The 120954-nt window shown below is 27.6% G+C and overlaps 8 protein-coding genes and 1 long non-coding RNA gene across 29 annotated transcripts; 3 read left to right on the forward strand and 6 right to left on the reverse strand.

Annotated features, from left to right (window-relative positions):
- Positions 1 to 5568: 5568 nt before the first annotated feature.
- Positions 5569 to 9867, forward strand: LOC127250132 (long-chain-alcohol oxidase FAO4A-like). 2 transcript variants are annotated; one of them, XM_051273289.1, is made up of 3 exons: positions 5569 to 5807; positions 6895 to 7164; positions 7918 to 9867. In XM_051273289.1, the coding sequence occupies exons 1-3, from the start codon at positions 5628 to 5630 to the stop codon at positions 9724 to 9726; spliced, it is 2259 nt and encodes a 752-aa protein (XP_051129246.1). In that variant the 5' UTR covers positions 5569 to 5627; the 3' UTR covers positions 9727 to 9867. The 2 variants fall into 2 exon arrangements, with proteins under 2 accessions (XP_051129246.1, XP_051129247.1); XM_051273290.1 differs by having other exon boundaries at positions 5665 to 5807; positions 6895 to 6974; positions 7918 to 9866.
- A 3133-nt stretch (positions 9868 to 13000) lies between these two features.
- On the forward strand, positions 13001 to 14637 carry LOC127250223 (protein MODIFYING WALL LIGNIN-2-like). 3 transcript variants are annotated; one of them, XR_007838591.1, is made up of 3 exons: positions 13001 to 13361; positions 13734 to 13954; positions 14348 to 14637. XR_007838591.1 is itself a non-coding variant. In XM_051273385.1 (3 exons), the coding sequence occupies exons 1-3, from the start codon at positions 13251 to 13253 to the stop codon at positions 14571 to 14573; spliced, it is 555 nt and encodes a 184-aa protein (XP_051129342.1). In that variant the 5' UTR covers positions 13001 to 13250; the 3' UTR covers positions 14574 to 14637. The 3 variants fall into 3 exon arrangements, 2 of the variants coding, with proteins under 2 accessions (XP_051129342.1, XP_051129343.1); XM_051273385.1 differs by having other exon boundaries at positions 14351 to 14637; XM_051273386.1 differs by having other exon boundaries at positions 13868 to 13954.
- Positions 14638 to 17054: 2417 nt separating this feature from the next.
- LOC127250215 (abscisic acid 8'-hydroxylase CYP707A2-like) lies at positions 17055 to 20587 on the reverse strand. Its single transcript, XM_051273376.1, has 7 exons — positions 20351 to 20587; positions 19955 to 20276; positions 19425 to 19826; positions 19141 to 19324; positions 18945 to 19051; positions 18416 to 18534; positions 17055 to 17229 (listed from the first exon to the last, which is right to left on the reverse strand). Exons 1-7 carry the CDS (start codon positions 20539 to 20541, stop codon positions 17136 to 17138), a joined length of 1419 nt encoding a protein of 472 aa, XP_051129333.1. The 5' UTR covers positions 20542 to 20587; the 3' UTR covers positions 17055 to 17135.
- A 28906-nt stretch (positions 20588 to 49493) lies between these two features.
- On the reverse strand, positions 49494 to 88482 carry LOC127250209 (ABC transporter G family member 14-like). 3 transcript variants are annotated; one of them, XM_051273370.1, is made up of 8 exons: positions 88235 to 88482; positions 87677 to 87739; positions 87428 to 87544; positions 86542 to 86779; positions 86285 to 86440; positions 85633 to 85784; positions 84733 to 84922; positions 79939 to 80208 (listed from the first exon to the last, which is right to left on the reverse strand). In XM_051273370.1, exons 1-7 carry the CDS (start codon positions 88414 to 88416, stop codon positions 84751 to 84753), a joined length of 1080 nt encoding a protein of 359 aa, XP_051129327.1. In that variant the 5' UTR covers positions 88417 to 88482; the 3' UTR covers positions 79939 to 80208; positions 84733 to 84750. The 3 variants fall into 3 exon arrangements, with proteins under 3 accessions (XP_051129325.1, XP_051129326.1, XP_051129327.1); XM_051273368.1 differs by lacking the exons at positions 79939 to 80208; positions 84733 to 84922; positions 85633 to 85784; ... (3 more) ...; positions 87677 to 87739; positions 88235 to 88482 and adding exons at positions 49494 to 50322; positions 50427 to 50614; positions 50704 to 50871; ... (1 more) ...; positions 51840 to 52035; positions 70802 to 70938; XM_051273369.1 differs by lacking the exons at positions 79939 to 80208; positions 84733 to 84922; positions 85633 to 85784; ... (3 more) ...; positions 87677 to 87739; positions 88235 to 88482 and adding exons at positions 49494 to 50322; positions 50427 to 50614; positions 50704 to 50871; ... (1 more) ...; positions 51840 to 52035; positions 52144 to 52220.
- On the reverse strand, positions 74367 to 79785 carry LOC127250211 (WAT1-related protein At5g45370-like). Its single transcript, XM_051273371.1, has 8 exons — positions 79626 to 79785; positions 77814 to 78296; positions 76861 to 76923; positions 76243 to 76359; positions 75869 to 76154; positions 75642 to 75797; positions 74969 to 75120; positions 74367 to 74876 (listed from the first exon to the last, which is right to left on the reverse strand). The coding sequence occupies exons 2-8, from the start codon at positions 77996 to 77998 to the stop codon at positions 74675 to 74677; spliced, it is 1161 nt and encodes a 386-aa protein (XP_051129328.1). The 5' UTR covers positions 77999 to 78296; positions 79626 to 79785; the 3' UTR covers positions 74367 to 74674.
- Positions 88483 to 96246: 7764 nt separating the features above from the next.
- Positions 96247 to 100238, reverse strand: LOC127250665 (uncharacterized). Of its 12 annotated transcripts, none has more exons than XR_007838747.1 (7): positions 99908 to 100238; positions 99723 to 99833; positions 99492 to 99585; positions 98989 to 99404; positions 97278 to 97308; positions 97034 to 97054; positions 96247 to 96922 (listed from the first exon to the last, which is right to left on the reverse strand). It is a non-coding gene; the product is annotated as an uncharacterized LOC127250665 (long non-coding RNA). The 12 variants fall into 12 exon arrangements; XR_007838746.1 differs by having other exon boundaries at positions 96247 to 96944; XR_007838752.1 differs by having other exon boundaries at positions 96247 to 96944; positions 97034 to 99404; positions 99908 to 100014; positions 100110 to 100238.
- Positions 100239 to 102678: 2440 nt separating this feature from the next.
- On the forward strand, positions 102679 to 108688 carry LOC127250431 (WAT1-related protein At3g45870-like). The gene is made up of 7 exons (XM_051273713.1): positions 102679 to 102872; positions 103445 to 103507; positions 103581 to 103697; positions 105108 to 105342; positions 105448 to 105603; positions 107134 to 107282; positions 108160 to 108688. The coding sequence occupies exons 1-7, from the start codon at positions 102679 to 102681 to the stop codon at positions 108686 to 108688; spliced, it is 1443 nt and encodes a 480-aa protein (XP_051129670.1).
- A 273-nt stretch (positions 108689 to 108961) lies between these two features.
- On the reverse strand, positions 108962 to 112111 carry LOC127250684 (lysine-specific demethylase JMJ32). 3 transcript variants are annotated; one of them, XR_007838756.1, is made up of 6 exons: positions 111393 to 112111; positions 110683 to 110858; positions 110016 to 110086; positions 109657 to 109940; positions 109534 to 109578; positions 108962 to 109143 (listed from the first exon to the last, which is right to left on the reverse strand). XR_007838756.1 is itself a non-coding variant. In XM_051274084.1 (4 exons), exons 1-4 carry the CDS (start codon positions 112050 to 112052, stop codon positions 109768 to 109770), a joined length of 1080 nt encoding a protein of 359 aa, XP_051130041.1. In that variant the 5' UTR covers positions 112053 to 112111; the 3' UTR covers positions 109333 to 109767. The 3 variants fall into 3 exon arrangements, 1 of the variants encoding a protein (XP_051130041.1); XR_007838755.1 differs by lacking the exon at positions 108962 to 109143 and having other exon boundaries at positions 109333 to 109578; XM_051274084.1 differs by lacking the exon at positions 108962 to 109143 and having other exon boundaries at positions 109333 to 109940.
- A 3621-nt stretch (positions 112112 to 115732) lies between these two features.
- LOC127250647 (uncharacterized) lies at positions 115733 to 119886 on the reverse strand. Of its 3 annotated transcripts, XR_007838730.1 has the most exons (10): positions 119352 to 119886; positions 119102 to 119267; positions 118933 to 119010; positions 118067 to 118436; positions 117420 to 117532; positions 117174 to 117338; positions 116977 to 117098; positions 116761 to 116881; positions 116312 to 116404; positions 116031 to 116054 (listed from the first exon to the last, which is right to left on the reverse strand). XR_007838730.1 is itself a non-coding variant. In XM_051274027.1 (9 exons), the coding sequence occupies exons 1-9, from the start codon at positions 119456 to 119458 to the stop codon at positions 115904 to 115906; spliced, it is 1365 nt and encodes a 454-aa protein (XP_051129984.1). In that variant the 5' UTR covers positions 119459 to 119885; the 3' UTR covers positions 115733 to 115903. The 3 variants fall into 3 exon arrangements, 1 of the variants encoding a protein (XP_051129984.1); XM_051274027.1 differs by lacking the exon at positions 116761 to 116881 and having other exon boundaries at positions 115733 to 116054; positions 119352 to 119885; XR_007838729.1 differs by having other exon boundaries at positions 116000 to 116054; positions 116312 to 116881.
- Positions 119887 to 120954: the final 1068 nt, after the last annotated feature.

Raw genomic sequence — 120954 nt, forward strand, 5'->3', positions numbered from 1 at the left:
TAATCAATATGTTAAATATATAAAGGGTTTCATCTGTTTGGATGGATCATATTTATTTGAATTTTTAAGATATTTTGAATTTGAATTGCTATGAAATATTAACTGTAAGATATGTTTCGATTGATCTCGAGACTTATAATATATTATATCAAAAATAAATTTAAAATATCTATATATATATTAAGCATATATATATATATACGGATCTGAAACTTAGGGGTAGGCATGGCTCGGATATTTGCAAATATGTAAGTATTTGATATCCGAATCGAATTGAACAAATAATCGAAATTGCGAACCGCATCAGAACCAAAAATTTCGGTTAATCGAATTTTCGATTTCGGTTCAATTCAGTTCAATTTAGCGGTTCGGCAGTTCAGTTCGATTTTTATGTCCGCCCCTACTGAAACTAAATGTAACACTCTTTTTGGAAAGTATCCTTTTGTTCGTTTTTGTTTTTTCAAAGTGGGTTAAAAAATAATACTATTATCTTATTGGTAGTAAAAGGGTGTAAGATTATTTTGATTCTTTTATCTTTACAAATTCAAAGAAAAAGATATGTTTATAAAAAAAAAATATTTTAATATTTATATATTGATTACTTTTTACTATAATATAAAGGAAATTATTTGAACAAGATGAAGGAAAGTGATACATTAAAGATGTAAAGAGTAAAAAAATATATCAATATATGGATATGTGTGTTTAAATAAGAGATTTAATAAGAACAAATAAGAAATGATATAATATAATAAGAAAATGGTTTATAACGATTTAGAAATAAACTTTTACATTTCAAAAAAAATTAAAATTGTTCAATAAGCTTATTACAAACACTCTCACAAACTCAAACTTTTTATACAAACTCAAACTAAACAAAGCAATTGTGTATTTTGTTGTGATTTCAAACTAAAATCAGCATTATTAATCTCAGACGATTTTCAATAAAAATACAATATTAATATTACTCCATCTATCTTGCGTTAATATATATAATAACTTTTGGCGTGGAATTTAAATAAAATAATATTTTTATGTAGTAAGTAGTTAAGGCAGTGTAAAGATAATTTTACTTTTACTTTTTAAAGGTATTTGTATTGAATAGTGTAATCCACAATTACTAAATATATATATATGAAAATAGTATTTACATAAAAATTGAAATTAATATGATACAGTATGATTTAATTAAGTGTAAACTGTTTTTTTTAGTCCCGGTGGACCTCTTATCATTTTAGTCCCGTAAGTGGAGCCTATCGCGCGCAAACTAGTGTCATAAGTAGAAAATTTTTGTTTTTTTAGTCTTCCGACGCTGGAGACGTCGGCGTGGCTCGCCGGAATCCATGTGTCCACCAAGTGTCCCGCCAGGTCAGCGCCACCTGACGGACACGTGGATTTTAATTTATTTTTTAATTTTTTTTATTTTTTTAAATTTTTTCTCAATGGGACCAAATAAAAAAATTAAAAACAATAAATAAAATTAAAAATAAATTTTAAAAATATTTTTGAAAAATAAAAAATTAAAATAAAATCCACGTGTCCGCCAAGTGTCGCTGACCTGGCGGACACGTAGATTCCGGCGAGCCACGCGGGCGTCTCCGACGCCGGAGAACTAAAACAACAAAAAATTTTTACTTATGGAACTAGTTTGCGATATGCTCCACTTACAGAACTAAAATGATAAGGAGGTCGGTTACGAGACTTAAAAAAAACATATTTGTGTAGACATATGTTTTATACGGAGTATATCTAATCCATTGAACCCACTTCCAATAGCATCCTTTTTTCTATAAATTTTAAATATAATTTATAAAAATAAAAAAAAATAAAAAAAAGATAAGTTAATTCAATAAATCAATAATATTATAAAGCCTAAATAAATTGTATATCAAATAATATATGCAACCAATTAAAAACGGAGATAGTAATATTTTATATATAAAATAACTACGGACGGTTTGGTAGGTCTGAATTTGATTTTTGAATAATAAATTTTTAAAATTAAATAATTATTTAATATTTTCTGCGTCCGTTTTTAATGGTCATATTTACTTTTTGCATTATTGTATTTAATATTAAAAATATCATATATTTGTATAATTTTTTTTTGTAGAAACGTCCTTCTATTAGTATTATAAGACATTAATGTAAATATTTTTGCAATTTTTTTTTAATTTGTACTATGTTTTGATATAATAATTAATATTCAAATATCAAAATCCAAAAAGTAAATGAGACTCTTAGAGCCGGTCGGAGGTAATATAATTTAAATATGTATTGATATAAGTTTTTTTAATGTATAATTTATTTTCATATAATATAAAAAAATAAAAATAAAAATGTGATTTTATTATTATTATTTTTTTGTTAAGAGAAAATTATTGTTAATAGTAAAATTACTAAAAACCCCTAACGTATGCACCTTATAATTTTTAGGTAGGCTTAGCCATTAAACATCAAATTTAATTATAACTAACAAAAAATCAATTCACAATAAATTCAGCACATACGTAACAATTTGTTAGCCACATAAAATAATATTTGATTTAATCAATATATATATATATATATATATAATTGATTAATTGCTTGGATATTATTTGGGCCAAATTTTGGGACCTGTTTGGCTTATCTAGCTGGCATAATTTGCAAATTATTTTGTTCGATTCGAAAATTTATTTAATATGATATTTAAAATATAGCAGTTGAAATTTTGCATTATTGAAAAAGTTTAAAAATATATATACAACAGGTAACTTGTTTATGGAATTTTTTTAAATTTTTTTTTCAAGTAGTACAATAAATTTGAAATAATAATAGCAATAATAATTAGTTCTCTAACTAACACACATTATCGTTTTAATATATATATATATATATATATATTTTCATTTAATATCATTTAGTGACTCTATAATTGCATGTGATATCTACACAAAGTGATACGTGGGAAGATTACAAACTATATATTACTTTCGTCCTAGGAAATAATGCTCGAAAATTTTGGAAACAGAGATTTAAAAAAAAAAAAATATTTCAATAAAATTTTTATATATATAGAGGGGCTGAACTAGGCTGGCGCTAGGGGGATAGTTGATCCCCCGACCCTCAAAAATATATGTATTTTTTTATGTAAAAAATAATAAAATTATTTTTCACATAATTTATAGCAATTTGACTCTCCTAATTTTTTTATTTTGTAATGTAAAAATTTATAAAAATTTTATCCATTTGTTGATTTATATTTTTAGTTTTTAAATTTTATTTTTTATAGTAAAAAAATATTAAATTTTATGTAATTTTGTTGAAATTTTTTTTAAATATTTAAAATTTTCAATTTTTTTTTTCAGGGTGTACTATGAATAAAAAAAAAAATTAATCGATAAAAGATAAAAAAAAAAATCGATTTTGACCCCCAAACTTTTAGTGCTGGTCCCATCCCTCTGTGTATATATATATATATATATTTGTAAAGATAGATAATTGAAAATTTATATTTTTTTATTAAAGTACTTATAATTTTTTGGATTAAAATATGATGGATTTGTTCACACAATTTTTTTGGATTAAAATATTTAATTTTTTTTTATTACTTTTGTTGAAAGTAATTATTTTTTGAGAAATGTAATAAATTTATAAGAATTGTATTTCTTATTAGATGTAAATATAGCAAAAACTGAAAAAGTAATTATAAAAACAATGAAAAAAAGTAACGGTAACTGATGCTCTTAATAAAAATATATATATTTATAGAAATATTTTATAAAATATTTAAAAATAATAATTCTCAGAATATATTTACAATTTCTAAAAATTATCAGTAAAATTATATAAAATATAGTAAAATACTAAAAATAACACAATCAAATAGCTAAAATTATCAATCAATGGTGGTCATCTATAAATTAAATTGATCTAATAACCTTGATTTATGAATTGAATCATTGACTGCCAAATTTTGTATTAATTAACGAATTAATCAATGAAAAAACTAAAGTGGTGTTTGGCTTGAGTTTTATTATTGTTAATAAAATATATATATATATATACAAATTTTTGATAAAAAATAATACTCCCTTTGTCCCATCGAAATTGAATAATTTGATTAGGGAGACGGTATTTAAGGTAAGGATGTTTAATTAGTTATGATATTATTTTTATATAATTAATAATATTTATAGTTTGAAAGTAAATTTAATATATATGATTAAAAAAATCAAAATATATGTTTAAATATTTAAAAATTATATAGCAATTAAAAAATATATGTAATATGAATATCATTTTGAAGAGAATAAAATTTTCTATAGTACAAGTAAATAAAAAACTATTTTTGTTTATTTATAATTAACATAAATCAATTTTATAAAGATGTGTAGTTTTAAATATAAATAAAAATATTTATTTTTTTTAAGAGAGATAGAAATAAAGGGATTTTGAGTGGTCGTAGTTATTTATGATTTTATATGTTATCTAGTTAATTAAGTTGATTTATATTTGTTAAATATGTTTTGATTTAATAATTTTTACCAAAAATAGAAATGTATCAATTATTACGGGACAAACAAAAATAGAAATAGTGTCAATTATAATGGAATAGAGGGAATATTATATTTGATAAAATATTACTTTATTCGTCATAATTTATAATATTCATTTTTTTTATTTAATAGCAATTTTAAAAATAATAATATTTTATTAATTAATAAAAATGTAAGATAATTTTGACATTTTTATCTTACAAACACAATAAATCAATAGTTTTGTAAAAGTGATAAGAGTATTTGATATTTATATATTAATAACTTTTACTATATATTGGAGTAAACTAATATATCAAATTAATATTAAGAAATCTCAAATTAGTTAACTTATTTGATTGAGAATTTAAATTTTGAATAATAAACTTCTGAATTTAAATTATTGTGTAATGTAATAGAAATATATAATAATATAATATTTTAAATATAAATTAATATTTATTAAAATATAAAAGATAATAATTTAATTTAATATTAAAAATAAAAAATAATAATAATAATCTCCAAAATTGTCCGAACAAAATATTTCAAATATAACCGAATCAAAATTAAAATTTACAAATTCAATTTTAAATCGAACCGAAACAATTAGTCGAATAACCTAAACCATATAATCCAAAAAAAAAAAAAAAAAAAAAAATTATTTTTTTCGGTTTGATCCAACCTATGTCACCCTACCCAAAATTCATTGCCTTTATTTTTTTTTTTTTTAAAAAAGTAAATAAATAAATTAAATTAAATTAAAAAATAAAATAAAATTGACTGATATATTAACTGGGGTCCACAAAAATCAACGGCGTGGATGAATCCCAGACGCTATGTATAATAAATATAGAAAGAGTCCCGGGACCACACCGGTCTATAGGGCAGGGCTCGTACACTCTCAACGGTCTAGAAGTCTAGATGCAATTAAAGGTCCCGAAGTCCAGGCCCCACCGAAACCCTCCTACCAGATGAATGAGTTGAGCCTGTATATATGTGTATATATATAGATATACATACGTACATATAGATAATAAACCACAATTTTCATATATAATCTTCTTTCTCTCTCTCTCTAAAACTGTCTATTTTCTCTCTCTAGAGATGGGGAAGATGAGCAGTGAGAAAAATCCATTATCAGAAGGAGAAATGGAGGCTTTGACTGCACTGTGCGACACGTTGCTGCCAGCCGTTGATTTTCCTGACGATCATCGCCAGCCGTTGGATCAATCTGTTCTTCAGTTTTATCAAACCTCTGCTTCCATGGCGAAAACTCCGCGCCACGTAAGCATTGCATGATATATATATATATATATATACTTACACGTTTGATATTTTTATTTGTGTGTGGTTCTCTTTTGATTGTAAGATGTTTTTAGTACTTATTTAAAAATAAAAAATATTAAATTAAATATTTATTTTTTTATAATAAAAATTAATTTTATATTCAAAATATTTAATCGTTACATTATCTTAATTTAAAATTAGATTACTCGGAACTGGGTCCTACAAATAAACATAGGCACATGTGCTTGGTGTGTTCTTGTTTTTTTAGTTGTTTTGGGTATTTCTGTTTAGTTTAATTTTTATGGAAGTAGTGTAATTCTTGTTAAAAATATAAGTATTTTATTTAGAAAACTTTTTATTCAAATCGATGTTGAAATCAAAAATCAAAATCCAAATACATAAAGATTTGAATACTTCTAGTATCATGCTAAATGCTTTAAAATTAATGATATATACTTGTGATCCATGTATTTGACTTGATATATAATTCTTCTTATGAGTTACAATGGAAATTTGTTTATTGTATGTGGGTTTTTTTGGTTTTAATTTCAAATCATTTTCGACACTATTTATCTGCATAAATTTCAATAAAAATATTTTTTTTATTTTATAAAATATCATATCAAAATATTATATATATATATATATATTAACATATTAGGTTCATAACATTAGTATATAGAATATTAAATTTACTTAGCCGAATAAAATGATTACATGTATCCTTTGTAAAATGAGTTTGGATCATGTGTTGATTTATTAATTTATACAACAATAGAACATAGGATAAATAAACTTTCATATATTGCCAATTTATACCATATATTTGTATCAAACTTTCATATACTTTATTCGGAAAGATTTATCATGACATATATATATATATATATCAAAATCAACACTTTTTTATGAATTATTATTATATACTGTCAATTTATACAATATATTTATACCGTGTTAATTAACATACATGTTTTACTGAGATCAATCGTGATATACATTCATGCTATATATTTATTTTACATTAGATGCACTTTGTGCTTAGGGATAATTAACTGTAACATGTATTCTATTTTTACGACAGGTTGGTGTCCTTCTATACGGAAAAATAAAGCACCCAAAAATGTTTATGGCGAAGATAGCAATATGGTTGTTATCGACAAGGTTAGGAACACTCATCCTATGCGGAAGGAAAACCCTATCTACTAAATTCCCATTTCTTCTGAGGTTTTCTCAACTTAGTTTCGAAAAAAGACAACAAATTATGTTGTCTTGGAGCAACAGCCATTTCTTTCTCTCCAACCTTTTCTTCACTTCCATCAAAATCTTCACTCTCTTCACATTTTTCACACAGGTCTCTCTCTCTCTCTAGATAATTTATTTCTAAATTTATTATATTTACGATAGAATATTTACTATTTAATTTTTGCGATTTCTTATAGAGATTAAATTGCATGTGCTCGTGGTAGAAATTTTGTATAAATGTATCACTATGTTGTTAAGTATTTTGATTTTATTCTATCTTAAGAAAAATTACATTTAAACAAGTATCTAAACTATAAAAAAAAATTAAAAAAAAAATTACCAACCAAACCCTTAATTAACTTTTAGCATTGTGTTAATTTATAGTTGGTTTTCATTTTTCAACTAATATATGTTGAATTGCTACAAGAAATGTGTTATTTTGGTAAATTTATAAAGCCGCAAGTTATTAGGGTTATGTTTATTTATGTTTTGAAGAATTTTGAAATTATTCATTATAATACTTTGTTTAAAATATTGGATTAAATACTTAATTTTTAATTTAAATATTAAATTAGAAATATTTTTCTCTGAAAAATATTACATTTTATATTTACATTATATTAAATACTTTATTTTGACTGATGCAAAAATCTGAATAGGAAATATTAATCAAATAAAAAGAGAAACAATATATATATATATATATTTTTTGTCTTTAGAGGAAAAAATATATATTTTACATTTATGTTGAAATTAACATAGGCATTTAACAAATGGATTCAAATTCATTAAATTAAAACTGATAAAAAATTTTAAATCATTATCTAATTACTAACTTCATTTTTTTCAAGTCCTTATAAAGGTGAATGATAGAAACGAGAACCCTTCATGGAAAGCCATGGGCTATTGTGGGCCAGATCCGATCCGAAGCCCAAACAAGAGAAGCACACAAAAACAACAAGAAAACGATGGTTCAAACAAAGAAGATCATCCCTTCGGGCCACTTCACAAAGGCATCATTAATTTCCACAAAACATCAAAACAAATGGCCTTTCAAAAGCTCCAAATGTCGGGCTTTCATGTCTCGATACCGTGTTCCTCAGACATTGGAATCGGGCCCTTCAAACCGTCCTTCATCGTCAATTGTGACGCCGTTGTGGTCGGGTCGGGCTCCGGTGGCGGGCTCATGGCGGGCCTCCTAGCTAAAGCCGGTCACAAAGTCGTAGTTCTGGAAAAGGGAGATTACTTCGCGAGAAGTAACCTCTCGCTCATTGAAGGTGAAGCAATGGATCGAATGTACCTCGAGCATGGCATGCTCGCGACACAAAACATGAATGCCTTCATCCTCGCGGGGTCCACCGTCGGCGGAGGGTCGACCATAAATTGGTCGGCCTCGATCCGTACTCCGCGACACGTGACAAAAGAGTGGCACGAGAAACACGGGTTGGAATTGTTCGGGAGTAAGGAATACGAAGAAGCTCTAGACATCGTGTGCGACAGAATGGGAGTTCAAACGGGGTTCGAACACGAGGGATTCAACAACATGGTTTTAAGAAAAGGATGCGAGAATCTGGGCTACCCCGTCGAGGACATCCCACGGAACGCATCTCCCGACCACTATTGTGGTTGGTGCGGCCTAGGATGTAAGGACGGGGCCAAAAAAGGCACGGCCGAGACATGGTTAGTCGATATGGCGGAGTCGGGGAACGGCGCTGTTCTCCCAAGATGTGAAGCGATTCAGGTAATAACTCACGACACTGTTCACGGTCGAAAACGGGCCGTCGGAGTTGTTTTCGAATTCCAGGGCCCCGAAGGGAAAGAAATCGGAATTGTTCATGCAAAAGTAATTGTCGCCGCATGTGGTGCCATTTGCACGCCGGAATTGTTAAAACGGAGCGGGTTAAGAAACCCTAATATCGGCCGGAACTTACATTTACACCCGGTCGTGGTAGCGTGGGGACATTTCCCGGAAACGGCAAAACCGTGGCCGGAGACGGCGAAAAGAAGCTACGAAGGAGGGATTATGACGGCCATGTCGTCGGTGGCGGCGAATTGGGATAAATCAGGATACGGCGCAATTATCCAAACTCCGTCGGTCCATCCCGGATTATACTCTATTCTAACTCCCTGGCATTCAGCCAAGGACTTTAGAGCAAGAATGCTTAACTTTTCTCGAATTGCGCACGTCTTTGCCTTAGCTCGAGATACAAGCTCGGGAACCGTGACATCCGAGCACGACATAAATTACACGCTAAACGATTTAGATATTGATAATTTAAGCCAAGGGGTCGAAAAAGCACTGAGGATACTCGCGGCCGCGGGGGCCGACGAGATCGGGACGTATAATAAGAACGGGAAGACGATTAAAGTGAACGAGTCGAGTCGGAGTCGGGACGAGTTCGAGAGTTTCGTGAAGGAGGAGAGTTCGAGGCCGATTACGGGATTGTCGACACCGATCGGGTCGGCCCACCAAATGGGGAGTTGCCGGATGGGGGTGGGTCCCGATCGGTCGGCGGTGGGCCCCACGGGGGAGACGTGGGAGGTCGAGGGACTATTTGTGACGGACACGAGCGTTTTTCCGACGGCGTTGGGGGTGAATCCGATGGTCACTGTTCAGGCCATTGCTTATTGCATTGGGCAATCGGTTCTTGAAGTTCTTGCAAAAAAATGATCTTTTGATTTGTGATCGATGTTGCAATAAGGTTGATGTCGAATTGTGTGTTATGTATATGTGGTTTTCGAATGTTTAGATTTTAGAATTATGCTACTAAATGATGGAAGAAATCTATGGTTTTGATTCAAATTCTTTGTTATTATTTTTGATTCGATATGTCTTAAAACTTTTGCTTTTTTTTTTTTAAAGCTTTTTTATTGATTTTTTACTTTTACCTTTTAAAATATAGAAAACTACTTTCAATTAAAAAAAACATAAGAACAAAATATATATATATATATATATCAACTTTATACCACTTGGAACAACATATTGAAAGTAAAATTAAGAAACAAACCCCAATGTAAAAATATACTATTACTTTGTCAAAATGCTCTTTTTAATTTGAAATTGGGGTTGTTATTTAAATTTTAATTTAATGATATTTTGATGAGATATTTTTTGGGAGAAGAAAAATATTTTTTTTATTAAAAATTATACTAAATGAATTATTGAATTTTTTATTTGAGATAAAATAAATAAAAGTATACCCCACCTAGTTTTACTTTTAATACTGTTAAAAAAAAAAAAAAAAAAAAAAAAAACTTTGACATAGCAAAGTATGGAATACGATTGAATCATATAAACATTAATTAATTGAAAATAATATAAATATATATTTGAAAATACATTTACAAAAACTTATGGGTTTGTTTAGTTGATCTTTTATTTTATATATATATATATATATTATTCTCTTTAGTCCCACTTACCATGTTCATCTTGTCCTTTCTGTTTGTCTTGCATTTCATATCATTTTTTTTTTTAAGAATGATTACTCGTCCTAATCTCATTTTAAATTTTTTAATTTAAATTTTTTTAAATTTTAATTAAATTAATTAGTTATCTTAATATTAATCTATAATGATTTATATTATATGTTGATTATTTTTACTAATATATTCTTAATTATCTATTAATTATACTTATTCTAAATTCTCGTGTCGACCAACACACTCAGTGTGATCGAGAGAGTATAAAATAAATGGCATAAAATAGAGTATATAATATCTTTAGAAAAAAATAATTAAAACTAATAATAATACATAATAATAATAATAATAATAATAATAATTTAAAAAGAGGTGATGAGTCCCACAATGATGTGTTTTGGCCGTGACAAAAGCAAAGTTGCTTCCAAGAATTTTCTTTATAGGGTTTGTTTGTTTGGGGATTGGATTTTAAATTCACTTGATCATCTTTTTTTTTAAAAAAAAATATCAAATTAAATACTTATTTTTTATTTTTTTATATTATATTACAAATTAATTTTACATTCAAAACATCACATCAATACCTATTTATATCACATCATACAATTATTCAAATTCAAAATTTTTACTATTCAAATCTCAACTCAAAATCCAAACATCCGAACAAGCACATCCTAGAGTGTAAGAGCCCATAGTTTTTATTTATTTATTTTCTTATAGCTAAAGGCGAAGCAGCATCATATTATTCTAATTCTCAAATTGGAATATTATAATTAATAATAATAATAATAATAATAATAATAATAAATAATAAATAATAATAATGGACAAGCTATTGGTGTCTTAAACAGACTCAATTGTCATAATGTTTATAGTTGACTTCACAAGTGGAAGAAAGCCTCACCACAAATAAATAAAAACATATTTATATTTGCTCACTTTGGATTTTTAATATTAAATATTTTATAAAAAAATATCGTTGATATAAAAAATAATATTAAATTTATTTTATAATAAAAAAAATTATTTATTTTTTAATATTATTATTTTTAATATTAAAATTAAAATATTTTTATATTTATATAATATATTAACATAAAAATATTATTACATTTGTGTTACACAATATTAATAAAAATATTTTTATTTTTTTTTCTTAATTTGTATTATATATTAATATAATAATTAATATCTAAATATCTACAGCCAAAAAGTGAATGAATAAAGTATGAGTTTGTTCTTTTATAATTTTAAATTGAGATTAATACTATTCGATCTATACAATTTTTAATAAAAATATATTATTTTCTCTCATAAAATATTACGTTGAAATACTATCGAAACAAAAATTAAAATTAATATTTTATTCAGATCAATTTCACTCTCGCTCAACTAATCAAAGGTATGCTGCAAAAACTTTGTATAAATTATATTAATATATGTATATTATATATTTTAATTATATTTATAAAAAAAATGGTGCCATTCAAAAAATATTAAATAAATAAATCCGTTTAAATTAATTTTATATTTGGTCGATATTTTAAATTGTTTTATATGAATCTTTACCAATATGAATAATCCCACCCCAGTTAGCACATAGGTTATATAGTACCTCAAATTTTAATAATTTTTGTAAAATAATTAATTAATTAACCTACTCATGTCAAATATATATATATATATATAGCTAGATTGCTATCTCTCATTTTAAGAATTCAAAATTTACAAATTCATATCTAAAAGTCTTTGATTTATGTTACAAATAATAGGTTTAAATTAACATTATATTTCAAATCAATTTCAAATCGAAATAAACATTTTTTTAAAAAAATTATATATTTTATTAGTTGTTTTTCGAACTTAAACTACAAAAAATCAATTGTTTTTACCCTTTTAACAAAATTCATTTTTACACCCCTTTATAAAAAAAAAAGAAAAAAATTATTTTTTCTTTGTCCATTAAAAAAATATATTTATTTCAGTTGTAATTTACAAAATAAATAAGTATATTTTAACAAATAAAATGGGCATATTATTTGCGAACATAATAAGTATAATCTTTTGCAAGATAAAAAAAAAAAAAAAAGTATACATAATAAAAAATATAATCAATTATATGTACAAAATGAAACAAATTTACAATTCTCTCTTCTACCATTAAATCAAATAAGTTCTCATTTGTGTTGTTTAAAGATTTGAAATACTAATACAGTAAGTCATTCAAATCTATATCCACTATTCTTTTTGAATTAATAAAAATTAAATAAATAAATTAAAAAATTGGTGTTTTCCTTTTAAGTAAAATATCATTATCTTTTTGTATTTTTTTTTTACTATAAAAAGAATGTAACAATTATTACTCACTTTTATTAAAACTCGTATCCAGTCAAATAAGCACATATTAAAGTAATATTTATTAAATTTTTTACACCGAAAAAAAAAAAACATATATTTATCAAACATATATATATATATAATAAGATTATTATGAAATGACATATACACTTACAGCCCACTACCAAATTCCACTTATGTATATCTCAATTGCTCAAAATTTGACCAAACTCAAAGTCATATTCTCCAAATCCACTCCAAGAATGAATCAAATACCAATTATTCTTCTCCTTACCATGTAAGAAAACTACACCCATTATTCTTGCAAGAATTCTTTCTTTCTTTTTTCATTTCTTCCCAAAAAAATTAAAATAAATAAATAAATAAATAATCTACCTATACTTCTCCAAAACCATCACCCAAAAATCACTTATGCAAACCCTCAAAACCCACCATGGTTTTCTAATCTTCTCTACCATCGTCGTCGCCGGAGCCGTCGCCTTTTTCTCCCTATGCCTCGCCGCCGAATTCAAGAAGTCAAAGGTATCGTGTCTTATAAGAAAATCAAGGTTGTAAGAGATCTTGAAACACCGTCCTTTATATGTTGATGTTTTGAATATGCGTATTTTATTGCAAGAAAATAAAAATTTTAAAAGAATCTATACAATATCGATCAATAAAGAAGAAAATATATACTTTTTACACGCTCAAATTGATTAATTCAAATAAATTTTACACGTGGTGATTGCTAAAGAGATCGTTGATCATGTGAAAATTTTGAATGCCCAAAAAAATGTTCTTTAGCTCATTTTCATGTGACCCGCTACGATTTTAATCGTATACTCAATATATATATATATAACGTGAAAATTTATAGTCGTTTTTTTTTTTTTTTTTTTTCCTATGTATTTACAGAATAGTGATGTGATTGTGAAAGGAAGACAATGTTATGTGCCCAAAAGTGCATCTTTTGGATTAGGGATTGGAGCTTTGGTGTGTCTTTGTGTTGCTCACTTTGTAGGAAATTTTTTCATCTTCATAAAATTTAGGACAAAAGTTATCGGCGGCGGCGGCGGCAACTGCTACGGTGCAGTTCGAAAGCCTACAGTTTCATGCATTTTGATCCTTCTATCTTGGTTAGTTGTTAAGGTTTTTGGTTATTTTATTTTATTTTCTTCAATTTATTCATTATATAATTATTACAAATTTTTTATAGAAATTTATTCGGGTAGTTTAGGCAGCATTTTTAGATTTTTTTTTTTTTTTTTGTGACATAAAGAACTGTGTTGGTAATATAAAATAATATTTTTTTGTTGAATTGTTGATTTTTATAAAAGGATGATACATAAATTATATTAATGTGTGTGTTTATTTATATCTTTTTAATAATATTTATGGGAAATTATTTTAGTGAAAATTTTTGAGTTAACAGACTAATTATTTCGTTTCATTTAAATTAAATCACATCAAAAAAATGGTTTGAAAAAAAAAAATTATAAATTATTATTATTATTATTATGAAATGCAAGAAGGGTGTTGTTCGTGGGTGGTGGAGTCCTAATCGGCGCAGCCAGCAGCATGAGCCAAGCCCAGCCGTTGGGAGAAGGTTGGGTAGATGGAGACTGTTACGTGGTCAAGAAGGGAGTGTATGCTTCATCAGCCGTTCTCGGCTTGCTGGCTCTCGGCTCAACACTCGGCTCGGCTGCCATTACTTTAAGCCAAAGCCAAAAACCAAAGCCAAGTGGAAGAAAATAGAAAAGTCCATGATCGGTCATTAATCTTGTCCCAAAAACCATAAAAACACATACATACATACATACATACATACAATTTTGGCTTCTAATTTAATAAATATATATATGATTATTATAAATTAAATTTTATATAAAATATTGAAATATATACTGCATTCGTCCGTTTCTAAGGATTATATTTATCTCAATAAAAATATTTTTATATTTGTATAATTTTTTTTTAAATATTCTTATATTACTATTATAAGAAACTATTAGAAGTATTTTTATGTTTTTTTTTAATAATTAATATTTAAATATCAAAATTTTAGAAAATATTAAAAAATTGGAATATTTGACATAATATTTTATACTCCCTTCGTTCGAATACAATAGTCTTATTTACTATTTTTGTTTGTTTCAAATAATAGTCTCATTTCCATAAATAATCATATCACTATAAAACTACCCTTATTTTTTCATTATTATTACACAATTGCCACTATTTTTTACACTAATACACTCACAAGTGTAAAAAAATCTTTTACCCGTACTTTTTACTCACTACCAATATAATATCAATATTTTCTTAAATCTTATGTCAAATACAACCCAAACTATAATTTTGGAAATGAGAGAGCATGTAAAAAAGACATGTGATATTTTTTAAATATTAATAAAATCTGTATAAATATAGCTTTCATATGTCTTTTTTTATATATAAATTTAAAATAATATCTGTATTGTACTCCCTCCGTCCACAAACTAATATCATACTTTCTTATTTGGGACGTTCAACAACTATCCTATTTCCTTTTTTAAACACAAATTTTACATTTTTACCCTTTATTCATTTATTACTTTTAATCTCTATCATACACTTAAGGGCAAATTTTTCCATTTATAACAAAAAAAACAATCACCTAAAAACTGTGTAAATATACTTTAGGACAGTAAAAAATGGACAGATGAAGTAGTAATTAATGTATAAGTTTTATTCAATCTTAATAAGCCCAAATGTCTAACAATGGACAAGGAATCAAGCCCATTTATTATTTTTATTGAATAAGACAGAAAATAGATTTAATTATTTTTTAGTCAATCTTTTTATGGTGTGATATTTTGGCTTTCTTTTTAGTTTTTTATACTTTCAACTATAATTTTTCTGTAAAATATACTTCCTTCGTCCCAGATATCATGTGTATGTTGCTGTTTCTGTCTGTCCCACATACCTTGTCACTTTCTTTTTTTGGAAAATGATTACACACTTTAATCTCATTTTAAATTTTTTTATTTTATTTTTTTTAATTAAACTAATTAGTTATCTTAATCTTAATTTATAATTATTTATATTATAGAATAATTATTTTCACTAATACATTCTTAATTATCTACTAATTACGATCCTCTTAAAATACCGTGTCTACAGTGTAGCAGATACGGTATCTAGGACAGAGGAAGTATTTTTTAATATATTTTTTCTTAAATGTCATATAAACTATTATTTAAATATAAAGTGCAAATCAATTTTTTTAATCCAAACCCAAAGATATACACAACATATGGTAAGCACTAAAATAATATATGTTATTTGCACAATTACTTTCTTTGGTATTCAACTGTATGTTTATTTAACTGGATCTGAGTTTTAAAAAATAAAAATAAGTAAAAATAAAAAATTTTACTTTTTAGAGTTAAAAATATAAAAAAAAATGATATTCTTTCCTAAAAAAAAACGAGAATAAATTTATATTACAATAAAATAAATAAATAAATTTGAATGACATACGAAAATATTATGTACAATAAGTTATTTTAACCATTCTCATAGTCATACATGTGCATATTGGTTGTTATAAGTGTTTGCTTTATGTTATTTCGTCAACTTATTTTTTCGGGACGTACAGAAAAAAAGTTAAATAGAATTGTTGAATTGGAACTGAGTGAGTATTTATTTACAAATTTCTCATAATTATTTACCAGTCAATCTATGTAATTTTTTTTAACCTTATTAACTTATTAATATATGTATTTTTTAAAATATTTTAATTTTATATCATAGTTAATTAATATAATACTCTATTAATTAAAATTTGTATTAGAATTCAAATTCACATAAAATTAGTAGACAAAATTCACATAATTTAATTTAATTCGTTATGCATGACGTGTTACTTTAAGCAATCATAATAATAATAATAATAATAATAATAATACAAGAAAATAAAATTCAAACATTACATATATATATATAAGATATTTTTATTAATTATATATGCCTTGCGGACTTTTCACAACCAAAATAGAAATAAAAAATAAAAATAAAAATAAAAATGAAAGAACTACTACAACACACGAAATTACACTTAAGGCCTCGGTATTTCTTGAAGTTTTCTGATTGGTCCCCTCATTATATGAAATTCTAATATTCAGTACGTAACTTCCTTCGGAGGTCTGTCTGTCTTCTTGCACGCTTTATGTACAAATTGCCAGCTTCACAATCTTTTTTTTTTTTTCCTTTTAAATTTTAATTTGAACTTAATATATATATATATATATTATTTTAAATAATTTTTTTAATTTTTTATTTTTTGAGATGGAGTTTGATGGGAAGACCATTTTGTGGAAGAGCAAAGGGTCCGTACTGGATACCATTTTGTGGGCCCACAATAGACCACCTGTACACATAAAAAAAAAATTAATTAAAATCTTTAAATATTATAATAATTAATATAAACTAAGAAAATATTAATTAATTTAAATAATTTTAAATTTTATATTTGAAAAATATATCATTCTCAGATATTTTGCATGTATTATTTTAGGATTGTTAGGTTTTGATTTTAAAATCAAAATTATCAAATACAATTTTTTATATAAAAAAATATATATATTATTCCGTCGCACAAATTCTCATATCAAAGTATTATTTCAATTAAAATAAATAAATTAAACTCAATATCTAACCTAAACAAAGCACACCCTTATAATTTTATTTTATTTTAAATTTTAATTTTTTATTTAAACAATAATTCATGCTTGATATATTTTATCATAAAAAATAGTTTCTTTTTATTTAAAAAAAATTGCAACAATTATATAATAAAAAAATAAATTAAATTCCAAAAAAATTGCAACAATTATTTACTTCTCATACATATTATTTTATCCAACCTAAACCCTAATTTACATCAATTTTTGTAGCCCTAAAGATTAATTTAATATAATTTAGTCAAAAAATTTGAAGTTTGAATTGAATTTGAAAATTTAGAAATTTTATTTTGATAATATTTTATATGATGTTTTAAGAAAACTAGGGTACTTTTTATCGTAGGAACACAAAAATTTTCATTATATTTTTTAAAAAAAATTAATATATTAAACACATTTATTATTTTTATATTATTTATAAAATTATTTATACATTACATAAAAAAATATTTCTCTAAACCAAAACACAAAACAAACACACGGAATCTAAATAGCTAAAGGCTAAATGGAAATTCAAAAAATAAAAAATAAAAAATTCCTACCTTTTCATCTCATATCAATCTATATATTCATATATAAATAATTAATATATCTCTTTTTAATTGATACAATAAAAGTAAACTGATATATAAAAAATAAATAAATAAATAAATTAGAAAATAGTTTGTTCTTTTTGGAATTTAGTTTTAAATTTTTTTAAAAAAAAATAGTTTAAATAATAAATTGTCTATAATATTTTTATTAGATACATTAATAACATTTTTATTAAAAAGTTATAAATATTTTATGATAAAATATTAAAATCGAATTTTAAAGAATTGAGCTATTTGCTTTGAAATAATCATGCTAATAATAATAATAATAATAAAATACCTGTATTTTGTAGTGAGGTGGTGCAGGAGGACCAGGATCTCGAGTTTTGCCAATTCATTGCCGGGACAGGAGTGTGGTCCACTGCCAAATGGCAAGAATGTATTGGGCCTTGGACTCACCTGTCACATTCACCACACCCATCAATTTTTCGAAAAATTGTTTATACATTTTAATTAATTTTACAATTTATCAATTTTAAATTAAATTAATCAATTATTTTAATAATAATTTACAAGTAAAAAAAAATATTTATTTATTTTAATGTAATTTGATATAATATAAACATGTATTTATCACATTCAATACTTTCGAGTAAATATTTATTTTTAATATAATATAAAAATAAAAATATTTGATATAATATTTTTAAGAAATAACAATATTAAAAATTTACCATAAATAGATTTATAGTGAAGACTTCTATTTAAAAACATAACCGACCAAAATCCTAAATATTAAGACAAGATATGATAGGTATATAGTTATGGTATCTGATCCAACGGTGGAGATTGCTGGATCTGTGTGGTACCTCAAATCTGGACGGATCAAATTTCTCTGGCTCCGGAAAATTATCAGGGCTGTGATGAATATTCCTAAATAATGGCAATACTTTCCATCCCTTTGGAATCAAATATCCTGTAAATAAATAAATAAATATATATATATATTTATTAGGCCCTGTTTGGTTGAATTTCTAAAATCCAAATAATGAAATTCAGACAAACCGTTGAATTCGACGTCTTCCACAGCTTCTCTGAAAGTAAATGACAAAATGGAAGCAATTCTTAGGGTTTCTTGAATAACCCTCGTTGTAATTATCATTTTTTTTGTGTCTGTCCACGTCAGCTTCTTAATTTCATCTTCTTTGCAATTTTCTTGTTTCCATAAAATCAGCCTCTCCTGTTCTTCCTGTATATATATATATATATATATATCAGATTTTATTTTTTTATTTTTAATTTTAAAAAAGGAAGATAAAATTTGGACGGCTGAGATTGGACGACCGTACAGTGACAGCCTGGAGAACCGTTGGATTTTCTGCGAGGAATTTAAGGATCCACGTGAGTACGCTGGCGGTGGTGTCTCTGGCGGCGAAGATAACGCCGATTATGTTGTCGGCGATTTGCTCGTCGGAAAGCGCCGCCGCCGCCGTTTCGGAGACTCCCATGAAGGAAGAGAGTAAGTCGCGGTGGTTTCCGGCGGCGCGCCGCCGCCGGAGTTTGAGGATTTCGGCGAGGATTTTGGAGAGCTCCCGCCGGGATTTCATCGCCTGGTGGAAAAGTGTCCCTGGAAAATTTACAGGCATCGAATTGTACCCCTTTTCCAGGGTGTAATAACATTTTTTAATTTCTTCTCTGTACATTAGCTCGTCATTTCCGAAAATGGAAATCAATGCCACGTCGAACGTGTACTGCAAAAAAGAAAAAAATAATTTTGAAAAATAATGGTTAATAATTCAACCGTTAGAATTGTAAAAGGATGGTGGAGATGGATCGGGAGCGGAGGTCCCGGGCGCGGCCCTGGAATTATGAATCGTACCGTTTTCATTTCCTGGAAAGTGGTGATGAATTGCTTGTTTTCCCAGGCGGCGACGGCGGCGGCGGCGACGGCGTCGACGGCGGCGACGATGTTTCCGATGGCGGCGGGGGTGAAGGACTTAACGACGAGTTTTCTGAGCCTGGAATGATACTCTCCCTGGTGGAAGAAAATTGCCTGTCGGCCAAGAATTCTTTCTTTGCTGACGGGGAATGTGGGTTTGAACAAATGGGATTTCGTCGACAGGACGATTTTGGCGGCGTCGGGGCAAGAAATCATCACGCAGGGACATCCGAGCACGTGGGTTTTGAAAATCGAGCCATACCTGCGACGGAATCGAAACCTTAACATAACGGTCGGAATGTAAATGGATAATTAATTAATTATTTAATTACGTACTTCTTGAGTTTGTTGGCGAAAAAGGTGTTGGGATTTTGGGAATAGAGTTGGAAAGTTTCGCCAATGTACGGCCACCCCATGGATCCCGGCGGGAGGGGAATGGGGCGGCGCCGCCGCCGGAAAATGGAATTGGCGGCGAGGGAGAAGGTTAATGATAGTGTGAATGCGAGGAACACGATGAGTGCCGCCATGAATCTTAAGAAATGATTCTTGGAAGGAAAGGGGGGGGTGGGTCATGGGTATTTATAGGGGTGGGGGTGGGTGGGGGTAATGGACCTATCGAAATTACAGCTTGAATTCCACACACGGAATTTATATCACAGCTCATCAAGACCCAACAAACCCCCCCCCCCCCCACCCCCCCCCCATAGGGGTGTGTGTATGTATAGGTGTATGTATAGGTTTTGTGGGGGACACGTGTCGAGTTGTGAGGGGGTGACTGTTTTGGGTTGACCATGACTCGTCGGAGAGAGGTGCCAGCAAAGATAGTTGAGAGGTATGGTTAGCGGATCCCGGGACTTGAGAGACGGAAGTGATCTGCACCGGTGGATTGGAACTGGATGGTGTGGATTGTCCTGGATCATGGACCGACCTTTTGACTAACAATTTATTTGACATAATGTAACTCTAGTGAGGGTTTTGTTTAGTTTTATATTGGATGTGTTTTTTTTTTTTTTTTAAGATTTACTGTTGTCAATAAATATAGATTCTCTTCTTATTTATTTAAAATTATAAAAATAATAAAATTAAATATTTTAATAATATCTGTATACTTTTTTAATAATTAATAATAAAAATTTAAGTATTTTGTGTTTTGTATTTTTATTCTTTAAATAATACTCTAATATGTTGTTTTTATAATATAAAATAGTATATATTACATATAATAATGAAATATATATTAAGAAAAAAGAACATAATCTTATTTTAGGAATTTTCATTGGTATTGGAATATTTTTGTTTGGTCGTTTGTAATTATTTTTGTATTTTGAATATGTATTTTTTATTTAAATAGTAGTTTAATGTAATGTTTTAAGAGGAGAGATAATATTTTTTAACCTGTTAATTTCATAGTGACAAAAATAAATTACTAAAAATTAGAGCCAAAATTTATTGAAATGTTTCTATTAATTATTTCAAATGAGATTAGTAAAGATTTCAGAGATGAAAAGGTGTAATGTTTATTTGAGTTTTCTTTTTGGATTTATTTACTATACAATTCTTATATATATATATATATATATATATATATAATATAAATAGACATTTTCCCATATAATATTACATCTAACTATTATACTCTTTCCGTCTCAAAAGTAAGTATTTATTTACTTTGTGTACGTAGTTTTAGAAATATTAGTATTATATTAGGATATAGTAGGAATAAAGTAAAAATAACTAAAATAACCTTATTAGTATGTGTGATGTAAAGGTAATGACATTTGTGTAATATATTATAAGTTGTAAAAGTATTTGTAATGTTAGGTAGATAGTACAATTACTAAATAAGGAAATTGATACTTTGTTATGAGACGGACTAAAAGAGAAAAATTGATATTTTGTTATGAGACGGATGACAGTATAAATTATTAATCAAAACACAAACTACTAACCCAAGAACCCTAGGGATATTTGAGGATTTTGAATATAGTGTAATTAAGAATAAGAAATATGATTATAATTTTTTTTCGTTGATTTCATCATGCGTAGCACGAGTATTTCGCTAGTAATAACTTTTAAAAAGAATTCGGGTAGTTTAAATTTGAAATAACTTTGCCGCCAAAAGTAATATTAAATCTATCATAAGTATTAGGATTTGCTCTTTTATCTTTGTACAATTCTAAATAAAAATAAATAAATAAAGGGTGCATTTGGTTTTGATTCAAAATTGAGTAATTTAAATTTTATTTAATATATAATTATTTTTACCGATATACTTTTTAATTATTTACTATTTATACTTTACCTAAATTATCATACATTCATTAATAGAAATAAAATACTTAGGATGGAGGGAGTCTCATATGCTAATTTTTTACCATTTTTAAAATCATAAAACTCAAAAACTTTGAAAAATCTCGTCTACACAGACGCTATATTATTTTGTAAGATTATTTAATACAATATATTATAATTTCAATATTTAGTTAAATTAATACGTTGTTGTTGTATATAGTTTAAAATTAATTTAAAATATAGTGTTGATTTGAATTTTTATTTTAATAGTATTTTGATATGATATGTTTTTTTTTAAAATATATTAAATATTTAAATAAATAATATTGATTTTGGATTGAAATAAAATAAGAACAAACCCTAAAATTTATAAAGATAAATAGAATTAATCCTATGAATTTGTTCGTTTATAGGTTTTGTTTTTTCTTTTTTTTTTTTTCTTCTTGATTCTTACTTCATAAAAAAAATAAAAATTCATGCAATAAATAATTTTAATACATAGCAAAGATCATAAATATGATCAAAATATATATATATTTCAAATTAAATTTCAACGTTCAATCATGTTACTATTTTTAATCTCCAATAAATTATTATCTTAATGATATTCATACGTTGATTATTATTCCACTTTGAAATTTTTTGTAATTTTTATAGAATATTGAATACTGAAAGAAATAACATATATTGTTAAAAAAATCATATGCAATACTTAGGGTGTGTTTGTTTTGTGTTTTGAGTTTGATGTATTCTTTTATATGAGATATGGAGAATCGTATTATTGATATATAAAATAATATTTTATAAAGAATTATTAATTTTTTTTAAATGAATATAATATATATGTATAGATGTATGTTGTATATTTATATATATATTATACTCTCTCCGTAAATTTAGTAAAACATATTATTTGTGTATTACAACGTAATCTTTTCGTCATCGAATTGTATAGTTATTTAACCAGACACAAATTTAAGAAAAATAGATTAAAAAAATAGAAATTTTTATTTTTTAAAATAAAGAAAAAAACTAAATGTATTGTTTTACTAAAGAAAAAATAAAAATAAATTTAGATGATAATTAAAAAAAATGAGGATAAATTTAAATGACAAATAGACTTATGTAATAAAATGCACATACAATACATCATAAACAAACCCAAATATGGTTGAGAATTGTAAAAAATGCATATTGCATTGCTCTAAAAAAAAAAAATAGTACACGTTCTCAAAATCCAAATCCCCAAACAAACACACCTATATATATATATATATATAAAACATCATGTCAAATAATTAGTTTATTATTAATTTATAAACTCTAGCAAAAAATATTTAAGGTTATGCTTATGTACACATATTTTAAAAATTTTAGTATTATTATCGGTAGCTTTTTTATAGAAAAATATCATATCAAATATTTAATGCATCTTTAATAAATATAATATCAATATTTTTATATTTCCAAAAGTACGCAAAACTTAAATATTCTATTCGTAAAGCGGTCTGTAAGCCACAGATGCGTCGGAATTGCAGAGTAATAGTCATCCATCTTAAAATTTTTCTAAAATAAGCAATTTTAACTCTAAAATACATTATAAATATGAATAGATTAAACAATTCATTCAAATCCTACCCATTTCTGCTCAACTTTAGGAGTATCATATTTTTTTCCCATTTAAAATGCAATCAACTGCTAAACCTCTCAACATTTTGGTCAATAGCCCTTGTAGATTAAATAATGAGAAGTAGTTTTTGCAAAACTTTCGGAAAGAAAGGTAGTCTAAATTCTGTGAAAAAATAGCATTTCTTTGTTCGATCTTGGGTGTGTGTTTAAGTTAGAGGAAATCTCCATCGAGCTCGTGAGTATGTGTGCGTGTAGATAAAAAAAAATAAAATAAAATAAAACAAAAAAACAAAAAAATCCTGATTTACACCGATCTACAAGTGAACACAAATATTTTAAATACGTTTTATCCTAACTCATGCACAATTCTTTTTTTTTTTTTTTTTTTTTTTTTTTTTTTGACATAAGATGTTATGTTGGACTTTATTTATCAATGTTGATAAATAATGGTTTCCGTGAAAAAACATATTTTGAATGCGATGTTATTGAAAAATAACATATAAAAATATTGTATGAGTGCATAATAGAAAATGAAAATTAAACAAATCTAAGTATCCAATTCAATTTTTATATGACTTTTTTTTTTATATATATATAACGTGAAAATTCGGAACCGCAACTCTTCGAGTGCGCTCTGTATAAATTCTGGGTCGACTTTAATACGTTGCAAATTAGGTCCGACAAGGCAAGTTACACTAAGCGAATCATATGTATTTCTTTGAATTTGGATTGAAAGGATTCGGTTTGAATTATTTATGATATTTTGTGAAAAAAAATTTTAAAAAAATGTAGAATCCAAATGATTAATTAGACCTTATCTTAACTTTGAACACAATAGTGTGTTTACTTCAATATTTTTAAAACATATATAATTTTATTCAACTATAAATAACAACGAAAATACAATTAATCACGTTAATTATATCAAAAAAATAAAAAAATCAATGATTTTGTGGGCACATATTGAAAAATTCACAAAAGATTAAATGATTAATTAGACCTTATCTTAACTTTGAAATTGAAATAAATATAAAATGTGACATGCCGACACCTGTACTAGGAGGACCATTATTTTTATTTTATTTTATTATGTATTTAATTTAGTAATATTTTTTATGCTACATGTATAATTTTACTTTGTACACCTCAAAAGATGTTTCGTTGCTTTCAATCAAATTTATTCACAAAATCTTCCTATACAAAAAATATTTTATTTAATTTTCCAAGTCTACTAATATTATGTCATTTATTTAGAAATGTGACACACACACATATACCATACTAGTCAAAGGATTAAATAATTATAGTATGTGAAATTTATGCATAATTTTCTATTATTATTATTGTTATTGTTATTACCAAAATCATTTGAATAAGATAAAATAAGGGAAGTTCTATTTTTGTAATAAATTTCTAAGAAAATAATTAATAGGCTAATTATAAATAATTATTAAATATAAATTTTGTAAATGAAATTAATTAAAAATATAATAATAATTTATTATTCTATAAACAAAATACTCATATGTAGCAATATCTAATTAAATAGATAGAGTATATAAATAGTATTGAATGTAAGTCTTATAATATTTATATAAACAAGTTCAATTTTTTATTTTTTTAGAATTCCATGTGTTTTTTATAGTACAACAATTTCTCTAAAGTTATGAGATATTGGCTCATTTGTATAAATAAATAAAAATAAATAAATAAGTAAATAAAATAGTAGATATATATATATATATATTTAAAGAAGGATTGCAATTTTTTACTAAATGTGATATGGATACAATTTTTTTAGACAAATTAAAATAGTAAAATGAATAAACTTTTACATAACAAATGGAGTATAAATTAAAAAGTGTCTAATAATTATTTACTATGAATTTAAAAAATATATATATATATTTTGAACAAACAAAAAGGAAAAACAAACATAAATTTAATATACAAAAAGAGTAATATTTTCGTGTAATCTTATTATGTCATTGAGTACATTATTGATAATCAATCTAAATTAATAAATTTGACACATTTTAATTACGTTTTATAATATTATCAGTAGTGTTATCATAACACATAAAGAATACAAAAAACATATATAATAATAATAATAATAATAATAATAATAATAAACTCATTATGGAGCTATATTAGCAAAAACAATATTCAATTTCAAATCAATTGATTACTATTTAAAATTGATTTCACATAAAGTGGTAATTTGAATTTTATTTAAATATAATATTTCATTAAAAAAAAATATATAACTAATGCACACCAATTTTTACTAACGACTCAGCCCCCCCCCCCCCCCCTCCCCAAAAGTGATATATTTACATTATGCGTGTATATATATATATATAATACTCTTTTCGTCTCAATTCAATGGAGTCTTTTAATTTTTTGTAATAAATTAAAAAATTAATACTCTCTTCATCTCGCAAGAAGAGCATTGTTTGTTTTTTGCACGTAGATTTTTAAATATTAGTATTATATTTCATTCGTTCACTTACAATGTTTACATATTTCTATTTTGGGACGTCCAATTACAAAGTTAATATTTCATTAAATATCCTATTTTTTTCCACAAATACCCTTATTTTACATCACATCATTGCTTTTACACAAAAAAATAAGGGCAAAAATGTCGTTACATTACTTTTAACTACTCATTGTAATTAAAATACTATTATTTCTTAAACACCGCACTAAAAATAAATGTAAACTTTGTAAGTGGACGGAGGGAGTATTAGTTTGTAGTAAGTAAAAGAAAAAAATGCCCCTATTAGTATGTTGTGTTATAAAAGTGATGACATTTGTGTAATATATTGTAAGTTGTAAGGATATTTATTATGTTAGGTAGATACACTACTCTTGTTTTGAGATGTACAAAAATAGAAAATGGTATTCTTCTTATGGGACAGAAGGACTAGTATTTTATTGATTAATGAAAATGTGTAAGAATTTTTGACATTTTTGTCATTTGACTTTATATATAAAGTAATTATATGTTTATAATTTAAATGAAAATTAAGAATATTTTGATATTAGTGTATTATTACTTTTTCTAAAATAGAAAAATAACAATTTGAAGTGAAACAAACAAAAATATTAAAAAGGATACTTTGAATCGAAAAATGACGAAAATATATAAATAAATATATATATATATATATATACACTATATGTATAGTGATCCCATGCTCAATAGCTGTGTTCCAATATTAAAAATTAATTAATTACACCATTTTTGGTAAGATAAAATTGTAAAACTCATGCTTTAGACTTTCTTGTCATGTCATGACATATTTCTACTTTTCATTTCCTTAACTTTTAGCTAAGATTAGAATATTGATCATGATAGAAAATTATTGCACTCATAATAAGTTCACTCCAATTCATTGCAATTTGCAAAAATATATATATATATATATAAATTTTTTGCAAAAAAAATAAATATAAAATAAATACTTGTCGTATAGTATATATGTATACGAATTCTAAAACAAGTTTATCAAAAAAGGAAGCATTCGGCATAAAACTTTCTTTCTCGATATAGTTAAGATTCCTACAAAGATACGTATTGGTAATATTTAGACTCGATATATAATTATTTCAAGAAATAATAATATTGTTGAATTATTACGATGTTATTTTGACTCTATTATTGTATCGTTTGGTTATAAATATAACATATTCAAAAATAATAATAACAAAAAAAAAAAAAAAGAGAGAAAGAATAAAACATAGATATTTAATAAAGTCTTATTTGATATGTAGTAAGTGACATTTTAATTGTTTTTCATCATTTGTGTAATATGAGGAAAATAGATTTTTAAATTTAGATCTTATATATATATATATATATATCTAATAATTACAATGGGTTTGTTTATTTGTATTATTTTTAGAGTATATTAATATAATTTAGTAAAAAATTATAATTATTTATATATGGTTCAAAAATTATTTTAGACTTATCTATATTTTATGAAATTGTATATATATAGAATGTTGAATAAGTTAAGATTAATGGAGAAAATATCTAATATAGTAGGACTACTATTGAAATTGCATAATTGGCTAAAATCTATACTATTCAGTTCGCATCGTTTTCAATAAAAAATATATATATTCAAAAAAATATTATTTAAATAAAAATTTAAATTAATATTTTATTTTAAATTAATTTCAAATTACAACTAAACAAATATCCAGCAAAATTAGTTAAATTTTAATTGAAACATAGTTCTATGTCGAATTCTTTCAAAATACACATTTGAGACTATATGGAAAATGATATATAGTATAGTTAATATAATTTATTATTTCATTTATATTTGATTTGTTATTTTCGATGTGAGATAGTAATCGAACATTATTTTCGAAATTCGAAGTGTGAATAAGTTGGATTGAGTTGAACTAATGTTATTATCTTGTTTACTTAATGAACAAATATGAAACAAATTGAATTACAAATGAATAATAATTCAATTTAGCTCATTAGCTTATATTATTTCTAATATTTCAATTAAATAACCACACTCGACGACGCAAATATATATATATATATATATAAATAGAAGCATTCACAAATGTCTCATTTTATTCAATTATCAAACAAATCGTATACATTTATATTAGAAAAAAAAAAAAAGAAAAAAGATTGATTCAATATTTTTCATGTAATATATATATAATATTTATATTATCCTATATTTAAATACTATTAATCGTAAAGAAAAATTATATATATATATCGATACATATATTATATGTGAGTAGTATTATATATCATTTATCTTTCATTTTAAAAGTTATTGTATTTATTTCCTTAATTAGTTTGATGCTCTTGTGTTTTAGGGTTTGTTCAATTTGTAATGTTTTTAATTTATTTTTATTATTTATAAGCTTTTAATTTTTTCTTGAATTTGAACATATTTTTACTTTGAAATACAAAAATTCAAAATACATCACTTTTTTTCTTTTTTTTTTTTTTTTTTTACTATTTAATTGTTAATTCTCTATAAAAATAATATATATATTTACTCTTATAAAATATTATGTTCAAACCATTAGTTTCTTAACGCTAAAATTTTACTTGTGCCGGTAATAGAAGTTGATACAATTTATTATTGTGATTTATTTTCGACATAATATGATATGTAATATCGACTCTAAATTTAATTAGCAACTCGACTACTTTTCAATAATCTGAAGTGATGTCATGTCTACACTTCTATAATTGTATTGGTTTATGATCTATTTGTATTGTCGATCATATTTTCATGGTAACTTATTTTTCACATTATATAAATTATAGTAAAACTGTGTTTATATCCAACATTATATATCAAAGAAAACACATTATATTTTTTCATATAAAATATTTGAAATAAGAAAATCTAAAAACACTCAAAATATAAAACAAGCACATTGTTTATTTTTGGTTTATTAGTAACAGCACACATACTAAAATATTTTTAATTTTCACATAAGTTACAAATACATTATTATATATATATATATAAGTACAAAGGCAAAATGGCAAAATTTTAATAAATTGTTGCAAAAATTAATAAATTCTGCAGCAATTTCAACCGCAACAATATATACTTCAATTAACTATTAAAATACTATTTGTGAATATCCTTTTTATTTTTGACAAATGGACAAAGTTGCCTTCTATTTCCCTGTAACAACCTTTCCTTTTTTTAGTATTAGTAGGTTGCATGAACGCTGTCATAGCAACTGCATACTGAAATTGTGGGCTTGATTTTATCTTTTTTGTCCAATCCATTAAATGTCCACAAGAGACAAACTTGGTATTTGGAGGATGGTCAAACTCGTGCAGAAACATTGGAGAACACTCCGTCTATTTCTATAATAAGAGAAATTAATGTGAAGTGTGTTCTTACCAAGGATGCATTGCATATTAAATCAAAGAAGACAAAATGTGGTGGTGTTACCAAGGATGCATTGCATATTAAATCAAAGAAGACAAAATGTGGTGGTGTGAGAGTTGGTATGCAAATTTTAGAGAGAAGATTATTGAGAAAAGCTGTCACCACCCATCCAGTTCAACTCTTCATATTTTGAATGTGTGTTCTATACTGATATCAACTTGAGAGGTCGAAGGTGTTCGAAATTAATGGAGTTCCAACCAGAGGGAATGATCAAGCTATGGACTTCTTTGTTGTATAGTCGTTGTTAGTACGAGGTTGTAACAACATGAACCTTAGAAGGTATTTTCCTGAGTTAACCATCACATGCGTTAGAATTAAATGAGTTGTGGTTGTTTGTGTCCTTAATCAGCACTGGTTAATGGAATTCTTCCTGAATTGGTATCTCCGGATATAGATTTGTTGATAATCGAACCGGGTCAACAAACACCTTGTCTCATTGTTGTTTTATATTTTGCATTGTCTTTCGTTGTTAAATCGTTGTTATAACTGTGAACTGCCTACATTTCGAGAGTTGACCCTTTAAAGTGTTCGAATGTGTTTTGTTCGATAAATCACTTCCCCAATACTATTATATCTTAATTTATTATAAAAATGCAAATATATACTTTAAATTAAGACAAAAAAGTAATAATAATAATAATTACTATTATTATTAGAAAAGGGTAGTATGAGATGTCAATTTTTGGGTGTGTAAGAATGGACTATCAATATTATATATACATACATACATACATATATATATAATTGGTTACAGCTACGATCTACTCTATTTATGTGCAAAGTTGCTGATTTGGAATTTAGCGACATCACTTATAATTATTGGCTCGATAAAATTCAAATGCGCTTTTATAATTAATGGAATACACGACTTCTCTTTTACCATTTCTAGACTATGCATTTCCTCATATGTCCACCTTTCTTCCACGTGGCTTTTATAATTTTTTTTATTGGTCTATTAAAATTATTATCATTATTATTATTCCCCCTGTCCACCAACTAATGTCCTATTTTTCTATTTAGGATGTCCAACAACTATTGCTATTTTTTTTTAAACACAAATTTTACATTTTTACCCTTCGTTCATTTATTACTTTTTATCTTTATCATACAATTAAGGACAAATTTGTCCATTTATAACAAAAAGACAATCACCTAAAAAACTGTGCAAATATATTTTAGAACAATAGAAATTGAACGGGGAGTATTAAATAATTCAGTTTTTTTTTTTTTTTTTTTTTTAATGATTGGAGAAATAAATAAATGTTAAGTTATGTTCGTATTGTTTCATTAAATTGCAATTAGAAATACTTTTTTGTATAAGTAAACCATTTTATTTAATTATTTCAAAGTATTGTCGGACGTTAAATAGTGAATTAAAGATAAATTTTAAAGTATTTTTTATATAAAACTATTAAAACATCAAAAGATACAAATAAATACACACAGAAAATGTCTAATATTTTATTTTTGAGCCAAATTTATCTTGTGTAAAAAAAAAAAAAAAAAGAAAAAAAAAAAAAAAAAAGAAAAAAAAAATCTATATTATCTTATCAATAAATAAGATAAATTTCACATAATTCGAACTAAATTTAAAATAAAAGAAATAAAAATCATAGAGAACATAGCCCTAATAATTTCTATGAAGTTATAAAATAGTGATAAAAATTCACATAATTTGTTAAAGAAAAGATGATATGTTTTATTAAACTATGCAATGTATAATAAATTAATATAATTTTATTTTCTCATTTATAAAATATAAAAATTATGTCATTCGAGTCGACTAATAAAAATTCAAGATTAAGCAATCACTATAACAAGAAATTATTTTTGTAACAAAATTTTTTTTGTCTCTAAATCTATTTTTTTCCGTTACTAATGCCATTAGAGACGGAATTATAAATGAAATTACGTTAGCTATGTGAACTTTAGGGACAAAATCCCGTTATAAATATATATATATATTTTTTGTAGTGAATTGTACTCCCTCCGTCCCAAACACCGTGCAACATTTCCTTCTTGGTATGTCCTAAATACCCTGCAATATTTCTAAAATAGGAAATAAGTAATTATACTTAATCTCTACCCCACACTTTATCCCACCACATTACCGAAATAAAAATAATAAAATATACATTTCTCTTTCCATCACATCACCTAATTTCTAAATTATTCTACTTAATACTATCCACCTAAAAACTTATGCTCAAAATAAATGTTGCACCTTGTTTGGAACGGAGGGTGTATTAAATTTTTTGAATATATATATACATATATGTGTATGTATGTATGTATTACTTTACAGATAAGGTGTGAGTGAGAGTGTCCCAAGGGCAATGGCACTTTCACTTTCTTATTATTAATATTAATATTAATATTATTATTATTATTATTATTATAGGGATATATACCATGCGTGTAAAATGTTTTTATATTTTATTTTATACATAAAATATATTAAAATAAAATAAAAGCTTAATCAGTTTTATAAATATATATATATATATACATACTTGGCTAAATTGTATAATACATTTTATATTGTATAAAAAAAATTATGCAGAATGCAAATATATTTGTTTAATATTCATAATTTTAGATGTTTTATTGTAAGGTGTAAGAAATCATGATAGTATTATAAATAATATTATCTCCGTCCCACATAAATTGTCCTTATTTTTTATTTTCGTCCGTCTCATATAATTTGTCATTTTTTAAAAAATATATAATTATATATTTTAATCATATTTTAAATTTCATAATTTATAAATTTTTTAAATCTTAATTATATTATTTAGTTATTTTAATCTTAATTTATAATTATTTTTACTAATGTATTTTTTTAATTACTTACTAATTATATTTTACCTAAATTATCATGCCTACGGTAACGTACAATTTATCCGGGATGAAAAGAGTACTATATATTTAATAATTTCTACTATTACGTGTATATATTGTATATTATATACTCCCTCTATATAATAAAAAGAGTAATATCTATTTTTTGCACGTAAATTTTTTAATATTAATATAATATTAGTTTATAGTAAAAAAGAAAAAAAAATCCTTATTAGTGTGTAATATAAAATTAATAGTATTTTGTAATATATTGTATAATGTAAAGATATTATTATTTAGGTAAGTAGTATAATTATTAAATTAGAAAATAAAAATTTTGTTTTAAGACGAATAAAAATAAAAAATAATATATTTCTTATTGAATGGAGGAAGTATTATATATTTTTTATATATATATTTTAAAATCGTGTAAGAATAAAATACTATGGTTAAATTAACGCGCTCCATGAGTTTTATTTATTACATAAAACCTCTTTATGCTATCATAAGTTTCTATAGAATATCTTTATTTCTTGCACTCTCTCCGTCCACTCTAATATTTTTATTTTGTCATTTTAGTTTGTCGGTTTTCAATATATCTATTTTTTAGTAATTATATTTTTATTTAATATAAAATACTCTTACATTTTATATAATATTACAACATGTCATTAAAAAATAAATAAGTTTAACAGTAAAAATAATTTTTTATCCTTCTATTATACTATTATTTATGAAATACTAATATTATAAAATTTACGTACAAAAACTAAACGATTACATTCGCGATAGACTGAGAGGTTCATAGCTTTCTAGTAATCACAATTAGACCTTATGTTGCACAAAAATAAAGTGCATTTTTCATTTATCTTTTACGTCATTGTACTTAACATTAAAAATATCTTTATATTTATATAAGTTTTTTTTGTACAAATATCATTATAATAGGTATTATAAGACACTAATATAAGTATTTTTGTCATTTTTCTTTGATTTGTACTACGTTTTCATATAATAATTAATATTCAAAGATCAACATGCAAAAAACAAATGAAACTTTTAAAGCCGAACGAAGGTACTATAAGTTATATAACTGTCTATTTATAAAATTAAAGTAATAATGTAATGATAGTTAAGATTTTTTAATTATTATTATTTTTTTTCTCTCAATATTCTCTAAAGATTAGAGTGTATATTCATCTTCGAAAGTCACATGCATTGCTGGTAACTGAGTTTTTATGTGAGACGGTTATTTACATCATCTAATATGGTATCAGATTCTTAGGTTTTGAATTCGAATTCCACCGTCTCTCGTTTGTTGCCGTCTAATAAATTATATGTATTTCTAATAGTTTAAACTTTTAGGTAAGACAATCTGTACTCGTAGTGCTCAAAATACCTTGGTTATGTTCTCTTTGATTTTTATTAATTTTTTTTATTACTCCCCCCGTTCTATATTTATCTATCTGTTTATTTTTTACACAAAATTTTAGAAATATTAGTATTATATTGGGATGTAGTAGAAATAAAGGTAAAAAGACTAAACTTACCTTATTAGTATTGTATGATATAAAGGTAATGACATTTGTGTAATATATTGTAAATTGAAAAGATATTTGTAATGTTAGGTAGATAGTCCGATTACTAAAAAAAGAAAATGAATACATTGTTATGAGACAGACCAAAATAGAAAAATCGATAGATTGTTAAGGAACGAAGATAGTATATGGATTTTCGTATTTAAAAAAATATCATAATGTAGCATGTTTACATAATGTGATGATTTATGTCTTTATTTTTAAGAAAAAATAAAAATCTATATTCTAAAAATCTAAAAATGAAATTGCTTTTGCAAAATTTTAGATTACGATTCAAAAAAATTTAGATTACTTTTAACATTGATTAAAAAATTAGGAAACCAACGAGAGGAGTGGTGATGGTATTATTTTGGGTAATCTAATTATCTTCTTGCTTTATAGTTTATAAAATATTTTATTCGTTTTTATTATAATAATAATAATAATAATAATAATAATAATAATAATAATTATTATTATAATTGAAAATTTACAAAGTTTACTTAAATTGAAGGCTTCACAATACCTCAAAGTTTACAAAAGTTTCTCCTTTATAAATATTTAGTCACAATTATTTCCAGCTGTCAAATGTCTTATCTGAAAATGCCCAAACATAAGAATTAAATAAATATTAAATAATAAATATGTTACTAATAAGTCATGTCATGCGTGAGTTGGCAACACGTGTACCATATCGCACGTGCACCTGCACGTGATGTGTACTTGCCAAGGTAGCTCTGGGCATTCATTGCCACGTGTAATAATTACTATGTTGCTTTTAATTTTAAATTAATTATTTATATGTATATATATAATTATTTTTAATTACGTAGTATTCTTCTCTTCCAGGAAATATGAATCTATACAAAAATTTAGGTAAAATATAATCAGTAAATAATTAAAAAGTGTATTAGTAAAAATAATTATTGTATAATAAAAATAATTATAAATTAAAATTAAGATAAAATAATTTAATTAAGATTAAAAATATTATAAAATTTAAAATTTAAAATATGATTAAACTGTATATCATAATTTTCTCTCCAGTTCTTTGGTTGTTAGTGTATTCCACCAAAACGTCTTTGCTTTCCAACATTATTTATTCCGCCATATTTTAGTTCGTCAGAATTTCGACGTTTAGAGGTACTATTTTCTTTGAAAACAAAAGACATTTCATCTTTAAAATTAAAATATCAATTACCAGTGGCAATATCTGGGCGTAATCTAATTTGCGGTGAGAGATCATTTCTTGACTCAATTTTACGATTAAATTCATTTTATTTTTTGCTCAATATTATTCGCTAGCATATTTTGTATTTAAATAACTGAAAATGATAAAACAGTACTTTTGAAAATAGTATTTTAACAGGATTTGTAATAGATACGTTACATGATTGTTGCAGTGTACAAGCTTGTGGTGGTAATAAACTGATAATGCATTTAGTTAAATTGGAATTTAGAGAATTATGCTTATATATATATATAATATATTAGAAGTTTTAATGTTATTTATTAAAAATATTTGTTTTAAAAAAAAAATACATTAAATACATATTTGTTTTCACAAAATATAATATCAAATAATTTTTTAAATAGAGTCAAAGTTACGGTTTATTTTAATACTTAAATATCTATGAGTGTGCAATTTTAAATTTAGATGTAAAGAGAAGTTTTGATTTATATTTCATATTTAAATAATATTTGATATAATCATTTGTATGAAGAATATATATATATATATTTAGGTAAATGCAACATTATAATTGTAAAACATCTGAGCGAAAAAATTAAAGTTTGTTGGATATTTCGACCGGTCCCAAAAGAGGTCTAACGTTTCTGAATTTTATACACAACGGAAATATAAATTGTCGGTGGTTGACACAACTTTGAACGCGTAGTTGCCTCGTAGTTGAAACTGCAGTGCGTGTATATGCACGATTTTATGGGTAAACAAATGCAAAATAAAAATAAACAACACACTATTTGTTGACCTAGTTTGGTGTATATACTGTTGGAACTTATCAGGAATTTAACCCTAAGCCCAGGATCTACCGTGTTGTCATAATTGAGATAAAAATAAAGTAAATAAATCTAACCTTATTCCATTAGTATAGTCGAATACGGATATGCTAATAATTGAGGGTTTTGTGTTCTTCAAGTCTATGGCGCAACCCCTCCTGAGAAAACCGCTAGGGTTTCTGCCGTTACTCCCACGATGAGATATGGAACGTAATGGTTGTTGCGTCTAGACTTGGGATCACAACCCTATTTATATCCCTTATTATTAATTGGCCTCATCACCCAATTAATAAGTTACCGGGTTTCTGTACATTGGAGGCCCGCACTTACTAAATACATTTAAGTCCAATAAATTAATAGATCACTTAATATAGGCTTAATCTGACTGATAGCCCAAATAGTTACATTTAACCCACAATTGGATTTTTAATCCAACAATCTCCCACTTGGGTAAATGTAAATGTACACTGAATAACCTTATGAGCTCATGAATGTTTTGCTATTAGATCCTTAATGTACATTACCAATCTTATCTATAAGTCATGTCAATGCAGATCAAAGCGGCCGTCACTGCATTTATCGCAATGGGACCGATCAGTGGTCACAACACTAATATAACCTATGATTCGATCAAGTGCGGATGCACAACATGAAAATTTCATGTAACGTGATCTTAATATGCCTATTTCCAACTGATCCACCTTAACTTTAATTCAGAACAACTGAACACTGAATTAAAAAATTAATACTGAACAGTGCATACTGAATACTGCAGTACAAAATAAAGTAACCTTAGTGTATTTGAACATTACTAATTAGCTCCCACTAAACCGAAGTATCTTATATGGCTCCACTTTCATATGAGCAATATGCTCACTATAGAACTTATGTGGAAACCCTTTATTCATTAAGCGGATCCGTAATCGTGGAAGTTGTATGAATATGTTCAATAACTAATTCATGATATGAAGTCAGACTATTAATTAAATGGTGATTATTATTATCAAATGATGCACTAGTTGCAATTGATTTTGAATTCTGGAAGAGACAAAACTTTATATTCGAATGAACAATAATAACTGAATTTGTTCAAAATAGAGATCGAAATTAAATTTTGACTGAAGATGGTACCATAAAAAATATCTCATCCAAATTGAAATAGTAACGAGCACTCAATAATGATATAAAATTATCAATGACTTCAACTTGAACTTTCTTGTCGTCACCCATATAGATGTATCTTTCAACATCAATTGATTTCGACGATAAAATAATCTTACATAGACACACTGATGTGTGTTGTTACACCAAAATCCACCCCCAGGTGTGTCTATGAACTGAAATTAAATTAATTTCAAGAGCAAGACTAATAGGACAAACATGTCCTCCGAAATTTCTAACTTAAGTGCCCTCAATTTAGTAGCAATAGTAGACATGTTCATGATGTAGTCCCTTATGTTCTGTTTGTCGTTATACTTTATGTTCTGCCTTATCGCTTTTGGTAAAGCGTTTCTTAATTTCGACAAGGAATCCATATCATCATATATTGTACTCCTAAAAATTTATGGAGTGCTTTTCTTAATGATAATTAGACTTAGGCGTTGGACCTGTCCCACTTCTCAAATAACTACGCTCATGAGCAGTGTTTTTCGCCGTATGAGTGAGATGGTCTATTATTAATACCAAGTCATGATTCATGCAACCAAATGAATCATAATGAAGCTCAATAATAATGCATTCTCATCCCAAGACACTAAGTGCAACATCAATGATCAATCTTTGGATCAATAACATTGATTGCTAGCAGTCATCTTGTTGCAATAATGATATACGGACAATAAGTAATGTCAAACAGCAACCAATCTTTGGACTGATTTACCATTCACATAAGTTAAATCCATATAATCGTCCCATACATACTATCGCAGATGTATATTTCATTCTGTCAATTACCAACTGCCTTTGGGCCGAAGAATAATCACATGAATTAAAATACACATAAACACTTACGTTATCAAGAAAAAATCTTATATAAGAGAGGTTACTTTGGCAACGTCAAATACTTGATCTTCACCGTCAAAATGCAGCATGCATTATTAATGAATTTATAATTTTCTTAAACTAAATTATAATCAGAATCATGTTCAACATACACGGGTCTGATTCCATAGAAAATAAAGAATGCTTATTAACAACTGAATGCACATGTCTATAAGCTACTGAATGTTTCATATGTGAATTTATAAAATAAAGTAGCAATTATATTTCAAGTTATCAAGCAACATCAGCAAATGTCGTTGGACAAATTGCTGACTCACTAGTGACAAACTTGTTTTGACAATCGAATGTTGACAATAAAGTAGTGTGTCAAACAACACTTTATCTTTGGACAGATCTATTATTTACACACAAATAACAAATTATCATCACCACATTCAATGTCACTAAATATGCATGTAACTACTTAATGGCTGAATTGTCTTTAGGTCAATCAAGAGCCTTGTAAGTCACAAAAACAACTTTCTAATACATAAAATAAACTGATTTACATAGCAGAGGCTGCTTTGGCAACATGACTATTTCAACCAATTCAAAAAAATATATTATATTACTTATTGCTAATTAAATTCACTTTAAATAAATCAAATATGTATGTTCAATACATATTATAACTATAACAATAATAATTAATTTCTGGACTCATTAAATAATCAAGCAGTCCAAGAAAGTGCCAAATGCAGCGGAATTACACAGGCAACCCAAAGAGACTATAAATTAATACACCAAATCATTATAGTCGAATTTGAATAAATGCATAGTGTCTAAAATGCATGCTATATCCCAAATTTAATTGGACTATCAAACGAATCGTAATGAATATTTGATTTTATAAAATTAGCACTAATGAATAATAAATTAATTATGCACATATCCAATTTAACTGCAGATATAGTAACATACACACATTAATTAATAAATTATGCAATTATCAAACCGGATGCATATATATACATTGAACGTCAATTTTGACTCAAACGATCAATTAAATAAATTAATTAATCTAATTATAATGTCAAAATCGGTACAAATATTAAGACATATTCATTGATTTCAGAATAAATGAATAATAAATGAATAAAAATAAGCAAACATCCAAATGCTATTTTATTTAAATTGCACATATACTTATACTGATTGCATCCATTAATTAATTGAACCAATAAAATAGAAAAGTAATCTTGAGTGTTAATCAAATAACTATGTATTAAACTTTAATTGATTGAACAAAATATCACATTCTAACTGCATATGCCAATTTTTTTTTTTAAATATACCAGCATTGCAAAATGGCATACCGATTTAATAAATTATTAAAATAATGATTATATAGGCAAACAAACTCATGTCATTCATACATGCATAAATTTATCTCTTATAAATATGACCAGAGTGCAAATTGTGTTTTCATTGATTATAATACCCAAATTAATAATCATAAATAAACAAATAAACGCACATATTGACATGATCCAAAGATTTGCATATGTTTACTTCATGATTGCACATATATTCACATATACATGAATATGTATGTAGGCACACAGATCGAGGCACATGCAAGTTTAATCCGATTAAACATTAAATAATAGATTTATGTATCTAATATATCAATGACAATACAGACGTACAAATAATTAAATAAATATGTACAGATTCATGTCTGATTCCAAAATTGGTTCAAATATAAAAGACAGAGATTGAGTCATATAGAAAGAAGAATGATAAATAAATAATCACACGTATGCAAAGATGAATTGACATCAATTTATTGGTTTCAATCAAACAACTACTTGATTTAATTGTTAGATCAAAGATACAACAAGCATCGAGATGGAATCCGACACCAATTGGATTTAAATTTCACCTTAAATTCACCCAATCTTGATTTCAATTAATTCTAGAAGAACGAAATAAAGATTTGTGTCGTGTTCTCATCGAGTCAAACATAATTGATCTGACCAAATATCTCAATAATTTAACACGTAAAAGGCTCTGATACCAATTGTTGGAACTTATCAGGAATTTAACCCTAAGCCCAGGATCTACCGTGTTGTCATAATTGAGATAAAAATAAAGTAAATAAATCTAACCTTATTCCATTAGTATAGTCGAATACGGATATGCTAATAATTGAGGGTTTTGTGTTCTTCAAGTCTATGGCGCAACCCCTCCTGAGAAAACCGCTAGGGTTTCTGCCGTTACTCCCACGATGAGATATGGAACGTAATGGTTGTTGCGTCTAGACTTGGGATCACAACCCTATTTATATCCCTTATTATTAATTGGCCTCATCACCCAATTAATAAGTTACCGGGTTTCTGTACATTGGAGGCCCGCACTTACTAAATACATTTAAGTCCAATAAATTAATAGATCACTTAATATAGGCTTAATCTGACTGATAGCCCAAATAGTTACATTTAACCCACAATTGGATTTTTAATCCAACATATACTTATATTTTGAAGATACCAATCTAGAAGTCTTTCACTAAATCAAACACTTGGTTTACACAATTTATGACACCAAAAAAATTGACCCAACATATTCTCTACCTAAGTCCTTTTAGTTTTACAAACACAGATGGTTTGACTGTTACGACGCGGTAATAACTCCAACAAATTCGTAGTCAAGCTAAAAGTAAGGTTGATTTCATATTGGTTGTCTCATCCGTTTTTTTTTTCACATGTTCAAAGTTCTATGAAAGCGCCCCTCAACATTCTGTAAAGTGGAGAGAACAAAACGTCCAAAAAGTTTATGAATCTTTACATATTCAAATACTAACATACAACCAAATATACGGACTTTACACTCTAAGAAAAATATGGTCTGCATGCATGTTTTGTGTAGTGTGTATGAAACAATTACTATTATACAAAACGAGAGAGACACACCATTGACTTCTCATACACATTCTCTTCACGAGACAAGTTTGTTTGTCTCATTCCAGCGTACACATGACACCTTTCAATGCAACCAAAGTGACCAACTCGGTCAATTTACTGTCTGACCACAGATTTTTCAAAATGGCGTCAACCAACACCTGCAGAAACAGACTTGCAATCTTGGTTATATGCCAAAATTAAAAAAAATAAAAAATAAAATTGTCATTTTTCTAACAATGTTGTATTTAGATTGATTCTAATAATCCACACTAAAATCTTCTATAGATATTATTAAATAAAAATATACTTTTTTTCTCTCTTAATATATTGAATGAAATTATTAACATTCAAACTAAAACCACTATTATACAAACACAAGTCAAACAAATTCTAAATAAATCATCACAAATCTCAAACTATTTGTTGTAAAAATAGGATTTAATTCATATATTAAATCGAAATATTCATACGAAAAATTTTAAAAAATACAAGAACATTTAAATATTGCACATGATATATTCATCAATAATTTTTAAAAATAAAGTGATTTCAAAGCTCAAACCACTAAAATCATTCAAACACATATAACTTGGAAGAAAAACAAACGACGTAACTCTCCACAAAATCTCTTATTGATCACCAACTCCAAATCTCTTGAAAAATAATTGATCGTTCAACATTACTGAGACAAACCTCATATTTGCATACTCGTTTACAACGGACATTTCTAACCACTCAAAACATTCAAGGAAAACCTTCGGAAGGACAAATACAACATAGTCAGTTGATCATCGCCGAAAAAAAATTAAAAAAAGCACACATTTATCATTCGGTGAAGAATAGAAAAGAACAATTAAAATTTTTTAGTATATTAGAATACACACCATTATTGAACGAATAAAACAAAACGGGTTGAAAGAAATTGACAATTGTGGACAAACACTTCAGTCCAACGGTGATCAATCAACTAGATTAAGAGAGGAGTTGGTTGAGTGCAATTACAATCGTAGGTCAACATAAATGAATCAAGCTTTGAAGTGTTAGACTTTCACAGTTTGTCATGGACCAAAATTTTAAGCAATTCTTCACCTAAGTATATTCATAATTATCTTAGACAAATTTAGAGTTAATATTTTTTTGTTACTTGCACAATAAAATAAAACAATTAATATAGAGATTAAATAGATTGCATTACATAAAGCTTACAACTACACATAATCTTAGTAGTATGGATTAAAATATATGTATCACAATAATGTAATGTCTCTATGCATGATTCAAATTTAAGTAAATATAATATTTTTGTTCACATATAAGTATGCTTAAATTGAAAGAGAATTTTTACTAATTTTATTAGTCATTTAACTATTATATTTCTAATAACGTGCAATCGTATATCAGTATGTTTAGTTCGATTATGGAACACAAATGTTTTATATAACTATATATCGGATTGACTATATAAAAAACATATTAATAAAACGATTCAAATAACTTATTTTAGGTAATACAATTTTTAGTAACAAAACTTCTTTCTTAATTCAGTGAGCGTAATATAGTCAGATTAGGTAGTAGATAATGATACATATATATATATATATTGCAGTTGAGATTGCTAAATTACACATAATTCATATAAATTGAAAATATAAGATGTAGTAGATTATACAAATCTTTATCATTTTCAAATAGCTTTCCCCATGGTGAAGAAGTGTGAATCTATAATTGTTCATCTCCACTGCCATTCCCGACTAATGAACTTGCATAAAATCTCATCACTGTGTTGTTCGGGTGGCGGATGGCCAGGACACGTTCAGCTTAATCAGCGCAATTTTGTCACCATTCCTGCATACTCTATGAGATTTCTCATATGATCACTCATTCTGAAATTATTTTAGAGTAAATACGTTCAACTCTAAAATTCCTTCAAACGAATTCCACAAAAAGAATATGTATATTATTGACATGAATAATCTAATTGATCAATTTAAATTTGATCAATTTAAATTTTAGTAATCTTTATTCAACTTTGGGGGTATCACACACATATGGAAGATTATGATTCTTAAAAAATCTTTTTCCGAGTGTGTTTGTTTGTGGAGTTTTAGGTTGGATTTTACTATTTAAAAATAAAATAATTTTCAAATATCGAATTAAATGTCAATTTGTTTATTTATTTATTATAATAAAATTTAATTTTATATTTTAAATATCACATCAAGAAATATTGATATCATATCAAATGACTATTTCAACTCAAAATTTATTATTCAGTATTAAAATTCAAAATCAAAACCCTAGAAAACAAGCACAACCGTCATTTCTAAAAAATTGTACGTAATTATATACTTCATCCTTTTTCTTAAATAAGTATCCAATTATTTTTTGCACGTAAATTTTTTAATATTAGTATAATATTGATATATAGTACAAATTAAGAAAAAAATTAAGTTTATAAGTTTTGTATGTTGTGAAAGTAGTGGTATTTGTATAAGATATTGTAAGTTGTAAAAATATTTTTAATGTTTGGTAAATAGTACAGCTACTTAAAAAAATGAAATGAATATTTGTTACGAAACAAACCAAAATAGAGAAATGAATAATTTGTTAAGGTATATGAAGAATATAATTATTGAATATCTAGAAATACATATAAGGTTAAGTATTGTTAGAAGAACCAAGCGATAAAGAAAATTTCAAATAAAAATAGATAAGAATACGGTCCTTGTAGATAGTCATACCAAACAAACTAAAAGAGAATATACTACTTAGTCGAGGTCAAACCAGATAACAAAAAAATCATGCAAGACATTTGTTTGATCATGCCTATACAAGTATCATTTGCTGCCTCCACAAAAACTATTTTTCACTAAATTTGATTTTTTTTTTTCATCAAATTGACGATATATTATAAACAATAAGAAACAACAAAACAGAATATCAAATATTTAACATAAAAATTCATTTAATATGAAGGATAAAAACTACGGGCCTATCACTCCATTCAAACTAAAAATTCACTATATTAAAAATAACTAAAAATTCACTATATTAAAAATGTTTCTTTCAATTAAAGATAACTTCAAGAATTAAAACATAATTGTAAAAAAAATTTCAACTACAAAACTACTAATTCCAAAACACTAATCAACAAAATTCAAGATAGAATCTAAAACAAATAAAAGATAAAAAAAAATCAATAATACCAAAAAAATATCTAAATTGATGAAGATATTTGATAGAAATAAAATTGAAAAAATCGTACCTTAATTGTCAATTTTCTCTTAGGGTGTGTTTGTTTTGGGGATTGAATTTTATTTCCACAATTCATTCCATTTTTTCCTTCCAAAAATATCAAATCAAACATCTATTTTTTATTTTTTATATTATACTAAAAATCAATTTTACATTTAAAGCATCACATCAACACCTATTTATATCACATCATACAATTATTCAAATTTAAAATTTTTACTATTCAAATCTCACCTCAAAATTCAAACCCCCAAACAAACACACCATTAATATCATAGATACAAACATCGTCTCACAAAATCATGTCTTTCTTGTCAATTTTCTCGTATATGTTAGAATCGTAAGGAGGAAATATATATATTTCAATATATTTAGTATAACTCATTAAAAATGTAAAAATAAAATAAAATAAAATTGAATGATATTATCCTTTTAAAATCATAATTATAATTTCCTTATTGTTTTTCAATTTTTTTTTTTTTTTAAATATTTGGATTAGCCTATCAAATAATTTGGGTTTTGTAATCCGGCCCACTCTTATTTACGCCGTACACAAATTTAAAACGGGTCGGGTCGGGTACGATCCCTATTTCTTCAAGCGCAAAGACCTGAAAATCCCTAGCTCCCACTATACACCGACTCCACTCGCCGTCGCCGTCGCCGTCGGCGCCGCAACATTCTGTTCGTTTCCGCGCGGTTTCGTAACCTCCGCCTCAAAATACCTGTAAGCTCTCTTTTCCTTTAATGGCTGAAAAGAGAAGAAGCTGTGAGATTTTTTTTAAGACATTTTCTGGAATTTTGTCGTCTCTGCTGTTTTGGACGTTTAATTCGACGAATCGGAAAGTTCGTTAAGATTTCGCCGATTTTTTTGCCGTTTCGGATAATTTTCTGTGCAAATCGCTTCTTACCGGTCAAATTTAAACTGATTCACGCTCCTAATTGTTGTTTGATTAATTTATTTGTCGGCATCGTGTCGTGATTTGATGTTTTGGTTTCGCCTCGCCTTAGTAGAAACCTCGATGTGTCGTAATCTACAATTTTGTATTCCTCATTTGGAATTTTTGTAATTCTGTTTCATTGAATCTGCAGCAGAATTGAGGTCCTTTCCAGTTCCGCCATGGGAACGGAGAACAAAGATGCGTCCAAAGCGTTCGAATGGAAGAGCATAGGAGATTCAGGAAGCAGTGAATCCACTGAAGGAGCAGCTGTGAAGAAACGGTTGCCAAAGAAGGTGCGGCAAATTCCAGATTACTATTTTCTCCCTCGGATGTCTCGACTATCTGCAACGTTGTTCTACGGATCATTCATTGCTGCCGGAATCGGCGCAGGAATGCTCACAGAAATTTGGATAAACAAAAAAGTTGCAGGTATCTAACACATTGATTTCTTCTTCACTCGAGTAAATTGGATCCAATTATCAATGGCGTTTGATCTTTTGATGGTGTGTGCAGAGGATGGAGGTGTGATCTGGGAGTTCGACAAATGAAAAAGTGTGATCTCCATGGCCGCGGGTGAGTTTGATCTTGCTACTTCTGTTATTGGTTGATAAAGTAGTGTTCTTGATTCGGATATATGCTTGCGGTTTTAGATGAGATTCTTCGAATATAAGGTTGAGTTTAGATGCTATGTTTGATTTAGAAATCTTGTCTAAATAATCGGGTTATTGATCAAGTTGAATCAAGATTTGAATTTTCACCTCCGATCAAGCTTCGGTGGTTATGGCGCTGATTGAGATTAATTGGTGCCGAGCCGATAGCAAATGAAATATAGACCAATAGCACATAATATATATCGATTGGTCTGAGAGTACAATATATTAATATAATACAAATGCATTATATAAATTGATAACGTATACTACTATTGATCTCAAACATATTATTGTATTTATTCAAATCATGTAAGGGCGGTCTATATTTCATGTATTGTCAGCACGGTACTGATTAATCTCCATCAGCACCCTAACAATTCCCGGTTAATGTACATTACAATACTCATGTTTTAGCTTAAATATACGAAATATTTGTCATAAAGTTTTGAACTTGGAAATTAAACTAAATTGCCGGGGAAAATGACAAAATATTATTATCACTTTTGTCATGCATTTATATTGCTGACAAAATATGTCCTACATGTTTACAAAAGACGTTATTTCTGTCATTTGGCCGCGCGAGGTGTAAATAGCGATTTTTGCAAACACGTAGGATAAACACATGATAATAAAATATTCATGTAAGATATTTTTTACAATTTTATTCGAATTGTTGCTTACTAAGTTCTACTTATACAAGTCTTTACATATATTTGCGTTTTTTACGTTATACCTAAAAGGCGTGGTGTCGTATTGGGCTTGCGGTTTGCTTTTTTTTTTCGTATAGTTGGGTAACAAATCTTTATTTTCTAAACATATGCCTACATAAGTGTCATCGACCCGTTATAATGTATTGTTATCGTTGTATATTATTAGTTTATATATATATATATATCATATTTGTATTATATTAATATTTTTTATATTATTTATTACTTTTTGCTTGCCAGTAATTTGTGTGTTGTAGACAAATATAAAGACCGTTACAAAAAAAAAAAAAAAAAAAAAAAGAAAAGAAAGTAAAAAAAATATTAAAGGGGAAAAAGTTAATTTTTTTTACATACAGGTTAGTTGTTTTATTTTTTCCTAACAAATTTTTAATTGCAATTTCCAAAAATAATAATAAACAATACACAATTTTTTTTATAAAAGTTAAAATGTCAAAATAAATGTTAAATACTCATTACAAAAAAGTCATAAAGTTATTGATGGAATTAGCAAATATCTATAAAAAAAAATAGTAAATATTAATATAGTATAACATTTATTTAAATAGCACAATTCTATAATTATATCTAGCAAAATATATAGTGATTTTAGTAAAAATATATTTTAATATCAGCGCAATAAAGTTTGATCTAAAAAACAAATATCTATAAAAAAAAATAGTAAATATTAATATAATAATATATAGGATATTATATAACATGTTAATATTGTAACTTAGCTATGTGGAGTATGATAATTTTAATTAATTGTTAATGTGGTGATTTGGTCAAATCAGCGTGACACCTAACCCGTCGTACTATACATATTTTGTTAATGTGAACAAACCTTTAATCACTGCAAGAAAAAATCATTTTGTAATAAAATATTTTTGTTTCTGAATACTTTTTCTGTTACTAATGACATTAGAAACAGAATTAGGAATGAAATTACGTTAGCTACGTGAACTTTAGGAACGAAATTCCGTTACAAATATATTATTTCTTTGTAGTGAATGTTGTTGGTATTTATTTTATTTTATTATGTATCAAGTAAGCAGTAGTATATAATAGTAATGAATTGTGGTTTGTTGAATCAGGCACCATAAGTTGTTTGTTGTTTTATGTTGTGCACAAATGATGCAAAATAAAGCAGCAGCCATTAACCCACCACAACCCATCAGAATCACACACCCCACATCATCATCATTATTATTACTTCCACCGTCCCATAAAGAAGTATCTATTTACTTTTTGCACGTAGTTTTAAAAATATTAGTATTATATTGGGATATAGTAGGAATAAAGTAGAAATAACTAAAATAATCTTATTAGTATGTGTGATATAAAGGTAACGACATTTGTGTAATATATTGTAAGTTGTAAGGGTATTTGTAATGTTAGGTAGATAATACAATTACTAAATAAGGAAATGGATATTTTGTTATGGTACGGACTAAAATGAAAAAATAGATATTTTGTTATGGGACAGAGGGAGTATTATTATTATTATTTGAAATTTGAAATTTGATATTTGAATTACAAAATCTGAATTAATCCGAAATTTCAAATTTTAGTATATGATTAAATTAAAAGTTCAAAAAACTTGAATCAAATTTTAAATTTTAAATTTAATATTTTGTTGCGGTCATTGATTCAAATTTCATAGACATATTCTTGATCGAACATATCATCCATAGTTTGCCTAAAGTGGTTTTCCGACTAGCTATTATGCTAGGCTCGCAAGAATTGACGTGGTTTTGGTGTAATATTTTGTCTTGTGACTATAAGATTACTAATTTGAATTTCACTACCTTTCTTATCAATCGAGTTTATCATACAAAATTTGTCTAAAATGGTTTTCCTGACTAACTATTACGCTCGGCTCACAAGAAGTAACTTTCCAACTGATGTGGTATTGGTGTAATATATTGTCCATATCTTCTCGATCGAACATATCATCCATAGTTTGCCTATAGTGGTTTTCCCAACTAGCTATTATGCTCGACTCACAAGAACTTACGTAGTTTCAGTGTAATATTTTATCTAGTGACCGTAGAGTCACTAGTTCGAATTTAACATACTATCTTGTCAATCGAGCTTGTCACCTAGATCTTGCCTAAAATAGTTTGTGTAATATTTTGTTTGATGACCATAGTTCATTGATTCAAATTTCACATACATCTATTCAATCGAGTTTGTCACCCAAAACTTGCTTGAAATATTGAATTATTTGTTCGGCCGAAAATTTACTCAGAGTCTATTCAACAAGTAGCAAGTGCGGATTCTTACTTTATTAAAAAATTTAAATAAAATAAAAAGAAATTAAAGAGTGAGTGACCCATATATATAGTTGTGGATCATCCAAATCGAAAAAAAATTCATTATCTGCTCACCTAAGGTCACTATCGTGCCCTTCTTCGATCGTTCAGTTTCGTAAAGAGTGCTCTTTGTTTGTTCATATTTTAATTATATATATATATATATATATTGTTCTTAGTCAATTAATTATTTGCAGATGTTTGATTAATCTAAAAAATTTCGATTTGTGGATTCATTGTCCCACTTAGATCCTCAACTACATGATCATGATTTTATCTTATCGTTTTTCTGCTAAAAAACCTTCACAATCTGCAGTTCTTGTTGTCCTCTTACGACATTCTAACATATGTTTGTTATTCAGAATATGTGGTTTGAAAAGTGTGCACCATATATATCGTTACACGAAGCTTTTAGCGATGTTCGACGTTTATTTCTCGGCCGAAGAAACAAAAAAAAAAATTGGTAAAAACTTTTCTTTCTTGTCGTCGCGAGGAACCGATTATCCGTCGATTATTCATTCATCGTACCCGTTGCAAGGCAATGTACGCGAGAAACCGGTACCCGACCAACATTAGTAGCATAATCGAAGTATCGATCCAAAGATTCGATAAACCGACGGATTTGACGGGAGGATACTCGGCGACGCGGCAAAACGCGTTTTTCGCGCATTCGTAGTAGTCGTCGTCGTCGTATTGAATCCCGAGTAGAAGCTTGTAGCAATAGTAGCTGTAGCTGAGATACTTTAGCCACACGATGAACGGCGGGATTTGTCGAACGTAATAACCCCCAGCGATGAGGAATACGAGAGTCGTCACGGAGGCTAAAGTCGCAGCTTGCTTGACATCCATTAGTATCGCCCCGAACGCGAGGCCGAGACTTTGCGCGACGAGAACGCTAAAAAGAACGGCGAGAAGAGAGAGGATGAATGTCGACGGGTCGGGTTTAAGCCCGCCCATCCAATAAAAGATGAACGTAAACGCCGTCGGGAGCGCAAGCTCTAACGGAAGATCCCCCGCCGTTCTCGCGAGAAAATAAGCCGAGAGGCGGTACATTCCCGACGATCGCTCCTTGATTAGCGTCATCCGTTCTTGTGGGAACGTAAAAACGGCGTTGTAGAGCGGGTAGAACCCCCAAAAAACCGAGTAGAAGAATAGCATCGCGATCTGCAAAAAGACAACGAATAGTAAGTAAGTCGAGCGAATAGTTCGATACGGATGATCGAATCGATACGGAAATTAGGGAAATCGACAATCGCCGATCGACTTACTCGATCGTCAATGTGCGATGACGGTGTGCGCCACCATAGAAGCCCGCTGAGAATCGCAACGCTTAGGACTTGGAAGATTCGTAACTTGTTGAAGGCTTCGAATCGTCGTTCTCGAAGCCCCCGGAGAAGAAGAATCTTGAACTGATACCACCAAGTTGTGCACCATTTTTCCGATGTCGCTTCGATCCCTATCGAAAGAATGTCGAGAATTCAAGTTTTAGGACATAAGAGCGTCATAATTTTGCGCGTCGCGATAAACTGTAAGAAAAACGCTTACTTGACGTCGTCTCTTTGTAATTAAAGCTCCCGAGATCGGAGCTGCAGAGCTCGATCTTCAGCCTCGTCGAAATTTTCTTGTCGTAAGCAGACATCAACGTCGCTCTTACATCAGACGGATCCTTCTGAGGGCTGTCGCCGTTCTCGACGCCTTGTTCGGGTCCGATCCCTGTCAGAGATTCGTTAATCCGAGGTTCGGGACGTAATCGCGACGAATTTTACGAGAAAATTCGATTACCGTTAGCGAGATCGAGCAAGAGATCGGCGGGATTCACGGTGAAGGGAGTCGAAAACCCGATCGACGAGAAGTAATCGAGAGCCGTCGATGCGAGGCCGTAGTAAATAGGTGAGCCTTCGGACAGCAAGACAACCTTATCGAACATGTAGTAAAGCCGGCTCGACGGCTGATGTATAGTCGTGATGATCGTCCGGCCGCCGCCCGCCAGCCCTTTCAGCGTCGTCATAATTCGTTGCGCCGCCGTCGAGTCGAGCCCTGACGTCGGCTCGTCAAGCAGCAGCAAGCTCGGATTTATGAGCATTTCTTGGCCTATGCTAACCCGCTTTTTCTCCCCGCCGGAAATCCCCCGAAACGTCGGGCCTCCGATCATGCTAAACTTGCATCGCGTCAGCCCGAGCTCGACGATCACGTGCTCGACGAGCTTCGATTTCTCGTCTTTCGTCAGACTTTTCGGGAGCCTCAGAAGGGCGGTAAAAAACAGAGTCTCGAACACCGTCAGGTGCGGATACAGAACGTCGTCCTGCGCGACGAACCCTGTTCGACGCTTCACCACGCCGCAGAACGGCTGCCCGTTGTAACTGATCTTGCCCGAGAGCCTGCCCGAGAGACGGCCACCGAGCGCCGTCAGCAGCGTCGTTTTCCCGCTGCCCGACGGGCCGAGCATTGCGAGTATCTCGCCGGGACAGACCATCCCGGTGACGCCGTCGAGGATCGTTTTTTCGTTCCCGCTCGATGCTCTTCCACAGCTCACCTTATAAACGATTTCTTCGAACTGCAAACCCACGACTATAATTAGTTCGATAAAAAAAAGATCGAATTAATCGTCGATCGAATTCGCGACTACGACGACGAAGAGTGAGAGAGAGAGAGAGAGCGATTATAGAGAGAGAGAGGAAGACCTTTAGAACTATGGGGTATAAAGAGTGCTGTAAGAAGCTGTGAGAGTTCATCTGCAGACAGTAATTCTGGTAAGAAGTGTTAGTGTTAGAATCCTCCATCTTCTTCGTCTGATTCATGGCCATTTCAGTGCCGCCATTGTTGTCTGGTTTTGGAGCTACAGAACTGAGGGGCATCGTCAGAAAAAATTCGTCGAAACTGCGAAAAAATTTTTGTATAAGGGAGAAGATAGAGAGCTCTGAAGCTGCTGCTAAAAAAACTTCCAACTCCTACAATGAACTGATTGCTGCAAAAATATATACATACATATATATATAGGCACACACACAAGGTTCTCGCACGTGCTAAAGTTCTTCGACTCGACGATCGCGGCTTTCTTTTAGTCGTTTTTAGAGGAAACATATAATTTTGGCCGTTTAAGTAGCGTTTTTTTTTTTAAGTGAACTTTGTATAAAAATAGTACTGATGTAGGTTAGGATTGTGGCTTTCTTTCAATTTTTTTTAGTATAAAAATATAATTTTGGTAGTGTAAGTACCATTTTTTTTTTTTTTTTTTAACTGAACTCTGTATAGAAATAGTACTAATAATATAGGTTACGATCACGACTTTCTTTTAATTTTTTTAGCGGACAAATATAATTTTGGGCGTATAAGTAGCTTCGTTTTATTTTTATTTTTTAACTGAACTCTGTGTAGAAATAGTACTGTTACTAAAAGTTATGATCGCGACTTTCTTTTAATATTTTTGAGCTGAAAAATATAATTTCGATCGTGTAAGTAGTATTTCTTTTTCTTTTTATTTTTTAACTGAGCTATGCATAAAAATAGTATTGACAGCATAGGTTTGTATTTTGTGGGTTTTGTTGTTAATTTATTGTTTTAAATCGAAAATAAATTTACTTTTATTGAAAACAAAGATATTGCATAGTAAAAAAATTGAGCCGTACAAATCTACACTTATCTCCTCATCGTTTCGATTTTTCTTAATCCCTTTCGACTATTGGGTGTTTTTGTTGGTGGGATTCAAGAGATACGCCGTTGGCAAAAGTGCGCAATATAATTTTTTTTTATCAACGAAAAAATAGAAGAGAAAATTACAAGTGTATAGATTTGGTTGGGAGAAACTTATTGAACTTTTTACCTATATATAAAGTTTGGTGAAAAAGGTAAAGTTAGTACCACATATGGTAGGATCCTAGGATCCTAGAGTTCTTTTGAGAGTATGGTTAGTGGTAATAATATTATACTGGGATAATAATTATTTGATATGATATTTTAGAGTCGGGTTTTGATCGATGAAAACAAAGAGGGGAGTGTAAAAATTTTCTTCTATTTCTTGGTAGGGCAATGATAGTGCTTCCCACCTTTGCACTTTTGGTTCAATTAGTTTCGATTTGTTTATAGTTTTATGCAAATGGATTCTTACATTATATTCATGTCAGTTCATGTCCTAAGCCACCACTTCATTCATTCTTTGTTTCTTTTTGGTCCATTATTACACCGTCGTATCTGTCCATCAAATTTATGCTTGTATAGTTACATATGGATATTAATTAAAAAATATATATTTTTTTTCTATTTCATTTGAATAGTGTTACTTACCATTTAGAATTATCTCGCCTAAATAGTTAAATAGTTTATGTTTATTTACAATATATATATATATATATATGTGTGTGGTTTCCATTTATATATTCATCAATTTATTTATCATTCTTATATCTATTTATCAAAATATCATGTCATATTTACTTTTGACTCAGCTAAACATGTTGACTTTTTATTTTTACATAAATTTACTTATTAATAATATAATATACTTCTTGCGTTTAATAAACTATTTATAAATTTGACTAATAAAAAGAATATTATTTATTATTAATTTACTATAATTTTTCTTTTAAAGACTATGCAAGTGGGATTGAGGTGATAATATTTTAATCTGAAGATAAAATTTATATAAGGCTAACTTGGAGAATTTATTAAAGAACAAGTTTAATCCTTAGTATATATGTAATTTTATGGTAATGGTAAAGTTGTTAGTATACGATTAAAAAACAAAAATAACATTTACATTTATTTTATTATAGTTTGAAATTGATTTGAAATAAATATTATATTTGAGTTTTTATTTAAATTGTAGTGCCAAATTTATATTTATATATGATATTTAAATAAAAAGTAAGTATAAGTTAAGTAGAACAAGTTTTATAATATATTTCACTTTCCTTTTATCTTGTAGAAAATCAAAAGGGCCTTTTACATTTCAAAATTTTTGAACATTCTAAACATTTGTGAGATTTTCATGCTTGTAAGAACATAGGATGGAAGTTTTGGTCAAGAAAAAGATCGAATATAATCGCCGTTCTTGGCGAAGAACAAACTCAATTCGACGGCGAATAGAGTTCGATTAATATCTTGTGTTTCCTCTCTATTTTTCTTCTTTTGAGCATTGGAATGGAACAAAAGAGGAATGATTAAAAAAACAAGAAGATGATTGAATTTGGTGATTGATTCTCATAGATTTATATTCTTACAGAGCACTGAGGTTGTAAGAATGTGGCTATGGTGGAGCCTATCTATTTTTATTTTCAGTCTTTGCTTTTTTGCCAATCCTTTTAACACTCAACTTGCTTCATTTATGCATTTTGGAGCCACTTTTTGCTCTCACTTTGGTACCCGGTTTTCAATTTTCGACACGTTTTTTATTTTATTTTATTTTTCTATTTGACCCAAAAAAATTGCTAGCGAGGTTTGGTCGTAGTTATTTGGGTTTGGCGCGAAGAGAAATAACAAGCTATGAGTTTTGAACTGAGAATATGCCATTGTGGCAATTTTTTATTTTTTATTTTTAAAGAGAGTTATTTTTTTCCGTATATTTTGTGATCTACTTTTTAAAATTTCGCAACATATATTCTTTGCATCGGTACTTTTCGTTATCTATTCTAACCACCCAAAGCGAACCTCAAACAACATTTTAGTGAGGAAAAAGAAAAAACATTATCGGATAAGGAACCAAATCGAGCATGAGGGAGGCGTGGAAACCAGTCAAAAGAATCAAATCATCTTCGGCGAATCTAGTTTTAGCTTCATATCTGATTTTATCATTTTTTTTTTTTTTTCGAACAAACTTATCTTTCGAAAATATCTTGCCATCCACATGTTTTTTATTCTCGTAGTTTAAGTTCATAAGGGTATGTTCTTTTTTGTGTTTGGGATGTTTTAATATATATATATTTTTTTAGGTGAAATAGTAGTAGAAAGTAATATTTCGTGTTTTAATTAGGAACAATGAGATTGTATTGTGGAAATATATATATATATATATATTTAAAATAAAATAAAATAAAAATATTGTCAAACCCTAATGACTAAAGATTCTTGATTCTCCCATGGAAATTTACAATTCTAAGATTGGAATATATTGTGAATGTATGTCTTAATCCATCCCTTTTGTTAACTAATTAAGTTCGAGCATTTATTCCCCTTATTTACTACGAATCGATGTTTATGGCTTTTATTTTTGGTTCTTGTCGAATATCGCATTCACATTTGTTAGTTCATTGAATATTTTGATTGAACTGTGATTAGATAATAATGTAAGTTCCATTGCTATTTGCTACAGATTTCGCGACGGAATGAGAAAAGTCGTGATTATGCTATTAGCTAGTGAAGGAGTTTTTTTCTTTTTCTTTTTAATGGAATAGATCTGTCACTATTTGCGATGGATTTTGGTATGGATTCATTTTTGTCACGGATAGTGACGGAAATTGGCGACAGAATTTATATACACAACGCAAAGCAATCCTTTACATGGCGAAGGAAAATCCATTGCTAGATCAAACACGATAGTCATCAACTACCCGTTGCAAATTTTGTCGCAGAAATTTCCTATGAAATTTTAGAGGAATAACATCGGTCCCAAGATACCAAGATACCATGGCCGGCCCTCTGGTCGTCATTTTTGCAATCGAGGTTGTTGGAAAATAATTTTCTCAAACTATTTTTGGCATATGATTCTTCCTGCTTTCCTGCGACTGTCTTTTACAGTTTTCATTTGGAGTAAGATGTCTCATCGGGTTGCTGCAACAGGCTAACAACAACATTGCTTGTCTTAGACAATTGAATAAATATTTTGGGTGGTCAAATTGCATCAGAATTATGTAGGAATACATCATTTCATTTATGTGCAAGGGGTTTTAATTGGTTTTGTCTTACATGCACAACAATGTGACTTTATAGATAAGTGTGGAGTGAGAGAGTTGGTAGTTGAAAGGTTTTGAGAGTAGAGTATAGTGAGAGAAAGTGAGTTAAATTCTCTCAACCACACCATTCTTTTTTCTATGTATTGAGTGAGTGCTAGGCACTTATATTCACTGGAGACCTTGTTGGAGAAAGAAGTCGGAGTTCCGATCAGGGGAGGCATCCAGATTCTGAGCAGCTCTGCTCCGTGGTTGTTGTCAGCACGAGTTTGTGACAACAAAAGCCTGTGGAGGGAATTTCCAAGGTAAACCATGTTAGGAGGTTGAGTTGAAGGAGTTGTGGTTGTCTTTGTTCTTAATCAGCACTGATTAGTAAACTTCTCCTAGATTGGTATCCCCAAATGTAGGATTGTTTATATCCGAACATGGTAAACAAACCCTTGTCTCATTTACTACTTTGTACTTTTCGCATACATTCAGTTGGCAGCACGGTGTTACAATTGTGATATAACTATGCTTCGGAAGTTGGCCCTTGAATAGATGTTCAAAGGAATTTTGATGGAGCACTTATTCTTCCCAACAGAGATATCTACCGCAAATTAAATCAATAATTTTGTCAAGTGATTTTTTGTAACGGAATATCGTCATGTGGTCGTTGCGACATATACTTTGCAATGAATAGCTTGTCCGTTGACAATTCCGTCACAACTCTGTTTTTCAAGAGAAAATAAGATTTGGGATGAAAAATTTTCGTCGTAAATTTGCATTTCCTTTTGTAGTGAATTAATATATAATTGTGACATACGCTACGTAAACTATTATTATGTATTATCAATTAATTTACCATATGTTATATTTATGATACGTAAACATTCAATTTGTTGTCATTTTATTGTTTCATGTATTGTCAGTTTATATATAATTGTTGAAACGTGTTAGGTACTTGTTGATCGTATAGTATGAATAATCTCAACCGTTGATCATGGGTATGATCGAATGGTTGAGATATTTTGAGCCGTACAATAAATAAAATAGATGGAGGGCGCATCTCGTCTCCACTATGGAGACTAGGAGGAGGAGAGAGAGAGAGGCCTTCACTCTCACTCTAGAAAGAGTAATTGGGAAATAGTTTTGCAACTTTCTCACACCACTATTGTGTGCTTGGCTACATCACTCTTCCATTTCATTTACATTCCTTAATTTGGGATGTGATATCTTTACCTGTTTTTTATATTTTATTTTTATGATTTTATATTTTTGAATTTTAATTTTAATGTTTTTTACCATGAAAATGTTATGATTCGTTGGGGTGCAAACCCAAATACCACGTTGAAAGTTACGAAGAAAATTACACACCTTATAAGTCTCAAGTGAACTCCACTGAAATGAGGCATTTTGAAAAATATCCAAAAATAAATCCATATGAGCTCAGCACAAAGCGGATAATATCACATTTAATCCTACTATAATATAAGCTTGTATCATACACCAATATAAGCCACCTAACATTTAAGAAATATATATATATACACACTTCGACTCATTCTAACATTTTTATAATTTAGAATCAAGATATCTGAATAACTTACTAATGTGTGTATATATATATATATACACATAAAATATTATTTAAAATAAACATAATATCTACTTAAATATATAGACATAAGACATTATTAATATATAGATTAATCAGTCAATTGTAAATACCAACAATATTTCATGTCAAAAATATAATTCCACATATATTAAATCTAACTTCTTAATTTTAACTAAAATAAATTCTCTTAACACAAATTTTGGAACCCCAAGAAAATATGAATTTAGTCTCTCTCTTTTTTTTTTTTTTTTTTTTATTTTTTTATTTTTTGTTTTTTTATACTCTACAATATTATCATTTTCAATAAAAAAATATTAAATATTTCTTTCGTCCTATTTAATTATATTATTATTATTATTTTTTTATTTTTCTGTAAACTGACAAAAAAAATAACATAATTATACAAGTATTTATTTTTCTATTACATTGAATCACTTTTTTACCCGAAAACAGCAAACTATAAAACCTACAAAATACAAAAAGAACAAAAATGGTGTTATTTCTTAAGTTTATGTAATGGAGTTAGGAAGTCGACACGTGGCAAGCACTGGTAGTTTGTAGTGGGCTAGTGGTGGTGGGATAATTAAATTATTTTATTTTCGAACATTATGTAATTCTTTTATTTTTTTATTATTTATTTACTTTTAAAAATTTTTGGTCTTTGGTGGATTGTGGGCTGTCCCTACACACTCAATTATCTGCTGCATTATTAAAATCAAGTTACAAGATTTTCCATTTTCTATTAAAAAAGGGTTCAAAGATTTTCCACTTTTTTTTATTAGTATTATTTTATTTTATTTTATTTTATTATCATTTTATAAGAAAATTAAATATATGAAATTGGGGATTTAGTAGTTCTTATATCTGTCATGTCCTCGCCTAATAATAATCACTCAAACAACCTTAATGCACCTTCTTTATTACATTGAGATCATATGTAAATATATAATTATATATAAGTGGGATGTTTTAGACATTAAAATAAACAATTGAAGAATTGCTCCTTAATTATATTTCTATAAAAAATAAAAAAATAAATAATGAAATGCGATGATACTGTTTTCGGTAGGTGCTGATTGAGGATTTATCAATACAATATGTTGGGACTTCCGTTTGCGGATATATGAATAATGGTTGAGTTTACCTAACAGTTCGAATTTTTAGATGAGACAGTCATTCAGCATATAGCACACATATTATGCATACTAGACAAAACCCCAGTCGAGCATAATAGTTTATAAAGTAGACCAACAAGATAAAATACGTTAGACAAAGAATGTATAGTAAAATAAGACCAAAATGACATATTTTTTAAATATGCACTGAATAAATATCGACCGAGCGTCATAACCAGCATAAAAAAAAAAATACATTAGCAAAAACTGTGTGGCAAGCAAGATCAAGAACACATTGTCAAATTTTTAACATGTGATTAAGCAATCACAAATCTACTCACCACACCAATTTGGCCATTCTTATGGATATATATATATATATATATATATATATTAACAAAGAATGGTTATTACATAAAAAGATGGTTTATGATTGAGAAAAACACTTAGAAAATAGGGGGGGGAGGGGGGGGGGTTGGTTGGTTGATGGGTGATTAGTTTAATAATTAGATGAGTTAGGGGTGTTTAATTGTTTATTACAAGTTGTGTAGATTAGGCTTATCATTAGTTGGATTTTGGTTTCTTTCATTACATTAGATGATTAATAATTAATAATATAATCATGGTGGATACCTCATTCATTTTTGCCTCCTAAAGTCCTTATCAATATGATGACAACTTGCTAGTGATCATACTACTTATAAGTAATTAACCAATATATATATATATATATATATGTATACACTATCTTCATTTCATTTTATTTATTTATCTTTACTAATTTTTGTTTGAAATAATTTATAAATTATACTATTTTAAATGATAAACAAGAACAAAAATGTATGTGATTTTTTTTTTAGTTCAAATAGGCGCTTGCCTACAATATTTTATTAGATAGAATAGTATATTTTTATAAATAAGCATGGTTATTGTTAAAAAAATTAAAAAAAAAAAAAAAAAAATGAAGGCAAATTCAAAAAAAGGGCATTTTATGTTTTCAATTTTAATTTTCTAAAGTTCATAATTATTTTTTTTATTTAAAATATGACATCAAAAAAAACATTAAACTATTCAAAAAAATCACTTCCAATATGTATTTACATTATATCAAATATTTGTTATTATTTATTTTTTTATAAATTTAAAATAATAAAAATACTTTTACAATATATCTATACACACTTTATGCATGCATATTTATATTTTAAAAAGAATAAAAAATTCATGAGAGTGGTTCATTGTGCTGTAATAGAACCTATCTAGGGTGCATTTATATATACTTTGAATAATTTATAGTTATATTAGAAATATCTAAAATAAAAATAATAAATTTATTATAATATTTTTCTAAAAAAATAAATATTAAATTATGCAGGCTAAATAAATAGTGTTGAATTGATTTGAAATATAACCAAACACACCCCTTAGTATTAATTGTTAGTATAAATGTATCATTTTTTTTTATAATTTTTTATTATATAAAACTATTATTATTATGTTAGTAAAAAATGTGCATGATTGTCTATTATGTTTAGAATTTGTACACAACTATAGAAAATTTATACAGTAATTTACTTAATATAATGATGATTATATAATAAATTTTAATTATTTAAATATGGGTTGTTTTCTAAAATCAAATATTTTTAATTGCGATATATTTTATATATAAATAATTAATAATAATTATAGATCTTTAAATGGGTCTTATATGAAAATTGTTTTCTAAGTTATTCATCGTGTATTTGTACACAACATTTTCATATTATTTTTCATAATAAGATATAAGTTTTATTTGCAAATACAAAGCCATTAGTTAAAACAGCAACAAATAAGATACATTGTCACTTTTCATACATAAATATATATTTGAAAGACCAAATAATAAACATATATATATATATATCAGTTACATACATAATCGAAATCATATATTTATTTTTTATTTAATTTCTCATATGTTCATGGTGTCATCAACACTTTTAATCTAACACGGCGAATGCTTCTTATATTAAGTTTACTTATCGATATATATATATATATTATTATCTTTTTCGATCATCTTTAATTTCGTATTTAAATTAGCGCAATTATTTGGTTTCATTAAAAATAATTTATTTTGTCGCTCCCCAAAAAATAGTTCAGATATTTAATCATCAAGAAAGTTTATGCCAACCCTCCAAAAAATTCAAATCAAATACTTTGTGTCTTTAAACGTATCTTTAAAATAAAGTGTATATATTTTGAACCCTTCTTTTATTTTTTCTCTTATTATTATTATTATTTTTTTTTTTTTTTTTTTTTTTTTTTTTTTTTGATTCGAAAGATTATTTTGAAACCCCTCTTTGATATTCTGCAATAAGATCCATCGACTAAGAATATATGTGTAAACCTTTAAAGGCACATGAACAAGAACTTCTTTTAAAAGATGTGGATCAATCTAAATTATGCATATTCTTCTAGAACATATTGGCTTGATACAAAAATTATGTATGTTTATGTGGTGATTTTAATTTTTTTTTTTTTTTTGTTTTAGTTTCAACTTTAATAATAGATTGAATATAACATTTTATAAGATAAAATAGTATATTTTTATTTTATAAAATTGTAGAAATTATATGCCTAATTAGCAAGTTTAAATAAAGCTCAGAATCCCTACGATTTGGCTCTGTCATTACCTCTTTCATAGTTCAATATAACTTTTTATTAAGTATATTTAAATTTTTGTATCTTTTATTAAACTAATTCTTATGAATCATAAGTAGATATTTTTAAATTTTTCTATATAGTATACAAAATTTTATCTTTTTACAAAATAACATTTATATTAAATAATTTTTACTGAAACAATAGTTTTCGAAAAAAATTTACTATCGATGTATCAGTTTTAAAAACTTTCAAAATATAAAATAAAACTTCAAAAATATCCATAGTAATTCTTTCTTGTCGTCATAATATACTCCTTTTGTTCACTATCGATGTATCAGTTTTATTATTTTGATTAACTTGTCAACAATAAATATATATATATTTTTTTTAATTTAATAACACTTAAAATTACAATCACATCACAATGTGTAAATTATACTTTCAAAAGTATTTTAGTCGATACATATTAAACACTAAGGGTGTGTTTGTTTGAAAGATTTTGGTGGATTTCCACTATTCATCCAATTTTTTCCCCCCAAAAACATCAAATCAAACACCTATTTTTCATTTTTTATATTATACTAAAAATCAATTTTACATTCAAAACATCACATCAAACCCTATTTATATCACATCATACAACTATTCAAATTCAAAATTTTTACTATTCAAATCCCAACTCAAAATCCAAACCTCCAAACAAATACACCCTAACATTACAATGGGACTCTTCTTCATCAGATTTGACAACTCCTTTTCACTTTTGATTTATTTATTTTCTTTTGTCCTTAAAGATAACTTTGCTTCTTCTTTTTTTTCTTTTTTTTTTATTTGCTTTTTTAATCAGTTGGGAAGTTAACTCAGTAATATACTTTTATTTTAATTATTATTATCACTTAGTTGAAAATTGAAATAAATTAATTATATATATATATATATGTATGTGATAGTTGATTCATCCTAACAATGGTAGGTGGCAAAATGTGAGCTATGTGGGAAGTAAGTGGTAAATATTAATCCACCTAAGCATGCACACAAACTTAGTCATGGAGGAAAAATAAATGAAAAAAAAAAAAAACTATATTATATATTTTTAATAATTATTTTACTATTAGTTTTAATTTAGAATGTTCTAGTTTTTTTTTTTTTTTTTGTGTGTTTAATTTTTTCCACTTGATCAACTATTTGAAATACACTTTATAAATCATTCTAAATAAAAGTTAATGGTAAAATGATTAAGAAACACTATCAAAATTATACTCGCTCCGTCCCAAAACAATAATTTCATTTGATCATTTTCATCCGTCTCAAAACAATAGTCTCATTTCTAATCGGTAATTATTACTATCTTTTTACAAAACTATTTCCATTTTTTTTTCACAATAATTACATTTTTAGTCTTTTAGAAATTCTTTTATACCCACTCTCAATATAATACTATTATTCTTTAATTCTCGTGTTCATTTCAAATCTTTTTTTGTTTTGAAACGAAAGAAGTACTTCCTAAAAGTCTAACATAAAATAACACAGAAAATAAATGTGAAATAAAAGGAATAATAATAAATCGAGTTTAGAAAATTAAAGAGAGAAAAAGTAGCAGAGAAATAAAATCATAGATACATGTGTGTTAAAAAATAAAATATAATAATAATAATAATAATGTTAGATATGTTTATTTTTTTTAATTTGTTTTTTATTTGAATAGTAATTTAAATGTAATATTTTATATAAAAATAAATAATTAATTCTATTTGCGACGATTTAATGTAAATATATTAAAATTCAAATTTAAAGAAATATATTTTTTTTTATTTTTTTGATGACGTGGGAACCAGTAGTTGCTACCTGAAAGTGAAAGAACACATCTTTTATTTTATATACATATATTCTTTGGAAAGAGAACAAATTTTTTTCAATCCTTTTATTTTCTTCTAAATAGTTTCATTAGATTTAATGTGAATCCAATTAATTTATTTGATAGATGAAAATATGATATAAATCTGCCCTGACTTGAACCTCTAAATTTTTATTTTTTTTTATAAAAATAATTTTTTTAATAATTATACTAAATTGTTCTTTTTTTTTTTTCTTCATTTTTTTTCTTTATTGACATGAAAATCGACATTTCGCCCCCTTAAAGTTTGGGGCTAATTCTTTCACCATATAGTGGTTTTAACATTTGATGTAGACGTGTAATACATAATGGAACAAATCTACCCATATCGAGTTCATATTACTTTGCTCGGAAAAAGGGAATAATAGTACCTAAAAATAAAGTAGAACAAAACAATAAAGAACATATGTTGCTCCCTTCTTTTTTTTTTTTTTTTTTTTATTTTTTTTACCTTTGGATCAAAAGACGAAGAAACAAAGATAGATATCAAATCCCGACACTTCCGAATCTTGCCTATCACACATAATTCAGTAGAACTTGTCTTCTTGTGCTTACTTAATTACCGACTATTAAGTTCAGCCAGAGGTTTATTCACTCGAAAATATCACTGCAGATTTCACGTCATAATAAAAATAAAAAAAAAGTCACCATAGTATATCGATCGCTTTATTACTCATCACAAAACAATAGTGTAAGAAAAAGACTATACAATTTCTTTTTTTTTTTTTTTTAATTTATGTTTTTCAACTTTTAATTTTTTAGGTTTGTCCCAACACTTGGCAACTCCTCCCTTGTTATTCTTTTTTTATTAAATAATGCTTGTTTTCAAACCACTAATATTGTGAAAGAATATACATATCATACCCTTTATTTTATTTATTTATTTAATATCGTAATGGAGGTTTATAATACAACATTTATTTGTGTTGACAACGTTAAACATCGTCTTTTATCAAACCCAATCTTAAATTTATTACTATAATTATTACACATTATTTTCTTTAATCATCATCTAATTTCCATAAATGTCTGAAAATTAATATATATATATATTTTTATAAAAAAAAAAGAAAAATTCACATTTTTAATAATTTATTTTCTTTTTAATTTTCATGCTAGTTCCAATAGAGATAATTTCATTGGACGGAAAGAATAATATATAAACACCAATATTAAGGTCATATCGATATATAGATATTTGCGCATGAGTGTAATAATTAACATTAATAATTTTTAAATAGACAATAGCTAAGACGTTGATTATAGTTAATTAGTATGAGTAATTATTTATCAATATATGACTAAAATTAAATTAATATATATGGTGTAATGAGAGATTAATCGTAAAAATAAAATAAAATAAAATAAAATTATGAAGCTCTTTAGAAGAAAATAAAGACGATGGCCATTAAAACATTTTATGAAGCTATTTATATATTCTTTAGAAATAGAGCAATTTTTTAAATTTTTTTATGAAGCTATTTGGAATAAAATCTTATGAGGCTATTTTTAATCCCAAGTAATTTTATATACATATATTCTTTAGAAATAGAGCAATTTTTTTTTTTCAATATTTTTATTTTCTTCTAGATTTGAGGTGAACTCAATTCATATCACGCATATGTATTATTTGAACATGCATTTTGTAACGAGAGATTAATCGTGACATATGATATGTGTATTCTTTGTACATATCATATACTTAAATACTATTTGTATTTTGAACTATTATATATATATATATATACATATTGATTATGATAATCGACACCCTAACCACACCACTTTTTAAAAACAAGATCCGATTTGTTGATTGGAAAGATTTATATTTACTTTTGTCAGAAACTAAAAAAAAAATTATAATAATATTTAAATGATAATTGATTGTGCTTTTGTGCGTAAAAACTTTTTCACTCTTGTGTTTTAATTTGTTGTAATAGTATATAGTATAGTCAAACTTACTAAAAAGAAAATATAAATCGTATATTTGAACAAACAAAATAAAAATATATATACAAATATAATGATATTTTTAATATTAAGTACAATGACGCAAAAGGTAAATAAGACATTTAAAGTTAAAGGGCGTATTTAATATATATATATATATATAAATAAATAAATAAATAAAAAACCAAACAAACTAGGTACAGAATGTACTCAATCACCATAGCAAATCCATATCAATATATAGATACTTGCATGTGTGAGTGTAATAATTAAACATGAATAATTCATGGAATATTATTGCTGATGATGATGAACAAATTTGCATGCTCATATAAATCATAACATATCAAATCAAATCCAATGAAAATTAAATTAAATTAAATTAAATTAATATTGTACTTGTGTTACTTATATATGTTTTTAAATTTTGCTATCAAGTTGTAACCACTTGATCGACTTATAATATTTTGTTTTACTTACTGAGTCCATCTCGAGATGATTATATAAGAATCTAACATATTTTTCCATATCCATTTTTTTATGAATATTATCAAAATCTACTTTAAAATTATAATCGTATCGATTTTCAAGAAAAAAAAAAAGATCGAATTTTATAATGGAATCCAACGCCGCGTTCTCGTACCCATTTATATATAAAGTTGAAATTGTTGGTAGGCACAAATGTGGAATGCTTCATCATGTAACAATAATTTTGCACCAAACAACAAATTTATTCTTACATGGAAAGTGTAATAAGAAACTCCATATATATATATATATATATAATGATTAGACACCTCCACATACAAACAATGGAGACTCATTTTTATTTTTTTATTTTTTTCTATTTTCATACTTTTTAATAAAATATATTTGATGTATATATATTATTTAAATTTTTTAGTGAAAATAACAACTCGAAATGTAACATAAGACACCCTAAATTTATTCGAATTCTTCACAATATAATCCCACTATTTGATTTAAATTTGAGAGCCAATGATTTTAATAATACATCAAACTTGTTTTAAAAAATGTCAAAATTTATAAATTGCAATAATAATTTAAATCCTATGATTGAAGACAATTTTGGGATTTTTGTTTAATATATATAAATTCGCCATTGTAAGTTTCATTTGTGCCATTGTATTATATATTGAAATTTTTTGAATTTCTTTTTTTCATAATATTATTTTTATTTTATTTTTACATATTATTAATATACTTGGCTCTTGATTTGATTTAAGATTTTTTTTTGTTTTTTTTACATATAATATGACATTAATAATAGTATATTAGTGATGTCATTTAGGGTATAAATATAATCTAAATAGAACACACCAATAATATCCAATATTTATTATCTATTTAAATTTTTATTATTTTTAAAATTATTTTAAAATGTATCTAAAAAAATTTTTATTCAATTCTTCTAGTTAATACCGTATATGTTGAAATTAAATAGGCATGTTTCTTTAAAGTTGGGAGTTTGGTTTAGGATTAAAAAATAGTAAAAAAAATAAAAATAAATTAAAATTGTATTTAAATATGGTATAACTAGATATTAAATACAATATTTTGAATAAAAAAATTAATTTTATTAAAAAATAAATTATTAAAAAAATAAATATTTGATTGATTATTTAATAGACCTGAAGGTTATAGTAATATTATTGAATAATGTGAGATAAGACCAAATTCAAATCTTAAAAAATACTCCTTCAGTCCAACTAAAAAATATACATATTTTTATTTTGGAACATTCAATTACAAAGTAAATATTTTATTAAATACCTTACTTTTTTCCACAATTTACTTTACATCACATCGTTACTTTTATACAAAAAATTAAGGACAAAAATATAGTTACACTACTTTTAACTACTCACTATAATTAAATACTATTATTTTTTAAACACCGCGCCAAAAATAAATGTATATATTGTAAGTGGACGGAATGACTATATAATAAAAAATACCAAAACAAGAAGAAAAAAATTCTTAATTAAAATATAATCAAAGAAAATAAAATTTGTATATAGATATAAATATGATATTATATATATATATATAGAATACAATGAAAGAAGGTACAGCCACGGGTGAGGAAGATAAGGTTTTGTCCTAAATTTATTAGATTTTCCAGACAGCAGAAATCACGCGTGTTGTCTATGCTGCCCACGCCCTTTCTCATATATTTATATATATATTATTTATATTATTTGAGCATATATCCGATAACCCATTTTAAAACCCCTTCGTCCGTTTTTAAGGTCATATTTATTTTTTATTTTATTATACTTAACATTAAAATTATCTTTATATTTGTATAATTTTTTGTACAAATATCAATCTATTAATATTATAAGATACTGAAATATTTTTACAATTTTTTCTTAATTTGCACTACGTTTTGATATAATAATTAATATTCAAATATCAACACACAAAAAGCAAATAGAACCTTTAGAGTCGGATGGAGGTTGTATAATATATAATACATTATATAGTTATACATAGCACAATATATTAATCCATCCGTCTCAATACACTAGTTTTATCACAACAAGAAAATATCATTTTTGTAACGAGGTTTTTCGTCTTTAAATTCACTTTTTTCCGTTACTAATTATATTAGAGACGGAATTAATAATAGAATTACGTTAGCTACGTGATCTTTAGTGACGGAATTCTGTTACAAATATACTATTTTTTTGTAGAGTATTTACCATTTTTATCCGTCCCAAAACAATAGTCTTATTTCCATAAATAACCTTATCGCCGTAAAACTACCCCTACTATTTCATTTTTATTACACAATTGTCACTATTTTTTACAGTAATACACTCACAAGGGCAAAAAAGTTTTTTATTCATACCTTATACCAACTACCAATATAATATCAATATTCCTTAAATCTCGTGTCCAATTCAATTAAAACTATAGTTATGGGACGGAAGGAGTATAATTTAAGCACAATAAATAGATTATACAACACAACACAATATACAATTTACACAATAAATATTAGTATAATATATAGCATAGCATGTTATAGAATTTTATATAGCACAAAATATTATGAAATCAATACAATAAGCAAACTATGCATCATAGCACAATATTTAATCTACATGGCAAATGCTTCTATATACCACAACATTTGCTATTTGTTAATTGTTTCAAATTAATGTGCTAACTTGATAAACTCAGCACCTTAACTGTCGTCATATATATATATATATATTGTTTATTCAGCGTTTTAGTTTGAATTGTTTTTGTATGTAAATTATAAAAAAAATCATACCGATAATATAAAAACAATATTTTATATAAAAATATTAACTTTTTGTAATGAAATAAAATATATACTGTCTTTGTCCAAAAAAAATATGTTCGTTTTTAAAAAAAAAAAAAATTGTTGGGTGAATTGAGTGAGTATATTTTTATATTAAAAATATATTATTTTTTATGACTTTTTCTTTTTATGGCACAACAATTCGTATTCAATTATTAAAAATTCATTTCACATTATATACATTACCAAATATATATAATAAAAACTCCATTCAAATATCACTATGAATGTTTAAATTCTATATAAACTACTCCTTCCGTCATATAAAATATGTTCGTTTGACTGGATAAATATTTTAAAAAATATTGATTAAAAAAATATATATATAGAAAAAATTGTATTATATTTACTAAATAAAAAACAACAATATTTTTGAATGACTATAAAAAAAAAAAAAAAAAAAAAAAAAAAAAAAAGAGACATAAATTTAGATGATAGGTAAAGTAACACATAAATGTGTGTCATTTCTATTTGAAATCATGATTAAAAAGTTAAAATTGAAATAATTATGTATTATATATAAATGAATTGAAGGAGGGAGCAAATCTTAAAAGTGTAGAAGAAAAGTGAGAATAAGGGTGTTAGAGTTGTGAGAGATTATAATCATTACTGCAATGATTCTAACATATGAAAATATATAATTATTGCATACAAATCGCATAATGCCATTAATCATTACATCCCAACTATCACTAATTCCTTCATCTATATATATAATCAATTTTAACAAATTATTATTCCTCTATCAATATATTATTTTCAATAACAATCTATTATTTTTTATATCTACATCCAACAAACATTTATTTCACCTAAACTTCAAACATTGGAGTTTGTTTGGTTATCTTTTGAAATTGATTTGAATTATATTGTGTTTTTAAAAATATATATATATTTTATTGAAAATCGTACGAATTAAATAATTTAAATTTGCATTCAAATTATAATAATAAAAAAAAAAAAGAACATATTAAAAAGGATAACACCTCTGGAACATAAAAAATATGAAGTTCACTTCTTACAAAGATAGCAATAGTCAACAACATAGCAAGAACCAAAAAAGAAATAAAAAAAGGTATAGCCAATTTTATGAGTTTAAACTTATTTTTCATATTATACATTAGTCATAATTCCATAAGAAAATATATTATTTCATACCACAAAATATTATATCTAAATTACCATTTAGTAATAATAATAATAGACACCCAAAAAAACACACAATCAAATTGTAACCCGAAAAAAATGGGCTTAACAGTTAGGACTTTTATTTTGGTAACCAAAAAATTGTAAGATAAACCTTTACCCACTACATAATTGGGCTTTTTTTTTTTTTTTTTTGTCATTATTAAATCAACTATTTATTTTTAAATTTAAATTCTACTCTATAATAATTGAGTTAAACATTTTACTAGCTCCAATTGTATTCAAAGGCACTGGATATGGTGTTGATCAGTATGGGTGGGTACGGTTGGGATATTTGCAAATATGCAAATATTTGATATTCGAACCGAACCAAACAAATACCCGAAATCGCAAATCGTATCTGAACCGAAAAATTCAGTTAACCGAATTTTCGATTAACCAATTAAAAAATAATATATTAAAAAATTAATTAAAATTCTAATTAAATCAAAATATTTGAAAATATTTCAAATATTCGAACCGAAACCGAACCGTAACCGAACCGAATATAATTATTAATATAAATTTTAAAATGTAATAACATGAATATATAAATATATTTTGTTGGGTTAACCGAACCGAAAAAAATATCAAAAATCAAAATCGAACTAACCCGAGCAAACATCAAATATGCAGTATTTGTATTCGAACTGAATTTGCTCAATTAACCGAAAATTCGGTTCGATTCAGTTCAGTTCAACGGTTCGACTTTTTTTACCCACCCCTACTGATCAAAGCTATTCAATATCATGATAATTAGCCCTTCAAGAGTAAATGTTAGTGTATAACATTAGTATGTGCTATTGTATTGTTTATATTATGTTGGGCTAATATCTAATATATATTGTCAATTAATATACTATATTATTGTATTAACATAAATTCTATTGTCTATTTACGGCTTTAGAACTGTTGGATTCAGCATACTGACAACAATCTTATTCGAATATAAACCTAAGGTAGAATCTACTGGTAAAATCAAATAGTAACAAATATGTCAGATATACTTACCGTAGGATTTTCCGTAAACATGGTGAACCACGGTTAAAGAGGAACCGGCGGTAGTGGTGCATCCCAAGGTTGTAAGAGGGGATGTCCGGTGTGGTGCGCAATTTTTTCGGGCGACAAGCCATGGTCGAGGAGTGGCTCTGATTCTGCCGATGTAATGAGCCCTCGTCCGTTTTTCAGCATGCGACGCCCAAGTCACCGAATAAAGTCCTGCAATAGTAAGTACTCCTCCAAGAATGCTGTTGCAAGTTAAGTAGAAGACATGGAGCAAGCTATTGTTTTCAAAACTTTAATTGCTTCAAAATAAAAAAATAAAAATAAAAATAAAAATCAAGATGTATTGATGGAGACATGAATGTAACCTGCCGGTATAAATAGGAGTTCCGAGGAAGATTTTGGCGAGGAAGGCCGAGGCGATGAATTAGAGAGGGAAGTAGAGAGCAACGAGGGCCGGGCCGAGGATCTTGTTCGACCATGCCGTGATGCCGTAGTTAAATGCAGATGTTAAAAGTCCCTAAAATGAGTAGAAAAACTTAGATAACACTAAACAAGAAATTGAATATAAGTACAGGCAAGGAAAAAAAAAGTGTTATCGTAACTTCAATAAATTGTACTACTTATGTACCGACTAATCACCTTCCGCGATATGCACTAAAATTTTTTATTTTATTAATTTTTTTTGTTTTAAATATACAAATGGCGAAAGGTAATTGATCGTTACATGAAGAATACAATTCATTAATGATAGAATAACTTAATTCATATATATATATATATATATATGATGGGACATGAATTTTATAAACGGACTATATAAAGTATCTTTATTAATGTAATAAATATACATCGCATAATAATATATACAATACATATTACAACTATTTCAGCTCGCAATATATATTAATACAGTGCAAATAAACTAAAACAAATAGCACGTAATAACAATCTATATAATATGTCTTGTCTGTTATATTTCATTTATTTTCTGGTCCATTTTTCATATATTGAATAGGAATAATAAGTATGGTGCCGTATTAGTCCCAACGAGCATCCTAGCTATTCTCATATATAACTTTCAACTCTTTTATTATTTATTTTCTCAATTTTTTTCTAAAATAACATAAGGAAATATGCTACTCGAACGTAAAATTCTCTAAAGCATAAACAGATAATCGAGAGAACTTACAGCGTAGCACACGGCTAAGGCTTCAGATTGTGTAGACAGCCAATCCGATGAATCCTTCGACATAAATGAAGCAATCGCAATTGTAAACACCAAAGCGAAACAATGCGAATACGCCCCAATGATATACAAGCAGGATACTCGACTAAAATTGGAGCCCGTGAATTAATTAATTAATTAATTAAACAATTAAAATAGCAGTAAATATCTAACCATCGCAACAACGACTGATACGAGCAAAAAAAGTCGTAATGAATATGGGCTAAGCTAACACACCTGAACGACAAGATAAATCGCCATGCAGAAGCAGTTGCCCATGAAGCATAATCCCGTGCTGCCACTTATCGATATCTAAGTATTTCAACAATTTCGGCGCTAACTCCGCAGCCAGAAAGTGTTGATCGTCGGACTCGTTTTGAACAGAGGGCCGTGCAAGACGGCCATAAGAACAGCACGGCAATACAAAGAAGAGCACCTCCTACTTTTGTTAGACCCTCCCTTTTTCTTAGATTCAACTTCTCGGTTCTGAAGAAGAACAGATAGAGATGGAAGATGCACGTGACTATGAAAAAATTTGTAAAAAATATCCCACACCTATACACCTATACGCCATTATTATTTTCATCTTGTATTTATATCGTTGGTAGAATATATTGTACGTGTTTGCAAAAGTCGGTAAAATAACAAGAATAGAAACTTTTGTAAACATGTATGATATATTTTGTCATCTTAATAAAATAAGGAGGTATACTATGTAAATATTACAATTTCATGAATTAAATCCACCCAAAGTTGATGTTGATTGCATGAATTAAGATAGTGGAACAAGAGAAAACTTGCTGATATATACAAATTGGAAAGTTATTTTATTAATAAAAAGAAAAATGAAATTAAAGAGAAATGACCAGTATTTATATGTTCTTAAATTCTAAAGTCTAAAAGAAATAAATTCAAAGTAAGAAAAATAGCAGGGTATTAAGTTTGGTCGAGGTTTACTCAGTTTGCACTTTTGGGTAGCGGATGCAGTTTCCACGTCAAAAAAAAAAAAAAATTTGCCAAATTTAAAAATTATATACATCCGAAAAGTAGAAAAACGTCTCCAAATAAATGGATTATGCAAATTTTATTCAATTTCAAATAAGAACACAAAAATAAAAAGGAAAAAAAATGGCAAATTGTGCCGATAGACATGGAACGTGTAACAATGCAGACATTACAATCAAAATCTTTATAAAAAAAAAAAAAAAAAAATCAAATTTAAGTACAATCAAACAAACTAATTATAATTGATTACTTGTAAATATCAATAAAAAAAATTAAACGTATCAATAAATATATATTACTATAAAAAATCAATTAAAAAATTAAAATATAAATATATAAAAGTAAATTATTATACTATAAATATTACAAATAAAAAAAAAATCAAAATTTGAAAATTGGTCTAACATGATCAGTTTGTAATCAAAAAGAAAAAGAAAATAATATATACATATATATATATATATACTCATGGGTTCAAATAACTAATACTCCATCTGTCTCAGAAGAAATGTCTTGTTGGGAATTGGCATAAAATAGGATGTAAAAAATTGTAATGTTTTTGCTTAAAAGATAGATTAGAGTAATAATTAGGGATAATTCGAAAAAATTGGAATAATTTTGTTATAAAATGGCAACCACAGTTACTAAATAGGAAAATAAGACAATTGTTTTGGGGCGGACGAAAATGAAAAAACAAGACAATTCTTTAGAACTGAGGGAGTATTTTATCTTGTCAGTCGCATATGATTCACCAATTTATTTATCAAACTTAATTTAGAAGTTATTATGTTTGATTACCCACGAATAATAATTATAGGTTCGCACGACATCAAGAAAATAAATATATATATATTAGTCATACGAATCTAAGGGGAGTTATGGGTTCGCACGACATCAAAAAGTAAATAATCTAAGGGATAGCACGTGACGGGATATTTTTAATAATAATTATTATTACTTCATTTGTCATTTAAAAAAATATTTTATTTTTGTACTATTTTTTAGTATAAAAAAAAATTAAAAAATTATTACTCAATTTTATTAAAATGAGCACACATTTGCATAAGAGAGTGAGTATTATTATTATTATTATTAAAAAAGTCAATTTAACTCGTGCTTTCTAAAATCAATATATAAAATAAATCCCCAGTAATAAATAAGGTCTCCGAGCGACCATTCACTTTATTAAATCATAAAAACAAAAATAAAATTTGTAGCAGAGTGTTTACAGGTTGGATCTCTAAAATAAAAGAAAATAATATTTAGATAATTATAAATCTAAAATTCGAATGACCCACCCAAGATTTTGTTTACAAGGATCGAACAGTAGCTAACTCTTCATGTCACAGATTCAACCAAAAAGATTTAATTAACACAATATTTGAATAATTGAGTCCGATTACAATTAATCCGAATCGAATCGAATCGACAAAAGATAAAAGTACAATGACAGCAAATACACGAATGAGTCCAAAAGTTCGAACAACCTCGGCTCCATTACCAGCTTTAAATTTATACAAAATTACGAACTTACGTTGACATAATACAATACAATTGCGCAAAAAAACAATTACCTCCAATCATCCTCGTGTAAGCGAACAAACACTCCGATACAATACGTGGAACCGGCAGCCCCGCGGTCGAGCGAATTAATTGACCGTCTTTATTGCCGGGTTTGAAGGCCCGGGGAGAATGTACCCGGCCGGGTACGAAATCTTGTCGATCGACGAATCATCGTCGAGGAGTGGTTGTGTTGCGGGAGAGCGCCCGTTGCTTTTTTCTTGCTTCTCGGAGTGCGCCGCCCACGTGACCAAATAAAGCCCGACGACAATCAGTACGCCTCCGAGAATGCTGTCGCGACAAAAAGTAGCAGATAGTAGAGTGAGCGAACATTCGATAGAGTATTAAAGCAAAAGCGAGCGAGCTAATAGTGTAGGACGAACCTTCCCAAATAAATCGGAGTTCCGAGGAAAATTTTGGAGAGGATTGCGGATGCGGCCGGCTGGAGCGGGTTGTACAATGAGACAAGGGCAGGGCCGAGGATTTTGTTCGACCATGTCACGATTGCGTAGTTCAGGGCAGACGCTACGAGTCCCTACAATGTGTAAGAAACTCGATTTAGAATGATTAAACTCGGACTCTTGCATTCGAGCTACAGACATCATATATATAGGGGCATGGATCAGCTGTTGATCTGATCGAGTCAACATAGTACTTATTTGATCAGATCAGTATATGCTATACAGTCAAATCAGCATTATCCTGACTTGGCCGGATCAACACAGGATCCGCACCTGTATAAATAGTCAATATAAGATATATGTTAATATGATACAAATGCAACATACGTGAAATGACTAACATATAATAATTATTCATAGAACACATACTACAGTTAAATTCAGCGTATAAAGTATATTCATATAGCACATTCTATAAAGTGTGAATTCAACACATAAATTTCAGTTAACATTACATATGTTGTATTAACTGAGACCATTTGTCGTCCAGCCAAATCAGTACTCTAACTGATCCGTTATATAAGAGAATTACGACAAGAAAGAACAGTTAGTTTGTCGATAATCGAATCCCGGGAAGAGAAACGAGAGAACTTACCGCGTAACATACGGCTAAAACCTCAGATTGTGTAAGGTTCCAGCTAGTCGATTCATTCGTCATAAGAAACGAGGTCGCGACCATACACACGGCGCCGAAGAAATACGAATACGCCGTCACCGAAATACTCGCCGGATACTTAGCCAAAAGCGGAGCCTGTAACATGGAATCGAAAAACCGCGATTAATCCGACGAAAATAAAACGTTCGGCGCGACGAATAAAATACCTGAACGGCTAGAAAAGCCGCCATGCACAAGCAGTTTCCGATCAAGCATAAAACCCCGAGGTGCCACGTATCGATACTGAATTCCAAAAAGCTAGACGCTAACCACGTGGCGTTCTCTGATTGGCCGGCGACGCTCACACGGTATAACTCAGTTGTCTCCGTATCGTCGTTTCCGATCACAACGGGACCGCGGAAAACAGCGACAAGTACCGCGCCCGAAATGCAAATCAAAGTGCCGCCTAACTTTGATCGACCTTCGACTTTCCGTAAATTCATCGTCTCGGTACTGCGCGGGGCACAAAGGAAGGCTATCGCTAAAGAGAAACAGTTCTATACGTCGATTCTAAGTGGAAAATCATGGAAATTATACCAACCCCATGATGACGGCAAATATGAATGTGAAGACCGGAATCGCAGGCTGTAGAGCCGAGGCGTACGTCGGATTGGTGTATCCGAGACCAAGAACGAACAAAAGCTGATTTCCGAAAATCCTGAATCCAATAACAAGAAAAAAGCGTTCCGAATATGTTTCATTTGATAGGTTTGAGAAATTTTGGATTTGAGTTTGGTATTAAAATAATGTATGATAGGATATTTTGTAAGAAAAACACTACTCCCTCCGTCCACAAACTAATGTCCTACTTTCCTATTTGGGCCAACGCCTATTGTCCTATTTCTTTTTTTTAAACACAAATTTTACATTTTTACCCTAAATTCATTTATTACTTTAAATTTTTACCATACAATTAAGGGCAAATTTGTCTATTCATAACAAAAGACAATCAACTAAAAAATCGTGCACTTTAGGACAAAAGAAATTGGATGGAGGTAGTATATTTTTTTTCAAAAACCGCAGAGTACAAATAGTAGAAACCTAATATTTATCGCAAAAGAAACACAGGCTATATATGTAATTAATAATGCATATATCCATAGTAGCTTAAAACTTTTAGGTTAGCATACGAAAAACAGAGGAAACAATTCCAACTTACCCCGATAATCCGAGAAAGCAAAACGTCAGTAGAACCGCTCGACTTAGAGGCGGTCGGGACCTTCTGCAAAACGTGTTACCGAAAAACATTGTGAATTGCAGCTAAAAAAAAAACACTCGACACAAACACGAATAGATCAATAGAACAATGCTTCTGATCTTCAGAGACTAAAATCATTGTTGCCACCGATGGATACATTTCGATAACGAATTTTCATCGGGAATGCTTCGATAAAATTTCTACGTAAAAAGATCAACAAGAGATACAAAAATGTGTCCAAAACGTTGGGTGTGTTCTTATATCAAACTTTACTCAATCTTTACTACTCATTACAAATTTTCACTCCAAAAACATCAAATCGAATGCATATTTTTTATTTTTCATATTATACTAAAAATTAATTTTACTTTTAAAACATTTTATATCACGTTATATAACTATTCAAATTTAAAAATTTTACTATTTAAATATCAAACCAAAATCCAATCTTATATATACTGTTTGCTAGTTTTACTTTGGCATACTTTCCATAAATTTATAAATTTTATGCTAATTGTATAATGTTTAATTTCAATATATATAGTTTTATTTTCTACAAAATTGTACTTATATATTTATAAATTTTACAACACTTCAATATACCTATTTTTCTTTCAAAAAAAAAAAAAAAACATTGGTATTTATTGCAATCAAATCATATCTAAATGGAGCCCAAATTGTCAAAATTAAGAAATGGTCCACCTAAATTTGAAATTTGATCAAAACTGGAAGAACATAATAATGTGATCCCCAAAAGCCATAAACAGCAAGCAACAGTCAATCCCTAATTCAAGCAACTTGTATAATCTCACAGAGCATCAAAATGCTCCTTTAATGGAGGATTCAACCAAAAAAAAAAAAAAAAGTCAAAGCACTTTAATAGAGAGAGAGAGAGAGGAGCAGGAATTCCATACTTTTCGCGGAAATAAGCAACAGGAGCGAGAATCGCGAGCGCGATGAGGTCGCGGTAGAGGCAGAAAACGACCTGATTGACGCCGCCGTTGAGCGCCACTTTGGTGACGACGTGATATCCGCCGTTGAACAGCTGCACCGCCGCCATCCCCAAATGCGCCTTCAATTCATTCCCCGGCGCCGCCATGACCTCGGCTAATTTCACCGCCGTAATCGGAGACTGAAATCTAGGGTTTGGTGGAAAGAAAAAAAAAGAAAAAAAAAATCGAAGGAAATGGTATTCTAAATTGAATCGAGAAGCGAGTGGATAATATTGAAATAGCTGTGGGGGGTCAGGTCAGCAGCAGCAGCGTAAATGCAATCGTCATCAAGTGCAACACGCAATTTGGGGGGTAAAGAAATTCCGTCCAGAATTGGTAGCAAAGAAGCAGCTGAGGAGGACGATGACGACGGACGGCGATGGCGACGGCGACGGCGATGGAGATCTTCGTGTTGAAATGAAAATAGCCCCAAATTTAGACTTTGAAAGAAATTTCACTAAAATTTGGAGTTTATCTCAATTTGAGAGTTACGCACGCGCGGCGTAATTCTTGCCTTGCTAAATACAGCCACGCCAATTGAAAAGCTTTTTTCTTTCCGTCGAATAGAAAATAATTTATTTTGGTACGGAATTTATTACGTCTCTTTGTTTTGATTAGAAATAAAATAGTTGTATTATGAGATATAAATTAATAATATATGTCGTATAAATTCTGTCTATTTAACTGTGCACAAATTTTAAGGAAAAGTGGATAAAAAATTAAAAAATATTCTTTCTATTATAAAGAAAATGAAAAATAATAGTATTTTTTTACTAAAAAATTAAAAGATAATAAGTTTGGATAACAAAAAAAATATAGTGGAAATAAATTTAAAAGACATAGTAGTATTTTTAGAAAAACAAAAAATTAGTAAATAGTAAAAATTTTGAGAAGTTTGCCAAATGAACATACCTATAATATACTTATATTGTTTCGTAACAAATGATATATTTCTTTCTATATCACTGTATTACATTTTATTTGATACTCTCTTCGTATCAAAGTACTTTTTTTACTATTTTCGTTCGTCTCTCAAAAGTATCTATTTTCTTTTTAGTAAAAATAATAATAAACTGATATCAAAATACTTTAATTTTTATTTAAATTACAAATATATAATTACTTTTTAAATAAATCAAAATGACATAAATATCAAAACTTCTTACATACTTCGACTAACTAATAAAATATTATTGTTTATTAAACTATGCCCCAAAAAACACCTTTAAAATAGGATAGATGGAATATTTTTTTTATATTTGATAAAATCTATTGATTCAAAATATAGTTAGGGTGTGTTTGTTTGGGGATTGGTTTTAAATATTCTATTCATCCAATTTTTTTCCCAAAAAATATTAACTTAAACATCTATTTTTTATTTTTTATATTATAGTATTAAAAATTAATTTTACATTCAAAATATTACATCAACACCTATTTATATTACATTATACAAATATTTCAATTCAAAATTTTTACTATTCAAATCTCAACTCAATATCCAAACCTCCAAACAAACACACCCTTAATAAATATAAAGTAATCCAATTATCTCTTTAATATATATAACATCATAAATCATTTAAAATGACTTAAAATCTCTTTATTTTTGTCTCTTTCATCGATAAATTTTTATTGAACTAACCTATTAATCTCTTCGTAAAGATAATTTAGTTGAAGTAACAATCCGAGTCGATCTTATGAGAAAGAATTCTTAACAACCGATATTAGTACCTGATTCAAAGAAGTTCGTGGCTGTGAGCATTCATTGTGCTTGTGAAAAACTCTCGTTGGCCTCATGATTTGAAGTGGTCGGTCTCAACAGTTATGGTCATGTAGCAAATCCCTTTGTGAAATATGGGGAGACTAATATGTTATATAGTTCTTAGTTTGAAGAGATGATTGTTGGGGTGCAAACTCAAGTTCCATATTGAAATATTTAAAAAAAAAAAAAGAGAAAATAAACACTTTTATAACTCATACGTGAACTCCGTTAGTATGAGATCTTTTGAAGGAAGTTCAAAAACAAATCTAGTGTTGAGTCGGATGCAGTTCTAACACTTAGTATTTTAGGTAGAACAATTTTCATAAATATTATTTTAAAATACAATATACACATATTAACCCACTATATATAATACATATATTATTTATTCATATAAAATAATAATAATAATAATAATATAAATATATATATATTTTTATATTACTAACATAATTTATTATTTTTTTTTATAAAATATTATATTAAAATATTGCTACAAACCAAACAATCCTGAAATCGATAGACTCCACTCCAATCTTGAACCATAATACTCTGCAAATAACCCCAATAAGAGAAGGCACATTAGGTAACACATGTATCACAACCTAAATTACAAAACTTTAACATGTAGCGATATAGGGTTGTCTTGTGAGACTGTTGAAAATAATTTTTTTTATATAAAATATAAAAAGTTTTGTAAAAAATATAAAAATAATAAATACATATATATTGTATTAATTTTTTTTATGGGATTTTTTTTTTCAATAACATCAAAATTCAAGTATTATTTTTAATATGAAATACTAAGTGTGTATTTGGTTAACGGTTGGAGTTTAAATTAGAAGTTGAATTGAAGTAATTTATTTTATTAACTTTTAATTTATAATAGTGTATAATTTTAAAATAGAATATAAATTTAAATATTTTAAAAATATATTTTAATAATATATATAGTGTGAATGTTATGTTGTAAAAATAAATTTTCAAACAATATAAATAAATAAATATGAATTTTTATTTATAATTGATATTAATTAATTTTATAAAGAAAATTTGAAAGATTTAAATGTATATAAATATATTTATTTAATAATAAGAAAATAAGAAAAATAGATGATTTTAAGTAGTTTCTATGGTGTAATATTTAGAGAAAAAAAAAAAAAAAAAAAAAACAAGAGTATAATGTCAAACACCAAACACATCCTTAAATTATAAAAGATGGCGCTTGGTATGGGGTTAGTTATAAAGTGTTTGTTTAGTATTTTTAATTGGATATATGTATATATTTATAGTACATATAGTTGACTAAGTGAATAATATAAAAAATAATATTTTTATTAAATTATCAATTTTTTTTAATAAATCAAATATATGTTAATTATGTAAGTGAGTATATATTGTATATTTTTAAAATATTTATAAAAAATATATATACTCCATCAAATTTTTTTATTGAATAAAAAATTTTTTATTTTTTTCATTATAGTATTAGTTAAAAAATTATACTATTATTTATATTTTTTGAATTTATGTATATATTATATTGCTATTAATATTTATTGAGAATTGTATAAATATATATATATATATTGAAAAAATATTTAAAATATAGACAAATGCATATCACTAATCACAGGCGTGTCACGTGCCGCACCTAACTCACCTAATCCACGTAATGCAATTTTTTTTTAAAGGAATTTGAATAGTTTTACTGAAATAAATAGATGTTGATGTGATGTTTTGAATGTAAAATTAATTTTTAGTATAATATAAAAAATAGATATTTAATTTGATATTTTGAAGAAAAAAAAATCAGATAAATAGTGAATTTAAAATTCAATGCCCGAACAAACACACTTATTTCAGAAAAATATATATAGTTGTTTATTTGAAGTATCGCACATGTTTTCTTTTACTATTTGTAGTTTATTTTAATTTTTTATTAGTTAAGTTATAAAAGTATTGTGTTATATTATAAAATTATTTTTAAAATATTTATTATTTTTATTTAAATTGTACAATATAAGCAATATATATATATATATATTGGAAAGATAACTGTAAAGTATAGAAGAACAATTATATTTTTTATTTTGAAAATAATTATTTTAAAAAAATTTAAAATATAATTTTGTGTTTTTTTTAATGACGTGAGAACCCATTATCACATTAAGCGAATCATACGTAACGGGTGACCTAAGGCGTTGGAGGGTCTGAGTCCATAATCTCACGGTCACAAATTCAACTCCTATGCCACCAGATCATTCCTTACGAAACTAATTTGTGTTTTTGTTGATACGTAGTATTACTCTTTTGTAATAAAATATAAATAAATTGGTTTTTATATCGTAAATAAAAATTAATTGAATATAATATTTTTTAAAAATTAAAATATTAAATAACAAAAAATATATTAAAAATATAAGTTATCATACACTAATTCATACAAAATAAAGTCGTCTCCATGTGTGTTCTTTTTTAAATATATTATTATTACTATTTTGTTTATTACATCTAGATCTACGAAAGTGTTTGTTTTTAATTTTAAATTAAAATATATAATTATTTGGTTGATATACGTTTATTAGATTTTAATTTATAATTAAAATTTAATTTATATAGTATTGTAATACTCCTTCCGGGTCAAATGATCATTTTAATTAAAATTAGGTGATGGATTAATAAATTATTAATAATAATTTATAATATTATTTTATTATTTTTTATATAAATAGTACTATTGATATTTTATATATTTTTAGTATTATAGTTTAATAAAATACATACAATATATATATAATTTTGTAGATAAATTTTTATATAATACAAATAAATAAAATATATATTTATTTATTTATAATTAATTTAAAACTATTTTTCTAGAAATATAAAAATTTTTAAATATAAATAAAAATATTTGTCTATTTAAAAGGGATAAAAATAAAGAAATTTTGAATGATCCTATATATAAAAAATTAATTAAAAAAATTTATATTTTTGTTAAATAAATTTATTCAACTAAAAATAGAATATAGTCGTATTCTATGGGATCAATAAAAAAAAAAAAACAAAATTGTCATTTTTATTATAAATTTAATCATTATTATTTTTAAAAGTTATAATAATAATAATAATAATACAAATGAACAGAAAGGTGGCGTTGTTTTAGTATTTAAGAATTTTTTATATTTTTATTATTCTTAAGTATTGATAGTATTTACAATTTTTATCCGTTAAGTCTTATTTTTATAAATAATCATATCTCCGTAAAATTACTTCTACTTTTTTATTTTTATTACACAATTGCCACTATTTTTTACATTAATACATTTACAAGGGCAAAAAAGTCTTTTATTCATATTTTTTACCCATTGCCAATATAATATCAATATTCCTTAAATACGTGTCAACTCAATTAAGACTATATTGGACGGAGGGAGTATTTTATGTTGATTACTGTGAATGTTTGAAAAGATTATTTAGTCCTTATTTATTATTCCTCTCTCCCACATAAATATTCAATATTTTTATATCCCTCCGTCTATATAATTTGTTTTTGTTTATTCTTAAAAAAATTATTATATATTTTAATTATATTTCAAATTTTATAATATATATTTTTATTTTAATCAAATTATTTATTTATTTTAATTTTAAAATATAATTATTTATTATTTTATCATTATTTTTTAATACTTAGACGGAGGGAGTATACTCGGTCAACCACTCTATTAGATCATTTTGTTTTGCCTTTTACTTTTCAGATTTAGGGGACTCGTTTTAAATCTTTCTGACAATTAAAAATTGCTGATGTTCAATTCATATTGAAAATATTTTAACTGAACTACCTACTTTTATAAATTGTTTATAAATAATTATTTTAATAAGTAGTTGTAATATTTGATATTTTATTAAGTACTTTGATTGCTCATATATAGAGTTGGCAAAATTATATATTGCCCAAAAATTTGATTTGAACATAGACAAAAAAAAATTGAGATTAGAAATTTGGCATAAAATATTTTCAGACCAAGTCAAAATGATTTAAGTTTAAATATTTTTAAAATTATTAATAAATATATAATAAAATTAAAGTTTAATTACATATTCAGTCTTTAATTTCTTAATTATCAATAAAATATTATTTTATTGTTATAATTATAATTATTTAATTAGTACTCCCTATGTCCCATATCTATATATCCATTTGCTTTTGAAACTGAGTTTTAGAAATATTAGTATTATATTGGGATAAAGTAGAAATAAAGATAAAAAAACTAAATTACTCATATTAGTATTGTATGATATAAAAGTAATGACAAATATATTGTATATTGAAAGGGTATTTATAACGTTAGATAGATGATATAATTACTAAAAAAAAAAAGGAATTGATACTTTGTTATGAGATGAACCAAAATGAAAAAATAGATAGACCGTTAAGGGACGGACGGACTATAATTTATTTTTAATTAAAAATTTTGCAAAATATAACTAAATTTAAATTGTAAAAAAATGAATGTATTTATTTTATACATAATCACACACTAATATCAAAATATATGTAACTTTTACATAAATTACAAATATACAATTTCATATACAATTAATTTATTCATACAGTGTGTAAAAAGTTTTGACAATTTTGTGTTTCGATTTTATGTATAAAGTAATTGTATTTGTAATTTAAATAAAAGTTAAATTGTACTTTGATATTAGTATATGATTATTTTTACTCAGAAAAAAAATGGATACTTTGAGTGTGACATACAAAAATAATAAAAATGATTATTTGAATTAAGACGAAAAAAATAATATATTATTTTAACAAATAATATAATTGTAAGATTAATTTATATACTTATTTAATTCGATTAAATATAAAACAACCTAAAGTTTAGTATAAATACTATTTGAATAAATTAATTTTAATTTACACATCTAGTATGATTAATTATTAATTAGCTGGTTTTAATCAATATCGGATTTAAATCAATTATAGAAAATATATAGCTAAATAAATAAAATAATATTATTCACCATAATCATAGGATAGAACCATGGCTAAAGAGTTACCTGTGGTAGTTGTGAGTCTTAAGGTTGTAAGAGGACATGTCCGGTATGGGGCGCAATTTTGTCCAGCGATGAGCCATGGTCGAGGAGCGGTTCTGATTCTGCCGATGTATGAGCCCTCGTCCGTTTTTCAGCATGCGACGCCCAAGTCACCGAATAAAGTCCTGCAATAGTGAGTACTCCTCCAAGAATGCTGATGCAAATTAAGTAGAAGTCATGGAGCAAACCATTGTTTTCGAAACTTTAGTAGCTTCAATATGGGGGACAAAAAATTATGTAGGTTTGGTTCGGCAAAAAGCTTAAGAAATAATAATATTTCAATATTAAAGGGAGGTGATAAAAAGTAAAGAGTAGTAAACTAATTATTCTTGGTTAAAGTATGTGTAATAAATTGCGGACGAATAAAGTTACTTACTATAAATAAATTGTGCATAAATTATCTTTTTACCTGTCTCAAAGCATTTTTTTTCCTATTTTATGTAATTATATATTAATATCAAAATACCCTTAACTTTTACCTAAACTACAAATATAACATTACATATACAATTAATTTATTCATGTTAAAATCTTGCACATTTCCACTAATCAATAAAATATTACTCTATGTCCAATTTCTATTGTCTTAAACTATATTTACACAGTTTTTTTTTTCAAGGTGATTGTCTATTTGTTATGATTTGACAAATTTGCCTCTGTTTAAAAAAAAAAAACACAACAATAGTTGTTGGAGCGTCCCAAATAGAAAAATAGGACAGTAGTTTATGGACGAAGACAGTATTATTTTTTAATGTACTATAAAACATCAAAGTCTTTTGAAATGGAACGAAAGGAGCATAACGGTAGTGAACGGAGAGAGAATATGTAATTGCAAGATGTATTGATCTGAGATATGAATGTAACCTGCCGACATAAATAGGAGTTCCGAGGAAGATTTTGGTGAGGAAAGTGGAGGCGATAAATTGAAGAGGGAAGTAGAAAGCAACGAGGGCCGGGCCGATGATCTTGTTTGACCATGTTGTGATGCCGTAGTTAAATGCCGATGTTATGAGTCCCTAAAATGAGTAGAAAAATGAGACAACACTAAACAAGTAGTCGAATATATATGTACACAAAAAAAATATATGTTGCTCGGGTGCAAGTTTTCTAAAGTCTAAATAGAGACTCGAGGAATAGAAACTATATATATATATATGTATATAGTAGTTGTTGCATTATTGATTATAATTAGTCAATATTAACAGACAACACACAAAATATATATTTACCTAATATGAAATATAAATCGATTATTCAAAATATCTATTAATATAATAAAAATATAGCACACGACAATACTACACAAATGATTTATTTTCATGTGTTGATTAGAACTAATAAAAAGATAATGCAGAGAAACCCCAATTAACACTTTATCTGTGTATATATATACACTTCTTTGTTATTCAATTTTAAAATTTTTTCTATGATAAAGATGGTGTTATATAACAAAAAGAAATATGTTGCCCGAGCGCAATATTTTCTAAAGCCTAAACAGAGGTTCGAGAGAACTTACAGCGTAGCACGCGGCTAAGGCTTCAGATTGTGTAAACACCCAATCCGATGAATCTCTCGACAGAAAGAAAGAAGTGAAAACCAAAAACATCAAAGCGAAACAATGCGAATATGCCGTCACTGATATACAAGCTGGATACTCGACTAAAAGTGGAGCCTGCGAATTAATTAATTAATCAAACAAGATAGCTGTAAAGATATAACCATCGCAACGATGAGGAAAAAAAGTCGTAAACGATTGTGAGCTAATATACACACCTGAACAGCAAGATAAATTGCCTTGCAGAAGCAGTTTCCCATGAAGCATAAAATCCCGAGCTGCCACTTATCGAAGCCTAGCCCAGCAAGAACACTTGGCTCTGCAAAATCGAACTCTTTGCGTCCGAGAAGAGCCGGGCCGCGAAACATGGCCAAAACAACAGCACCAAAAATAGAAAGAAGAACACCTCCTACCTTTGCTAGACCCTCAAATTTTCTTAAATTTAACTTCTCTGTTCTGCAGAGCAGATAGAGATGGAACATATAGATGACAGTGAAAACATTATAAATTCAAAAACTTTTTGTTTTATGTTTCTTGACTGAATTTTTTATATTACTAAACAGAATTAATTTTGATTCTCTCTGCAATTTCATTTGTTACTGTATGAAAAAAATGATTGAATGGTTGTCTACTTCTTATATCACATTACCAAGTTTTTTAATCCCTTATCTTTCCCTTTTTGTCATTTTAGAATTTAAGTGAATCATATTTGAAGATGGTGCCGTAAATAAAATTTTTTCACTAAAATAGTTTTTCAGTGCCGGACTCGCCACGTTAGCAGCTGTTGTTGACGCGGTTGACATATCATTGCAACGTAAATGATAAAGGAGATCATATACGAGACTAAAAAGATAGTTTATCAAGACATTTTATAAAATTAAAAAAAAAAAAATCCATCTATCGTTGATGTGACATCTACGTGGCGATAACATGTCAACTGCGTTAGCATCATGTCAGTAACTACGGGTTAACATGGCAAGTACGAAGGATCATTTACTAACTATTTTCAGACTTATCCAATTAAAATCATAAAATAATAATAATAAATAAATAAACCAATTTACCAAGATATATATATATAGAGAGAGAGAGAGAGAGACTAACCCCATAATCACAGCTAAAATGAAGGTAAAGACTGGAATCGCAGGCTGTGTAGCAGCAGCATAAGTTGGATTTGTGTACTCAAGGCCAAGAAGAAGCAACAGTTGGTTCCCAAAAATCCTAAATCCAATAGTATTATTTCAACATCAACTGTTTGTTGCCTACCTAGGGATCTCGATTAACTTTTATGAAAACAACACAATATATATATATATATATATATATATATCTCCATATCTTCCAATTACTCACCCAGTTAGTCCGAGGAAGCAGAACGTCAGTAAATAGCGCATCTTAAGCGGCGGCCGTTGTCTTCTACATTCACCATATTTATTATCAACAGCTTGCTGTTAGTTACACAACAATTTGGATTTACTAATCGTTTGCAGTACTTTATCATGTTTCTGATTGCTAAGAACAGAGAACAATTTTGACGATATTTCAAATAACACAATACTTAATTACACCGCTACAAGATTCGAATTAGATTAGCTTCGATCGTTTTAACACTCAACAGATTAGACCAAACCAAATCAAACCAAACGAAAGTGTTTCGTTACAGAAAAAATTTCCGATTTGCTAATCGTTTGCAGTTTAGCATGTTTCAAATCACAAAATTAGATAAGCTTCGATTTAACAGTTAACATATTCGACCAAACTAAACCAAACCAAACGAAAATTAACCTAGAACGTTGAAACTCAACTGAAATTGAATAAAAAATTAGGATCAACGTTCACCAGAGTGCAGAAATTAACCTTAAGCCATAGATCTGATTCGAAGCTGCAGAGATGAAATCGAAGGAAACTTACTTTTCCCCAAAATAGGCGATCGGTGCGAGAATCGCAAGCGCAATGAGGATTCGATAAACGCAGAAGACGACTTGATTGACGCCGTCGTTGAGTGCAACCTTGGTAACGACTTGACTGCCGCCGAAGAACAGCTGCACCACCACCATTGCTGCATGTGCTCTCCACTCATTCGCCGTCGCCATTTTTACTACTGGAGCTCCTCAGCAAAGTTCGCTAGGTGTTCATCACCACGGTAGCATCAACGTGCACCATCCACTGCTCTTATATATATATCACTGCTCCTCCTGCAACTGCCACGCGGACATAACTACCTTAAGTATTATTCCATTAAATTATTGTTATTTGAATAATAATAATAATAATAATATTCTCTCTGTCCATCTAATATGAACACATTACTCGTATCGAAATTTAGATAAAATATAATTAGTAAATAATTAAAAAGTATATTAATAAAAATAATTATACATTAAGATTAAGATAACTAAATAGTTTAATTAAAATTTAAAAAATTATAAAATTTAAAATATGATTAAAATGTATAATTATATTTTAAAAAAAATAACAAATTACGTGGGACAGATAAAAATAAAAAATAAAAATAAATTATGTGAGACGTAGAAAATAATAATAATAATAATATCGACTAGTTAATCATCACCATATTCATTATCTAAACAACACATGCAAATATAGTACACATGTATTGGCAGTTTCGTTTTCTATATATTGCTAATACGCCCATCAAATTTATTTATTTATTTATTTCATTAAATATACTCTATTATTATATTTGAAAAATTTAATATTTAATTATTATTATTCATTCAACACTTATACAATGAATACAACTATTTTTATTATATTTTTTTATCTTCATTCTATCAAATTACTAACTAAATTTTCAAAAATATCTCCAACTGTTTTTTATTTTTTCTATTTTTTGAATAATATATTTAATGTTTTTAATTCGCGTGTCGAACCCAAATATACTCCCGATAGAGGGAGTATATTTTATGTGATTAAAACAATTACTACTATATATTAGTATTTGTTTATGTATTCTATTTGTGTTATATTAATATAGATTTTGTACTTTTCGTTTATATATTATTTCTTCGGTCCCGTAAGTATGTATTCATTTACTTTTTGGACGTTGAACTTTAAATATTAATATTATATTAAAAATACAATACATTTATTAGTGTTCTATATTACAAATACAATAATATTGGTATAAAATATTGTGCAAATATAACGATATTTTAATGTTAAGTACAATAACACAAAAGTCAAATGAATATCTTGTCAAGAAACTGGGGAAATATATGTTATTGAGAATATACTATATGTGCATATTAACATTGTGCTGATTAATTATAGTCATCATATTATTCTATAGTTCTTCCTCTGTCACACTTATCGTGTTTATTTTTCTATTTTTGTTTGTCTCATTTATTCTATCATTTTTTTTTTGGAAAAATATTATAAACTTTAATATCATTTAAAAAAATTTAATTTATAATTTTTAAAATTTTAATTAGACTAATTAGTTATTTTAATCTTAATCTAAAATTATTTTTATTATACAATAATTATTTTTACTAATACATTTTTAATTATTTACTAATTATATCCCTCCTAAATTCTCATGTTTACAGTAAATAGAATATCGTAAGTAAATAGAATACCGTAACCGAGACGGAGGGAGTAATATTCTTACATCAAATTCTTAGTTTTCTTTTTCTCGCAAAAATTGAAACAAATATTATTTTTCAAAACTATACAAAGTTTGAACAAATTAAACATGTAAAAGTCGTGTCATAATTCCTCAATAATTGGAACAAATATAAATTATATGGAGTACGAGGGACCATTCAATTCATTACAACGGTGACAAAACTTTGTCGGTTGATTTTTGTTTTCGCAAAATTTGTTAGATTTTGTGGTGTTATAGTCTTCTGAAATTTTGTGGCTCTGATATTTTTTCTTTGATTGGTTTCATTTTAATTTTTTAATTTTTTTTTTTTTTTTTTGCTTATTATATACTTTCTATGTCTCATATATATATATATATATATTCAAATATATATGCATTCACTTTTTCACATAGTTTTAAAAATATTAATATTATATTATAATATAGTAGAAATAAAAGTAAAAAATTAAACTAACTTTTTAAGTATTGTACTCCCTTCGTCCCAGATACTATGTTCACATTGTTATTTCTGTTCGTCCCACATACTATGTCACTTTCTTTTTTTGAAATGATTACATTTTAATCTCATTTTAAATTTTTAAATTTTTTTTAATTTTAATTAAACTAATTAGTTATCTTAATCTTAATTTATAATTATTTATATTATAGGATAATTATTTTCACTAATATATTCTTAATTATCTACTAATTACACTCCTCCTAAAATATCGTGTAGCAGACACGGTATCCGGGATGGAGGGAGTATAATATAGAAGTAATACATTTGTGTAATATCTTATAAATTGGAAGAGTATTTGTAATGTTAGGTAGATAGTACCATTATTAAAAAAAAAAAAAAAATTTGTTATGGGACGGACCAAAATAAAAAAAAAAAAAATTGATATATTGTTAAGGGACAAAGAAAGTATAATTTAAACCCACAAAATATCACATTTATATCAGTAAAATAGAACTAATTAAGTTCCTTGTAAAGAATACGCATTGTAGATTAAGGTGCTTAAGTTTATTATCTTAACTTTTGTAGTTTGATTCTCGAGTTTTGTCTCAACATATTGTACTAATAGCGTAGTAATACATATAAAAAATCACACTAGATGTAAATCAACAACACATAAAATAGAATTAATATTGCATATTAATATTTTGGGAAAAATTAATTTTAGTCTCAATATAATCAATATTAATTAATTTTGGTCCCAATATAAAAAAATTCATCAATTTTGGTATCAATATAAATAATTTTAATCAATGTTGGTCGCAATATAAACAATTTTAATCAAATTTTGATCACACCGTTAAAAACCTAACGGAAATTGCTGACGTGGATGCAACGGCATTGACATGACAGCTGACCTGGAAACAACAAGGCCATATACAATTATACACGGTCGTATATCTTTCTTTTTTATTATTATTATTTTTTTTATAATATATATTGATTTGAAATAGTTGATATAGTAAAAATGAAAAAAAATCAGTATCAATAAAATATATCAATTTTGATTTCAATATAAAAAATTTAATCGAGTATGTTCTTTTTAAAAATTTTGCCTACAATTTTACTATTTATCAATTTTTTCCTCCCATAAACAATCAATTATACACTTTTTTTAATATTTTTTATACTATTATATTAATATTTAATTTGGCATTTCAAAAATATTTGTTTAATTGGATGTTCATAGGAGTGAAAATTTTGGTGATGTGTAAAATTTTAGATACAATTTTCCAAAAGAATATACCTGATAAATTTTTTATATTGAAAATAAAATTGATACATTTTAATTATATCGAGATTACTATTGAATTTCTTCTATTTTAACGATATCTAACTATTTGAAATTCAAAATATGTTTTCTTTTAAAATATACAAAAAATATAAAATTTTAGACCAAAAAGAAAGGTACACGTGTATAATTGTGCACGGCCGTATGACAAACATGGTCGTGTATAATTGTACATTACCGTATTTTTTCTAAGTCAGTTGTCATGTCAACGCCGTTATGTCCACATCAGCAATTTCCGTTAAATTTTTAACGGTGAGACTAAAATTGATTAAAATTGTTTTTATATTTGGACCAAAATTGATGAATTTTTTATATTGCGACCAAAATTGATTAATTTTAATTATATTGAAACCAAAATTGATTTTTTCCTCTAATATTTTATACCACATATGATGTATATTATATTTTCATATGTTATCTATACTATTTTTATAAATTGATTGGAGCAATCACCACAGTGCCGATAAATTCTCATTTAGTTGAAATTTTGATAGAAATTAATTGTTGTGTTTTGCATAATTAAATGTTGTTGGATGGAAGTTAGATTGTTTGAAGATGAAAGACATCATTTTGGTCCACATCAATAAAGACAAAAAAAAAAAAAAAAAAAATTAAAAAAAATTAAAAAATTAAAATATATATATATATATATATTTGTTGTCTTGTAGGTTGTCCCTTTTGTTCAAAATTTGGGGCACTTCATAGTTCATAGTTATATTAATTACAATGAGACTTATGTGCACCTTTGATCATCAATGCTTTTTAAACTATTGATTTGTGTTATTCGAAAAAATTATCATAGTATCATATGTTTTATAGAAATATATTATGTATTTTATAAAATTATGCATGTGCGCTAAATTCTTGTGTTGCATTTTTAAAATATGTCTATAAATGATGTTTAATATGAATTTTTTATCGGTGTTTTCGAAACTTAGTCAATGCTATTTAAAGAAATCAGTACGTCAAAGTAGCACTGTAACCTATATCATATTATATATATTGAAAATCGAATTAGTAAAATAAGTGTTTAAATGAACAAAACCTTAATTTCTTCAAAATTTTAACTAAATGATATAGTAATACAAAATTAAAGTAAAAACGTTAAAACAAAACTCGAGAATCAAAGTACAAAATTTTAGATAACAAAATTAGGCACCTTAATGTCCAGGGAATAGTCCCTCGTGGGCCAAAAAGTATTCATTATTATTATTTTTCCCATTTTTTTTCAATTTTGGACAATTTTAAAAATAGCATTCCTTTTATTCATTAAAAAAGTATGACATTTATTATCTTTATCACTTCAAACACAAACTACACGATCGCTGTATTATTTAAGTATCATTTTTTTTAATTGTAATTTTTCGAAAATAATAATAAAAAATAAAAAATATTTTATACAAAAGTCAAAAGATTAAAAAAATAAAAATCAAATACTCGTTATTAAAAGTAAAAAGAATATTACATAAAGTCGAATATTCTAAAGCAATACTATATTTTATTGGCACAACTGTTCATACCATATACCAAAAATTATTTCATCATGAATAATATTTTTAGTAAATTTAACTTGCATATTATAAATATTTTTAAACATATGTATATATATATATATTTATATCAATATCATTAAATCAATTAAATCACAAAGGCAAAGCAAATCTTTTGTTCTTTAGACGGAAAATACCACCAATTATCATTTTTACATACTACTTCATTTGTCCTGTATACTTATCAGTTTTTCTATTAAACTTATGTATAATCTATATATTTAGAGAACTTTATTCATTCATAATTTTATTATTTTTACTTTATTAAATAATAGTAAATTTTTATTTTTACAATTTATTTTGCTATTTTTTATTAACTTTTTAACCATTCAACATACAAAACACCATCACAAATCTACATATATACCAAGTAACAAAAATATTTAATATTATAAACACTAAGGGTGTGTTTGTTTGGGGGTTTGGATTTTGGATTGGGATTTGAATAGTAAAAATTTTGAATTTGAATAGTTGTATGATGTGATATAAATAGGGTTTGATGTGATGTTTTGAATGTAAAATTTATTTTTAGTATAATATAAAAAATGAAAAATAGGTGTTTGATTTGATGTTTTTGGGGGGAAAAAATTGGACGAATAGTGGAAATCCTCCAAAATCCTTCAAACAAACACACCTTAAGTGTATATTTGGTTGTAGTTTAAAATTAATTTAAAATGAAGTGTTACATTTGAATTTTGATTTAATAGTATTTTTTGATGTGATATTTTATAAAATTAGAGTAAATAATGTATTATTGAAAACCGTATGATGTTTTTTATTTGAAATATATATATATATAAATTAAAATAAAAATAAAAAAGAGAGGGAGTGTGTTTGTTTTAGGCATGAAGATTTAGATTTTACATAGTAAAATTTGAATTAAAATAGTTATTTTAATATAATATGGATAAATATAATAATTTGAATATAAAATTGTCTTTTATATCTATAATATAAAATTATAAAAAAATATTTTGAGAAAAAAAAATTTTATGAGTAGTGAAATACATATATATATATTTAAAAAAAAATAAGGAAACATATATGCCCTAAATAAATTTTATTTTTGATGAAATTTTTACTAGAGAAGAAAAGTATTTAATGTAAAAATATTATTATAATCGATATATTGGTTTTATTTTTATATATAGACTAGAATTTAGGAGTTTTGAAAAAAAATTAGAATAATAAAAAAGTTTATATCTAATGATAGTTATGAAAAGTAAGCTGATGTAATGTTGTTTTTTCTTTAGAATAAAGAGTAGGGAGTAAAAATAAAAATTAAATAAATATTGTTTAAATTAAAATTCCAAAAGTTTCTGGTAGGGATTTATACTCTCAACCTATTACCTTCAATTTTAGGACTTATTTTCCACATGCTAAATATTACTTTTTTGGGTGAAACTTATGTACAATTTTATATAACATTTTATTAGACATTTATGAATATTTCATTGGATTTTGATTTAGAAAAATATTTTTTTTCAAATTATTTTTAATACAAAAGGAGTACTATAGTATTTCAAAATTCATTCCAGACTTATTTACATGCGTTTTATTTGTCTTTTTTTTTATTTTGTTGTTTTAGCATTTTATTTGTATTGTTTTTATGGGTTTGTTTGTTTGACTAAATTTTTATCTATACAATTCACAGTATATTTATTATATTTTACCATTTTATAAAAAATTAATATTCAACATAAAATATTATATTTTTACAGTAGACTTAAATTCCACGAAAGAAATATTTCAAACTAGAACTAATTTTTGGGGTTATTATGCTTTGGTTTTAATTTTTTTATTTGAAATTTATTTTATTTAATATTTTGTAAGAAAATATAAATATATTTTAATAATAATGTTTTTGAGACAAAATAATAATTAATTTTACTTTTGAATAAAAAAATTGATATATTAAAAAAGAACCTATCGAACCTACCAGAGTTCTATGGGAATTAGGGAAAAGGTTTGAAAAAGAGTAAAGTGTGTTTGTTTTATATTTCACATTAAAATATTAATATTCAATTTGTATTTTTAATAAAAATATTATATCATAATCAACACATTATTTCAAGTTACAATCAAACACAACTTAAATAACTAAGTAATTTAATAATGCAACACATTTTAGAAAATAATATCATTAATTTAATTAATTAATTATTATTTTTAAATTTAGTAATATGAATAAAGAGAAAGTCAATTTAATACACAATATCCACACAGAAAAATAACATACATGCACACACAGTCTAAGTGCACGCAATCACTACATCATAAACAAAAAAACAAACACAACAAGATAATAATAATAATCATACACACATATATATATGCACACTACAAAAATTAATTCTATGCACGAAGATAAACATACACAATCACGTATATAAACAAACATACACACACGTATGGACATATTAATAAGAAAATCAACTTTATATATGCAAGCATCCAACAACAAAGTCGTGTAAATAAATTCATTGGAAAAGAAATGATATGAATAAATAAATAAAATTCAATCAAACATACCAGAAATAGTTAAACAAACATTCATGGCCAAAAACTAAATGCACAATATAGTGTTAAAACTAACTTTATTAGGGCAACACACACATTTCTGTCATTAACTTATATTCATGATCTGCAGAATATCCATCAAAATCAACATTATAAATGCACAAAATAAAGGTTCAATCAAACTTATATATATACATCTAAATATTTCAATGGTAAAGTCAATTGATCATATAATATACATATAGCAAATACATCATTTGCATGCACCTTAGCAAATACGTCACAAACATTCTTACAAAAACATACATTCATATATAGTGTAAGAAACATACCCATCCACATACATGCATATTCATCCATCCATCCATCCACACACATACATACACACACATCCACAGACACATACACCCACCCATCCATCCACCCACCCACCCACCCATACATACATACATACATTCATACACACCCATATACATACACCCAAACATACATACATACATTCATCCATTCATACACACACCCATATATATACATTCACCCATCCATCCACCTACACACACACACACACACACATACATCCATACATGCATGAATGCATTATTTATATATATACATACTTGCATGCATCTTAATAAATTGCCATAATAACATTTCAAAAACATTGCATTGCAATAAAGAAAGTTATTGCTCAATTCGAAAATAGCAAAATAAATATACTAAACATAATATACAACATATATAAATCATAATGCATGCATACAATTTAATATGTTATTATAGTTATCAACTTCATTCCAAAATACTTTTAAAAAACCACTTAAATTTATCTTAGTAAACTTATAAGGATCATGTAAAAAGTACAAACATAATATATACTTGCACATAACACATACACACCCATACACATATATAAGCATATAACAAAGTCGATTAAATATGCATTAAGAGAAAACACAACAACTAATGATCTACATACATACATACAACAAAAAAAAAAAAATAAATCAACTTCTTTTATGCAAGCACAAAAACATAAAAAAGAAAGATAAATAAATAACCTTTGTAAAAAACTTACCTTATGCATTGGAACCTTATGTTCACTTCCGATGTCCTGAAAATAGAAGAGTGTGTACCTATCAATTGTCAAGAAGTAATTTCACTCATTTGATATAAACACACACACATATCTGGAGCTTGATGTAAATAACTTTAAAGCCCTTACCAAAATCTTGTTGTCGACTGACTGCACAAAGGAAACAACAAAAAAAGAAAGTAAAATATAATACAACAGAAAATTCTATAAGATGGTAAAGGCAAATAGATGGTCTTAATGCATGCTTTTAACATGAAAATTAGACATAGACTTAAAGTGCATAAAGTTTCTAATGTTAGGGTTGAAAAACAAATCCTAACATGAATTGCATATGTAATGATCATACAAATGTGAGTAAACAAACATCACTCACCAAATGAATTGCATGTTCCAGACAAGAAATGCTGCAGGGAGCCAAAAGAAAAAAATATAACTAATTTTGATAAAGTGAAAACACTAATGGTAGGAGAAAAAAAACTGAGATTTTCAACAATTTATAAGAAAATAGTTTTGACAGAACCCAGAGTTGAGTAGAACCCGAAACAAACCAGAACTGATATAGGCTCAGACCAGTCCCTGATCCAGACCCAGACCAAGACCCAAACCAGAAGCAAATCCAGACCCAGATCCAACCAAGAGCCAGAACCAACAGAGACCCGAACCAGACCCAAATCCAAACGCAACCCAGACCCATTATCGGAACCAAACCTGAACCAGACCCAAACCCAGACTACTACTAACCCAGACCCAAACCAGAAGGAAATCCAGACCCGGACCCAACCCAGACCCAGAACCAACACTGACCTGAACCAGACCTTGAACCAGACCCAAATCCAGTCCCAGATTCAGACCTAGAACCTGACCAACCCAGACCCGTAATCAGAACCAGATCTGAATCAGACTCAAACCCAGACTACAACTGACCCAGACCCAAACCAGAAGCAAATCTAGACCCAGGCCCATCCCAGATCCAGAACTAACACAGACCTGAACCAGACCCAAATCCAGACCCGTAATCAGACCCAGCCCTGAACCAGACCCAAACCCAAACCAGACCCAGGCAATGATCTGGACCAGCTCCGGCCCTACTCCAACAATGGGATTGCAATTTTTAATTTGTGAATTTCAAGCTACAAAATGAAGGTTTAAACATTTACGAAAGTGTAGTAGTGAAGACTATCCAATTATGTAAAAGTTTGAGTTAAATTTAATATTTTTGTATGGCAAATGGATAGTTTTACATACCATTGCTTAGACCACAAATATTATTAGAGAATAAAAGAACGAGAATAGAGATGCCCTCATAAGAAAAGAAGAGGCCAATATAATAACAAGAACATAGATTCTTTAGTAGGGACTGAAATTTGGGGATAGAAAATTTGAATTGAAATAGTTAATAATGTGATATAAATAATTGATGTGATATTTTGAATGTAAAGTTAATTTTTAGTAGAATATAAAAAATAAAATAAAAAATAGGTGTTTAATTTGATATTTTTAGGTAAAAAAATTTGTATAAATAGAAGAAATCCTTCAAAAGCTTAGGATCTACCTAGCGCAACATGGGAAGTAATCTTTACAAGTAGGATGCAAGAAACCAAAAGAAACTGAACAATAATAAACTAATTCACTGTCGAAAAAGTTGGATTTTATAAAGACAAAAACATGATTTTATAAGAAACTCAATGAAGGATCTGAAACACGGATGCAGACGTAGTAAAAATGTTCATATCCATGTTTAAAAATGTGTCCATATCCCTAACTTCAATAAATTAGGGCATGATTTCTAATTCAGTATCAACGAAACTTACAATAAAGAAACTCAAATTTCACACCAAGCATATACACCACCAATTTTACAGATCTAATTCACAACTCAATATCAATCAAACTGTAGAACAATAACCAATCAATTGTTTCTTAGGTTTCAGTAGACCTTAAAGTGTAAATTACATTCTCTTTGTAGAAAAAAGAAAAAAAAAAACCAACAAATTTATAGAACAGAACATACAGAAAAATTCCCAACAGATCGATCAGCAGAAATAAATTAACTTCAAAGGAAAACTAGAATCCCAAAGATTTACCTCCAACATAAACCATAATCAAGTTCTTCCAAATAGTCACTCAAAAGTGACGGAAACTATGAGCCTGAATAAATCACAATTCACAAATCTCAGTTAGTCAGAGTAACAAGAAATTACATATGTTTAGGCACACAGTTTAATTTATTGATTAACAAAGAAACTGACAGGATAGGAAAGAAAACACCAGCTTCTCGCTATAAAAAATTCCTGATGAAAATACCTCAATATGGTTGGCAATCATTATTTCAAGAGAAGACATAACCACCAGAGCAATACACTGAGAAACCAGAAAACATGCCTGTCTCGCTTAAAACAGAACATAGAGATGAAGAAACTGCGTCGTTCGATATCCTTCCATCCATCGCCAGAAAACTGATATTAACTATACCAGAACACGCTCACAAGTCACAACCATCCTAATTCAAAAAACATGGTATTAGAATTCATAGTTGATATTACAAAAGAAAGAAAAGGAGTGAAGGAGATATACGATAAGGATTTACATCTTTGCATCACAAAAGTTTGTCGAGAAGTTAATTGACTACGCCATTGCTGAGACCATACCAGAGAATTGTCTCATCGATCGATACTCAAACCCTAGAAAGACGGCAAGAAAGCACCAGCTTCTCGTGATAAAAAATATCCTCATAAAAAACCTCAATATGTTTGGCAATCATTATTTCAAGAGAAGACATAACCACCAGAGCAATACACTGAAAAACCAGAAAACATACCTGTCTCGCTTAAAACAGAACATAGAGATGAAGAAACTGCGTCGTTCGATATCCTTCCATCCATCGCCAGAAAACTGATATTAACTATACCAGAACACGCTCACAACCATCCTAATTCAAAAAACATGGTATTAGAATTCATAGTTGACATTACAAAAGAAAGAAAAGGAGTGAAGGAGATATACGATAAAGAATTAAATCTTTGCATCACAGAAGTTTGTCGATAAGTCAATCGGCTACGCCATTGCTGAGATGATACCAACGAATTGTCTCATCGATCGATACTCAAACCCTAGACAAACCAAAAAAAACCCTAGACACACCAAGCATAATCACCGATCGCCTCCCCAATTTAATCGAATAGAATCGGTACCAGAATGGTTGCACCTGTCGCATTCTATCTGAAATGCAAAGCCGAAACGACGACGGCGATGAGAATTGAGATCGCTCCCTTCGAAGATGGAACCGCGGCGACGGTGAGCACCTCTCTCTCTCTCTCTCTCTCTCTCTCTCTTTCTCTCTGTGTGTCTTAAGAGTGTCTGAATTTGAGAACTTATAAGCAAAACGTTGCTGCGTACCCACGCAACCTAACGGTCATTTCCGTTACAGAATTAATTATATATATTTTATTACCTTTTTTAATACCCTAATTAATTATGTATATTTTATTACCTTTTTTAAACTCTCTAGTTACTTAATTTTCAAAATTTACAATTAATTATGTATATTTTTTTACCTTTTTAACCCTTACAATTAACTATGTATAATTTATTACCTTTTTTAACCCCAAATTTTCTAAGCTTAAATTAATTTTGTATATTTTCTTACCTTTTTCAAACTCCTCATCATTTAATTTTAAAAACTTACAATTAATTATGTATAAATTTATTACCTTTTTTAACCCCTCACTACTTAATTTTCAAACCTTACAAACTAATTATGTATTTGAACATTGGGTATGTTAATTATTTGTGATTTTTATTATATATGTAATTTTTAATGTTATGTATCAGAATATCAATAATATAAAAAAAAAATAATTAATTAATTTTTTATCACATTACAAATTTTTGATCAATTTTGATTTTATTTAAATAATATTTTTTTAAAAAAATATATAAATTATGAATTAAAATTAATTCAAAATTTTTACTAAAACTTTTATATATTATTTAATTATGATTAAATAAAATAAATTATTATTGTTTTGAATTATTTTTTAAATATTAAATTTGATGATTTTTTTTATTTTAAATAACTGTAAAACAATATTTTATTGAATTATAAAATATATTAAATAATTTTTTAAAAAATAAACATAGATACTAAACAAGACTGAAATATGGCTAAAATTGATCTGAATTTTCAATTGGGCTAATATTGATTAGTGTAGTTTTACAATAAGACAAAACTAATTGTTTTTATGAAAAAAATAATAGTGTTTATTTTGTGAAATAATTTAAATATATTATATATTTTTTATATAAAATTATATATATATTATAAGAATAATAAATATGTATTATATATTAATTAATTAAAATGTTATGTTAACACAGGCAACTAACGGTCATATTTTTAAATATTTACATAATTAATTATGCATTTAAATATTCTGTTGGACTAATAATTAATTATTTATTTTTGTGAAGAGTAGATGATGTTGGTATTTATATATGTTGTAAATTGATGAAAAGTAATATATATAAATATTTTTATGTAAAAATTAAGCTTATTTTATTATTATAATTTGTCTGGTAAAAGATATATTAAAATAGCAAACGGAGGGAACACTAAAATAATTTATATTACATTGTTTTTATATATTTTCGTTATTTTTTTATTATGTTAATTTTATAAATGTTTTAAAATAAATTTGAATGTATATGACTAAAAAAAATTAAAATATATATTTAAATATTTTAAAAAGTATATTCCAATAAAAAAAAATATATGTAATATAAAAATTATTTTGTAAAGAATATATTTTTTTATAAAACAAGTAAATAAAGAAAATATATTTATTTATCTATAATTAATATAGATTAAATTTATAAAAAAGATACATTTTAAATATAAATATAAAAATAATTATTTTTTAGAAGAGATATAAAAATAAATTAGTTTTGAATGAATCATGTTATATATTATTATATATTATATAGTTAATTAAAATGATGAGAGAATATAATGAAATTTGAAATTTTGATTTTATCAAAATTAGTAATAAACTAAATTTAAGAAAAAATAAAGTAAATGTGACATGAAATGTCAATTTTACATTAAAATATAATATTAACCAATTATTAATTTAAATAATTATTATTATTAAAATTCAAAATAAAAATTCTACATACAAACATGTTTTTTATTTGATTGTCCTTTAAAAAGTTAATTTGAATTTTAATGTAAATAATATTTTAATTTGATATTTTATTAAAACTATGTCACTTTTCTTCTTTCTTTTAATTGTTGCTAAACTTATACTATTAATTTGCTAGTAAATTTTTCATAATACTTATTTTACTTTTTATTATCACATTTAACATTAAAATATTATACATATATATATATATATATATTTAATTTGTGTTCACGCAAGCCCAACTAAGTTTCGGAAGGGAGTATAATTTTAAAATGCATGAGCAAAATCGATTTTATTATTATTATTATTATAAATTATAATAATAATAATAATAATAACAATAACGGACTGGTACGGCAGTTAGTTACCATGCAGCCAGTGGCGGTTGCGGAAGGAGTTGCAACGATATATATATATATATATATAAAGAGCAGTGGTGTAGCATGCAATATATGGAGGATATTGGATATATGCTAACATACTCTGCTGTACTGTGAACGTTGATGAAGAGCCAACCGTACTACTGATCTGAGGAGCGAACTGTAAAGCTAGTACTATTTTCACGATTCAATTCGACGCTATTATAGATTAATGGCGGCAACGGCGAATGATCAGTGGACGAGAACAGCACATGTATCAATGCTGGCGGTGCAGGTGTTGTACGGCGGCAGTCACGTTGCTACCAAGGCCGCACTCGACAACGACGTCGATGTTTTAGTCTTCTGCGTTTATCGAATCTTCGTTGCGTTTTGTATTCTCGCAATAATCGCCTATTTTTGGGAAAGGTAAGTATCATCCTTCTCTTCTCATCTCATCTCATCTCGCTTTTTACCTGCTCCGATCAGATCTGTGGCGGTTTCCTGCACTTTTTGCTACTAAATTTTGGTTGAATTTCGTTTCAATTTCAATTTTCAATGTTCTAGGTTTTCGTCTGGTTTGGTTTGGTTTGGTTTGGTTTAATCTGTTAGATGTTAACTCGATCGAAGCTTATCGAAATTCACTCGTATCTTGCATTGTGGAAGTATTGTAATGTATTTATCTGAAATATTGATGAAATTGTTGTGCGTTCTTAGCAATCTGAATCGTGCAAACTAAACTGCAAACGTTTAGTAAATCCGAAATTTTCTGTAGCTAAACATTTTCGTTTGATTTGGTCTAATCTGTTAAGTGTTAAAACGATCGAAGCTAATCTAATTCGAATCTTGTAGCTGTGTAATTAAGTATTTTGTTTTTTGAAATATCGTCAAAATTAATTGTTCTCTGTTCTTAGCTATCAGAAACATGAAACTATTAGTAGATCATCCAAATTATTGTGAAACTAAGAGCTATCTGTTGATAATGAATATGGTGAATGCAGAAGGCAACGGCCGCCGTTTAAAAAGTGCTATATATTGCGGTTCTTCCTTCTCGGACTAACTGGGTGAGTAATTGGAAGATATATATATATATATATATGTATACAGTTGATCTTGAAATAATACTATTGGATTCAGGATTATTGGGAACCAACTGATGGTTCTTTATGGGCTTAAGCAGACAGATCCAACTTATGCTTCTGCTTTACAGCCTGCTATTCCAGTCTTTACCTTCTTTATAGCTGTGATATGGGGGTTAGTCTCTTCCCTCTCTCTTTATATGTATATATGTATATACGGTTTTTTGTACTACCTTTAACTAGAGGGTTAACTAGTCTACCCGACTCGAATTTTAAGTGTTTGTGTTCGTTCGTTAATGTTCGCGAACAAAGCTCGTGTTCGTTCGTTAAGCTTTTAAGTATGTTTGTAGTGTTCGAGCTCGGCTCGTTAAGGATTTTTATTGTTTGAGCTTATGTTCGACTCGTTTAAGCTTGATGAAGCTCGTTCGAGTTTGTTCTAGCTCGTTTGTCTCACTTTTTAATTTATATATAAATTAAGAAAATTTAAAATTATTTTATCTATTTATTTTAAATTGATATTTTTTATTTATTTATAAATTATAATTTTATATGTATATATAATATTTATATAAATATATTATTTTAACGAACGTTCGCGAACAAAGCTCGGACTCATTCGTTAACCAAACGAGCTTGTTTATATTCGCCTTGGCTCGTTAATATTCGCGAACGAGCTTCTACTGAACCGAACCGAACCGAACTGAACCTTGTTCACGAACGACTTGGTTCGTCTCATAGCTCTACCTTTAACTGGATATGAAAGTATTCAAATTTCAATGTATGAGAAGTAGACACCATTGAATCACTTCAAGTTGTGTTCGGCATAGATAATGAAACTTTGGAAAAATAATATTCCCTCTGTCCCACATAATTTATCCTTATTTTTTATTTCTGTTCATCCCACATAATTTATACACTTTAATCATATTTTAAATTTATATTTTATAAATTTTTTAATTTTAATTAAACTGTTTAGTTATTTTGATCTTAATCATAATTATTATTAATAATATACTTCTTAATTATTTATTAATTATATTTTACCTAAATTCTCGTGTCTACGGTAATAGGTCCATGTTACATGGGATGAAGGAAGTAATAAAGAATAAAATTGAAGACAAAAGAATTAAGTATAAAATAATAATCTATTTTTCTATTTGGTTAAACAAAAAACTGTATTATGAAGTATGAAGTATAAATGCAGGGATAAGAAAGAGACAATATATTGTGAATGAAAAATCCGTAAGAGATAATGATAGGGTAAGAGAGGTTTAAGTGAAGTATTGGATGTTTAGTTGGTTATTATTATTATTACTATTATCATTATTATTATTTTGTTTAATAATAATTTAATAGCGTAATTTTAAACAAAGCCTTAGAAGTTAAATAGTAAAGAAGAAATTAACAAATGAACACACTCCGTGCATTTCTTAGTTTTCATTTATGTGTACACATGAGAGGAATAAACATAGTAAATAAAAATTTGTTCTTTTCTCAATTTTGATTTTTTCTAATTTAAACAAACAAGAAAAATAAAAATATTTTTATTTCTTTATCTTCATTTTTATGTTTTTCTATTATGCAGAGAAGAGAAGTTAAATATAAGAACAAGGGAGGGTGGAGCAAAGTTAGTAGGAATTTTGCTTTGTATTGTTGGTGCGGTTGTTATGGCCGTCTATCAAGGCCCGCCTTTTCTCGGAAAAGAAAAGCCGGAGACTGCAGTGGCGCCCAGCCCGGATCAGCCTGGTCCACGGCCGGTGGGCGGGATATTATACTTCACCTTCAGCTGTTTGTTCATGGCGGTTTATCTTTTTTCTCAGGTGTGTTACCTTAGCTTACATTGCGTTGCTGACCTTTTTTTTATTGGTTGTTGTTGCAATGGTTAGATGTTTACACATATTATTAACTGTTTAATGAATTTCCAGGCTCAGTTTCTAGAGGAGTATCCGGCTTGTTTATCAATGATGGCGTATTCGCATGGTATCGCTTTGCTTATTATGGCTGTGGCGGCTGCAATTTTTTCGAAGAATTTATCACATTGGATGTTTGATAGATCGGAGATCTATGCCGTGTGCTATACTGTAAGTTTCTCTCTCTTTCTTGAGATATTTTAGATTTACTAAATTTATATTTAAATTTAATCTTATCTTAAACTCCGGAAACATATTTATTGGTTGTGTTATATAGATTGAAGAAACATTAAAATATAGGTCATATTAGCATCATATTTATTCATTGTGTTATATAGGTTGAAAAAAATTAAAATATGAATCATATTAGTAGTCATATTTATTTGACTCAATTAGCATATATAATAAAAATAAACAAACACAATATATTTATTCGTCTATTTTATTATATGAATATGTTCAAGTCACCATTACTTATTATTTGACTTAGGGATTTGCTTGCATCAGAATATTATATGTATTATTTAACTAATATTTAATATATAATCTTGTATATTCTCTTCGTCTCATTTTATTTGTCCATTATTTTTATTTCCGTCTCATCTTTTTTCTAGAAAAAATTTAATTATATTTTAAATTTTATAATCAATAATTTTTTTAAATTTTAATTAAATTAATTAATTATCTTAATCTTAAATATAAAATTATTTATATTATATAATAATTATTTTTACTAATATACTCTTTAATTATTTACTATTTATACTTACTTAAACTACAGTAAATTTGATTGAAAAAGTGGGATGAATGAAATATAATATTAATATATGTTTTTAAGTATTTTAAAAAATATATTTTCAATAAAAATATATACAAAATAAATATTATTTTTTAAAAAATAAATTTTATATCATAAAAAATATATATCTTGTTAGTAAAAGAGTAATATATAAACTAATTTTATGAAAATAATAATAATAATAACAATAACATACATTTGTTTTTTTTTTTTTTTAATGATACTTTTTCCGTATATTTATTTATTTTTCTATTTTAATTGTAATTTAATGGTATTGATGTATATATATATATATATATATAGTATGGTTAACTTTACTATATATTGTGTTTTGACTTTTGAAAATAAAAAAATATATATCTTGTTAGTAAAAGAGTAATATATAAACTAATTTTATGAAAATAATAATAATAATAATAATAAAGAATTTTAAATATAAAATAAATATATTTGTTTTATTAAAAAATAAAAGTAGAATAATTTAAGTGAATCTCATTTTTATGTAATATTTTTCTTTTACTTTTTTATATGACATGGAACCCGCAGCTGCTACCGAAAGTGTGTTGGGTAAACCCCCGACCGAACCAAATACCCTGCAAACTAGGTCCGACAAGACAAGTCACAATATGCGAACCATGTGTGACAGGTGATTTGGAGGCGTCGGAGGTTTTGAACTCATGACCTCACGATTACAAGCCCACCTCCACACCACTAGGTCATCGAACCATTTTAATGTAATATTCGGGGGATGAGGAGTAGACTAGTAGTTTTAGAATTTGAAAAAAAAAATGAAAATAGTAAAAATCAAGTATTTGATGAGATATTCTATATTTTGAGTTAAATTCGATAACTCACTTATTTTGTCTATGTTATGCGAGTTTAAGTTGTAGTGATGATTGTAGGGAGTCCTAACATCAGCATTTAACCACGGCATGACAACATGGGCGAACAAGATCCTTGGCCCGTCCGTGGTTGCGCTTTACTTCCCTGTCCAAATAATTGCAGCCGCATTCATCGGATACTCCCGAGGAACTATTATTTACACCGGCAGGTACCGTGCTTACATTCATTCAATTTCTCTATCTATTGAATATATCTCACATTGGAAGAATGTTGGTACCGTGCTTACATTCATTCAATTTCTTCATCTATTGAATATATCTCACATTGGAAGAATGTTGGATTCCTCTAGCTTATAAGGATAAAAAACTACTCTATTTAACACAAATTGATTTTAAACTGGAACTCCAAAACCCTTCTTAACACCATCAATTAGAGTTGGCAGTTGATCGATTTGTATCGGGTTAAATACATTAAACGGGTTAAATCAGTCAATTCTAACCTGATCCGTTTATTATCGTGTCGGTTTCGTGTTGACTCATTTATTATCGTATGTCAGATTCGTTTTGACTCATTTATTATCGTATGTCAGATTCGTGTTGACTCGTATATATAATCTCTATCGAAATCCTTTATCCAAATCCAATAATTTCTTGTTGTATTATCGTGCTATGTTTGTTTTTTTTTCAGTTCTCGTGTTATGTGTATAGTGAATTACGTTGAATTATTTAAGATTGAACTTAATTTAAAATTAACATAGGAAAATTATCAAACTAAAATTAGTTTACATATATAATAAATATATTAATTAATATTAATATATTATGATTGGATTATCGTGTCAAATTTGAATTGAGGGTCTCAAACCCTAACTTTATCCGTTTATTATTATATCGAATTTGTATCGATCCGTATACATAATCGGATCGAAATCCTTGACTCAAACTCAATTATTTCATATCGGGTTATCGTGTTGTGTCAGTTTTTACTAGCTCCACCATCAATACATCTTGCCATTACTAATTTATTTGAAGTTTGAAAAACAATGGCTTAGCCTTGCTACATGTGTTGAACTTAATTTGCCACAGCATGGTGGGAGCAGGACTGTGTGTTTTCGGGCTCTATTCTGTGCAATGGGCGTCGTGGCTTGGCAGTGCTGAAACACAGACGACAAGCGACGAAGCATTAGAACCACTCCTGGGTGAGGAGGGCTCATCGCGGGATGACATTGCTGAAACAGGGACGGACGATCAAGCATCAGGAGGAGGAGGAGGAGGAGGACTCCTCAATCCAGACGATATTGCTGAAACAGGGCTGAGGAGGAGGGATGAAGCGTCAAAAGAAGGGGTTGCGGATCAGGGCTCATCGTCCCGGACGAAGACTGATGAAGCATTAGGAGTCGTGGATCAGGGGTCATCATCATCGTCATCACCCCAGACGAAGAGGGATGATGAATTGGAAGATCGACTCGTGGATCAGGGATCATCACCATCGCTCCATGATGAAACACGGACAAAGATTGAGGAAGCATTAGAAGAAGGACTGCTGGATCGGGGCTCATCGCCTGGCCTCTTACGACCTTCGGATGAACCACAACAATCACCGGGTACTCCTTAACCATGCTTTATGATTTGATTTTTCCAAACATTGCCCACATTAACTCTAGTCGCCATTGATTTTGATTTTGATTTCGGTTTCTAGTTTGTGATTCTCAATTTTTGCTTGCTAGCTATTGGATTTGGGATTTTTGGATGTCAGCTCTTGTTCATTTCCAAACACCCACACTAGCTTACCAATTGTAATAGATTCTCAATTTTTGCTTGCTAGCTAGCTCTTGTTAGTTTCGACACATTCACAGAAAAACTCCAACTTAAAACCAATTGGTATTAAATAGAGTAGCCTTTCACCATATTCAATACTCTGATATCATCTCAAAATCTTAAATAGGATCAATACTCAATACAGACATCATGAATTTGATATCACGTTAAAAAAAATCTAGCATTCCAGCGTAAAGCCAATTGATATTAAATGGAATAGTCCTCTTCCCATTTGATTTTGAGTTTGTGATTCTGTAATAGATTATCAAGTTTGTCAATGGCGTAAATGTAGACTATGGGTGTGTTTGTTTGGGGATTGAAATATGAATAGTAAAATTTTTGAATTAATGCAGTTGTTAGATGTGATATTTTGAATGTAAACTTAATTTTTAATATAATATAAAAAAAATAAAAAATAAATATTTGACTGCAACTTCTGGGGAGAAAATTTCAGTGAATAGTAGAAATATTGAGAAAATTTGATACAAGAACACACCCTACGCATATTCCCTCAACTATATACCTCTCGGCCTAAGACAACCATCGTAGTAATTCAAACTAGAATTTCAAAATATTTCAATTTCAATCATCTTATCTAACAGTCATTCATAAGAAAAAATTAAATAAATAAATAAGACTAACCAGTTGTTGCGAAACAACCGACGCTTGACACGAATTCGACGACTTCTGCAGATCAATGAAAAGAAACATATCAGATTCAAATTAAATAAAACTCATCTACTAGTGAAGGAAAGCTGGTGCTACCATTGTCGCCTCTGTCGACTACAAACAAACAAACCACTGTGTGTTTCCGGGGGTACAGAATTTGACTTTGGATAGATATCATGAAACTGTATGTTTCGACACTTGATGTATTCAGCCGTCTTCGTTGCAACTGGTGTCTATAGATGGCCGATCCGAGATAATATCAGATTCGTCAAGACTTGAATCCTTATTTTTGCTCAAAGAAGGATCCGCGGGTGGAGAATAAGGTATGGATTGCAGGAAGTTGAAGTATGCATATTTGATATCAAACTGCATGTCGTACCCTGTTGGATGAAGTAATGTAAATAATCAGAGGGTAGAGAGATTATAGGAAATAGGAAAGATTTGAATTTCAGTACAGTAGTTTATTGCAATAGTAAGCACTGAGTCGTCCTGGCTTTGTTGAACATGGTGAAACCACATGCTAGGCCTGAAAGTTTTCGACAAACAATTTTTTTTAAACAGTTATCAAACGTCAAAGAGGAACTTAAATAATTGCAAAAAGGTTACTTATGTAAAGAACAATCACAGATCTTTGTCGTACCCATTTTGTATTATCATGAATAAGTTTGGGCAACACATTTACGGCACTTTTTGTAGCATACAAAATCAAGAAAGCTTTAGAAAAGAAGAAAGTTACCAAATAATGGTTCCAATTTGAGGAGATGCTTCATGTGGAAATAACGGCATACTTTATACAATCAATCTTATGGAATTCTTGCCTCTAAAAGGAATTAACAGCAAGCATTTCTACTGCAATTGGATTAAATCAGTCGACACTGCATAAGCTATTATGTTTGATGATATTCGTAGGGTTATTATATGAACACAATACAACGCCAAAGAAAAAATAAATGCATTCAATCAACCAATAAATCTGAATCTAATATCTTCTTTTCCCAAAAATCATTGTTGTGAAAGTATTATCGCACCTACGTAATTAACTAGGCAGCATAATAACTAATCGAAACAGATAAAACTTATAACAACAAAGGAAACGCACAGAAGTAGAAAGAAGAATCTTACAAATACAGCATCTCCCCTGCCTTGACCGTAACTTCAAATGGTTTTGGTCCGTTGAAATACAAGGGAAATTTCTTGATTTCTCTCTGCTCCTCCTCAAATGAAGGGCATGGATCCACACTGCACCAAGGAACGTACGCTGTTGGATCCTCGAGCTCCAGCGTAAAGTCTCCACTATCCTATGATTCACAGAAAGGATTTCAAGATTGCATCAGAAATAGGTATAACACACAAGAAGACATCAAATCTCCTCTGAATCATCATAATGCCAACAATTTAAGATTTGTAGAACTAACATTTAGCAACTTAACTTTATAAGACATATTATTCGGACAAAATAAGGATTCCTGAGCAAAACATGGCGCACTTAGCACAAAATATGGTATGTTCAGGTGATATAACTATAAACCATTACCAATATGAGACTTCATTCAGCCACTGATTATCAAGAGTGTAGCATCAAATACATGTGATCTTTAAGTGACAACTGTGAATATAAAATTTTTATATTCAAATGTAAACCACGCAATATAGATTGAAGTGATTCAAAGATTTGTCTAAACTAGTCTGTAATTCCACATTTTGGCATTTCCACATGAAAAGAGCTTGTAAATAAATAAATAAATATATATATCCAATTCCTTCCCCAAATCATCAAATTAAGGCATATCCAATAGCGAGAAGGAAATCATGAAGCAAAACAGAAACCTAACCTGGCAATACCGATACCTCGCTGCCTGATAATCTCGAACGTACATTCGATGAACATCAGTGGGCGGCAGCAGCAGAAATCGCTTCTCCCCAGCAATCACAACGTACAGATTCTCATAATGATCCTTGTGAAACCAAGTCTCCGACAACCGATTGCCTATCCACAAATTCACCGCCTCCGGCGCGCAACCGAGCGCCTCGCTCGCCCACGGAATCTCCTCCTCACAATCCGCCGCCAGCGCGCCGTACTCGCTGCGGAAACAATCGTTCTGCTGCTGCAAATATGCCACCGCTTTACCTTCCTTCGACGCGACCACCAAATCCAACGCCTCGGGGAACGCTACTGTCCGCACCGCCGCGGAGGCGAAGCAGACGGCGGAAGGATCGCCGGGGTGAGAAACGAGCGCGTCCGCCTTCCCGGAGGGAGTGAGATGGACGGAGACATCCGTATCCGAAAGCACCGAGCGGAGGTAAGAGTTTGAAGGCCACAGGGAGAGCGCCGGCCAGTGGGGAACGGCGGCGGCGATCAGGCACGGCTTGTTGGGGAGGACGTAGTGGCGGAGGAACCGGAGAGGTGTAGGCGGTGTAGGTAGGCAGTCTATGGCGGTGGATAGGCTCAGGTCACGCACTTCGTCCCATAGGGTATGTAGTGCTTCCTCCATTGATGAACAGCAGAAGCTTCGCGAAGTTTTTGCTCAGACACAGTCAAGTGGACTGGACTCTATACTCTTAAAATATTCATTTAAATAATTTTATTGGGCCTTAGGCTCATAATATTAAATCTATGTATTCATTTACAGGCTCAATAAAACTAGATTTTGAACTATGAAAAGGCCCATCCGACGTGATGACTTTAATAAAAGTATTACTTACAAATTTTTTAATATTAACAAGTGAGAGGACAAAAATAAAAAATATGACACTATATGTGGGACAAATACAGTACTCTCTTCGTCCAATTTTTATTGTCCTAAAGTATATTTGCAGGGTTTTTTCAGGTGATTGTCTTTTTATCATGAATTGACAAATTTGCCCTTAATTGTATGGTAGAAATTAAAAGTAATAAATGAATGGAAGGTAAAAATATAAAATTTGTATTTAAAAAATAAAATAAGACAATAGTTGTTGAATATCCCAATTATAAAAATAGGACAATAGTTTGTGGACCGGCGGAGTATTACTTTATTTTGTGACTGACAAAAAGTCAAAAATATTTAAAATGTTTAGATAGGATTGGCAACTGTTGGGTTCAGAATGGATGGTGAGCAAAATGTATCAAATTTAAAATTTAGGTCAAATGTTTTAATTGATTTGAATTTAAATATTTTATAAGCATTAGATTTTAGGGTTTCGGATTTGATATAATAAAAATTCGAAATACAATATATATATATATATATTCTTGTTTATATATTTAGTATTTTAATACAAATATAAAATTCATAATTATATATATTTATTATTTTTATATTTTAATTTAAAGTAATAAAACAAATTAAAGTATTACAATTTATATTTATTTTATATTTTTTCTGTTTCATATATTATATCATTTTTTTTAATTTTGTCCGTAGTGATATTTTATTTAAAAGAAAAAATTATATATTTTAATTATATTTTAATAATTTATAATTATTTTAATTTTACTTTATAATTATTTTTATTATACTATATTATTTTTTACTAATATATTTTAAATAATTTATTAATTATATATTTTTTATATTCTCTTATTTACAATAATTATACCGACGTAATTATTTGATGTTAGGTGAGCATTAGGTGCAGCTGAAATTAGGACAACCTACGTCACTCCACATGTCAATCATGTATTGTAAATTTTATTTTTTTTAATTCATAATTTTATTATTTTTATTTTAATAAATAATAATTTTTCATATAATAGACTCATTTTATTTTTCAACTATCTTACTTTAACATTGACATATTACTATTTTAATGTCTATCCAACAAAATCTAAATAATTTTGATAAATAAATAAAATACTATATTATCAATATAATTTTATGTAATTAATATAAAAAATATATATTTATTAGAAAAAACGTGAACACACGTAAAAGCATTGCATACATATGCCTGAACAATTATTTAAATATTTATTTAACAATAATTATTAAAAAGATTCCTTGCATTATTTGTCTTAGGTGGGCTACTGTCTGTGTGTGTGTCATTTCCGATCTTATCCACTCTTCAGTGTTCAGTTCTTTTTTAAATATTTTTTAGTTTAAAATATTTTATTTAAAACTATCCTAATATAAATAATAGTCTCCTTATCCCATAAATTTACGGAGGTTTGCGTGGACAAAAATATAAAAAATAATAATATTTTAATATTAAAATTAATAAATAATTAATAAAAAGTATATTAAATAAAAATAATTTATTTTTATTATAAATTATGAAAATAATGAATAATAAAAAAAAGTAATGACATAATTTGAGAAACGAGAGTTATATATATATTATTTTCTTATTTTTTGTCAATCAACTTTATTTTTGTATTTTATATATATATATATATTTTTTCAATCTATTATATTTTTTAAAAAATAATATTTACTTATTGCACGTTACAAATATTATTTTAAATCATATTTCTTAGTTCAAACTTTAAGAGTTATATAACATTAAAAGTATCTTTACATTTATATATATAATTTTTTTTTACAAATGTCTTTATATTAGTATTATAAGACACTAATGTAAGTATTTTTGTAATTTTTTGTTTAAAATTTATACTATGTTTTGATATATGAATTAATGTAAAACACTAATGTAAATATTTTTGCAATTAGTATTATAAGACATTAATATAAATATAATTTTTTTTATAAATATCTTCTATTAGTAAATGAGACCATCTGAACCGAAACCAGTATTATTTTTACATATATTATTTCCATTACAGATAAATTTATAAGGATAAGCTGATAATTATTCAATATAAACTAATATTACCTGTGACTAAAATATTAATTTTTTAATAACTATTTTAAAATTAACCGTTAATTTATTATATAAATTGAGAGAATATTACACATTCTAATTTTAAAAAATGTAAAAATAAATTACTCCATCGGTCCCATTGAAAGGTTGTCATTTTCGTTCCAAAACAAAGTTATCATTTTCTAATTTAGTAATTGTACTACCTACCTAACATAACATAAATATCATTACTTTTATATTACATAATACTAATAAGAGTATTTTCATCGTTTTCATTACAATTTATTATAATATTAATATTTAAAAATTTACGTGCAAAAAGTAAATAACAATCTTCCATCAGGACGGAAGGAGTATTATAGTTGTATTATTCTTTAAAAATAAAAAAGACTTGTACTATTAAAAAAGCACACATTGTAAGAATGCTGACGTGGAAAGAATAAAATACCTAAAATCATTGGACTTTGATTGCTGCCTTCACCTTATCTCATTTTCGTTGTTGTTTCCTACACTCATCATCATCGTCACCATCATCACCATCGTAGTAATAATAATAATAATAATAATACTTCCAACATGATGTTGCATTTACCGTAGATATACAAATTTAGAAGCGACGTAATTAATAATAATTAAAAATATTTTAGTAAAAATAATTATAATATAATAAAAATAATTGTTATTAATAATAATTAAAAATATTTTAATAAAAATAATTATAATATAATAAAAATAATTGTAAATTATTATTAAATAATTAATTAATATAATTTAAAATTTGAAAATATAATTAAAATGTTTAATAATTTTTCAGAGAAAAAATAATATAAAAAAATAAAAAATATGACATTACATATATGAGACCGATTGAGTAATAATAATAATAATAATAATAATATTTCATAAGAAATGATTTGGTAGTAGTATTGAAGTGGATTTGCGATCGTAAAGTTTTCAAACTTTCGATCAAGAAACTTGTTTTTGTTGAACATGACTTTCAAAAAAAATTTAAAATTTCATCTCTTTAAAAATTGAAACAAAACTATAATCTAATAACATTTTGTATAATTGAATGAAAATGACTTTGTTCTTTTAACAAATATTTTCAACATATTTTTCCCAAACAAAATTAATATACTATACACCTTTATTATTTGTATATTACTTGTACAATTTTATATACCTCGCATAAAAAAATTATTGCAAACCAAAACACAAAATAAACAAAAATATTTATTTTTACTATATTTGTTTTGATTTGATTTAAAAATATTTATTTAAAAAATTAATTTAAATTATATTTTAATATAATATTTTACAAGATAAAAATAATATAATTTCATTTATATTCAAAAAAAAAAAAAAACTAACGAATCCAATAAATGATCAAACTACTAAATCAACGTCGTGCCTTCCCAAATTCGATCGATAACAAAAACGATGAAAAAGCATCGACAAAAACCAGGGGCAAGTCGAGACTTTCGCAAGTCGTCTCGTACAAACTAAAATTATACAATTAGCGACGACGGGACCATAAATCCCGTCAGGTAGTAGTTAGCCGGCCAACCGATTTCCACGACGTCTCGAGTTGTAATAAATGCAACTTCTCGACAAACGGTTCCAATGCTTGTGCCTCGTCCTCAGGTGCAAAGGCCATACATATGCTCAGCTCTTGCACCGCAGCCTCGTATTCACTAAATAAAAAATTAAAATTAAATTAAAATTATTAAATAATCATCTCATCTAAAAATTTAAATATATAAGAATATGCATCATTAATAAATTTTGTACGTAGTGTCACAGTCTGATATGATATTAAATGACTATGTTACCTGAAAATTTAACCTAAGTATGGATACGCATTATTAATTATTACACGGTCTATCAACAAAAATCAAGACAAGTGCGAAGTCAAGATCCGTAGAAAATCGATGGATAAAAAATTCATTACCGGGTGTAATACAACATCATGCCGTGGTCCCGTCGCAAAGCCCAATTGTGCGGCTGAAGGATTAGTAATCTCTCCGAAGCCATCATCGCCAACCTGAAAAGTAACCGTAGCATTGAAACATACAATTGTACTTACACACGGCGAAATAGTTTTCCAGAACGATGTTTTCAAAAATCATGCCCCGGAACATTCGACAATGAATCCAAACTATAAAAATACGCCTAGACAAACCCTGATGAACGAATCTTAATTTTCATCGAACCTCAAGAATCATGTCCTAAACCTAACAAAGAATAATAGAAAGATTCGAATCGCCCTAAAAAGAGACCGATCAATCGAAAGAATTGGACACCGAACAACGTTAGTGTCACAACACAAAGACGAAAACTCCTAAACCTAATCCTGATGTAAGAATTTCACGGAAGCACAACTCATCAAAGGTAAATTACATTTAAACTATGGCGATCCGTAGAATGGCTATATTTTGAAAAAATGGAGATATTTAAATTGTGTCCGAATTCACAATTTCCGTCACTCAAGTCCAATGTCGGAATTTAAGCATCTCAAAACCTGTAGGATTAAGACAAATTGTCACCTAAAAAATCAGCAAAGAAGCGAATTTAGGCACGGAAATAATCGAACAAAGAGAGCACATGACAAACTACCTAAGCTCCCGAGGCCGTAATAACGGACAGCTCGAATCACCGTTATTGAACATCGTTGAACGGAGTGGAGACGTCAGCATAAGCCCGTGATTCGTTCTTGAAGCCCGTTTCCAATAAAGCCTCTGCAACACACATGTAATAAGATTATCGAAAGTTCGAGGTTGTAATGATCCTTTTTTTCGCATAATTCAGCTTACGATTAGATTGGCCAAAGCAATTCCAATGATGTCCCGGTTCGTCGCAATGTCCAATCCTAACAGCGAGTTGCTCGTTATGTCTGAAGCCCTCGATCGCGGATCATCCACACACTTCCCGTTAACAATCCCGAATAAACTATGCCCGCAAGTTACTTTGAATAGCTCCTACGATACGACAAAAAAAAATAAATTAAAAATCGAACATCAGATTAGCAAATTGCATCGGGAGTCGAAAAACCGGCATACCTCGGGGTTCCCGGTGGAGGGCCATATCAAAAAATCTTCCCCGACTCGAGATCCGACGATAGTCAAGTTTAGCCTTCGGCAAACCTCGATATAAACCACACTTAGCAAGATCGCTGTCAAAAGCATCGACTAAATCGTCAAATGCAAAATTTAACTGTGTATTTCAAAGTGCAAAAATATATGTCGTCAGATTTCCTTTTTAGCCGTCTACTAAACTTATGCATATATTATACTCCCTCCGATCCTTAATAAACTATTCACTTTTTTATTTTGGTCTGTCACATAACAAAATATCTATTTACTTTTTTTTGTTGTAACTATACTATATACCCAACATTACAAATATCCTTGCAACTTACAATATATTACACAAATTTAAATTACACTTATATCACACAATACTAATACGGTTATTTTAGTCATTTTTACTTTATTTCTGCTACATATAAATATAATACTAACATACTTTAAATTCCGTGCAAAAAACAAATGAATACTTATTTAAGGGACGGATCGAACATTTCTATTTTAACAAATAATAATCAATATTACTATTTATTGAACAAATTTATCATAATATTATTTTTTAATCTATGTATCCACAAAGGTGATAAAAATAGAGACTATATATGTATGTATACACTTACCACTTGATTGTCCGGTGCTCAATGCCGAATGCAAATACGAGCATTTGGAGTCGACCAATACCGGCAACCTCTTAAAGCCCCTAATCTCGAATAAAACTTTGTTGACGGCGTCGAGAACTTCGACCAAATGGCATCCGATCTCTCGCTCAACGAGCTCGGCCTCGACTTCCTTCGCCAATGCATCGATCGCAGCCAACCACTCGTCTACGTTCTTCCCTTCCAACAACATCGTCTCCACCGAATCCCAATGTGCCCCGCCGCCGTCAATCGACGGCGCCGTTTCTGGCCTCTCGTCGAGGGTCGATCGGAAATCCATCTCCCGATGCAATGCCAAAAATGCTTCGTCCTCAGCAGCAATGTAGAGTAAGGCCTGTAAAAATCAACAAAATCATATCTATACGTACATATATATATATATATATATTTACTAAGAATACTTACAAGTCAAATATTTATTTAGGATGTGTTCTCCCAACATTTAATATAAAATATTATTATCTCTATCTATCTCTAAGGTCATATACGTTATTATACTTCATATTAAAAATATCTTTATATTTATATAATTTTTTATATAAATGTACTTTTATTACTATTATAAGAGTGATGGAAATTATTTTTATAATTTTATTTTAATTTGTACAAAGTTTTAATATAATAATTAATATTCAAAATATCGACCCAAAAAATAAATGAAGACGGAGGTAGTATTTTTATATTACCACACCATTCTTGTTCAAAATCAAAACATAACATCTAATATAGTAGTGTTTAAAATTTTACTATTCAAAAATTTCAGAATCCAAATTCAAACACAGAACAAACACATTCGAAGGTTCAAACAATTTGGGTAAGAAAAGAATTACCCTAGCGAGTGAGATGTCTTTGTCCTTCGACTGGAAAGATATTTCGCGAGTGAATTTGTCTCTGGCGGCTTCGAGAATCTGAAGAATCATTACAGTGAAGATTTCAGACAACAAGCGACGATCGAATCAAACTACATAAATATGTAATGATCAAACTATATGTTTCAACCTTCTTATAAATCTCTGCTCTGTTCGAAGATTCAGTAACAGCAAAAGAAGAAGAAGAAGAAGAAGCTAGAGGTGAAATGGCGGTTCGCATCTTCTTAGAATGTCGGATTATTACAGCAGCAGTAAGTTTTCTTTCCCCTTTCCGAAATTCGGTATCGAAATCGTACCTGATCGATGATATTTCATAATTCTACTAAAAAATCGAAGCAAAAAAAACTAAAAATGCGCTTAATCCTAGATTTCATTATTACCTTCCTCGAGCTCGGACAGAGTTCATACCGACAGGCATGGAAGATGCCCTAATTCCAGCAGGCATCTCGAATTTCTGGTGATGATTACTCAATCCAGAAATCGCCATTAATTAATTCTCTTCGAATCCCCAAATTAAAATAAAAAAAAAAACACCGAAAAAAGTTGTCCGAAATCGGGTTCGGATCGGTAATGAATAACCACACCTGTTGCTAATAAACACCCAAAAAATCATCAAAACAGAGACAGAACCGCTACGAACATGTAAGAATTAGGGCAATTAGGTATTCTAAAGTGCTGAGGATTAGCAATTTTGGTAAGAAACGCCATTCTGAGAAATGGAAATGGTAATGGCTGAACCTGCAAAAAGCTTCTTATGGTTTGGGTATTATAATGGAAGCTGACGTCACTATGAATATATATAGTGATAAATTTACTGCAGGCCTCCATAGTCTTGGAAGCTTTTTTTTAACAATTTCAGCATTAGCAGATATAGAATCAATCAGCCTTTCTCTCTCTATAATTTATCTCTCTTTCTCTCTCCGCATATAGATACAGGGATGTGTGTATGTATATAAGTATATTCCAATTTTTGGGAAGATACAGTGAAGGATGAGTATGACGACTGTTGGGACGAAAAGCGTGTTTTGTGGAAATGGATCCTGATCGTTGATCGTAAGGGTTTCAAATGGACGGTGGAGATCTTTCTGGTGTTGAAAATTATTTTGTGAAATAATTTAAGAGAAATATTCTCTCTGTGATCCTTTTCCGTTTTTTGGCCCGTTATAATTTTTTTATTTTTATAAATTTATCAAATTTTAAATCTATTTAATAAATATAAATTAATTTAATTAAATTAATGTATAATAAAAAAAAACATTAATGACATAAGTTTCTTAAACAATAACTTTGTTTACTTGTGTTTTAATAATACAATTTTTTATAAATAATTATATATATTAGCACAATATATAAAATAAATATTTTTTATTTATAAAAAATTAATAATTGAATACAAAATATTAATTTTTATATTATCGGCTTTACTAATATTAAAAAAATATTCATTCAAAAATCAAAATGAACAAACTAACCCAATTAATACATTACAAATTACCTTTTTTAAAATATTATATAAAAATATTTAAAAAAGAAAAAACTTGAATAAAACACCGACATTATAGTATATTTATAATTTAATCCTCATATGAAATTGGAAATTTAATTATTTAAAATGGCACTACTATTTTAATTTTTAAAAATAGAGAAAATGTCATCACACCGACATTATAGCATATTTATAATTTTATCCTCATATGAAATTGGAAATGTAAATATTAAAAATGATACTACTATTTTAATTTTAAAAAATAGAGAAAATGTCATCATCCGTGACGTGATGGAAATGGGTCTGACTAAGTTGAATTTTTACAAAGGCTAAAATATTATTTTAAAATTAAATATAATACCAAATACCAAATACCAATAGAATTTGTACTCGTCAAGACTTAGGATAATATACATAAATGAAAGTTTTTTTTGTTTGTTTTAATTTTAAAATAAATTAATTTAGAGATGTCGTTTACTAATTTGAGTTTTTAAAAT

Source organism: Andrographis paniculata, unplaced genomic scaffold (assembly GCF_009805555.1).
Source record: "Andrographis paniculata isolate CXL003 unplaced genomic scaffold, ASM980555v1 Contig37END, whole genome shotgun sequence".
NCBI classification, from domain to species: Eukaryota; Viridiplantae; Streptophyta; class Magnoliopsida; order Lamiales; family Acanthaceae; genus Andrographis; species Andrographis paniculata.

What these genes read in the sequence shown, in the direction of transcription:
- LOC127250647 (XM_051274027.1), bottom strand. Translation starts at nt 119,458, where the DNA reads ATGGCGATTTCTGGATTGAGTAATCATCACCAGAAATTCGAGATGCCT. An exon ending in TCTGTCCGAGCTCGAGGAAG is followed by an intron (nt 119,268 to 119,351) that starts GTAATAATGAAA and finishes ATCATCGATCAG; the next exon opens with GTACGATTTCGATACCGAAT. An exon ending in AAGACATCTCACTCGCTAGG is followed by an intron (nt 118,437 to 118,932) that starts GTAATTCTTTTC and finishes TGATTTTTACAG; the next exon opens with GCCTTACTCTACATTGCTGC.
- LOC127250431 (XM_051273713.1), top strand. Translation starts at nt 102,679, where the DNA reads ATGGCGGCAACGGCGAATGATCAGTGGACGAGAACAGCACATGTATCA. An exon ending in ATCGCCTATTTTTGGGAAAG is followed by an intron (nt 102,873 to 103,444) that starts GTAAGTATCATC and finishes TGGTGAATGCAG; the next exon opens with AAGGCAACGGCCGCCGTTTA. An exon ending in TTCCTTCTCGGACTAACTGG is followed by an intron (nt 103,508 to 103,580) that starts GTGAGTAATTGG and finishes TATTGGATTCAG; the next exon opens with GATTATTGGGAACCAACTGA.
- LOC127250684 (XM_051274084.1), bottom strand. Translation starts at nt 112,052, where the DNA reads ATGGAGGAAGCACTACATACCCTATGGGACGAAGTGCGTGACCTGAGC. An exon ending in CGAGGTATCGGTATTGCCAG is followed by an intron (nt 110,859 to 111,392) that starts GTTAGGTTTCTG and finishes TGTGAATCATAG; the next exon opens with GATAGTGGAGACTTTACGCT. An exon ending in GCAGGGGAGATGCTGTATTT is followed by an intron (nt 110,087 to 110,682) that starts GTAAGATTCTTC and finishes GAAAACTTTCAG; the next exon opens with GCCTAGCATGTGGTTTCACC.
- LOC127250209 (XM_051273368.1), bottom strand. Translation starts at nt 70,923, where the DNA reads ATGGCTTGTCGCCCGAAAAAATTGCGCACCACACCGGACATCCCCTCT. An exon ending in CTTGCTCGATCTCGCTAACG is followed by an intron (nt 50,872 to 50,940) that starts GTAATCGAATTT and finishes AATCTCTGACAG; the next exon opens with GGATCGGACCCGAACAAGGC. An exon ending in CATCGCACATTGACGATCGA is followed by an intron (nt 50,323 to 50,426) that starts GTAAGTCGATCG and finishes GTCTTTTTGCAG; the next exon opens with ATCGCGATGCTATTCTTCTA.
- LOC127250223 (XM_051273385.1), top strand. Translation starts at nt 13,251, where the DNA reads ATGCAAACCCTCAAAACCCACCATGGTTTTCTAATCTTCTCTACCATC. An exon ending in CCGAATTCAAGAAGTCAAAG is followed by an intron (nt 13,362 to 13,733) that starts GTATCGTGTCTT and finishes ATGTATTTACAG; the next exon opens with AATAGTGATGTGATTGTGAA. An exon ending in ATTTTGATCCTTCTATCTTG is followed by an intron (nt 13,955 to 14,350) that starts GTTAGTTGTTAA and finishes AAATGCAAGAAG; the next exon opens with GGTGTTGTTCGTGGGTGGTG.
- LOC127250215 (XM_051273376.1), bottom strand. Translation starts at nt 20,541, where the DNA reads ATGGCGGCACTCATCGTGTTCCTCGCATTCACACTATCATTAACCTTC. An exon ending in TTGATCCGTCCAGATTTGAG is followed by an intron (nt 18,535 to 18,944) that starts GTACCACACAGA and finishes TGAATGTGACAG; the next exon opens with GTGAGTCCAAGGCCCAATAC. An exon ending in CACCTCACTACAAAATACAG is followed by an intron (nt 17,230 to 18,415) that starts GTATTTTATTAT and finishes TTATGTGTACAG; the next exon opens with GTGGTCTATTGTGGGCCCAC.
- LOC127250211 (XM_051273371.1), bottom strand. Translation starts at nt 77,998, where the DNA reads ATGGCGGCGCCGGGGAATGAATTGAAGGCGCATTTGGGGATGGCGGCG. An exon ending in TGCTTTCTCGGATTATCGGG is followed by an intron (nt 76,360 to 76,860) that starts GTAAGTTGGAAT and finishes TATTGGATTCAG; the next exon opens with GATTTTCGGAAATCAGCTTT. An exon ending in ACTCCGATTTATTTGGGAAG is followed by an intron (nt 74,877 to 74,968) that starts GTTCGTCCTACA and finishes TTGTCGCGACAG; the next exon opens with CATTCTCGGAGGCGTACTGA.
- LOC127250132 (XM_051273289.1), top strand. Translation starts at nt 5,628, where the DNA reads ATGGGGAAGATGAGCAGTGAGAAAAATCCATTATCAGAAGGAGAAATG. An exon ending in TGGCGAAAACTCCGCGCCAC is followed by an intron (nt 5,808 to 6,894) that starts GTAAGCATTGCA and finishes TTTTTACGACAG; the next exon opens with GTTGGTGTCCTTCTATACGG. An exon ending in TCTTCACATTTTTCACACAG is followed by an intron (nt 7,165 to 7,917) that starts GTCTCTCTCTCT and finishes GTCCTTATAAAG; the next exon opens with GTGAATGATAGAAACGAGAA.